The sequence below is a fragment of the Myxocyprinus asiaticus genome, chromosome 22 (genome assembly GCF_019703515.2).
Source record: "Myxocyprinus asiaticus isolate MX2 ecotype Aquarium Trade chromosome 22, UBuf_Myxa_2, whole genome shotgun sequence".
NCBI classification, from domain to species: domain Eukaryota; kingdom Metazoa; phylum Chordata; class Actinopteri; order Cypriniformes; family Catostomidae; genus Myxocyprinus; species Myxocyprinus asiaticus.
In genome coordinates this window covers 35,975,342-36,099,663 of record NC_059365.1, presented here as the reverse complement: position 1 = coordinate 36,099,663, position 124,322 = coordinate 35,975,342, and the positions used below count along the sequence as shown (strand labels likewise).

The 124,322-nt window shown below is 37.6% G+C and overlaps 4 protein-coding genes and 1 pseudogene across 4 annotated transcripts; 4 read left to right on the top strand and 1 right to left on the bottom strand.

Annotated features, from left to right (window-relative positions):
- The first annotated feature begins 14,071 nt into the window (after positions 1–14,071).
- On the top strand, positions 14,072–27,351 carry LOC127413418 (protein ABHD18-like). The gene is made up of 13 exons (XM_051650564.1): positions 14,072–14,209; positions 15,281–15,389; positions 15,545–15,629; positions 15,775–15,875; positions 16,010–16,085; positions 16,164–16,250; positions 16,352–16,377; positions 16,501–16,639; positions 16,770–16,859; positions 22,478–22,579; positions 22,763–23,144; positions 25,525–25,687; positions 26,740–27,351. Exons 2-13 carry the CDS (start codon positions 15,298–15,300, stop codon positions 26,792–26,794), a joined length of 1,398 nt encoding a protein of 465 aa, XP_051506524.1. The 5' UTR covers positions 14,072–14,209; positions 15,281–15,297; the 3' UTR covers positions 26,795–27,351.
- A 2,695-nt stretch (positions 27,352–30,046) lies between these two features.
- LOC127413413 (protein FAM193B-like) lies at positions 30,047–56,368 on the top strand. The gene is made up of 10 exons (XM_051650558.1): positions 30,047–30,450; positions 31,299–31,574; positions 36,154–36,337; positions 41,809–42,024; positions 45,421–45,829; positions 46,053–46,239; positions 47,494–47,727; positions 48,382–49,420; positions 50,641–50,716; positions 54,900–56,368. The coding sequence occupies exons 1-10, from the start codon at positions 30,298–30,300 to the stop codon at positions 54,994–54,996; spliced, it is 2,871 nt and encodes a 956-aa protein (XP_051506518.1). The 5' UTR covers positions 30,047–30,297; the 3' UTR covers positions 54,997–56,368.
- A 1,422-nt stretch (positions 56,369–57,790) lies between these two features.
- On the top strand, positions 57,791–70,105 carry LOC127413417 (probable ATP-dependent RNA helicase DDX41). Its single transcript, XM_051650563.1, has 17 exons — positions 57,791–57,958; positions 58,625–58,714; positions 58,956–59,109; positions 59,605–59,679; positions 59,793–59,853; positions 59,941–60,077; positions 60,165–60,237; positions 66,234–66,387; positions 66,596–66,732; positions 66,883–67,045; positions 67,240–67,371; positions 68,056–68,127; positions 68,461–68,557; positions 68,737–68,886; positions 68,977–69,048; positions 69,245–69,355; positions 69,487–70,105. Exons 1-17 carry the CDS (start codon positions 57,932–57,934, stop codon positions 69,621–69,623), a joined length of 1,842 nt encoding a protein of 613 aa, XP_051506523.1. The 5' UTR covers positions 57,791–57,931; the 3' UTR covers positions 69,624–70,105.
- Positions 70,106–70,247: 142 nt separating this feature from the next.
- LOC127413423 (docking protein 2-like) lies at positions 70,248–79,430 on the top strand (annotated as a pseudogene).
- Positions 79,431–82,077: 2,647 nt separating this feature from the next.
- On the bottom strand, positions 82,078–86,967 carry LOC127413420 (neurogenin-1-like). The gene has a single exon (XM_051650567.1). It carries the CDS (start codon positions 86,633–86,635, stop codon positions 85,949–85,951), a length of 687 nt encoding a protein of 228 aa, XP_051506527.1. The 5' UTR covers positions 86,636–86,967; the 3' UTR covers positions 82,078–85,948.
- Between the last annotated feature and the right edge of the window lie 37,355 nt (positions 86,968–124,322).

Below are 124,322 nucleotides of genomic sequence, written 5' to 3'. Positions count from 1 at the left end.
TCTCAAGTTAGTAAGCAGCAAATGTGAGCCAGACATGCATCACCCTGTGACTGTTTTCTACGAAACATGATTAGTAGGTCAGTACAGTTTATTTACAACAGTACAAAATGAATTATGTATATTCAGAATAATCAACTTTTACAAGTCATCTAATTACTTTACACCTAATGATTTAGTCAGGTTTCTTCTGTACAAATGATAAAAAAAATATGAAGTGTTTTTCTCAAATAAATGGCTTAAATGAGCATATAGTCAGGAATGAAAAGTCCACGGTAAAAGGCTCAGAATGATATATCTTAATGCAGTGGGTCTCAACTGGCAGGTCGCAGGTGCTAGATCTGTTGTGATAGGGTTGCGAATAGCAAAATATATAGGCTTATCAACTAATACTAGAGATGAGAAAACACTTCTTATATCTTTTGTTGTTGATGTCAAAGGCCATGTGTCCAATCAAACTACAGGTATTTTTGCACAAATTAATTTGTCCCATTTTGATACTGTGTTGAGTTGCCACTTGTTGTCCAGGCTCAGCCTAGGTGAATGTCCCCAGCACACATGGTGATTAGCAGAATAATGGCAAATCCTGACAGAAGTCCAACATTCTGGATCACAAAAAAAAAAAATCCTGCCCTCCTACTCCGCACTTGTTCTCTGGCAATCATGTTCATTTCAGGGAGCTAAGGGTGAGAGACAGATAGAAAGGGGAGTCAGTTTGGAGTCATTTAGAGTGAAGCACACCCACTTCTTTCTACATTTTTGTATTTCGTATACACTTGCAAAAGCACTTTGGACATTTAATGGAAGTCTCATAGAGAGTTATCTAATCCAATTTATTATCATTGACTGTGCTCTTTATTAGTGTAAATAAATGAAGCAATAACATGGCTAATGAGGGCCAAAGATCTGCTGGGGTGGCAGGTTTTGAGCCATTACATTAACCAAAACATAGTAAAAAAAGATGATGTTTGACTCCATATCAGTCAAGCAAATGTCGAGGAACATGCCACCAGCAAAGGCAAAGATGACATTGTGGGCAAAAGTGCTGCCCAACAGGATGCCCAAGACCAGACTTACGTAGTAGGGCATTGCAGACAGCAGATTGAAGAAGATGGCCTGTGGAACGCTCAGCCCTGCATTCAGCAGTATGACAAAGTCACCTACAGAGGGAGACACAGCACAGACTGCCTTAAAAGTACCACATGTGGAAACCTTTCCCTTGATCTTGCAGTGCATGAGGCAACAGTCAAAAGGCTGCTGTAATGGGGCGGTGTGACATAATGGTTAAAGATCTGGGTTAGTAACCGAAAGGTTGTATGTTTGAACTCCATAAGGGGTGATCAAGGGGGAATGGGGTATGTGAATTCAAGGATTCAACATTAGTGTATTTGAAATCTTAAGTGACACAACAGTGCCTGACATTGGCAACATAAAGCAGACCTCAATAATAAAGTAACTTAAACAACAACACTGCATTTATCAGCACATTGTTATGAGAAAAATTTGTTTGTCTACATTCAAGTCATTTTTTTCAAAGCAGCCTTGTAGAAAATCATGCCTTAATGTCTTAGTGGAGAAAAAAAAAAAAAACCTTGAGAGGAACCTGACTCCGAACTCTGGCTTTACGTTACATGTACATAATTCAATATTATTTAGCAGTCTGAGCAAAAAATGATCGGCACACATATTTATTTTTATTTTTTTTGCCCTCTTACCCCGGTTTCACTTTGCATGTAAACTTGAGCAGTCTTACCAGCTTATAACAGGTGTGTGCAAATGTTGTGCTCATACCTGTTTATATTTCAATGTCAAAAACAGAGAATAATAAGTCTCATGTAATTGCAGATTTTGTTATGTTGTCATTTTTTTTGAATAAGCTGATTTTTTATAGTTATGATGTCGGCATAAATAAAATGACACGTTTGATGTACTATTACTGTAGCACCGGGACATAACACCATTGTTTGGCAAATACAACAAGCTGTAATGCTACAATCTATTTGCCGTTTGCCATCGGTCTTCGACCTCTCAACTCGCCTATAAAGACTAGTTGCTCTGTTTTCCTGTGAGTGCTCAGTGCCGCCTCTCCAGGGAGGAGACTGTTTCGCAGCTCTCATTGTTGCATTGCTTGGTTTTAATCACACTTATGTATTTATTTATGTATTGTACGATACATATGATATCAAATCGTGAGCATTGTATCATACGATACAATATTTATTATACCCCTAATATATATAGTGGGGCTGTCAATCGATTACTTTTTATCAAATTAATTACATGATGAGCCAATTCATTGAATTAATCGCATGTCTCAATATTTAATGAGAAAGGCCCCAAAATATAGATAATAATGAAAATAATTATAAATCGCTTATATTTATATACACTATATATATATATATATATATATATATACACACATACAAATATTATAATTCAGCTAGTTCAAATACATTACATCATATAACTATATTGTGGCAGCAGCCAAGCATTTAGACAATACAAAATGTGCCTTTAAAAGTCAAAATATTGTTTGTTATTTCCAGTGATATTGGGTGCATTAAACCGGGTACCCCTTAAATCCTTAACAATCCTCAATGTTCTGAAGGTGCAGATTGCTGATGCCCAACCCCCAGGATATAATTAATACATTTGATTGGTCAGACTTTCTGTCACTGTGCTAATATAAATGAATTACAGAACCCTTCTAAATCTCCTGTGAAGGGGGACGCAGCAACGTAGAGCTACATCGCAATAATGAACAGTATTGATTGGCTGCCACGGACCGCTTACACACCGTCAAACAGGAACAATGCGAAGATAATTATGGTCTACATTATATTTAAGTTGTTTTTAAAGTTACATATTTATATATTTTAATGCATTTATTTATTTAATGCACAAACTGTACATTGTTAAATAAACAGGGGAAAGAACGTTTCTATCTCAGTTTATGTTACCCCTTCTCTGAAGGGTTCGAGGGGGCTGACTGCACGCCAAATCATTGAACATAACCCTAATATTTTCCTACGTCAGTTTGCCCTATTTTTTTTTTCACCCCTTTTCTCCCCAATTTGTAATGCCCAATTCCCAATGCATTTTAAGTCCTCATGTTGGTGCAGTGACTCAATCCGGGTAGCAGAGGACAAATCTCAGTTGCCTCTACATCTGAGACTGTCAATCCGCACCTCTTATCACGTTACATGTTGAGCGTGTTACTGTGGAGGCCCACGCTATTCTCCGTGGCATCCACGCACAACTCACCACGCGCCCCACCGAGAGCGAGTACCACATATTATAGTGACCACATGAGGTTACGCCATGTGACTCTACCCTCCCTAGCAACCGGGCCAATTTGGTTGTCAAGGAGACCTGGCTGGAGTCACTCAGCATGCCCTGGATTTGAACTCGCGACTCCAGGGGTGGTAGTCAGCATCTTTACTCGCTGAGCTACCCAGTCCTCAGTCTGCCCTATTTTTAATTGTTGGTACTCATGCGTCAGACAGATACTTTTGGAGCATCTCACTTTAGTTGCGCTGCGTCTCGCTAGTTTTCAGCTTCTCTAGTCATAAGCGCTGTGTTTTTAGGATGCTGTGTCAAGTTAAACATAGTTTGAAACTTTTAAAAAGTTTTGCTTGGTCCAGCTCAACAGCGCAGAGATTCGCAAAATCATCAAGGTGGTACATAGAGCTTGAATTGCTCCGATGGTAGGAACATTTCTTATTGCAAAGAATATATACAGTATTTTTATACTTATAGTGAATGACTTCAAGTCAGTAGTTTTATAGTGTATTGTCATGGCTGATTTTGCTCTATATCACTTGCAATGTTTTTTGAATTCAGGAATTTTCTAAAGGAAATGAGCAATGTTTGAGAAACATTGCACCGATATGACTGCTTTCGTTTATCTCTTAACCAGCTCGTGTGGGAACTCCTCACAGACGATAGCAATAGAGGTGCTAAAGCTGCTGAGAATAGACACAGTGAACGAGGCTCCGATGACCAGTCCGTCGATGAAGTTGTGCAGAGCTTCACTCAGTGAGATCATCCATGCCACCGTCTTCACACCAGACAGCTGTCTGCCTCTGAGCCATCTGCAGGATCGTGATTTAGGTCAAAGGACAGTAGACTGTCTTGTTTCTGCTGGCAGTTGTAACAAATTAAAGTCAACACAGCTGTTTGTGTCCTAAGGCTGGACTGTAAGTTGCACTGACCTGTATACTATATACTTCACTTTGTACTCAAAAGCAGCTCTTCAGCACTCATTAAAATCCCAGCAGGATTGATGGCTTGAGGGGTTTTATCATGTTTGTCTAATGAGAATTAACCAGTTGGCTGACATATTGAAAACATTCGAAGAACTATATTTGCCCAGAGCTTATGATCTCACTGAAGGCCACCTGTTATCACATGACCCTAGATTTTGGTTTAACCATTGACCATATTTAAAATCGAATGTTTTCGTAAGTGACTCTGTATAATGTTGTAGAACTAGATTTTTACATTTTCTTAAGAAAATGTCCTTTTCTCACCACCAGCATGATGCACTTATTCTGGGTGGTTACCATGATGTTACTATACTGTTGTCAAGGGTGTTTCGAGTGATTTTTTAGCACACTGCTATGCGGTTATTAGTGTGTTCTGGGTGGTTGCAAGCTAAAAAGAGCCCACCCTAATACTCTGGTCCCTAGATATGGCCTGGGTCCCTTCTTCAGTGTAAATATGGAAATTTTGTTTTACTCATTTTATTATCCACCAGGTAACAATCGTAATTCCGGGAGATGGCGTTTCTGATGGCGAGTTGTTTAACTAACAATCTCTTAATAAAACGAAATGCTGTTACATACACTTTTGTTGCTATTGCTCGCCATATTCAGAATACTATATGTTACCTAGTGCTTTGCACTACGTTTAGCAGCAAGTGAGGCAGGCCTCAGTTTAAGAGATAGTTGACACAAAAATTTAAATTCTCTCATAATTTATTCACCCATATGCCATCATAGATGTGTGACTTTCTTTCTTCTGCTGAACACAAACAAATATTTGTAGAAGAATATTTCAGCTCTGTAGGTCCATACAATGCAAGTGAATGGTGACCAGAACTTTGAAGCTCCAAAAAGCACACAAAGGCAGCATAAAAGTAATCCATAAGACTCCAATGTTTATCAATATCTTCTGAAGCGATCCAGTCAGTTTTGGGTAAGAACAGGCCAAAATGTACGTAACTCTTTTTTCACTGTACATCTTGACAGCAGTCTCCTTGGCGATCATGATTTCAAGCTCGATTACACTTCCTAGTGCCACTACTAGGAACTGTAACTGAGCTTGAAATCATGATCATGCCTAGAGACTGCAATGGCAAGATGTAAAGTGAAAAAGGAGTTATATTTTGGTATGTTCTCACCCAAAACCGATTGGATCACTTCAGAAGACATTGATTAAACAGCTGGAGTCTTATGGATTACTGCTGCCTTTATCTCCTTTTTGGAGCTTCAAAGGCCTGATTATTATTAAATTGTATGGACCTACAGAGCTGAGAAATTCTTCTAAAAATCTTTGTTTGTGTTCAGCAGAAGAAAGACAGTCATAAACATCTGGGATGGAATGAGGGTGAGTAAATGATGAGAGAATTTTACTTTTTGGGTGAATTATTCCTTTAAGGCTTGTTGCAGTTCCATATTTGACCACAGTTTTCCACTGGAAAAAATTAGGGGCACTGTGGCATTCTGGAGAACAGCAGATTCTCTGCCCCTCATATTAATAGCTACCATAACAGAGGTTTTTCGGCTACATTACAACCAAAAAATAGAAAAAAAAATGTAAAAAAATCTGCTTTCAAATACATAAGTGAGTATTTTAAACACATTTATGGGATAAAAAATGTAATTATTAGCAGTTTACAGTACGGATCTAAGTTTTCAAGTGGATGAATATGGGGCTCTGCCCCACCTGCCCATATAAACGAGCCGTAGCTGTTTAATACTAGAGTTAGGAGTTAATTAAAATTAAGTCTTAGCATGCATCAATAATAATCAGGGTTTGAAATTAACACCCGCCAAATGCGGGTATTTCATGAGCAGTGGCGGGTAATTTTGCTCACCTGCTCGCCACTGTGGCGGACGACATGTAAGATGTCTCAGACTGACTCATGAATGTGACATATGAAAGAAATACCGTTCGACACAAAGACGTGCGTTTGAAGAAACACACTTGATTATATTTTGAAGAACAGATGAAAGAAAAGCTGTTGATGCTCGTGTTTGATTAGCTGTGTGTTCAGAGTTTCAGTTGTGCTCTGCCGTTAATGAGCGCAGCACAAGTTCTTCTCATGGAATATGTGCATGCATAGAGTTCTCACTCTTTGTTCTCTGTTTCAGTCATCTCAAAACAGTTTGCAACAATAGTGTCGTCTATGAGAACGCTGCAAATGATCTCAGACCTTCTCAGGAGGTGCTATGAGTTTAGTACGCTTTATTTCAGTGTACTTGGTTGTTTTGATTATTGGTTGAGGGGGCATATACAGCATATGTATGCTTCAATCATTCTGTTTTGGCTATTTGTAGTTGTGAGATCTGACTAGTTGTATCTGTTCTACTTGGGGGCCAGATGTAATGCTGGCCTTTTCACTGATGGCAAAGTTGAAACCAGGGTCTGCCATAATGGTGACACTATTCTGTTGAACACTCTCTGTGGGGTGGAAGTGACCATGTCCATGTCCATGCTAAAAGTGGTATATAAAAATTGTATATAATGAACATAGATACTAACATTTACCACTATGAACACCAAGCAAATATACCAAACTGCCAAACCCTTACTTATTCATTACAATTTAACTACATTGTTATTATATGTATGTTGAGTGTGTTTATTTTATTACATTGTATTGTTTAGTTTTTAATTAAATCTTAAACAATAACCCAGCTAGCAAAAGTACAGATCTGTGATAACTTGCTTAAAGGCTCTAGAGACCTAAAATCAGCTAAGATACCACACCACCTGAATTAATGTGTAACATTACAATACCAGTTTAACCCTCATAATGCCAAGATGAACCTACCTCATGTTCTGTCTTTAGGATAATCTTCAGGATTTTCTCAGTGAAGTAAAGCACGTAGAATCCACCAAAGATCCCAAAGGCTTTGAGGACGTAACTGTCTTCTTTTGGGTCAAACCCAAGGGCCTATTAATTAACAAGAGGAATTAATTATGTAATCATGTGCCTTTGAACAGGAGATACCCAGGGTTTCAAGGGTACCCTGTGTACACATGCACAATATTAGTTCAAAGATAAAATGCAAACCCAGAATGAATATTAAAATGTGCAATCATGTATTATGCAACAATCACAGCCAAAAGCTTCAAACTTATTGTATTATGACTAAATGTGTAAACAATCTGCATCAGTATTATGGTCCTCATAACACAGAAGTTTAGGATGTAAAATTGTTGTTTTAAAGGTTGCAGGTTTGATCCCAGAACAACTTTGAAGCAAGATTGAGCTATTGAAGGTTACTGAGGTCACAACAACCCTGCTTTTCGACCAATGTGACCTTGGACATTGTGGTCTAGAGAACTGTCCTGATAACCAACCTAAAGTGAACTTCCAATTGACCAATTCAAACTTAGAACAATGTAAATTAAATAAACTAAGATATGAAAAAAAAAAAAACATTCACCTCGGGTATTAGCTGGAGAGCTGCATTGGAGAAGAGCGTGCCAATAGCCAGACCAATGAAGTAGGTTAGCACTTTGGGAAAGTAGGGTTTTTTTTAGTTAAGGGAATAAGAGCCAGGAAGCCATATCCCCATACTGTGTGTAGAAAGAAGAATATCACACAGTTACTGCCACTGGACCATGTTTTAAAACTCATCTTCACTTATAAAACTCACCTAAACATTAATGTTGAGAAATGCCCTTCCAGTGGTTACCATGGAATACATTTTCCATGGTAACCATTGTTTCTGCCAAAATAACAGTTACTCCTGTTTTTGTTGCTACTTTAAAGGAATATTCTGGGTTCAGTACAAATTAAGCTAAATTAACACCATTTGTGGAATAATGTTGATTACTACAATTGAATATTTTATATTAATTAATTAAATATTCCTTTAAAATCATAATAAATTAATATGGAATGTCCTTAAAATATTGTAAAAAGCTTTTAGAATCTTTCTGTCACTGTCCATGTACTTTTTTTCTTTTCTTTTTTTAACAAAAGTGTAACGGATTCACACAATGGGCAAGGATGAGACGGGAACCAGCTGAGCAGTCAACATAAACTTTTAATAAACAAATGGACAAAACACAACATAAAACTGCTTTCCAGCATTACACAAAACAAACACACACAAGACTGGTGCGTGTGTGTCTCTCTCTCTAACTGGTGTCCCCGGCTCCTCTTTATCCCTCTCCTGGCTGATATGGCTGATTCAGCGCCGGGCGTCCATCATTACGGCCCGGCCATGCCCTCCTCCTCATCACATACCCCCAATGCCCGATCCTTACTCTCCCTCCTCCCTTCCTTGAGGGGAAGTGTTGCCCATTTGTTCGTACTTCTGTTGGCCGGTCTTCCCTGCCTCCTGGGAATCTGAGTAGGACGAGGGGAGGGAAAGGGGAGAGGGAAAGAGTGAGTGGGAGAGACAGTGAGAGAGAGAGAGAGAGAGAGAAAGAGAGAAAAAAACTGGCTCGCAAGTCCCCGAACACGCTGTCAAGTGGTCCTCAGCCAGCTGTGCAGCGGTCCTCCGCAACGCTGGGCGATGGCACTGGACCTCGCCTCCTGGCAGACGGCAGCGGGCTCCTCCACCTCCTGGCAGACGTCAACGGCTCCTCTGCCTCCTGGTGGCCAGCAGCAGCTCCTTCGTCTCCTGGCGGACGGCAGCGGGCTCCTCCGCCTTGTGGCGAACCGCTCCATTACCACCAGACCATACCTCCTTGGCGTCGCGACCCTCCATCAGTGGCGAGGGCTCTCTGACAGTGCATCCCTCCTCCTTCCTGGGTTTCAGCACCAATGTAACGGATCTCTGTTCATCTGGGAAAGGAGGAAGCGGGAGCCGAATCCACATTCAACGAACTTTAATTACAACACAACATCAAACTGAATACACAGCAACATAAACACACACAGAGAGAGCAGCCATGTGTGTCTCTTTCTTTCGAACTGACGTCCCCTCTATATCCCTCTTCTGGCTGATTGGGCTGATTCAGTGCCAGGCGTCCATCGTTATGGCCCAGCCATGCCCTCCTTCTCATCACAAAAATTAATCCATACGACTCCAGTGGTTAAATCCATGTCTTCAGAAGTGATATGATAGATGTGGGTGAAAAACAGATAAATATTTAATAAAATCCTTTTATACTATAAATTCTCCTCCCTGCCCAGTAGGTTGCGATATGCACAAAGAATGTGAATCGCCAAAAACAAATGAAGAAGAATGTGGAAATAAGGAAATAATTTATAGTAAAAAAGGACATAAATATTGATCTGTTTCTCACCCACACCTATCATATCACTTCTGAAGGTATGGATTAAACAGCTGGAGTAGTATGGATTACTTTTATGCTGCCTTTATGTGCTTTTTGGAACTTCAAAGTCCTGGCCATCATTCACTTGCATTGAAAGGACCTACAGAGCTGAAATATTCTTCTAAAAATCTTTGTGTGTTCAGCGGAAGAAGGAAAATCAAACAAATCTGGAATGGCATGAGGGTGAGTAAATGATGAGAGAATTTTTCATTTTTGGGTGAACTATTCCTTTAAATTACCACAATTATAGTAACACTAATGATTTGTTGATGTTGATTACACACCTAAAGCATTAATGCTTGTAAATTCATCCTCAACTATGGGATTAAATGATATATTATTTTAATGATGAAACTAATGAACAACTACCTCGCACACCTGAAAAATAATTGATAGGTGCATAGGACACAAGCTGTAGCAAAGTCAGTAAAAAAAAAAAAAAAAAAAAAAATCCCGCACACTATCTTGCTTGCAAAGAGTATAACAAAATGTATTTATGGTAACGTTTCAGTCACTCGACCTTCATCAGGCATTTACAAACACAGAGTGCAATAGCACCAAATTGAAAATATGTCATAACCAATCAGCGCATCTGATGACCGTGACGTAACATATAACCAATAACAATTAATTAAATAGAGGACCTCTAGAAAACACCTATAAATACAGAAAAGAGAAACATTCAGATCACATATATACACATGCACATATACATATAATACATTTAAACTAGAAGATAACCCAAAACATTATATTCAGATCCTTTTCATCATAGAAAAAACTCTTCATACAGTATATCTACAGCATCAACAGCATGATGAAACTAATCAAATGTGGCATTTCCAAGGGTTTATATGTGATGGTCTGTGAGACACAACTCTCTTAATTCACTGCTATTCTTCACATGGAGAAGGTAAGAAGTCTTAAGTATGCTATCTTTAAATCAGGAGAAATGTTCTTGAGAACTGTAGACTTCAAGATAATTCAAGTTAAGATTTGGAGAACCTAAGGAGATGAACACTCACCATGGAGTTCAGTGGAGTTAGTGAGTCCTGCATTTTCTGCTGGACAGGGTGGCAGTACAGCCTGGTTGAGCAGGGCAGGGCAGATAGTGACCAGATGTTCCTCTGTCAGATGAGTGAGGGTTTTGAAGACCACAGTGGTCTTCCCCAGACACACTATCACACACACACAATGAAATGAGTCTGCCTCAAAACACTAGTCCACTTATACAGCATTAGTATCAGTATTTGACTTTGGATCTATGGTCTTGATGAGAGACACAAAGAATTATGTCAAAATATGTAAATGCATTTGTAATAAATGCTTGTTAATGTAATATAAAATGTCAAACATTATTTAGATGTTAGTGAAATAACTTTTGGTAAATAAACATTTGACCTGAGCAGGGATGTTGAAATCCAGGGGCTTTCTTGCACAGTTGTCACCAATAAAGTGGTTGTTTCACTGGGCCTCAAAGGAATTGTTTTCTCCGTAAACCGCTACAATATCCTTCAAGAATACCTTCTGCAACGACTTTGCTTTAAGTCCCGAGCTTACAGTTATTAGTAATCCTATAAACACATGAGTTAGAGGTTTGGGAATGCCTGCCATGCTTAGCCTACAAGATCGCAAAGAACCCGAATGAATCACAAGAAAGTTTGAAATATCCCGTCTGGAGATATATATACACAGGTGCTGGTCATAATTAGAATATCATCAAAAAGTTTATTTATTTCACTAATTCCATTCAAAAAATGAAACTTGTATATTATATTCATTCATTACACACAGACTGATATATTTCAAATGTTTATTTCTTTTAATTTTGATGATTATAACTGACAACTAAGGAAAATCCCAAATTCAGTATCTCAGAAAATTAGAATATTACTTAAGACCAATACAAAGAAAGGATTTTTAGAAATCTTGGCCAACTGAAAAGTATGAACATGAAAAGTATGAGCATGCACAGCACTCAATACTTAGTTGGGGCTCCTTTTGCCTGAATTACTGCAGCAATGCGGCGTGGCATGGAGTCGATCAGTCTGTGGCACTGCTCAGGTGTTATGAGAGCCCAGGTTGCTCTGATAGTGGCCTTCAGCTCTTCTGCATTGTTGGGTCTGGCATGTCGCATCTTCCTCTTCACAATACCCCATAGATTTTCTATGGGGTTAAGGTCAGGCGAGTTTGCTGGCCAATTAAGAACAGGGATACCATGGTCCTTAAACCAGATACTGGTTGCTTTGGCACTGTGTGCAGGTGCCAAGTCCTGTTGGAAAATGAAATCTGCATCTCCATAAAGTTGGTCAGCAGCAGGAAGCATGAAGTGCTCTAAAACTTCCTGGTATACGGCTGCGTTGACCTTGGACCTCAGAAAACACAGTGGACCAACACCAGCAGATGACATGGCACCCCAAACCATCACTGACTGTGGAAACTTTACACTGGACCTCAAGCAACATGGATTGTGTGCCTCTCCTCTCTTCCTCCAGACTCTGGGACCCTGATTTCCAAAGGAAATGCAAAATTTACTTTCATCAGAGAACATAACTTTGGACCACTCAGCAGCAGTCCAGTCCTTTTTGTCTTTAGCCCAGGCGAGACGCTTCAGACGCTGTCTGTTGTTCCCATGTCTTGCATTCGTCTGTGCGTAGTGGTTCTTGAAGCACTGACTCCAGCTGCAGTCCACTCTTTGTGAATCTCCCCCACATTTTTGAATGGGTTTTGTTTCATAATCCTCTCCAGGGTGCGGTTATCCCTATTGCTTGTACACTTTTTTTCTACCACATCTTTTCCTTCCCTTCGCCTCTCTATTAATGTGCTTGGACACAGAGCTCTGTGAACAGCCAGCCTCTTTTGCAATGACCTTTTGTGTCTTGCCCTCCTTGTGCAACGTGTCAATGGTCGTCTTTTGGACAACTGTCAAGTCAGCAGTCTTCCCCATGATTGTGTAGCATACAGAACTAGACTGAGAGACCATTTAAAGGCCTTTGCAGGTGTTTTGAGTTAATTAGCTGATTAGAGTGTGGCAGCAGGTGTCTTCAATATTGAACCTTTTCACAATATTCTAATTTTCTGAGATACTGAATTTGGGATTTTCCTTAGTTGTCAGTTATAATCATCAAAATTAAAAGAAATAAACATTTGAAATATATCAGTCTGTGTGTAATGAATGAATATAATATACAAGTTTCACTTTTTGAATGGAATTAGTGAAATAAATCAACTTTTTGATGATATTCTAATTATATGACCAGCACCTGTATATATATTATTTTTTACAAAATTACTAAACACTGAAGGTTTATGGTGTGAAACCTAAATAATGAACTAAATTAATGATTGCAATGCATATAGTGTGTGGAAGAACAAAAAAGAAGTTCTATGGTATAAATATCATTGATTACAATGCTCACTGCATATCGACAACAAACAGATTGCATAATTTATCATTACTTGTGGGCGGGATGGGGGCGGAGCCTGCATGTAATTACAACGCTTTCCTGTTTGCATTTATTACAGTGCTCATTTTCAGTGATTACATTTTTTTTTAACTATGTATAAATATTATATTTATATAAATTTTAAACATTTATAAAATGTTAAATATCAACTATTAGCAGGTTAAATATCTACATTGATTTTTAAGCAAATACTATTGTTTTTATTTAAATTGTAAATCAAAATCAATATTCATAAAAAATATAAATAACGTAATAAATAAATATGTTTTACATCAAAGACAGAACTGTAAGAGTATAATTGTTTCAAATGTCTGAATGAACTAAATTAGCTTGTCTTATCTTTTCACTGATACTCATCAGATTTTTAACTTTTGCCTTGTATACAATAAACAATAAAACAATAAATGTAACATTTTACATTATTGTTTAAATGTTACAATGTAAACAATAAAGCTATGCACAACGTTTGATATAAAATGGTAAACTAAATGCAATAACACAAAAATAAACATTGTTGGGAAAATTAATTTTTTATGACCCTTTCCTTAATATGCAATCTATTCAATAAATGTAAACTAAGTTCAGTGGTCCAACCATGCAGTAAATGAAATTACTGATACCAATAACTACACACCTGAACGTGTACAGTATTTTAAATCACATAAATCATCGTAATTTAAAAACAGTCCTAAAGGATCTTAATGGAATCCAGAATTAAAGAATTAAATTAGATCCCACTGTTTAAACTGTCTTAATCTTGATTGATTGGGTCATATTAGATTTAATCTCTATATCATCTTTATCAGATCTCTACTGGACAGGACTAGAAAATTGCATGGGGAGCAACAGAAGTTGAAAAATTTCCTTTTGATGACTGGGGCATTTATCCTATTAGGGATCATGATATTGCTATTGGGAACTGTGTGTTCAAAAAGATCTAGTTTTTGTTTTGTGATATGTTGGAATCCCATAAGCAAATTCCCATTAGATCCTTTAGAATTGGTAGATTATAGAATTGTATCTGAGCAATACTGTCATCTGTTGGCGCCGCTGTGCACGACACAAGCGATGATGAGCGTAGAAGAGGAAGAGTTTCACACGGCACTTCCGGCAGAAAACCGCGCTGGACCTGCAGACGGAATTTGTCCTCTGTCATGTGCACTGATTCCATTTCCTGAAAGACACCCAAATCTGCGTATTTTTAGTTTGAGCTACAGGTATACAGCTTTTGCTTTGTGTTCATTCATTGACGCTTTGTTTTCACGTCTTTCATAGGTTTGGAGAGACATGCAGTTTGTGAAACTCCATCGCTGACAGCTGGTCAGATAGATTAAGACTGTCAGTGTGGGATGTTTACATGCCGCTTTATAAAGTTGAAAGCTGTATCATTTGATGGTCAGAATAACAGAAAGACCACATTTCCTTAACCAACTCATTGGAGTAGGCCTATCTTTGAGGGATTTCAGCATTGAGATCTTGAGTTTTTGCTCAAAACTAGCTTAAATGACATGTTATGAAGACGCAAAGACCCAGCTAGGATTTGGAAACTGAAAATTAAATCTTTTTATGAGAGTTAATTGCACCCTCTAAAGTCCACAGATAGATAGACAGATTGCTTTTTGTAGTTTCCCTTAAAGGTGTGTGTGTGTCTGTGTCTGTGTGTGTGTGTGTGTGTGTGTGTGTGTGTGTGTGTGTGTGTGTGTGTGTGTGTGTCTGTCTGTCTGTGTGTTGCCCTCTAGATAGGTAATGTTTTTCAAGATAAACTTGGATGTTGGCTTGACAAAGCCTTGTCTGAAAATGAAACTAGTTTTAAACGTTTGAAGTTTCATTGTTATCCAGACATTACAGCAAGACAAAGTGCATCATCTAGCTACATAGAAAGTCAGATAAACCGTCAAATGGATAGATAGATGGAGAGAGAGAGAGCGTGCAATTTCTAACAGTTCAAAGGTCTGTCGTGGGTTTGTTTACATTGTAATTTTTTGACAGTTGGAGTTTGAATTAATGAGCATGAGTCAATGTAAATCATACAAAAAAAAAAAAAAGATTGTTCACTGTGCTAAAACTGCAAGTACGATCAGCTAGAAAAGACACGGGACACTATTTCAGAACAGTTTGAATGTCTGTGCCAAGTTTTGGGGATGTAGCTCGAAAGCTGTAGGCGGAGTTAGTGTTAGAAATTTTGGCCTCGGTTTATGGATTTTGAAAAGACCCTTAACCAAGATTGCAGAATAACAGTATGTTGGCTTTGTCAAGCCAACGTAATCATGTGTTTCGTTCTCTTGCAGAAGAATGTTTATTTTCAATGGGTGTGAGCCGGCTTGATGTTCTTTATAGAAGGCTTCTTCTCACCAAACTCTTCATCCAAGGATGGGGGAAGCCAGAGGATCTGAAAAGGTACATTGTACCATAGACAAACACTATGATTAAAATGGAAGATCAGACTAGTGGGGTGCAGTTAATACAGCAACTTTTGATAGTTAATGATACAATATGGATGAACAAAATAATGCTAAAATAAACTAAATGTAATTGCTTTATGAATAATACAGAATATTCAAGTTTCGGAAAATCATAGGCAACAGGGAGAGGTGCAAGAATCTGGTACCAGTGGACTATCCGATATTCATTGACAAAGTAAGATTCACTTCTGTAAATTCTCATCATTATCAGTAACTATTGTAATTTTCTCTTAATGAACAGTCTCTCAATAAACAAATTTGAAAGTGTATTTTATAGTTTTCTAAACACGTATTCAGTACAGAATCCACTTTACCCACAGGTAGAGGATCACACAGATTGCAAAATTCACAACGGTCATTTCATATCACCGTTGGAGCACTTTGTACCAGGCATCTTGCCAACAGAGTCCATCAAAGCCCGGTAATCAAAACAAGCACCCGCAAACATCTAATGCAAATGTGAAGGATTAACATGGCCTGTTACTGTATATGACTAAACGGCTTGTATTCAAACTACTTTCAAATGAAGACATATTCTTCCAACCTTCCCTGTAGATTCCAGTTCATTGTACCCAAGAAATGGAAGAGGCACAGACCAGTCTGTATTCATTTGGCTGGAACAGGAGACCACGTGAGTTTGCCAAAACTTGTATTGTCTTGTCTCTATAATGTCATACTCATCAGTTAAATTTTCATGCATATTTTTCAGTTTTTCTGGCGAAGACGAACCCTGATGGCCAGACCAATGGTGAAAGAATCAGGAATGGCATCGCTTCTGTTGGAAAATCCTTATTATATCCTTAGAAACGCTAAACATGCATGTTAGATTGACATGAAGACCTATAGTGTAAACCTCCCAGATCTCATTTGACACTTCCTTGACTTTGAGCCGCACATGGATACAGGAAACCTAAAGACCAACTGTGAGTGTGTATCTAACATTCAGTAGTTAATATCGCTTAAGTGTTAAGTCGAAGCTGTTGTTGTCCATGTCTTTGGTATGAGAAATGCATGATTATACTTTGTATAATGTGTGCTTTATGTAGTCGCTCCAGTCTGAATAATGTATCAGACCTTTTTGTGATGGGTGGAGCCCTCATCCTAGAGTCTGCAGTCCTGCTACACTGGCTGGAGCGAGAGGGATTCTGGCCTCTGGGCATGACTGGCATTTCTATGGGAGGACATGTAGGTTCCATTTGGCTCTGATGTTCATGTTGTTTCCTGTCCATTGTGTTTACAAGAACCTGTTGTATGTGCAAATGTAAAATCTATTAGTGATTTTGTATTTTTTTTTATCTATGTATTTACTTCCTAGATGGCATCATTAGCTGTAACTAACTGGCCCAAACCGATTCCGCTGATACCTTGTTTATCCTGGACTACTGCCTCGAGTGTTTTTACTACAGTAAGATTTCAACATTTTCCTCAACTGTTTTAGCAGCAACACATGAGACATACTGACTAATTCTCATGAAACTAAGCTTGAACCATGGCAATGAGGATTTCTATATAAAATATTGATTATGAAATTCTATTCTAAAACTTGAACACAATAGATATACATGTACTTCATCTTGTGTACAATTATTTATTTATTTGTTTTTTAGATTTAAAAATTTTTTTGGGTTAATTACAGCAATGGGTCCAGATTTCGGTTCATTCTAAGCAGAAAATGTATTTTTTCGTTCTGGCTCCGGCGTTCCAATTGGTAACCGATTAGAACAAAATAAGTTAATAAGGTTCTTTTGACAGTACTCTATGCTAAGTGTGAATGATACATTCAGTGTTGCAGTGTTGCCAGATCTCACAAGAGAAACAAGCGACCAGGCCCCGTATACACAAAGATTTTTATCTTACCACTAGGAGTCCTCCAAAGGGTTCTTAGCTAGGAATTTGTGCTTAAAACCTATTCACAGAACTGCTGAGAGTAAGTTTTAATAAGGAAATCTTAACATAAGACTAAGAAGAAGTCACGTTTTATTAGCACGCTCTTTTAAATCGCCCTCAGTGATTGGTAGACGGGACCGCTATTTGTCTATTTTAGATACAGTTGAGGTCAGAAGTTTACATACACATTAGCCTAATACATTTAAACTCAGTTTTTCACAATTCCTGACATTTAATCATAGAAAACATTCCCTGTCTTAGGTCAGTTAGGATCACTATTTTAAGAATGTGAAATGTCAGAATAATAGTAGAGAGAATTATTTATTTCAGCTTTTATTTCTTTCATCACATTCCCTGTGGGTCAGAAGTTTACATACAATTTGTTAGTATTTGGTAGCATTGCCTTTAAATTGTTTAATTTGGGTCAAATGTTTTGGGTAGCCTTCCACAAGCTTCTCACTATAAGTTGCTGGAATTTTGGCCCATTCCTCCAGACAGAACTGGTGTAACTGAGTCAGGTTTGTAGGCCTCCTTGCTTGCACCTGCTTTTTCAGTTCTGCCCTCAAATTTTTTGTCAGATTGAGGTCAGGGCTTTGTGATGGCCACTCCAATACCTTGACTTTGTTGTTCTTAAGCCATTTTGCCACAACTTTGGAGGTTTGCTTGGGGTCATTGTCCATTTGGAAGATCCATTTTCGACTGAGCTTTAACTTCCTGGCTGATGTCTTTAGATGTTGCTTCAATATATCCACATAATTTTCCTTCCTCATGATGCCATCTTTTTTGTGAAGTGCACCAGTCCCTCCTTCAGCAAAGCACCCAGCAACATAATGCTTCCACCCCCATGCTTCACAGTTGGGATGGTGTTCTTCGGCTTGCAAGCCTCACCCTTTTTCCGCCAAACATAATGATGGTCATTATGGCTAAACAGTTCAATTTTTGTTTCATCAGACTATAGGACATTTCTCCAAAAAGTAAGATCTTTGTCCCCGTGTGCATTTGCAAACTGTAGTCTGGCTTTTTTATGGCAGTTTTAGAGCAGTGGCTTCTTCCTTGCTGAACAGCCTTTCAGGTTATGTCGATATAGGACTTGTTTTACTGTGGATATAGATACTTGTCTACCTGTTTCCTCCAGCATCTTCACAAGGTCCTTTGCTGTTGTTCTGGGATTGATTTGCACTTTTCGCACCAAACTACGCTCATTTCTTATGCTTATCTCCTTCCTGAGCGGTATGATGGCTGCGTGGTCCCATGGTGTTTATACTTGCATACTATTGTTTGTACAGATGAACGTGGTACCTTCAAGCATTTGGAAATTGGTCCCAAGGATGAATCAGACTTGTGGAGGTCCACCATTTTTTTTTTCTGAGGTCTTGGCTGATTTCTTTTGATTTTCCCATGATGTCAAGGAAAGAGGCACTGAGTTTGAAGGTAGGCCTTAAACTACATCCACAGGTACACCTCCAATTCAGTACATCTCCTATCGGAAGCTTATTGGCTAATTGCCTGAAGGCTTGAAATCATTTTCTGGAATTTTCCAAGCTGCTTAAAGGCACAGTTAACTTAGTGTATGTAAACTTCTGACCCACTGGAATTGTGATATAGTCAATTAAAAGTGAAACAATCTGTCTGTAAGCAATTGTTGGAAAAATTACTCGTGTCATGCACAAAGAAGATGTCCTAAACGACTTGCCAAAACTATAGTTTGCTAATATGAAATCTGTGGAGTGGATAAAAAATGATTTTTAATGACTTCAACCTAAGTGTATGTAAAATTCTGACTTCAGCTGTAGATATATAGATACATTGCTGTGGAAAAGTATTTGCCCCTTCCTGATTTCTTCTATATTTGTGTATTTTTATACTAAATGGTTTTAGATCTTCAAACAAGATATAACATTAAACAAAAGCACAAAATACAGTTTTCAAATTTATATATTTTTTTTTACTGAAGCAAAAAAGTTATCCAACACCTATATCACCCATTTGAAAAACTAACTGTCCCCTTAAACTTAATAGCTGGTTGTGCCACCTTGAGCAGCAACAGCTGCAACCAAATGCTTCCGATAACTGGAGATCAATCTTTCACAATGCTGTGGTGGAATTTTGGCCCACTCTTCTTCGTAGAACTGCTTTAGTTCATCCTTATTGTAGGGTTTTCGAGCATGAACTGCCCGTTTAAGGTCCTGTCACAGCATTTCAATCGGGTTCAAGTCAGGACTTTGACTAGCCACTCCAGACCTTTAATTCTGCTTCTTTCGAGCCATTCAGAGGTGGACTTACTCCTATGCTTTGTATCATTGTCTTACTGCATAATCCAGTTGTGCCTGAGCTTCAACTCATGGACTGATGACCGGATGTTCTTCTTTAGGATTTTCTGGTAGAGAGCAGAATTCATGTTTCCCTCAATTATTGCCTGTCGCCCTGGCCCTGAAGCAGCAAAGCATCCCCACATCATCACACTACCACCACCATGCTTGACCGTAGGTATGATGTTCTTTTTGTGGAATTCGGGGTTTGATTTATTCCAGATGTAACGGGACCTCTGTCTTCCAAACAGTTCAACATTTGACTCATCAGTCCACTGAACATTCTCCCAAAAGCTTTGAGGATCATCATGGTGTGTTTTGGCAAAATTCAAATGAGCCTTAATGTTCTTCTAGGTTAGCAGTGGTTTTCGCCTCACCACTTTTCCATGGATAGTATTTTTGACCAGTGTCTTTCTGATAGTGGAGTCATGAACTGTGACCTTTATTGGTGCGAGAGAGGCCTGCGGTTCCTTGGATGTTGTCCTTGGCTTTTTTGTGATTTTCTGGATTAGTCGGTGCTGTGCTCTTGGAGGAATTTTGGAAGGTCAGCCACTTCTGGGAAGGTTCACTACTGTTCAAAGTTTTATCCATTTGGAGATAATGGCTCTCACTGTGGTTCTTTGGAGTCCCAGAACCTTTGAAATAACTTTGTAACCCTTCCCAGACTGATGTATTTCAATCACCTTTTTCCTCATTTCTGGAATTTCTTTCCACCTTGGCATATTGTGCTACTGGGTGAGACGTTTTAGCCTACTTTATGCTGCTTAAAAAGTTATATATAGGTCTATTTGATTGAACAGGGCTGGCAGTAATCAGGACTGGGTGTGTCTGGTCCAGCTGAACCCCATTATGAATGCAGTTTAGTAACTAAGGGGGCAAATAATTTTTCACACAGGCCCAGTTGGTATTGGATAACTTTTTTGCTTTAATAAATAACATGATCAAAAATGTATTTTGTGTTTACTCAGATTGCCTTATGTTAGATTTTGTTTGGATTTTTTTAAACAATTTAGGATGAGATATACACAAAAACAGAAGAAATCAGCAAATACTTTTTCACAGCACTATAGATAGATACATAGATATATAGATAGATAGATAGATATTTTTTTCGGTTCATCCTGTGTTGGTGTAATGAAAGGAGTGTGCATCCCGTCAACAGCATAAACCGGGTAGCCCCACGATTGCCGTGATTCTCTGTGAATGCCCCCTTTTTTCACTGCAGTGAGTGCACATCCATAGGAAAAAATATGCTATGAATTGTCGGATGATGTGCGGTCTGCAGAGGGCATATATAGTTGTATATACAGTTGTGTGTATATATAGTATGTACATACGAATGACAGAAATTCCCAATTCATCTGAACTCTTTGGTTTCATGAAAACAAATGATCAGAACAAAATTAACCATTTATTAAATGGTTACCAGCATTTAAAAATAATTTTTTCACTCCGGAACGATTGAAAGGGACTTTGTTTTCGGTTGTGTTCTGTAAAAAATGTTGTTTGTTTGCAGTTTTCATTCCTTGAACCGTTTTTAGTCCCTGATTTAAATTTTTCTGTTTAGTTATATATATATATATATATATATATATATGTATGTATGTATGTATGTGTATATATATAATGTGTATGTGTATATGTGTGTATATATTTATATGTATTATTAATTATGTATATATTATATTGTTATCCAGGTTGAAAAAGAAATCTCCCTCTGAAGTAATGTATAAGCATAACTTTATGAGGAGGGAAGAAAATAAAACAAGTTAAAGGTTAGCGATTTCAAACATTCTACTTTCAAAAGACAGATGTTGGATTAGCCACGCCCCCTCTTTCCCAAACTCCGATGATACAAAAATTAGTTTTTGAGAGCAGAAACGATTGTTAAAAAATAACAGAAGTAAAATAGCGCCCTCAACTGACAACTGTTATGAACTACATGGCATAAAAATGCATTATGACTCAATAATTAGCTGCAACTACAACACTATGAGAACGCGCAAAATGATTGACAGCCAGAAAGCATCACTGTCTGCGGACCACGGACACATTTTTGTTTGCTGTTTACAGAGTCTAGAGCTGTCACAGAGACCGGTGAGATATCTCATGACACTTATTTCATTAATATCTTTCAGTGAGTAGGAACATTTTTTGCATACCTTTCCATGAAAAAAATCGCTTACAGCACCTTTAAATATTATACTGTTTACAATGATTTGAGTGTGAGCTGAATGAAATCACTTTTGTTTGAATTAGCCTATTACTGTAGCATATTAATGCTGCCTGTAAGACATGTCAGATTGATTATATTTGTCTGGGGGCATGTCAATTCAAGAATCATAGCTTAAACAAATTCATATTGCTTGTAACCTAAGTTTTAAAGTTGAATGTTGGCTTTACATTTTAGTTTGAACACATGTTGTGTACTGTTAATGAATAATAACTATAAATCTTGCCATAAAATACTACTCATTTAGCAGTTTTATGTCAAGTAAGGCAAGTAAATGACATTTTCTCTGTGGCAGCACAAGTCAAGATAAAATGAGCATCAGTCATAATAATAGTTTAACTACTGTACTTGCAAATAGGAACTTCCAAGGAGGACATGAAGGCAGTATTAGTTACACGTACTTATATAACTATGACGTAGCTGTGGATAACTACCCAAAATGTTTTCATTCCTGCCAATGGACTGAGAACCAAGTGTTACTCATACCATGTAAAAAGATTAATAAGTCACAGATTAATTAGTTCAGTGTCTCAACATGATATTTATATCTTCAACTAACTTAGAAATAAAACATTTATATCCTCTTTTCTGCAGGGTGTGTTAAGTAGAGCTGTGAACTGGAGGGAACTTGAAAAACAGTATGCTGCACATACAGTGTATGAGGAGGAAATCATCAATATGCTGGAGTATTGTGGGGTAAATGTGCTACTCTGTCACTAAATTTACGTGGTTTAACGTGAAATAAACCACAAACTAATCAAGATAAAAGTGGCTATAATAAAAAAAAAAAGGCTATAATTAGTGCCATGCACAATATATCACATGACTGATCATAAATGACAAAGGTGCGCAACTCGCTGACACACCCTTGATTTTCAGACAGATTCTTTCAGGATGGGCCAGGAATTTGTGAAAAACGCCCCAGGCAGCTTTGACAGACTCACAGACCTGTATCTCACCCATGACCTCCTTAACCTCCGTTCACCAGAGAGGGAACAGATGGGGCTGCGCTCATCAGCCTCGTGTTCTCAGCTTGGAGGCGGAGGTCACACCTCAGACTCAGCCCTGCTGATGGGGCGGAGAGAGAGAGATGGACTGGATCAGATGTTATCTGCTGTGAGCAGCAGTGGGGCTCATTTGGACATGCTACATGCAAAGAACATCACCTACGGGTCAGGCCAGCAGCAGCCGCTGCAGCGGGAGTCTCTCTGCTTCATGAAGGGAGTTATGGATGAATGCACACACATCGCCAATTTTTCAGGTGTGAATCTGTTTTTGCTTTGCAAGTGATATGGTCAAGTTTTTGAATATTTCCTTTCAACAAAGGAACACAAAAGTAGAAATAAGGGTTGCTATGATTATAAAATTTGGCTGACGATAAATTGTCATAAGTAATTGCGATTATGACGATTAAATGTCGTACAGATTTTCATGCTTTTTTGAAACCTTAAAGGGTTAGTTCACCCAAAAATGAAAATCCTTTCATGATTCATTTACCTTTCAGCATTCCCAGATGTGTATGACTTTCCCTCTTCTGCAGAACCGAAGTGAAGATTTTTATAACACATTTAAGCTCTTTTTAGCCATACAATGCAAGTAAATCAGGATGTCGTCAGGCTGCTGGCTGTTTGACGGTCCAAAAGGTATATTTAGGCAGCATAAAAGTAATCCACACGATCAGTTAATGTCTTCTGAAGCAAATTGATACGTTTTTGTAAAAAATAAATAGATAATTTATTCATATTTAACTTTTGCATGATTTCCTTTAAGGCTTTAAAAACTTATGACATTCAAAATACTGAAAATATCTGTCTCTCTTTTTGGTCAACTTCAGTCTTTGTCATCTTGTTTTTGTTGTTGGAACCCAGCCAGACTGAATAGCTATAATATATTATATTATTATATTATATTAAATTATGCAAAAAAGTTAACTTTTACATGTTACTTTAAGGCTCTCTATTTAAACTCACAAGTGCTTATTTCACATGAAGATCTTTGAGATTCTTTGTTTCTTAATTGCACAATAATCGCAGATATCTAAACTAACTGCAGTTAGATCAAATAACTGCGGTCAAACAATTATTTCATAACCACAACAGACCTAGTAGAATTTTTTTTTTAAGAATCGTTATGCAGCACTTGCCTTGCAATGACGGTTTATGGTGAAGAAAAAAAGCAACATTTAAAGTAGTCTATTTTCAACTGCTGGGTCGTGGGATCTTTTCTGTCATGAGTACAAATTACCATTTAGAAGGATTGAACTATACATTTGCCATGTTTCGGGCAACAGTGACCTATTGTTGAATCATGTTAATATCTCCAGGTTTACGTAAACAACCATAAGTAAGAGGCTACAATTCTCTTACGTTAATTATTAGCTGTCCAATCACAGTAATCCAGTGCTACGAATCGTTCTTTTTGGACAAGGTCTCGTTATGTAGCGTTGCATGTGCTAGTCTCATCATCATTTCAGAGTGGCAGTCTCAAGTGTCCACTACTGTAAGTGTGTTTAATGACTGAAAAAGTTTGTGTATTTATGAAATTACTTGGGCTACATATATTGGGCTATAAATATTAGGCTGCTGTATTATAAGCATATAAATAGTTTAAGTACCTATTAATTTATTCTGCCAACCTCATGGATGACTGGCATTCAAAAAAAGTGGTTTGCAGTGGGCAAAAGGTTGAGAAACCCTGTGTGCACTATAGTCCATGTGTTCTGAAGCCATATAAAGCTTTTTGTGAGGAACTAACTGAAATTGAAATCGTTATTCACTGATAATCTCCAACTTGGCCAAAGTTCGTGTCCCACGTGTCTAGCCCACGTTCACATCCAGATTAAAAAATGCGTTTTAAAAAACGCATAAAGTGTACCACCATTACAACACCATTGGTTCTTCTGTAGGAACCAAATAAGACGCATCTTTTTTAAATTTTGGTTGCAAAACAGGGTTAGACTCAAGCTTCAGGGGAGTGCAAGATTATCAGTGAATAATGGCATACATTTCAGTGTGTTCCTCACACAAACCTTTTAAATGGCTTCAGAAGACTTGGAATAAAAATACAAGTCAAATGCACAAATGTTTGGTCTTTTTTTGGAGCTTGACAGTCCCTGGTCACCAACTAATTGCAATTGATAATGTTATTCTTCAAAAATGTCTGCTTTTGTGTCCCAAAAATAAATGCATGTGGTTTTGGAACAAAAAGAGGCTGAATATATCACAGACTTTTCCTTTTTAAGTGATTTATTCCTTTAACCAGAGAGTGCAATAACAACATATTCTCATTCACAAACATGCTTTGTGTAAATGAGTGTGGGGCAAAGGATGTCTTGTTTCTCAACAGCAGACAACCAAGGAGAAAATTAGTCAATAGTTCTGACACCTCTGAATCCAAATTAGGAACTCTGATTACTGATGTGAAGCACTTCCTCACAGTCACTGCTTTCTGTAGTCATATAAATTGATTCAATTCAGTAGACATTAAGAGACTTGATTGATGAAGATTCAGGAGATTTATAGTAGCCTGTTGTCAGTCACTGTGTTATTTTCTCTAATCAAGAACATGCATCTTTGTGGCAAATCAATGTGAATTCCAGTGGCACTGTATTTGATCATCTCTCTCTTGTTCTCTGTCTTCAGTGCCTGTAGATCCCAGTCTGATCATAATAGTCCAGGCAAAGGAAGATGCATATATTCCCCGCACTGGAGTTCGCAGCTTACAGGAGATCTGGCCTGGCTGTGAGGTTCGCTACCTCAATGGAGGCCACATCAGCGCTTACCTCTTCAAACAAGGACTGTTTCGGTGAGCACTAATTTGCATATTGCAACTTGTAAAAATTATGTGGTTATAAAACCATAATTAAATTGTAACATATTGCTACCTCAAAGAACGGAGCCCCTTAGAGAACAGGAAGGGGATTTTCTGAAATAGTTTAGTTTTTGCATTCCCTCACAAAAAGTTTTGTTCCCTCGCAATTATTTTGGGTTCTCTTGCAATAGCTTTGTCCATCCCTTATGGAAATTATCCATGGCTTGAGTACAGTAACCATAGTTAAACTACGGTATTTGTAGTAAAACCTCAAATACCATAGTAACCTCAGAATTTACCATGGTTTTACTACAGTGTTTCTTGCCACAAAAATAATTACTTCAGAATGAATATGACATTTATTACCATAGTTTTCCCTGTATTATTACTATGGTAATACTAAAAATGTTGTGGTTAAAATAGGGTTTCTGTAGTAAAACCATGGTAAATTGTGTGAGTATGGTTTTACTACAAATTCCATAGCTGAACTATGGTTACTGTAGTAAAACCATGGTTAATTTTCATAAGGGATGGAAACAGCTATTACTGTGCAGTGTAAAATGGTTACATATATGTAAATGTATGTTATATATAAATGTATATTATATAAAGAGATTTCCCCACACAATTCATCATGCAAGTAAACCTAGAATTTAGATAGAACAATTGCAATTCAGTATGCAGATATTGTAATGATGTCATTGCTGTTGGTTACATTTTGAATGCTGAACATTCTATCAATGGATGTCAATGTGATATTTTCAAAATTTCATAAAAAATTTTCATATTTCTTAAGTATAAAGTTTTCATAAATAGCACACCTAAGTCTGATGTTATCGACAAAACAAAGCTTGAATGGAGTCTGTATGTTAAGTGTTTTGAGTTGAATTAATTGCAGAAATGTTAGCACTTTTTGTTTAGGGGTTTAGAACAAACCCCTACCAGAACGTTTGAATAAATATACACAGTGCTGCCTTACAAGCACTGTAATGCAAATTATTTTTAACCATGTATCTATTAACCTTTGCATGGTTTTTGACCTCCAGGCAAGCAATTTATGACGCCTATGACCGGTTTCTTCAGAAGTATTCCAACTTATAGCCATGGATACTTTGGTACTCGGTACAGACAAGAATCGTGGCATTTAGAAAGTATGATGTGGAGATGGAGAACACTGAATGTGATGGCCCTGATGTCACAAAGGACTTTGTAACTGAAACGAACAACCTGGTGCTACCAAAGGGAGGCCGTGTGCGCAACCCATACAAAACCTTGTCTTCCTGACCCTGTTGCCTTTGATCACGTATATCATGACTGAAACACGTATATCATGACTGAAACATACTTAACAAGCAAGGGACAAAGATGTGTCTCCAAACTCATAATTAATTCACTCATCATGGTGTCTTTTAAACTCTTAAAGGAGCAGGAAATATATGTTTTGAATTGTGGGGTAAATGAATGAAGTGTGCTGTCAGTAGCTCTGCTAATCATGCTTTGGATTACTTTAAACTTCAGGTTCAATCCAAAGGACATGAAAATTATTACAAGATAATTGTATTTCCCCAACAGCTCTCAGACAATCACAGTCCATATATATATATATATATATATATACATACATACATACACACCGATCAGCCACAACATTAATACCACCTGCCTAATATTGTGTAGGTCCCCCTCGTGCTGCCAAAACAGCTCCAACCTGATACTATTCTTCTCACCACAATTATACAGAGCGGTTATCTGAGTTACTGTAGACTTTGTCAGTTTGAACCAGTCTGGCCATTCTCTGTTGACCTCTCTCATCAACAAGGTGTTTCCATCCGCAAAACTGCCCCTCACTGGATGTTTTTTGTTTTTGGCACCATTCGGAGTAAATTCTAGAGACTGTTGTGTGTGAAAATCCCAGGAGATCAGCAGTTACAGAATTACTCAAACCAGCCCATCTGGCACTGACATTCATCCACACGATTATCTAATCTGCCAATCATGTGGCAGCAGTGCAGTGCATATAATCATGCAGATACGAGTCAGGAGCTTCAGTTAATGTTCACATCAACCATCAGAATGGGGAAAAAATTTGATCTCAGTGATTTGGACTGTGGCATGATTGTTGGTGCTAGATGGGCTAGTTTGAGTAATTCTGTAACTGCTGATCTCCTGGGATTTTCACACACAACAGTCTCTAGAATTTATTCAGAATGGTGCCAAAAACAAAAAACATCCGGTGAGTGGCAGTTTTGCGAATGGAAATGCCTTGTTGATATTAGAGGTCAACAGAGAATGGCCAGACTGTTTCGAACTGACAAAGTCTACAGTAACTCATATAACCACTCTGTGCAATTGTGGTGAGAAGAATATCATCTCAGAATGCTATTCTGAGATGTGGGTTGGAGCTGTTTTGGCAGCAGGAGGGGGACCTACACAATGTTAGGCAAGCGGTTTTAATGTTGTGGCTGATTGGTGTATATACATCTCTGGAAAAAATAAAGAGACCACTGCAAAATTATCAGTTTCTCTGGATTTACTATTTATAGGTATATGTTTGAGTAAAATTACAATTTCTGTTTTATTCTATAAAGTACTGACAAAATTTCTCCCAAAATTTTGTCATTTAGAGCATTAATTTGCAGAAAATTACAACTGGTCAAAATAACAAAAAAGATGCAGTGTTTTCAGACCTCGAATAATGCAAAGAAAACTAGTTAATTTTCATTTTTAAACAACACAATACTAATGCCAAGACACATGAAAGCTGTGATTGAAAATCAGGGTTATTCCACCAAATATTGATTTCTGAACTCTTCCTAAATTAAAACATTATTGTGTTGTTTAAAAATGAATATGAACTTGTTTTCTTTGCATTATTCGAGGTCTGAAAACACTGCATCTTTTTTGTTATTTGTTGTTTTTGTTAGTTGTTGTCATTTTCTGCAAATAAATGCTCTACATGACAATATTTTTATTTGGAATTTGGGAGAAATGTTGTCAGTACTTTATAGAATAAAACAGAAATGTTCATTTTACTCAAACACACCAATAAATAGTAAATCTAGAGAAACTGATAATTTTGCAGTGGTCTCTTATTTTTTTCTGGAGCTGTGTGTATGTATGTATATATGCATGTGTAGCTATAGATATATATATATTAAAAATTAAGCAAAATATATATATCTTTTTTTCCATTTTATGTTTTCTGAAGGAAATTAAGAAAACAATGGAACTGTTTACCTACTTCGTTGAGTAGTGCACAGGGTTTCGAGATAGTGGTCTTGCCATTGTAGGGCCTTCAACTTCTAAAACGTATTTCAGAAAAAAACTAAAAACTATTGCATGAGCTAATGAATGCAAATGAAAATCTTTCCTTCATTAGCTCTAAACTTTGTGAATATTAGTGAATGTAATATTTACAGTCACACTTCTCTTTGAGACAGAGCTATTATGCGTTAAGTGATTCCACATTCAAAATATAAATTTGAACTTTGAGCTTCATGTATGGTATTTCGCTATTTTAATTAATCACTGCCAAAATTCTACAATAATATACATTATACAATAATTGTGTTTAAGCTTGAAATGTTTTATGTATTATTACCTGTAATGACGCTTTTATCTGATTCATCATTTGTTCACTATTCACTGTGTTCATTAGCATTAATTTCTGTTTCTCCACTATAAAATAAAAAAATTAAAATCCTAAATATTGTTTTCCTTAAAATAATCTTTACATGATTGCAAATGATGACAAGGCAACATCCCACTTTTAGAATTGCAACTCCATCCATCCATCCATCCATCTAAACAAATGAAGCCTACAATTAGGACCATTTCTTTTTTTGCATTGACATTATTTTCATTCATGGGAATTGGGTTCTGCATAACTGTCATGAAAATAATATCACAATGTAGAAAATGCACTAAACATAACTTTCAAAATATAATTTCTTACTGGTTTCTTTTGATTATGGTGCAATATAGGACCAGGGAATTTTCTTGACCGGCTTCATGATTATATGTAAGGGTAATTTTAGTTGTTTTTTTTTTTTGTTTGTTTTGTTTGTCTGTCTGTCGCTCGCTCGCTCTCTCTCTCTCTCTCTCTCTATATATATATATATATATATATATATATATATATATATATATATATATATATATATATATATATATAATACACACACATTTAAAGATTTTATATAAAAATATTCTAGTCCCGTTTAAAACAACATAAGCACATTTCATCCAATCGGTACATATTTGCCTGTATGTTCCACGTGTGTACTGTTGATACTCTACATTCAATCCTGCAGTACAGTAGTTTGACCAACTGTTAATCTGGAAATTTTGCCCTCAGTAAACATGGCGTCCTCTGCCTTTCCTAACCCTGCTGAAGCTGTTTGCCATCAGTACGTGTGACCTCTGAACCTGCGTGCGTGTGTGCGTGCGTCTGTCTGTCTGTGTGTGCGCCAGCCTTCCGCCATATTCACTGTGTTGTCTTGCCTTGTGGAAGAATAGGAGTATTCGCGACTGCCCACAAAAACCGAAACTGTGTTTTTACACAACTTGGAAACCAGCCGACGGGCATAACACGGATTAAAGCGATGGCGAGGAAGAAAAGCAAGCAGCAGGGCGTCGGGGCCAAGGATATAGTGTCGGGACAACAGCAGCAGAGCCTGTCAAAGAAGCACGGCGATGCGGGAGCAGCAGCGGCAGGCGGCGGAGGAGGAGATGCTGGAGCGAGCAGGACCAATCAGGTAGCTAATGCTAACAACACGTCCATCCAACATCACCTATTCGAACCGGTTTGCGCCATTGGCGATTTTACTTTAACGAGTTTGAATGGTCACTTAATCTGGGGGATTATTGCACATGCAGTTATTTGTGTTTTCGCGCATATTTGGCGTTTTGAATCACCTATTCTTGTTTTACACACCAGCGCTGCACGGGCGGAGCAGCAGCAGCTCACTCGGCACCTATGCAGCGATATAAATAAATAAATGTACCGCCCTCATTCTGATGGCCCCGAACAGGTCTGTACATTACATTTAGATGTTTAAAAACGGAATGATTTGGTAGAGCTGCTGAAGGTAAGTCGCTGCACGAGCACAAAGCTAACAGTGTGTTGTGCTGTCGTCTGCTGCTGCTGTGGCTGCTACATTATTCTTGGTTGAGATCAAGCCAAAGCAGTGTCTGAATTAAGCTACTAACCATGCTAACCTACCTAGAAAGTATCTCACAGTGTGCACAGATATGTTGCCATCACTTAAGATGTATCATTGCCATATGCCACAAATTGCATTATTATTGGCATATGTTTCAGATGTGGACTGCCTGTTATAAATGTGTATAATATATATGATAGTAGTAATACGTGTATGACTATAAATGTTACAGTTTCTATGTTTGAGCTGACACTACCAGCCAAAAGTTTGGACACACTTGACTGAATTTTTGTTTCTCATTATCTTAAAAATATACATACATACATATGCGTGTGTGTGTGTGTGTGTGTACACAACAAGCTTTATTGAGTTCTTCCTCTGAGAACCTCATTACAATTCAGTTGTCAGTGTAACACACCTCATTTTCTCCTGTCACTCAGTCCATGCACACCTGCTGCTTGCTCTGCCATCGCGAGTTTAAAGACTGGGGGGCGGGCCAGGTGAACGGGCTCCCCAGTCATGGGTCCAAACTGGCGGAGGCTGTACCCGCTCTGTCCCAGGCTCTGCTGAGAGAGGTTCCGGGCCGTAAACTGGCTGACGCCGTGCCTTCACTCTCCCAGTCACTGTTGGGTGAGGTGCCGCTTTGGATCTGTCAGAGCTGCAGGAAGAGCGTGGAAGAGGAGGAGAGGAGAACGGTTCAGGAGCAAACCACGCAGGTGAGTGGGAAATTGTTACGTATGATGCAGAGCTCTCTGATATTACATTGAAATTCAGTACTCAATGAATATTTGTAGAAAAGCTTGCAATTGTGTTGCTTCTGAGACCAGAACCTGGTCTCCGCACTCTTACCTCAGTCACTAATATGTTTTCATCAGTGGCACGCTTTGTGTTTTAATGTAAATATACGCTATTTCTGTGAAGTGAAAGTAATTGTACTTCTCTATATATGCAGTGCTCCCCAAAACTTAATGGACATGCTTAAAAATGTTTACATTTCTTAGATTAAGTAACAAAATATCAAACTATTTGGCATCTGCAAGCAAATGATGCTAGACATTTATCTTCCATAGCTATTTTGCAATATATTTAACCAACTGGTCTCAAGGTCGTTTTAATGGATGGATAAAGTCAGTTTTCCTCAAATTCACATGGGTGTCCAAACAGCATAACCACAGGTTTAGTTACTAGTTATTAACTACAGTGCTAATTTTTACACCGTTTTTTGTATTAGTCATAGTTTTAAGTTGCGTCCTACTTCTGCACTATATTCTATGCCATTTTGTAGATAAGTAGTGAGTAGTATGTTTACATTAAAAATGCAACCCAGATGATACACTTCTTCAACCGTCAAAATGAAGTGTTGAATGTTGGACACTTCATGCACTCAGCGCTTGCGGCCTGCCGTACGTAGCGGAGGGTTGTCTGTCTGCGTTGCTGGTCTGACAAAACAGTTGTAAACTATGGAGAATGTAGCAACAAGAGAAACTTCATTGAAGACAAATGTGAGTTGAATGTTTTGCCATCACCCACGCTGTGTGATTATTTTAGATGTAAGTGTTAAACTGAGTGGCAACACATCACATGTGTTTGAAACGTCACTTCCATCAGCTGTAAAATGGCGGATGCTTCCGTGAAGTAAAAAAAACCCATTAAGTGTTCCATTTGGGACGATGCTACACTTTAAAAATGTATACACTACATGGGTGAGTGCGTAGTGTATTCTGTAAGTGCATAATGTAAAGTGCATCATTTGGTACACAGCTTTAGTCTTTTGACGAAAATGTCCTATAAAATTAGTCAATATTTTAGTTTTACTCTGACTAAAATGGCATATAATTTTTGTCAACGAAAATAATATATTTTAGTTGACGATAATGTGCAAAATGACAAAAACGAGTGTAAAACTGTAACAGACCAAATTTTTATCAAATATTCAAACATTTATAAAAAAAAATGTATAAACATTTTCTTAATTTAAACATGTTTTAAATATAACATATACAAATTAGGCTACATACAAAATACAGTACAACTGTCCTTGTGAAAACCTGAGCTCCTGAAATAATAGCATTTAATGAATATGCTGAAGTATTAGATACTCTTTAGAAGTTAGCCCACTGTATTCTGAATTATTAATGGTTTAGAAACATATTAATTTTCTGTGTTTAACCAGTTTAGGATATTGCATTGTGTGTAGTGTGTTTTTTACGGAAACAGCGTATTCACAACGCAAGTTACGCAATGCAAGTTGCATATATTTTGACTAGCGTAGCATCATGTAACTTAGTTCAAGTTCACCTGTTCATTAGATTCATTGTCTGTGCATATGTAAGTTGTAATATTACATGTATGTTGTGGATAAAGTGATTAATCTCATGTAAAAAATGGGATGCGTTTGAGTGAGGTAATCAACCCATTTTATAGCAGTTCATATTGGATTAGATGAATCCATATCTAAAACATTCTTCTATAAACAGATATTTTTCTAGATATTTCTTCTATTAATATCTTGTACTGTTTATATCTTGCACTGACACTGGTTTTTTTTTTTTTTTTGATTTTTCCCCTTTTTCTCCCAATTTGGAATGCCCAATTCCCAATGTGCTTTTAAGTCCTCGTGATCGTATTGTTTTTGGCTCATCATATTTTCGTCAACAGGATGCTTTAGCCTAATAAAAACATTTAACTATCGTCATGATGCATCTTTTTTGTCTCGTATTCGTTAGTGATTTCGTTGAATAGATCAACACTGATTTAAGGGTGCTTACACACTAGCACTTTTGATGCGCACCCATGTTCGAATGGTGTCAAAGTTCGGTTCGTTTGTATGATGTGAATGCCGTTTTCCAAATTTGGGTGCGCACCCGCGAACCGCACCAGAGTCTGCTTGAAAAGGTGGTTGGGCTTACTGTTCATGTGAACTCTAGTACAGTTCGCTGACATGAACACAATCATACCAAATCGTGGAAGTGAACTGCTATTGATGACGTATAATTTGCAACTTTGCAGGCTCCCGATCGCAATTATGGTATAATGCATTTCTCATACCTGCTTTTGTCCAAAAATCACCTTAAGAGAGCAGCTCCCATTCTTCACATGTCTTATAATGCATCCGCGGGATCGCGGCAGACAAACGCTGACAACATTCATCACATCACTGCACATTCAATGTATCCTGGGCAGACAAACACAACAAGTGGAACAAGTGTCGTTCCGTGTATGCAAACTTTAATACTTCAATTAACACAGTGAATCTGATGGCTTCTTGAGTTGTTACATAGTTACAGTTGTAAACAGCTGCTGCTTGTACTCACCTTGATGATGCAGTCGGACTGCGGTTCGGACCCATATAATATGATGTGAGCAAAGACCGAAGGGGGAGGAAACAAACTCTGGATCGGTCCAAGCAATCGAACCAAGTGTGAAAGCACCCTAACTATGAACATGTTCCAATAATGTTTGAAAACCAGAAAGTGTCCGACTACTTTTGAACAGTATTGTTATGTCTTTTAAAACCTAACAAACTTCTGTTTTTGAAATGTTTTGCTTTTTCTGAATGAAAAGTGTGCTTGTGCATTCTTTCTTGACTATAAATGCCTCTTGCTTTGATATTTTGTCATCTAATGAAATTACATTCATACATAAAGTGTGACTCAATCTAAGTGTCCAAAGACTGTTAGATGTATTCCACTGTACATGTATACAGGTGGAAGACTGTGGCGTCTTAATTTATCCATTCTCTTGTGGTTATTTTTACTGGAACAGTGTGCTAGCTGATGTGATAGCTACATATATTTATTCATGTTTGTTGATGTTTAGATTGCTTCTGTTCTTTTATTGGATGACGAACACTGTCCCACATTTGTGACTAAAGCTGTCCTCATATTTAGACACAGAGCTCAGTATGTCATTGAGGACAATCCTGTGTACACAACACACAAAACAGTCAAAGTCTGATAATACTGACATGTTCACCCCAACAACTTCATTTAAAGTCAACATTAAGTGGGGCCTGGGTAGCTCAGTGGTAAAAGACGCTGGCTACCACCCCTGGAGTTCGCTAGTTCGAATCCCAGGGTGTGCTGAGTGACTCCAGCCAGGTTTCCTAAGCAACCAGATTGGCCCAGTTGCTAGGAAGGGTAGAGTCACATGGGGTAACCTCCTTGTGGTTGGTTCTCGGTGGGGCGTGTGGTGAGTTGAGCGCAGTTGCCGCGGTGGATGGGGTGAAGCCTCCACACGCGCTACGTCTCCGTGGCAACGCACTCAACAAATCACGTTATAAGCTGCGCGGGTTGACAGTCTCAGACACGGAGGCAACTGAGATTCGTCCTCCACCACCCGGTCCGAGGCGAATCACTACGCAACCACGAGGACTTGGAGCGCATTGGAAATTGGGCATTCCAAATTGGGAGAAAAAGGGGAGAACCCCCCCCCCAAAAAAAAATCAAAATTAAGTGGTATTCTCAACCCATTTTACTTCTGTAGATATATTTCTGAGGGAAAAAAATGTAGGATGAGACTTGATTGGATTATGAGAGGTGGTTGGAGGGGAGGTGTTGAAAAATAAGAGGGCTTGGTGATGTCATCTTAAAAGTAAAGTTGTTTTTAGAGATGGAGTAAGTTATAGAGTGCAGCAGTGTTTAGAGGTAGTATACGGAGAAAAGATAACTAGTGTGTTTGACCTGACAAAGACTCTATTTGGGTTGAAATGTTGTCAATAAACTGGAATGTTTAGCAGCGTGCCAGCGTCTCTACTCATTCTTATAGAGCGCAACAGTGCCCATCCATTTTTTCAGCTGTCCTGGTGCCGGTAGTATTTTTTCCATAGGGATTTCATTATAAAATCCTTCATAAAAGAATTGATTTTTATTTAATTTTTACTTTAAAGCATTAGCTCGAAAGTGCTAAGCTACACAAGAAAGCCTCTCACCCTTTTGCTAAGTTCTTCCTGTTAAGGCCCGGGTATTCTTCATTATTCCGCGTTCCGGATAGGATTGCGCCCAGTCGACCGTGTTGCCTTTCAAAGTATACTATTTTGAACGGCAGCGAATGCGAATGCATTTGACGCATTCACACTAAACTTAAGACAGTCAACGGCAGGCACATGCGCCAACAATGCTCACAGACAAGGTATATCTGCGTGTCAAGAAAATCTGGGCTGAACGCGGACAGTCTGTGCAGACTGCGCTGATGACGAAATTAGCTTCTGTCACTGACAGAAATCCTACATAGGCTTACATTTTGATGTTGTTGCACACTTGTCACTTGTCTAAATGATTGATGTGTTTTATCCAGGTACCGCTGTCCCACTCCTCCTCATGTAAGTCTCAGAGCTGTGGGAATGGTTATCCAGAGCATAGTTCAGTGGATTGGGACCCCAGCTCCTTCCTCTCCGCACGCAAACTCTCTGGTTTGTGGAACTCTGCTCATTCTAATGGAGGATCTCACTGCAACCACAGCACGCCTACACTTTCACAGGGTATGGACCTCTGCTACCCATTTCATTTTTTAAAGGGGACCTATTATGCAAAATTCACTTTTACATGGTGTTTGAACATAAATGTGAGTCGGCAGTGTGTGTACACAGCCACCCTACAATGTTAAAAGTCCACCCACTCCTCTTTCTTATATTTCTATTAATCAAAAACAGTGTCTCAAAGTGATTGGTTTTAGGCCTCGCCCACGACTGGTGACGGACTCCACCCTATTATCATAGATCCTCCCCTGAGTGATCGACACACAGTCTGACGTTTTTTTTCCACGCTGGAGCAGCTACAATGAGAAGAATAATGTCTCAACTTCGTAAGCGTCACAAGTGTTCTGTTGTTGGCAGTAAAAGTGAACATAAGATGTATGTGAAGTGAACATCTTCATGTACTCCCGGCATCAGAGCCACTGAAGACTCAGTGGACAAGTTTTGTTTTTGAAGCAAATGTGCCCCAAAACATACTAAAATTTGTGTATGTTTGTGCAAATCATTTTACACCAGACTGCTTTGTGAATGAGGGTCAATATTAGGGATGTGCGCTACGACTAATTTGACTGTCGTTTAAACGTAAGTTTTGTAACCGACTAGTCTAAAGAGAAACCAACCTTCAAAAAACAGTAAAAAAATAAATAAAAAGTGTTTATGCGATCCATTTAAAATACTTAATCTATTCCAAATCCAATGCTAGATTCCACTGAAAAGGGGCATTTATCTGCGACGTGCTCGCCTTGAATTATGATCATTGTACATTAAATAAAGAACATGACACGCATTCACTGAATCAACGTTAATGAATATTTAACAGATATATTTATTGAAAACAACTGAATGAATAGTGCAGGATCAATGGAACAACCCTAAAAGCCTGTTCTAAATGGAAATCACCAAGTAAAAGTTACTTAACATATAAAAACAGTCAGGAAATTGTTTAAAATAATTAACAGGTAGACTAAGCCAAATCTATGAGAGAAAATAAAATGCGCTGAAAAGTTGCGCTTATTTCAGGACGTGCAGTTGTGCATTAACCATTGATCTAATATGACAGCTGTTCGGTAAAGAACGTTAACCAATAACAGTTACGATGTGTAAAAAAAAAACACGCAAAAAAAAAAAAAAGTAGCTGTAGGATAGAAAAAATAGGCCTCTGATATAGCCTTCAGTAAACCTAATGTACTCTAAACATGATGTGCACACAGAATGAAAGATAGTTTAACATGTTAAGCAGTCGGCACCTCGTTGAAAATAGCCTTCTTAATCAGCAGATTAAAAAAATGGCATACCTAGCCTAAAACAGTTATTTTCTAGTCTACTTACTCAAAAGCATAATTGTTTTGATGAGTAAAATTAACATGTGGTCATGGTCCGGTGAAAGACAGGACTTGACTCACCTGAGGCGTCTATCCTGCACTTGAAAAAGCCCGCTCAGTGGAAAAATAACGTACAAGCACGCACAGACTTAAACAAGACTCAAATGTGAAAACATCTATAGGGACTTTCAAACGTTTGGAAATCCGATTCCCGCACCACCACCGAAGTGATTTCATAACTACTTTGAGTTTGCTTGTCTAGCGAGAGGACATTTTCCTGCGCGTGCCGCGAGTGAGAGAGGGAAGAAGCACACGCAGCCTGAGGTGAAATTAAACTCTGTATCTGCTCCAGAAATCCTCTTTTTAAATAATATTTGTATTATTAATTCTATTTAAAATATGTAACATTAATATGACAGTAATTTAAGTGCAGCCTCTAAATATAAAGCCAAATGTAAATGTGTAAAAATGTTGAACAGTTTAATGGGGGGAAATATTAACCGACTAGTAATTCCAGTGTCGACTAGCAGCATCACAACCGTTTAGTCGACTAGTCTCGCACATCCCTAGTCAATATAAAGCAGGATTTTCAAGCATGGATCAGTACCAACTGTTCGTGTTCCAGCTTTATATCCTGAAGATTTAAGTATCGCACTTTATATTTTGTGAATGTTTGCAAATCGGCTTTCCGAATGTGCTTGTTAGCTGATTCCACAGCTAATGCTGCTAAAGTTATCATTGTCTCTGATTGTATTCACGCAGACCAGAGCTATGTCGTTATTTTTCATTTTTAACCCGAAAACGTTTACTGTCAGTTACCATTGTCTCTGATTGTATTCACAGAGACCAGAGCAATGTCGTTATTTTTCCGGAAAGGGGGCGGGGAGCAGCAGCTCATTTGCATTTAAAGAGAGACACACGAAAACAGCGTGTTTTTGATTCCACCCAAAAAGAGGCATTTACAACATGGTATAATAAATGATCCGTGGGGTATTTTGAGCTGAAACTTCACAGACACATTCTGGGGACACCTGAGACTTATATTACATCTTGTAAAAATGGCAATAGTAGGTCTCCTTTAAATGGCTGTATGGAGTACTTGATTCTGATTGGTTAAATTTCGGCATTCTGGCACCAAATACTTTAATGCCTGTTTAATACTATTTAATCGAGCGTTGTCCAGGCAACTTATGTCCTACATAGCTGTGATAGTTTCATGTCTTTGTCACAGAAAATGACACAAATGCCCCAGATATGTAAAATAGTGAATTCCTGTTTTGTAAATCTAGATTGCATAATATTCTGTCTTAGTTATGATACAGGGGTTAGAAAAGGTGACCTGTAATTGCCAGATATCCATATTTGCTATCTCATGGGTGTGTTGTTGAATTTGAAACTAAAATGAAGTGTTTTTTGATAAAAAAAAATATATTAGAAATATACTTCTAAAGGTAAGAAATGCCCCTGAAAATTAATTCCAGGGGGAAAATTTTCCCCTTAATATACAAGTAAATTTCTGACACTGGTCTTGTATCACCTAATGGGGTTTATTTATGACATGGATATTTCCAATAAACAGGTCATTGACCAATAATGGTTGTCCGAAGTGATACAATAAGAAATATTTTAAAAATGTATTTTAAAACACACTTGTCAAGTCTGTAGAAATCTAATCATTGTGTCCAATTTGGTTTCATAATTTATTTTAAAACATTCAGCCTATAGCAAAAAAAAAAAAAAAACTTTTAAAAATGTCATGTGGTGTAACCTTTATGGCTGAAACGATTAGTCAACGTTATCGACAAAGTCAACAATAAAACATTTAGACAAAAACATTTTGTTGTCGAATAGTCGTTTGATCTCATTTAACATAACATAAGATCAAATTAAACTCTAATGATGATGCGTGAGAGCAGCGCTACAGCTCGCGCCTGACTGAGGAAGAATTACACAGCTCACAGTCCAGATGCACTTTAAACTTTCCAAACAGCTTCAGGTGATGTAGATCACAAAGTATGAGGGAATTATAATGCAAAAATAAGTAAATACAGAAGCACTCTCATTGTGGAATGAGTGGAGCCAGAGCTCTTTAAAGGAAACACCCCAGCATTACATCTTTAATCCAGTTATATTTAATGCGTTATAGCTTTATTAAAGTTCAAATAATACGGAAGCAGATTATGTAAATAACTACAAACTCTGAAACTGGCATTTCTCTGTGCGGTCAACGCCTCTCATATGAGTTGCACGAATGTCCCGATCTAAGGAGGAGAGATTGAAACTGCACCAACTGACGCACACTCTGTCGCTGGGACACTCGTCCCTCGAGCGTGCACGTTTAATGCAGCTAGATTATAACGTGATGGCTCGCGACTTATTGAATCGTAACAATGTGCATTTCTTATCATGAAGAAAATTGGCAATACACAGTTTTATTAATATGAGAGAGGTTTTTTTTTTTTTTTTTTTTGAAGATGGATTGAAGTGAACAAAAAGGTGAGAGAGGTAGTCTTTATACACTGCAACAAAATACATTTTTGATTTGTTTTTGTTTTGGCTAAAACTCCTTCAAAACAACGTACATTTTCTTTAGCATCTATACTGCAGAAGAAATTTTTTTTATCTGAGAATGTTGAATATAATATTAAAAATACAAATATTTTAAAATATCTAAAAATCCTTTAAAAAGATGCATTCACCTGAGAAGCAGCATATAAGATATTTAGACTCGCTTTTAGAGAATAGATCTTGAATATAATATATTTTAGAAGTATAACAAAGTGAAAAAATACATTTATATACAAAATACACTTATATTTAAGAGACATTCTCTTAAAGCAAGTCTCAATATCTTATTTGTTGCTTCTCAAGTAAATGTATCTTGTTTTAAGGATATTTAGACAATTGTAAATGGAAAAAAAGACAAAAACACTTGATAACAGTAGGATTTTTTGCAGTGAATTTATTTACTGAATTAAAGTATTTTTCCCTTTAATTCAGTGAATGTCATTTAGAGGTATTTTTAAAAGATGATTTTATGCTCTTTATTGTTAGTAAGCACGTTTAATACAACATTTTAAGTCGGGGCACAAGCTGAATAATCGGTTAAGAGCTAATGATTAATCATTGCAATAATTGCCGAATAGTCGAAAACGTTCTAATAATCGCTAGATTAATCGATTATTAAAATAATCGTTAGTTGCAGCCCTAATAACCTTCAAATTAAGGATATTAAAATATTTTCCTTCCACCTTAAACATATGACAAGTGTAAACAACTTGATCATTAATTTCAGCACATTTTCAAGGTAAAATATTTTACAAATAACATGAATTTATTTTTTTTTCAAGAATTTCAAGAAGTTTTCTCAGGGTTACACCACATAAAATGACATAAAATGTGCCTTTAAAAGAAAGAGTCAAAATATTGTTGTGTTTTTTTACTTCACGCACATGGGGTCTAAAGGGGTCCTCGCTGTTTTATGGTTTTTGTCAACATTGGTTACACCACCTGACTTTGATTTGGTGGACAAAAGTTTTAAAGGAATATTAAAAACAGATTATTCTGCTCTACTTTCAAGAATTTCAGTTTTAAATGAGACTTACTGTCTCTGGACGGTAACACCACATGACATTTTTTACTTTAACCCCCAGAAAAATATCAAAATGACATTGAAAACCTGCTCATCATAGAAGAGGTGTATTCAAATCATTGTTTTGTGTGAACTGCTTTTTTTATGTATTTTAAATAATTTTCTAGATCTGGACAAAAACAAAACAAAAATGAGCATCATGTCATAGACCCAAATACATAAATGTACATGAAATATTGCTTTGAGTTTAAATTATTTTATTACTGAAGAAAGATTTCATATATTGACACAGGAGACATGGATCTAGCATAACTATATAGTAAATTCATTGCCCTGGACTGTGATTGATTATACAGTTAGCAGTCATTATACAAAAGTTTTTGACTGCAGAATGCCTTGATTGACCAATCAAAATCAATATGTTATCTCTATTCTACTCTGTGTTCCTGTGCTGCGTTTGGGGTTTGCTAAAGCTCTTCTAAAACGCACATAAAAAGTTAATTAAACAGAATTTGGTGGTAAAAATAAATCACAGTGACCATGTTGTTTCTGGTGCTGGTTAGGTGGAACTTTGGGACCAGCTTGCCATGAGAAGAGATCTACTCACGACGCTCCCGGGAAGGCTGCCAAAACATCCGCGATCAAAGTTTGTCCCTACAGTCATCCTGCATCCCAGAATTCCAGTGCAGGATCTAATGGGACACTGTCCACCTCCACTGATCTATGTAAGACCAACCCCAAGCACTTCAAGACAATGTGTCGACGACCAACTCCTCCAGGTGAGAAGACGATTCAGGCTGCAATATGAAATTTACTGCTTTGTCAGTTAAGAGATATGCCTATACAGTCTCGTTTAGGATCGGATGATGCTTTTCATTTAAATGGATGTATTCAAGATGTTTTTGGAAATAGGAGATAATAGATTGCTGGTGAAGAACCACAGCTTTGATGTAGAAAAGATGAAGGGGATGGTATTTTTTTGGAGAATATATCTGTAGCAAGGTTATTTTCGTTAAAAAAAAGGATCAGTGGAAAAAAATAGATTTGCAACTAACATAAAATAAACCTGAAAAAGGTTGTACAGACAGCGACACCTTTTAACTTGCTACTAAGTGCCTCAAGTAAAACTCTTGAATATCTTACAAAGTTTCAGTGCCATTGAAATAGGACTAATAAAGACTTCTGAGGATAAAATATGCATCAGACTTGGATGGATCTAGTCAATGAGTACGTTTACATGCACATTCTTACACCGATTATGCTTAATAAGCTGACAACATGTGTGGTTATACAAATGCCTTAAATGATTTTCCTTTATCGGGGTAAGGTAAACATCATTTAAGTGGGATCACTTACAAACCTTTTGTTATCATGTCCATGTAATGTCAACAAATACTAAAACCCTAAAACAACTGTAAAAATTTAAATGTAAACAACTTTACAGTTCAAATAATACACAAGTTTTAACAGAAGAATTAATGCAAGTGTTTTTATAAAATTATAAGCTTCACATTTCTGTGTTTAAACCCTCCAAAAATTGGCCACGTTAAATTTTATTGTAAGAGCCTCACTGGAACCTCGATTTTTTTTTTTTTTTTTTTTTATTTATTCTTTTTTTTTTTAAGAAATTCATTTTTGTGGTAATAAACATTATACCACAAATGCTGTCAATTTAGCTTAACTTGTACTGAACCTGGAATATTCCTTTAAGTGTGATGTAGATACTGTTTAAAAAAAAAAATGAAAAGTTTGTGGTGTGGTACTACAATGGAAGAAAACTGATATTAACCCTTTAAGCACTGCAGGTGTTTTTAAAGATTTCCTGTTTCAGTGGAATGCCCAAAATTAAAGGCTTATAACCCCCTCAGAAGGAATAGCATCAATTGTTTGGTATCATTTTAAAGAAAACTTTTATATATATATATTTTTTTTTGTGCTATTATGATACATTCTGAGACCCTCAGCCTAACAAACTGGTGAAAAAAAAATATATATATTTTGACATGATTTTACATTATATATCTCTGGGTATAAATAAGGTAGCTCCGAAAAACTGCTTTTGTTTTGTTCAAAATCATGTCAACTGTAACTGAATAAAATGTTGTGTTGATGCAACAAAGCAATCAAAATTTATAGCATTACAAATACAATTTATTTCTCCAAGTTTCCAAAAGCCTCTCAAAACAAATAAAACATAATAGTTGTTTATAAGAACTAATTACACATGCAAGTACAACAATGACTAAAGGTATGCTCTCTCTCCAAAGCATGCAGGCATGAGTAACTAGATCTCATTAATTTCCATTCTGTGCCATTTGAGCCATCATTGAGTCTGTGTCATACTTGGCCCCATCTTCTGGTGGCCATATGTAATTAGTGAGCGATCCTCTCTACCCATATTTGTATGACTTCCACCTCTTCAGCGATCTGAATCCTAATATGATTGATTTTAGCGTTCCATGACACTGGACAACATACTAAATAATTTCTGATGAAGTCATCTGATCCAGGAAAGCTAATGTGTTTTTAGCCAGATAGTGCATTATGTTATGTGTGCACATTGTGCTTTGTGTGGATTATATAATGATCTAAGCATCTGATTTAATGGGAATCCCCCCTTCTAAGTAATGACATGTGATATTTCATGTTCTGTTTATTTATCATGATGTTATAAGTGAAAATGTGGCTTATAAGCAACACCTGATTGCATGCAACATGTATATCAAAGACATGTACTTAGCTATTACTGACTATATTTTTGTCTGTTAGTAAAACACAGGCTGGTTGTATTCTACTCTTTGAGAGCTTTCCAACGACATATCACACATGGCTATTTGATCAGTTTGATGTTTTTACTGATTACAATAATGTGTACAGTGCCAAATTATAAATTATTAAACCGATATGTAAATTATTCTGATATGTCTTGTTCAATTTTGGTCATAATGCCTACATGCATTGTAAAGTAGAGTTTCTAAGCTTTAAAACTATACCTATTTTGTGTTGGTCAAGGCTCTAGTTATACATATTTTGCTAATTATTTTTTTCTCGGTGGACCAGTCCGAGCTTAAAGGGTTCAAACTAAATAAAAAATGAAACTGAAAGTAGTCATATATTTTCTTTCAATGAAAACAAAACTAAAAGGAAATTAAAAGTATTTGTTCATCATTAAAATCAGCTGAAACCAATAGTCCAAAGTTTTTTTACAAAATACAAAAATGAAATAAAAATAATATCTTTACTTAATTTTACAACTATTGTGGTCTGTGGCATTATAATGTTAATGTTAACAAGACCATATACATTATAGCATTGTTCTAATTGTGCTCCTTGAATGAGGTTATGGATTTAATTATGCATAGCTTTTAAACTTATGACTTAAGCCTTAACCGTTGTGCGACCTTGGGGACATTTTTGTCTTTTTCATTTTTGTTTTTCGATCATTTTGGCTGTGTTAATGGCAACGGCATAAATTTTGCCAAAGGTGTGTATTTTTGGGGGAATTTTGATATTTCAACCTCAGTTCCTAAAATACATCTGTAATACACTGTGTACACAAAATATTTTCACTCAGGACCTTCAGGACAAAAATATCCTCATTGAAACTCATTAAAACTGCAATATTTGATCCCAGTCCCATTTAAGCATAAAATCATGAATTCTATGATATTATGCTTTCATTCCGGAGCCCTGGCTTCAAATTTGTAATTTTTTTATATTTTCCACCAGATGGTGGCATTTTTCTCATGTTTAGCCTATGGAGCAAATACATGCTTTTCTCATGTTTTCTGTTTGCTGTATTATAGAGCACTGCAGGACAATTGAATAAATGATGCAGCTAAAATTGTGTGGGTGTGTTGGTATGAATGCCAGAGTGTGTGTGTGTAAAAAAACAACAGTGGCATTATGTAAACAAACTGGCATTTAAAGGGTTAAAATCCTGAAAATGAATGAATATTTGGTAGTTATGACCAGGACTGGTGTTGGTTGAAAAAATTAACTAATTGAATTTGGAAAATAATATTAATATATAATGTTGTTATGGCAGTATTTTGACGTGGATATTTTTGTCCTCGAAGGACCTCTGAGTAACTTTTTTTTAATTGATGTACAAGGCTTAAGCTAAGTGCCTTTAAAACAACCATCATGCAAAAAACTCTAATGTTTCTCTACAGGTGAAGCTTTCCACACAAGCGACCACCACCAAGCTGCAGACTTGTCAGTGCCGCCCAACAGTCCCACGGGTCTTTCCTCCCAGCATTCCTCGCTGCTGCCTCCCAAGCAAAACTCCAATCAGCATGTTCACATCAACTCCGCAAGTTCTGGGCTGGCTTCACACGCTCCTTTCTCCCCGCTGGTACCAAACATTCATGCACCCGCAGCCAAGCACTCGAGTGGGGTGGACAGTCCGGTGGCCCTCCACAAGCCCAGCGCCTGCAAGAACTCCCACATTCCTGCTGTAAACGCACAACACAGTAAACTCGGCAACTCGCTTATAGGCTGCAGTCACCCCTGCAATGGACACAGTAATGGCAGCTCTGTAGCCTCCCCCAATGCTGGACATCTAGCGTCTGGAGCATGCAGGTTAGCATCATTAAAAAAAAAAAAACGTATCAAGGTGCCCTGGTCATTACTTTTGTTTAAAGGTGACTAGTATAATTTCTGCACGACTGTGGTTATCAAATGGAATTGGTTTAATTTATCAGGTTTAATTTAATTGGTGAAGACATTTGACATTGCTGTGGTGGCTTCAAATTCCTTCAACACTGTATGTTTTTAAGTTGTTTGTGTTATTCTGTATGAGCAGGGACCAGACGTGTAAAGGGCACAAGTTGCCCAATGGGTCATTGTGTCACGTCCCACCCTGTGAGCTTGAAGAAGGTGAGGATGAGGACAGCAGCTCAGAGCGTAGTTCCTGTGCATCCTCCTCCAACAATCAAAAGGACGGGAAGTACTGTGACTGTTGCTACTGCGAGTTCTTCGGCCATAACGCTGTACGGTTTTCCAAATGCAAGATGCATAAGTTTGTTCTGCTTTGTATTGTACATTAACATATGTAAAAGTGTATTTGTTTTTAGTAGCAATAGACTGACAGACATCCTCGTCTATATAATAATACACAATATTAAAACAATTTTTTTTAAGTTAGACATTGAAGAAATATTGTTTAATATATATAGGTGTTTCTTCAACTTCAGGCACTTTTAGCCCTGTGAATTTCTAGAAATTAAAATCACATTTAGATGTTTTTAACACTCATAACAGTTTATTGAATTTGTCTATTAACAGTGTCCAACTGTGTATGAACATGCATCACGGGAGATTTATATCTTTTTTTCTGAAAGTCATGGAAATTCCCACCACACTGTCATTTACAGCACATCTCAAATTCTGTATTGTTTTAATAGAAATTATGTGTTAGAAATTATGGTGATGGAAACACTTTTTTTTATTTATTTTTTTTTTAATGTTTTTTAAATATAATGATCAACTCCATTGTCTTGCTAGGGCTAATTTAATAGCTAAGATGTTATGTATCCTAAATACACAGATTTTTAAAAAAAAAATTTTAATCACACTTTTTGCATAATTTGACAAATGTCAGCTTTATTGGAATTGATGCCTAATGCAAATATTAGGCTCACAAGTGATACATGGATTTTTCTTTGTTTTCTTTAAACATAACTTGTCTAATGTTTAATTTAATGTCTTCATTGACACTGAAAAAACTTTGTAGGGGCAAAATTGTTTGGTGTGGTGGAAATGTCGCAACAACTTTTGGACTTTTTTTTTTGTTTTTTTTGTTGTTTTTTTTACTTTTTGAAAGATTTATAGAAATAATTTTAACATGTTAAATATTTTAGATTATCATTTTTTTAAAGATAAAATATTTTTTATTTTTATAATGTATTTTCATACAGTTCAATATTGAAAGTCTGGTTCTGGGGTATAGCCTAAACAAAAAAACAATTGAATGAAGAAGGGCTGGTAAATAGTTTTTAAGTCAGTTTATGTGACCTTCATATAACAGGGAAAAAAAGTTGACGTTGAAGAAGCACCCATATATTTGATATCAGTAATTTTGTGGGTATAAAACAATTAAATGACAGAAAATACTCTGTGTATTCATATATTAGCAATCGTCCACCCTGCTCTCCTCATATGGTTTCGGCTGTTTAACACCCATATTAGTCGACTACTAGTTTTTATCTGCCATAAATTATATTGATTGTCTCCGCCTTTTCCAGCCTCCAGCCGCCCCCACCAGTCGGAACTATGCTGAGATCAGGGAGAAGCTTCGGTCCAGACTGACCCGGCGTAAAGAGGAGCTTCCTCAGAGGCAGGATCTAGACCCAGCAGCACCGAGTACCATAGACCATCGAGATGTGGATGAACTCCTGGACTTCATCAACAGCACAGAGCCCAAGCCCGTCAACAGTGCCAAGGCTGCCAAACGTGCCCGTCACAAACAGAAGAAAAAGGTACTGTCTTTTGCTTTGCTTGATGGTGTTTGTTTCACAAGAATTTTAAATAATGTTAAGGCTACATCTTTAATTGTTTGCAGATTCTGATAATCAAAAGCCCAAAATTGTTTGCTTGAAAGATGAATGAATTACATGAATAAGTGGTGCTTGCAAATGAAAGAAATACTATTGCTATTGCTCATTCTTAGAATTACAGTTATTTCAGTATGTAAATTTTCATATGCTGTTTGTGCTAGAAACATAAATGATACCTCGAATCATTTGGCCTGTTGAGAAGAGGTATGTGATTACTTTTCTTAGTGATAAGTTTTTGGCCTGGTGGATAGACTTGACTTACATTGAAGAAAGGGCCTGAACCACATATCATAAGAGACTTTATTCTGTACTGTGAATAAAGAGTAGAAAAGGACAAAAATAAACAGCTTTAGAAAATGCTGCTGGTTTTGTGTCGTTACATAATTTTCTAACCAGAGCTCTTGTATCTAAATTGTATCTTTGAAGCTCAGGCTTTTTTGGTTTCCAGAAATAAATTCCAGTTTCTTTTGAAGTCAACTTGCCCGTTGCAGTCTGTATCCATCCAATGCAGCATTCTCCCATTCAACTTTCTTTAAAAGACATGATTGTGACTGATTTCTCACCATTTTCCATCAGGAGAAGGAGAGGGCTCTTCAGGGTAGCACTGAGGCCACCTGCAGTGAACCACGCTCTGCATCTCCTCCAGATCCCGTAGATGATTCCATGCCAGACGGGGAAGCAAACAGACTATTGGAGTGGCCTCAGTTGGAGCTGGAGAGAGTCAACAGCTTCCTGACCAGCCGCCTGGAGGAAATCAAAAACACCATCAAAGACTCCATCCGTGCCTCCTTCAGCATGTACGACCTCAACCTGGATGTCAATGACTTCCCAAAGAAGGCTGCCACACTGGAAGCAAGCCACCTGCTATCTCACCTCAACGGATCTTCTGATCTGCAGCAGATAGACTTGGAACTGGCACCACTTTCACTGAAGAACTTTAAAAGAGATCTGGATATAGTCAATGGTTGGGAGGATACAACCACTGCTGCTAAAGACATTCAGAGGCTCCACTCCACACCCAGTTTGTCCAAGCTTATCCGAGTAAGGTCCCCAGAACGATGCCCTGCCACGGGTTCCGAGTCCACCCAGCCTTGCTCTACTAATGCAGCCAAGCCCAAGGAGGAAGCCTCTGAAACCAAGAACTCATCTGGAGCTGGATCAAAGACAAAGAAGAGTAAGAAACAACAGCAGAATCAGCGACAACAAGACCAGTTGACTCAGGAGCACGTGGCCAGTACAAAAACTGCTAAAACAGAGCATAAAGTGCAAGAAACAAGGGCAGCTGATTCTGATAAAAACACCAAAGGTGGATCCAAACAGAACCACCAGATTCAGCAGCAGGCAGACTCACAGAAAACAGGGGGTAAGCGGGCAGAAGAGGGTAAAGCGTGCAAGCAGTCATCCAATGGAGCCTCGAATGGTCACCATAACACAGGGTCCAACTCACAGAGGGGGAAGAACGACCTCTCGGACACACGGGCAAACAGGTCAGAGCATGAGGTAGACAGTAAAACCACCTCCAACAGTCCCAATGCACAGCAGCAAGCACAGCAACCGAAGGGGAAAACTAAAAACAAGAACAAAAACAAGATGGATAAGTCAAATAATGCAATTGGTAAGTGACCTTGGGATGAAAAGCAAGCTGGTCATTGTTTGAATTGTTTTTTTAACCATAAATTAAAGGCAGATGCTATAGTGGCATATAATATTTACACCCCAAATTGAACACTAACAGTATAGGAGCATCACTGCAGCATGTTTATTGTGTTTATTTAGAGTCCCACAGACACCCTACACCAACCCCTATCCCTAAACCTTACCTTCCTTTACAAAAATTAACCATGGTTTTACTACAGTTACCATAGAATCACCATGGTATTACTGTAGTAACACTATGATTAAATGCATCAAAACTATGGTTTCTGCCAAAAAACATGGTTACTACAAATTAATATGGTAAAACTACCTTTATATTCATTTTTATGTATTATTATTATAAGTAGTATTAAAGAAAATATTAAAAGTGGAGAGGGGAAACAGAATGGGAAAAAGAGTGCGACAAACATGAATTAAACCCAAAATTATTAAATGCCAAATCTGATCATTTATCCTTGGATCAACCATTAAACAAATAGTTATTAAAGAACTGTTTGGATTAATCAGAGAAGACTATATATGTATAGTCTTACACTGATCAGCAACAACATTAAAACCACCTGTCTAATATTGTGTAGGTCCCCCTCGTGCTGCCAAAACAGCACCAACCCGCATCTCAGAATAATATTCTGAGATTATATTCTTCTCACCACAATTGTACAGAGTGGTTATCTGAGTTACCGTAGACTTTGTCAGTTCGAACCAGTCTGGCCATTATCTGTTGACCTCTCTCATCAACAAGGCGTTTCTGTCCACAGAACTGCTGCTCACCGGATGTTTTTTGTTTCTGGCACCATTCAGAGTAAATTCTAGAGACTGTTGTGTGTGAAAATCCCAGAAGATCAGCAGTTACAGAAATACTCAAACCAGCCCATCAACATTTCTCTGTAACCTTTAGTCCATGCACATTTCTATAAAGAATATACTTTTTTATTATGCTTCGCTTTAAAATATTTTAAAGAGTCGGTTCTTTTCATTGAATTGGTCGAACTGCTCTGAATGATTCATTAGCAATTGAATTTAAATGATTTAGAAAAATCTGTATACAGTGATCACAAAAGACTGGAAAAGTCATGAAAATGAATTGATCAAAAAGTGTGAGAACCCTTTGTTAGCAGCTAAATCTGTTTCATCATCTTGACACTGTTTTCACTGTTTTTTTTTTTTTTTCTATGATAGATGATGTGTTCCTTCCCAAAGACCTTGACCCAACGGAAATGGATGAGATCGATCGTGAAGTTGAATATTTTAAAAGGTAAAAATTCTCTTTATTGTCTTAGTGGTGCTTGCTAAGGCAGCCATCACTATAATTGTTGCTTATATGTAGGGTTAGGGTTTTGTCCTAAGTATTAAATTTTAACACATAACTTGTCCCAAATGTTTCTGCTACGGACATGAACAATACATCAAAACGCTGCTTGTTAAGAAGAGGTATTCTATTACTTTTCTAAGCAATTAGATTAAAAAATGTCTCCTGGCGAATGATAAAACTTATGAAAAATCCCATAGACTTGCATATCTAGGAACTAGGGGTGGACGATATGACCAAAATCTTATATCACATTATGAGTAATTTTATATCACGATAGCAATATATATCGCGATATAGTAATTTTTTTCTGGAAAACCAATAGAAATTGGTTAACATAATAAATAACCATATAGTAATGCCTATTTTTGGAAAATCTAGTCAGTGAAATAAAAACTACTTCCTCTTATATAATTTTCTCTTAATTTAGAACTTTAAAATAAACACTCAGTTTTAATCAACCTTACCATAATGCTCTTATGTATTAAAATTATGCCACATTTCAGTATATGTTGTTGACCAGTTTTATTATAATCTTTCTGCAATAAACTGAAGATCTTTTCAAAGCAAAGTAACAAAGAAAATATTACATAATATTAGTAGAAAATACACAACGAAAATAATGTCTTACAGAAAATAAACGTAAAATATATTTATAAACAACAACAACAAAAAAGATTAAAAAAGACGGAATTAATGCAGAGCGAATCTTTTGGCTTTCATAATATTCTTTAGCGTGCTTCATTTTAAGGTGTTAAATCAGATTGTTTGTATCACCACAAGTGATTATTGTCGCGCGACAGTTTGCAGATTACATTTTTCTAATGTGTCAGCTTTTGTGAACCAGATGTTGCACCTGTTTAAATAACAAGCTCCCCTTCATTTACTTAACTTTTCTTTTGATCGCATCAGCAAAAACTCATCAAATGATGGAGACGTACAGATGTGCGGTGCAGTCAAAGAGCACTCAGAACCGGCCCGCAAAATCAGAATTGCAAAGTATCAGTCATGAGTTTGTGGACGCGTTTTCGCCGTTGCCTGATCTGCATAATTCCTTAAGTGAAACTGCCGCTAAACCAGCACGGGCAAATAACCGGCGAATTCATTCCCCACTTAAGCCTGGTTTCAGTTTTACGTGAAGCATGTCCACTGATAGATACGGTCATGCTGCGCACATGGATATTTACATATTGCGATATACACGATATAGCAAATCTCTGTAGATTGACACTTTATATCGTCGCCATGATATATATCGACATATCGCCCAGCCCTACTAGGAGCCAGAATATCCTGGAGTCTTGAGGGTAGGCTATCTTGAATTGAGCCAGTAAGCAACCATCATAGCAACTACATAGTACAACCACTCAAAACAGTTTAGCAACTGCTTGGCAAAATCCTGGCAACCACCACCAACTCCCTAACATTGTGGTGGCATGTTTTGCACAGGCAAGCGCCTCTAACATTTTCAGTAAAATAAAAAAATTTGACTGTAGGGCTGGGCAATATATTAAATATAATTGCAATGATTTTGCTGGTGTTAGTAATTTCAGCAGTATCGTGGATGGGTATTGTGAAGATTTTAAATTGCTTTTAAATCTGGCCTCTACATTTCCAAAACGGTGCGTTTTTAGACTAATTTCATGATTCTTCAGGGTTGCAATTAATCAAAAATAACATCAAAATCGCAATATGGTCATAAGTGATTCTTAAAAGGGAATAGACTGTGATTTAATTAAATCAATACATCGTATGTGTGCGCTTTAGAGTAGGGATGGCACCAATCCGATACCTGGACGTTTTTAGACGGATCGGGTATCAGTCCAACGAGCCCGATCCAAATCCGATACTGTATGTTAGTCATGTTCGTTACTGTCAAGCTCCAAAAGTGACATAAAAGAACCATAAAAACACCATTAAAGTTAATATGACTCGTGCATTTTATTCAAAGCCACTTGAAGACGTGCAATAGCTCTGTGAATCACTAAAGGCTGTGTATAATTAGTACATATATAATATGCACTTGCAGCTCCAGCACGTTAGTGAATGGCGCTGCTCTGTTGACACACACACACTCGTGGCTATTTTTAGCCTTCACACAGTGCGCAGTATTTGAGCGCTACTCACGAACGACATCTCAGATGTAGATGCTCAATAGTTCAGTTCACTTATAATATGCATTTAGAATGGCGCCGGAGGTGCATTTTACCAGAATTTGAATAAGAAGCGAATTAAACTACTGTGAACTTGTCTACAAACAAACACATACAGGACTTCCTGGAGAGTTCAGAATATCAAAACAAAAGCCAGAGGGTTTTAAAGTTAAAGGTGCACGATTGAAATATATTACTATTGTATTTAAAATTCTGAAAGTCTATAATAATAGAAATAATAATTGATTATTATTACTATTAGTTGAATGGGTTCCAAAAAATAACTGTGAATGAAAAGTGAACTGATATCTTACAATTGAACAAATTTTTTTTTTTTGAAAAACAAATGTAAAAAAAAAGACAAATTGCCTTTTTTTCTACTGAAAACCTAGACTGGAATTACTTTAATTTTGCTGCTACATTATCCAGTAGACTAGTTAATAATAACGTTTTTCTTAAGCTATACATTTATATTGAAATAATGTGTAGTTAGCTCCACACAATAACTAAACTGATTATGCAAAAAAAACAACACTGGTATCAGATCAGGATCGGTATCGGTCGATACTCAGATTTCAGATATCGCATTCGGATCGGAAGAGAAAGAAGTGGTATCGGTGCATCCCAATGCCAAACATTTTTAACTGTTACAAGTTATTGTGCAATTCTAAAAATTAAGAAAGGGAGAAGAAAGAACAGAAAATGGAGGAAATGAAACAAATCGAATCCCCAAAATAATTAGAATAATTTGGTATTAAAATGAACTCCAACAATATTATAGTGTTGTATTATAATATTCAACTAGGTTCCAAAAAAAAAGCAAAAGTGAAGCTGTAGTGTTTGCACACCATGTTCATTCACACACAAAAGTTTTTGTTAAAATATATGCAGCTATATAATACATATTATTGCAAAGTTTTTTTTATTATTAGTATTATTTGTTCATATGAATGACAATGAAACATTTATATAAGGGCTTACTGTGGAACAAATTATATTAGGGACATGCGTCACGCGTAATGAATAAGTGTGCACTGCTACACAGTCAGTTTCTGTGCTAGGATGTGCAGTCCAGTCGAGTGACATAAGTGAGACATAACTGAAGTTTCAGTAGTAAAAATAAATAGATACAGCATTAATTGAGTAATATTTTATTTAATGCGCTAAACTGTCAACTATTAATAGCAGAAATTAATGCTTTAAATTTCCCAGGTTTACATTATATGCTTGATTATTTTTAACTAGATTGTTACTTCATGTATTAAACATTTTGAATCTATTTTGCTACAGTGGCTGTTTGGTTAAAATGGTAGTTCCTCTGATTTAAAAAAAAAATAAAAATAATATATATATATTATAGAAGATGGCGCCAAGTACATGACACAGACTCAATGATGACTCATGGCACAGAATGAAACTCATTTTGTGAAATCTCATTACCAAAATCATGTCTGCATGCTATGCAAACCTTTAGTCATTGTTGTGTTTGCATGTGTAATTAGTTCTTGGGTACAATGATTGTTTTATTTGTTTTGAGACACTTTTGGACACTAGGATCAATTATTTTTGTAATGCTATAACTTTTGATTGCTTTGTTGTATCAACACAGTTACAGATGACATGATTTGGAACAAAAACAGTTTTTCAGAGCTACTTTATTTACACCCTGAGATAAAAAAATAAGAAAAAAAAGTAAATGTTAGGCTCAAGTTTTTTTATTATTATTATTTTTTTCCCAGCAGTTTCTTAGCACAAGAGTCTCATAATTTATCATAATCTATATCATTAAATTTTTTTAAATGTTTTCTTTAAAATTATACCAAACACTTGACCCTCCTTGTTTTTTGTTTTGTTTTTGTCAATTTATAAGCCTTACATTTTTGGTATGCCATTGAAACAGGAAATCTTTAAAAACACTCTCAGAGCTTAAAGGGTTAATGTGCCTTATCTTTGTCTTAATTTCTCGATTTTCTTAGGTTTTGCCTTGACTCTGCTAAACAGACCCGACAGAAGGTGGCCGTGAACTGGTCCAACTTCAGCCTCAAAAAGATGCCCTCAAATGCAGCTCAGTAACAGATGGGTGATGGTAAACAGACGCCCTGCTCCCAGCAAGACTGTACTATAAACCAGTTTGGCCTTTGGTTACTGTACTTAACACTCAAAGGTTCTTCACTCTCCCAGCCTTTCTGCCTCTAAGCCACGGGACCTTGATTTTGACCACCGATCATCCAACACTTTTTTTATTTTGCCTGTTATTAGTGAGGGATTATCCAGCATCCTGACCTCAGTCCTAAAACCTGCATCTCGTTATTGCATAACTCGCTAAAACACATTTGGGTACTGATCCAATGCATCTATATGCTTTACATGTAGTATGTACACAGTTATTTTACAATAAAACACAACAGTGACGATATTTGACCTATGAACCCTTTTATAAACTGTTCATGTGTTTTAAAAGGTACTTCTCTGGTTTTAAAATTCACCATCATGCATTTTTGTAGACACCACTCACCCTGCGAATATACTGTAGTCTTAGAATAGAAGCGAAATTGTTTTTTTTTTTTTTTTAAACAAATGTATCATGTCTGATTTTCATAATGGAGGTAAAAGTCAGCAAAGGCTTGTGTTCACTAATGTATTTTAGATTGTAGAACTGTGTCAGCTGTCCATGTGAACTACACCGATCTGGATATATTATTATACTACACCCATTACATCTCACAGTCGAAATTGTAAGGCCAAGTGCTGTGCTTTAGTTGCAGCAATGCACAAAAAGTGAACTGTGCATATGGACTGTATTGTCTATTAACATGAACAAGATCAATTGACTTATGCTTACAATGTATGACTTGTGAAAAGAAAATTTTATTACTTTGGACATTTAAAAAAAAAAGAAGAAAAAAAAGAATCAACACTAAATGAACAGTTTTTTTCTAAAGACCTGTTAACATTGACTGTGTCACTTTTTATAAAAGGTGCATATGAGCTGCATTTCCCTTGCATGATGCGTAAAACTGACAAGTATAGGCTACTACAAAACTTTCCCATGCCCCTCTACTCTGTTTGAAATGCTCTTCCAACCTGATTGTTGGCACGATTCCCTGATGGAAATCTTATGTTGGTATTCCTGCTGATCCTCCCAATTGGTGGTTTTGATATAGTTCTGTGCCGTGACTACATCCTTGATGCTGTTGTTGTAAGTTTGGGCAGTAAATCATCGCTCTAGTTTCACTGCATGATGGTATCAGACCCGTTTTTATACTTGCAGCAGTTCTGCTTGTATAGTTTGAGTCCACTGGTGCGTAACAAGTTCAGACCTGTCTTTATTTTTGCCTCTTTTTTTTTTATTTATTTTTTATATGTATGTTACATTGACTAATCAAGGAGATTTTATAATGATTTAAGGGGCTTTAGGATTCTCTTAAATGGTACAGCACTCATATCATCTGTTATTTGCCTAACCATGGCTTTATGTGTCTGCATTTTCTATTACACATGTATCCCTGAAGCTGAGCCCCTTCTGGTAAAGAGTCCAAACTGTCGAAATGTTGGAAAGTAGGGTCTGGGGTTATGCTAAACAACATAACATTTTCCTTTGAAGGACTGAGATGAAAATGATCATTTTTAAATCTGTTTGAGCTTTTGTTTTCATATTTTTCCACCTCTTTGACTTTATCCAGGTTAAACTAGAAACATTATCTTTAAACATTTGGAATGTAGATTTATACTATACCATTAATGGCCAAGTGTATTTTGGCTTTGTTTTATTTTATTTTTTTATTATTATAATTATTATTATTATTCACTTTTGATACTGTGAAAATCTTTCGTGCTGAAAGATTAAAACATGACAGTTTTGAGAAGAAAAAAAAACCTGTGTGGTGTTGGCTTTATAAACTTCTTGCATAAAATACATATTTTACCGAAATGAAAAACATAATAAAGTTCCACGAGCGACTAATACCATTTTAGATAACAAAATTAACCCTTGTGCTTCAGTAAAAAAAAGTTACTCAGAGGACCTTTTAGGACAAAAATGTCCACGTCAAAAAACTGCCATAATAATATTATAGATTCATATTATTTTCCACTTTTTGTTAGTAAATTTCTTTCATCCAACATCAGTCTTGATCATAACTATCAAATATTCATTCATTTTCAGGATTTTAACCCTTTAAATGCCAGTTTGTTTATATAATGCCACTGATGTTTTACACACACACACACACACACACACACACACTTCTCAGTACACACATACAAAACACTCTGACATCCATGCCAACACACCCACACAATTTTAGCTGCATCATTTATTCAATTGACCTGCAGTGCTCTATAATACAGCAAACAGAAAATAGGAAAAAAGCATGTATTTGCTCCATAGGCTAAACATGAGAAAATTGGAGCCATCTGGTGGAAAATATATATATATAAAAAATAAATACATTTGAAGCCAGGGCTCCGGAATGAAAGCAATATATCATAGAATTTATGAGTTTATGCTTTAATGGCACTGGGATCAAATATTGCATTGTTTTAATGGGTTTAAATGTGGACATTTTTGTCCTGAAGGTCCTGAGTGTAACTATTTTGTGTACACAGTGTATAGGATTTGAGGATGAAATATACCCCCCCACCCCCCACCCCCACCAAAATACACACCTTTGACAAAATGTATGCCGTTTGCATTAACATAGCCAAAATGATCGAAAAAGACAAAAATATCCCGAAGGTCGCACAAGGGTTAAAGTTTACTTGCTTTACGTTAAAGACCTTTTTCAAGGTTAAATTCTCACAGAAACGCTTAAGTGTCTGTTAGTCCGTTTTAAGCCACCGTAGTTTACGTAACCTGTACGTCACGTTTCCGCTGAACTGTAGCCATTTGGCACGCTAGCTAGTGAAAACAATGCTGGATGGAGTGTAATGTAACATTCATGCAGCATTTTTGCACTAAATATTATCTCTAAATTATACTCGACTGTATTCAGTTGCTTCGTACATTATGGAGGTAGAAAACAGACCCAAAAAGGTGAGTTATTATCGGCCAAAGACATAAATACAATAGTTGTTGGGACATCCAGTAAATATTCGAACAGCATGTTCATGCCACTTTCACTATATTAAAAGTGTGATTATATAGTTATATCTAGCGTAATGTTTGCTATATTTATGTAACATGGCCTGCCGTATGAGCCGTTTATATAATCAGATAAATGTGTAGAAAGTTAGGGAACATGTTTGCTTGTTTCTTTTTGTTTAAACCATTTTTGAATACATTATTTAATAAATCGATTTTAAAATTGTTATTAATATTACTCTACTATTTCATCCTGTTTTATAGTGTTATAACGTGTAGTAACCACATAAGGAGTGTAATAAGTGTGCGCTGCTGTATGATTTATATGAAATGTATTGTTTATTATTATTTTTTTTATTATTATTATTATTATGCACGCAGTTTTTGCGACTTCATATTAATTGAGAGACTTTATGGAACATTTGTATTTGAATTTTTATTTTTATCACACTGCAGGACCATTTACAATCAACTAGTGAATGTAAAATGTGATTAAAAATGGTGAAAATATTGATAGACCCTTCACAGTTCCTAAGATTCACTCATTAGTACTCATGGTATGTATCACCTTCCCTTGTATGATATTTAATACTTTATGACTTGTATGTAAATTCTCAGAGAAACAGTGAGGAGAGGTCAGCATCAGAAGGTTCAGAGGATGACGACTATGTGCCGTATGTTCCTGTTAAGATCAGAAAACAGCAGATGGTAAGCAACCTCTACTAAGATTTCAGCACAGGCATTTACTGTCAAGGCAATTGTGTTTCTCTGTCCTGTGGGCCTCCACTTTCATTGCCATTGTTACATGTCACACAAAGGTTCTGGAGGAACTGTCTCTTTCCTAGCATATATATTTGATCAGGGGGATGACAATAAAATCAGTTTTCTTTGACATTTAAATATGATGCTCCGACTTATTGTGTATATGTTTCTATGATGTGGTCCACAGCTCCAGAAAGTGAAGCGTTTCCGTGGGAAAGCGCTTACAGAAGAGGAACAGAAAGACAGTGGAGGAGAACAGAAAGATGAAGATGAGGGTCTTGGACCACGATCCAACGTCAGTCTGCTGGACCAGCACCAACACCTCAAGGAGAAAGCTGAAGGTATGTACACTTGCTTTTATATCGTCTATACAATGTTTAACATGACTCCTTTTGTTTGAACCATAAAAGAGAAACAGAGCCATGACGTAGTAGGTAGTGCATGTGCTCCAGATATATTAAGCTCTAGTGCTCCCATATTCATTTCATATTCCCCCTCCTTTCCCTAATAGTTTCTTGTCTCAACTTCACTGGCCCTATCCAATAAAAGTGGGAAAAATTCTTACAACCAACAAACCCACACAAAAAAAAAAAAAAAAAAAAGGTGAATGGGTAAGATTTAGATTTTCTCATCTGTGGTATATCAGCTGGCCATTTGCACAGAAATCTCAGAAATGCTGACAGTTGAAGTTAAATTTTATAATTTTATAATGTTTTATATATATAATATATACACATTAATGCAATATCCAGTATTTATGACCCATGTACTCCCGGGTTGAATTACTTTTAGAATTTGTATTGACTTTTTATATATATTTACATTAACAATTGTAGCACGAAAGGAGTCAGCTAAGGAGAAACAGTTGAAAGAGGAGGAAAAGATTCTGGAGAGCGTGGCTGAAGGCAGAGGTAAGCAACCACAGAATCATTCACCAGTTTTCTATATATATATATATATATATATATATATATATATATATATATATATATAAACCGTATGTTTCTTTCAATGTCTTTATCAGCTTTGATGTCTGTGAAGGAAATGGCCAAAGGTATCACATACGAAGACCCAATTAAAACAAGGTGGGTGTTGCGTTTCCATTTCTGTCAGATTAACAAAACATTGTTTTGTTGTTTTTGCCTCTAAAACAAACGGATCTTTCTTTTCAGTTGGAAAGCACCTCGTTACATTCTCGGCATGCCACCAGCGCGACACGAGCGTGTTCGGAAGAAGTACCATATTCTCGTGGAGGGTGAAGGTATTCCACCTCCAATCAAGAGCTTCAGAGAGATGAAGTTACCTCAGGGTAAGATCCATCTCACCTATTTTACATGTAGCCCTTCACTCAGAGTTTCTTGCTAATGGGCCATTCTCAACTGTTATGGTTTTGCAGCCATTCTGAAAGGACTGAAGAAGAAAGGAATCGTTCACCCGACACCCATTCAGATTCAGGGGATCCCAACCATGTGAGTCGGCATGCAGGGCTAATTTTTTGGGGCAATATTCAGTCAGTAACTACGTTTACATGGACACCAGAAAGCAGGATATTGCGAGAAAGTGGCGTTCTAGTTTACATGCACTGTATAAGCTGATTACTCTACTTCCATATAGTGCATTCAGAAAGTATTTAGACCCCTTCATTTTTTTCACATTTTGTTATGTTCAGCTTTATGCTAAAATGCTTTTATTTACCCCATAATGACAAAGCAAAAAACAGATTTTTGATAACTTTGCAAATTTATTAAAAAGAAAAAAACTGAAATATCACATTGACATAAGTAGAGCCCGACCGATATGGGATTTTTGAGACCGATTTTAGAGAGGGAAAATTCACTGATTACCGATATGGTTACCGATATAGCAAATTTTTGAGCTGGAATGAAAACAGACCTTTTCTATGTGGATTTTGCACCGATATGACTATGCAAAGGTACTCAGAAGGCTGCTTTCTTAAATATTTTTATCAAAGAACAATTGACATTATTATTATTCATTCTCAACCAATTCTAGAAATGAACACTGAGAAAATAAAGAATAAATAAAAATACAATAAATAGCTTAGTAAACATCAGTACTGTTAGTGTAAGTCAGTTGCTGACCATTTAAATAAAGAATAAATAAATAGCTAAATAAACATCAGGGGCCGGTTGCACCAGCTATACGTACGTTACAACTTAGCCTAGTTGTGGCGTAAATGGGCACTAAGTCACAATTTACGCTCTACTAAATATTTGAGCGTTGCACCATTAAATTTATGTAGAACATAAACCTACGTATAAACTAAATATATACGGCAGCCTCCGACCAGGAGTAACTGATGGAATAAAAAAGCAGACTCATTTAATGACATCAATGAGCTCATGTTTTGGTTGATAGGCATCAGTCCTTTCAACATATATGATGGTGTTGGCATTTACACTCATTTACATTTACAAGAGAGAAAAAAAATGTGCTTTTAAGCGGCTCTTCAGCATGAAACCGATTTAACGGTGCCATTTTTAGGGTGCGTTGCCCGGTGTTAAATTTCAACACATTCAAAGTATATATATACACTATATTGCCAAAAGTATTCGCTTATCTGCCTTTAGACACATATGAACTTAAGTGACATCCCATTCTTAATCCATAGGGTTTAATATGACGTCGGCCCACCCTTTGCAGCTATAACAGCTTCAACTCTTCTGGGAAGGCTTTCCACAAGGTTTAGGAGTGTGTTTATGGGAATTTTTGACCATTCTTCCAGAAGCGCATTTGTGAGGTCAGACACTGATGTTGGACGAGAAGGCCTGGCTCGCAGTCATCGCTCTAATTCATCCCAAAGGTGCTCTATCGGGTTGAGGTCAGGACTCTGTGCAGGCCAGTCAAGTTCTTCCACACCAAACTCGCTCATCCATGTCTTTATGGACCTTGCTTTGTGCACTGGTGCGCAGTCATGTTGGAACAGGAAGGGGCCATCCCCAAACTGTTCCCACAAAGTTGGGAGCATGGAATTGTCCAAAATCTCTTGGTATGCTGAAGCATTCAGAGTTCCTTTCACTGGAACTAAGGGGCCAAGCCCAGCTCCTGAAAAACAACCCCACACCATAATCCCCCCTCCACCAAACTTCACAGTTGGCACAATGCAGTCAGACAAGTACTGTTCTCCTGGCAACCGCCAAACCCAGACTCGTCCATCAGATTGCCAGATGGAGAAGCGTGATTCGTCACTCCAGAGAACGCGTCTCCACTGCTCTAGAGTCCAGTGGCGGCGTGCTTTACACCACTGCATCCGACGCTTTGCATTGCACTTGGTGATGTATGGCTTGGATGCAGCTGCTCGGCCATGGAAACCCATTCCATGAAGCTCTCTACGCACTGTTCTTGAGCTAATCTGAAGGCCACATGAACTGGAGGTCTGTAGCGATTGACTCTGCAGAAAGTTGGCGACCTCTGCGCACTATGCGCCTCAGCATCCGCTGACCCCGCTTTGTCATTTTACGTGGCCTACCACTTCGTGGCTGAGTTGCTGTCATTCCCAATCGCTTCCACTTTGTTATAATACCACTGACAGTTGACTGTGGAATATTTAGTAGCGAGGAAATTTCACGACTGGACTTGTTGCACAGGTGGCATCCTATCACAGTACCACGCTGAAATTCACTGAGCTCCTGAGAGCGGCCCATTCTTTCACAAATGTTTGTAGAAGCAGTCTGCATGCCTAGGTGCTTCATTTTATACACCTGTGGCCATGGAAGTGATTGGAACACCTGAATTCAATTATTTGGATGGGTGAGCGAATACTTTTGGCAATATAGTGTGTATATATATATATATATATATATATATATATATATATAGTATATTAAAATTAATAAATGTCTATTTTTCCAGCCTGTTGTATTAGTATGTATCACCCCTCATTTATTTTAGATACAGTTCCTATATATTATTATTTACACAGGTCAAATATACTATTTATTAAATCTACTTTTATTACATATCCTATTTTAATGTCTGGATAACCAGATTTTTAAATATTACATTTTGTAAATGCAATGACTGGAATTGTTCGGTTGAAGGGGGTACCAAACTGTGAATCCTGAACAAAACATTTTGGTGAATACATGTTTACACATTAGCTTCCACTCAGCTGACAAGCAATGAAAGTAGCTACGTGATTAGCTAGTTAGCTATCAGCTCGTTGCCATGGAGAGTAAAATATGGACTTTATTTACTTTCCAGCATTGTGTCTCACCAACTAGGTAATAGCATAGCGTGAAATCAACACTCACCACACACAATCCACCACCGCACCGTTGTCTGCTGAGCTGCAAAAAGATGCTCTGATGTTTAACTTTCAATCTTCTACATTACTTACTGCACTGATAAACTATAACTGGCTAACAGCAAACAGATATGATAAACATGAGTGACATGGTTGTCAGGGACAGGGTTAACATTATATTAGTTATATAAAATGATGGGGTAATTTTTTTATTAACTTTCCAGTATGTATTTCACAAACTAGTTAGCAATTTAATGAGAAGAGATCGCACAAATCCACACGGTTTAACTCCACCCTGTCTGCAGAACCACCGTCAGCTCAGAGTCAGCTCTGTAAACAATGGAGTCAGAGCGCTCTACTGGACAAACTACGCTATGACACCAATTCTAAAGCATTGTTTTCTGCATTATATGTTCTGAAAAAAAGTTTTCATATCGGTGCATATCGGTAAAATATACGCTGATACCGATATATCGGTGAAAGACTAATATCGGCCGATATTATGGAGCACAGTGGTCTCCATAATTCTTAAATGGAAGAAGTTTGGAACAACCAGTACTCTTCCTTGAGCTGGCCACCCAGCCAAACTGAGCAATCGGGGGAGAAGGGACTTGATAAGAGAGGTGACCAAGAACCCGATGGTCACTCTGGTTGAGCTCCAGAGATCATGTGTGGAGATGGGTGAAACTTGCAGAAGGACAACCATCACTGCAACACTCCACCGATCTGGGCTTTATGGCAGTGGCCAGACAAAAGCCTCTCCTCAGTGCAAGACACACAAAAAGCACCTAAAAGACTCTCAGACTGTGAGAAACAAGATTCTCTGGTCTGATGAAATGAAGATTGAACTGTTTGCCCTCAATTCCAAGTGTCATGTCTGGAGGAAACCAGGCCCCGCTCATCACCTGTGCAATACCATCCCAACGGTGAAGCATGGTGGTGGTAGCATCATGCTGTGGGGGTGTTTTTCAGAGGCGGGGACTGGTCAGGGTTAAAGGAAAGCTGAACACAGCAAAATACAGAGATATCCTTAATGAAAACCTGGTCCAGAGTGCTGGTCCAAAGGTCCACCTTCCAAAAGGACAATGAACCTAAGCACAGTCAAGACAACGCAAGAGTGGTTTATGGACAGCTCTGTTTATGTCCTTGAGTGGCCCAGCCAGAGCCCGGACTTGAACCCAATCAAACATCTCTGGAGAGACCTGAAAATCTAACCTGACAGAACTTGAGAGGATCTGCTGAGAAGAATGGCAGAAAATCCCCAAATCCAAGTGTGCAAAACTTGTCGCAACATACCCAAAAAGCCTTGAGGCTGTAATCGCTGCCAAAGGTGCTTCAACTAAGTAATGAGTTAAGGGTCTAAATACTTATGTCAATATGATATTTCAGTTTTTTTCTTTTTAATTTGCAAAGTTGTCAAAAATCTGATTTTTGCTTTATCATTATGGGGTATGGAGTGTAGATTGATTTGAAAAAAAAAATAAATAATTTAAAGCATTTTAGCATAAGGCTTCAACATAACAAAATGTGAAAAAATGAAGGGGTCTGAATACTTTTTGAATCCACTGTACATGCAGTAAGCAGCTTTCTCCATAGTAACTAAACTTCCCCGCGACGCTTGTGTAAATAACAAACATGGTTTCCGAGGAAAACTTTGCTATTTTATTCCCTGTTGCTTCGCTTTATTTCCAGATATTCCAGAGTTGTTCCTGTGTTTGTAACCTTAACTTTCTATCGCGACCAGCAGCGGAATTGCACTGCAATAGTGAAGTTTCGTCTTATGTAAAAATTCTGTGATTCCCCCAATGTATGAGTGCATATACGCAAATGTGAGGGACAGTCGATATTTTACATTGTTGTGTGTAAATGGATATAGTTAATATTGTATGTGCTTTTCCCACTGTACTCCCAGAAATGTTGTATTCTTTCCACTTTGTTGGCTTATTGTTTGGGCTCCATCCTATGACGTTTGTCCTGGAATAAACCTTTTTCTTAAGTGCTTGTAAACGTGGTCATTATCATACAGTAACAGAGGGTTTTTGATGGTTGTAGCTTATTGTTCTTTAAAAACATACATAACTTTTAAAGGTGAAGTGTGCAATTTTTCTGATGTTAAAATACTTTCTCCTATCTCAGTTTAATATGCATACAACAACTGTAAGCTATTTTGAGCCATTCATAGGTTGATTCTGAAGAGTGTACTGTTACTCTGTGACTCAAAACATTGCTCGTTTCTTTGAGCATTCTCACCAGCCTTTACCGATGGCATGAGTTAGGGGCAGGGGTATCTGTTTGTCCAACCAATAGTAGACAGGGAGTGTGTTCAGGAAACCTGTTTGAAAACATTCCTTATTTTTGCAATTTCGTTTTGACACTCGTGGTCATAATGCAAAAAACATGTGCAGAAATGACACACTTCACCTTTAGTTAATGTCTTTTAATGGTGTTTCTTCAACTCTGTGCACTTTCATGTCTTAGGGGTTGTCCCATTATATAAAAAAATAAATAAAAATAATACTGCATGTTTAAAACTATGATTATTAAACAGAGTGAAATAAACATAAACCATTTTAATATGTATTGTGTGAAACAATTTTACCTCAATAACGTTTCATCAAAAGTTAAGTATATATGGGTACTTAGGAAAAGAGCATGCTTAAGATGAAAATTCAAGGAAACATAACTTGTGAGCAGAATATTTTTATTGGACGTCATTTCAAAATTAAACTAATTTTGCCAAATTATGCAAAAAGGGTGAAACTTATTATTTGTGTGTTGAGGATACATCAGATGTTAGCTATGAAATTAGCCTCAGACAGAAAATGAGTCGATTATTTTATTTAAACATTTTTACAAATGTCATTTCCACCACAGAATTCTCTTAAACACAATACAGAATTTGAGATGTGCTGAAAATGACGACGTGGTGGGACTTTTCCTGACTTGCAGGGAAAAAATTTATGCATATACATACACTGTTGGTACATTGTTAGTAGACAAGTTAAATAAACTAGTGAGTGTGTGAAAAGTGTTTTAATGAGTTTTTATGTTCAAGAAGTTTACAGTGCTAAAAGCACCCAAAGTTGACCCTTAAATCATTTAATCTTAATTTGTAATGTTGCTGTTTACCTATGTGTGTGTGTGTGTGTGTGTGTGTATATATATATATATATATATATAATATTTCTGTCTGTTTAGTCTCTCAGGCAGGGACATGATTGGCATTGCCTTCACTGGCTCAGGGAAGACCCTTGTGTTCACATTGCCCATCATCATGTTTTGTCTGGAGCAGGAGAAACGGCTGCCCTTCTGTAAGAGAGAGGGACCCTACGGGCTCATCATCTGCCCTTCTGTAAGCAAATGTTGGATCATATGCCAGAAATAGTAAAATGAGAAATAGGAAAGTTTTAGTTGCAATTTACTTTGATGCATCAAAGATGTTTCACCAGTCATATAAGTCAAGAGGCGGGCAGGATATGTAAAACTTATTGAATCTGTTGTACAATACAGATACACCGGCAATCTGGTAATCTGTGTTGTATGTCTCTCTCTACCTCTAGAGGGAGCTGGCGAGGCAGACCCATAGTGTAATTGAATACTACTGTAAACTGCTGGAGGATGAGGGGGCACCTCAGATGCGCTGTGCTCTATGTATTGGGGGCATGTCTGTTAAAGAACAAATGGAGGTGGTTAAACGGTAAGTCACTTTATGTCCTGTATTTCATGACATTTAAATAGGCATTGTTGCTTAAGGAAACGGGACATTGTATATATGAACAATACTGAAAACAAATAGTCATTTTTGTGGAAGTTGCTTATACATCGGTTTGTGTGACTGTGATTCTAGTGGGGTGCACATGATGGTGGCCACTCCAGGCAGACTGATGGACCTGCTGAACAAGAAGATGGTGAGTCTGGACATCTGCCGTTATCTGGCTCTGGACGAGGCAGACAGGATGATTGATATGGGTTTTGAGGAGGACATCAGGACCATCTTCTCTTATTTTAAGGTTGCTATTTTTATCCATACATCATGTTATAGTGTATCCATGATACAAGCAGAGATTATTAAGTTGAGAAATATAGTGAAATGTTTTTGTTAAATGTTTTCAATATTTTACGTGATTGTAAAACTTTTATACTAGATCACTATGAGTTCAGGCTCTTGAGATTTTCTTTTGCTCAATGTTATCATCTGTTTTAGGGTCAGAGACAAACGCTGCTCTTCAGTGCCACTATGCCCAAGAAGATCCAGAACTTTGCCAAAAGTGCCTTAGTTAAACCCATTACAATTAATGTGGGCAGAGCTGGAGCTGCAAGCTTGGATGTCATCCAGGTAAAAACATTCATGTGAATTTATTTTGTTCACATATTGCAATGGATCCTTTCACTTAATGCTTTATAAGTGTTGAATATTAAAGGGATATTCTGGGTTCAGTGCAGGTTAAGCTCAATCAACAGCATTTGTGGCATAATGTTGTCACAAAAAAGAATTTGGAAAAACGCACTTACAATGAAAGTGAATGGAGGCCAATCCGTAAACTTTTAAATACTCACTGTTTCAAAAGTATAGGCCACAGGACGTAAACAATATCTGTTAAAATTATTTTAGTGTGATAAAACCGCTTACTAACCTTTTCTGTGTAAATTTGTTTCCAATTTTAACTTGGATAACATTTTTAATATTTAATTATTTTTTTAAATATAATTTAAACAATATTTAAACAACTTTATAGCTCAAATAATACACACGTTTTAAAAGAATAATCAATGTTAGTGTTTTTTTTTTTATTATAAGCTTCACATTTCTGCCTTTTTAAACTCTTTAAAAATTGGGCCCCATTCACTTTCATTGTAAGTGCCTCACTGTGACTTTGATTTTTGGAGGGTCTAAATCATTTTTTGTGGTAATCAACAAATGCTATTGATAGAGCGTGGAATATTCCTTTAAATCTGTACATTATAACATGTATATTCTTTTTTTAATTGATTTTTTTTATTTTTATCCATGTACTTTTAGGAAGTGGAGTATGTCAAAGAAGAGGCTAAAATGGTTTATCTCCTGGAGTGTCTCCAGAAGACTCCACCTCCAGTATGTAGCATCTACATTTCTTTAAAGCTATAAAACCCACCCCAAACCCACACTATTGGTTTATTCAGTATTGCTGCTTCGGGTGGTTGGGACACTCAAACAAACTAAAGAGTAAACTTTTGAATGCACCACAGTGTTTCCAGTTTTTGCAGAAATCAGCCTACAAATAGTTGCTTCTGCCTATCAGGCTGGGATTGGAAAAAGTATTTTAAAATCAGAACAATTACAGTTACAGCTTTACATTGTATCTATGATCCAGCTATATCCAAGAAATCCTAAACAATCTTTCCTTCTGGTCATATTTCTCACATTATCCACCATATTGTGTCTCAGGTATTAATATTTGCAGAGAAGAAAGCAGATGTGGATGCCATACATGAGTATCTTCTGCTGAAAGGTGTGGAGGCAGTGGCTATACATGGAGGAAAAGGTACTACACCATCCATCTCAATCTATGTGTAGTGCAAATGTTATCAATCAGCTTTATGCATGCTAAGTCCATGCAGTTACTGGCATTATCATCTGGGTGTCAGTTTCTGCTACTTAGATTGTAGTGTTGCACAACTCTCTGTTGTGTAATGAAGATGCTAAACCTTGTGTACTTTTCAGACCAGGAAGAGAGAACGAAAGCCATTGAGGCATTCAAAGAGGGAAAGAAAGACGTCTTGGTGGCTACAGATGTTGCTTCGAAGGGTCTGGATTTCCCAGCTATCCAGCACGTGGTCAATTATGACATGCCAGAGGAGATTGAGAACTACGGTAGGTGTTCAAATCAGTAGCACATATACATTCATGTTCAAGTTTTTCCATGTGCATTGAGTATCTTTTTATGTTTATGTTGTTCTATAGTCCACAGAATAGGCAGAACAGGTAGATCCGGTAAGACTGGGATAGCCACAACGTTTATCAACAAAGGATGTGGTAAGTATTTGATTGGTTAATTAATTGCTTCTTTTGTTTTCTTGTATCGTTCATATGTTGTCTTCGATCCCTTTTCTTATCTTTTTCTATGTATCTGTCTTTCTAAGATAATGCTACCATGCACAATGAGTAAGCAGTTATATCAGAACATAAATTTGTGTCATTGAGCATGTCTAAATCCCTGGTTTCTCCATAGATGAGTCAGTGCTGATGGATCTGAAAGCTCTGCTCGTTGAAGCCAAACAGAAGGTTCCTCCTGTACTTCAGGTCCTCCAAACGGGAGACGAGACAATGCTGGATATTGGAGGTACAAATGACATCACTATTAATGCAACAAGTATATATATCCAATTTAGCACTTGTGTTAAGGGACTTTTAGTGCTCTTAAGATAAGATAAAACCAATTTTGACATTGTTTTTTTGCTTTCCCCATGCCAGGAGAGAGAGGCTGTACATTTTGTGGTGGTTTGGGCCACAGGATCACAGATTGTCCCAAATTGGAGGCCATGCAGACAAAACAGGTCACCAACATCGGCCGCAAAGACTACTTGGCCAACAGCTCCATGGATTTCTAATACTGTCTGCTTCTTTGCTATCACATATTTCCTCAAGAGAGGCTCGTGTCATGTCTTACATTATATTGTACAGAAATTGATTGTTCTAGGAACTGTGTACATTTGCTTTTCATTGATTTCAGTTAAATTGTCCGCAATGGAAGAAAGGTGCCCTGAGTTGTTCCTTGCAGGTTACTCAGCCTCACAGTCGCTGCTGCCTGCCAGGAAAAATTCCTGGCAGTTTTGTACAATGGGCTATATTGTCATGGGACAGACTAGTATTTTTGTTGTTACAAAGTAGTCAAAAAAATACAGCTTTGTTTAACTAAAGTAAATTTTACATTTTAATTTCCCAAATGGAGTTTTTAGTAGATGGTTTTGCCTCATACTGATGTCCTTTATGTAATAATGTACTGATTCTGTAATGTTACAAAATTTGTATTGCATTTATGCATGTTTTGATTGCTTATTTGCTACACTTTAGCTGTAAATAAATGGTGAACAAACTCATGCACTCCCTTTGTTTTATAATGCAAACTGCAGTAAGTATTCTGGATTCACAGACAGTTCTATCCCTTTTTACATCTTTATGAAACATTCTGTTTGTGACCCAGCTTGGGTTGTTAAGAAGTAAAGCAGTAATGAACAAGTTCTCAGAGGGTGTATTAAACCAGTGGGAACCATTTTAGACACTTGAAGGCGAATGACGTGGCCCCACCTTCACAGAGGCTCTTGCTTAATATAGTGTCTCACTCTCGCTATCTCTCTGTTACTACCTTCTGACAACAGAGGAAGTATAAAAACTGTAACACTTTGAGCCAAACTAGCAAAATGGACGTAGTAACTAAAGAGGGGCCACTTTTTTTGCAAGGGGTCAGATTTGGGAAGGTGAGTTCTTTTTTTAATTTTTTTTTAATGCTTATAATTATACAATTTCCAATTTAAGTTGGGCAATTTTTGTTAATTTAAACAATTATTAGAAATGATGTGCATGTAATGCTTTTATGTTGTTGCTTATATTTTATACTGCTCTTGAAGATCAACTAGCAGAGTATGGTGCTGAATAAAAGTGTCTGCGAAATGCCTAAATGTTATATATATTTATGTGTAATATTGGGAGGATTTTATGTGCTAGTGAGGGAGTACTGTGCTTTTGGTTTGGGAAATTGTCACATGCAGCCATATTGTGTATGTAGACATATCTTTGCTAATCACTCAGTAATAGCAGCATTAGAGCACTGCTAAATAATTTACTTCTAGCCTTGAGAATGATGGTGGGTAGAAACCCTCAGCTGTATATTATTAATATAAGAGGGGAAACGGCAGCTGGTTAACAACCTGAGGTTTTTCTATCTTCATGGTAGCGTTTAACGGCCATTAATCATGCATGCGAGATAAAACGACGGCATGTTTAAGAACTTCTGCCCCCTCTGGCATGTTCTTCCAGATATCTAAGAGTCCCAACGGAGTACAGAACCAGACAGTTTGATTTTAAACCCTTTCCCATTATGCCACAAAATATTTCACTTTCTTTGCTCTGTCATTGCCTCAAATATAACTGACTTCTCCCCTTGTTCCCGTAGAAGATATGGCGGAAAACCTGGCTGATTTTATTTGAGCCCAGCTCTGCCGGGATTGGTCGCATGGAGCTGTTTGATATGCGTGATGGAGGGGGCTTAAAGGGGTTAACCACTGCAAGGCCTAAAGGGCTCCGGAAGACAGACAAACGGGTGATTTACCTGACAGACTGTCTAAGCATCACTCCGGCCCCAGGAGAGAGCTGTCCCAAAGATTGCTCAACCTTCTTTTTAAACACCACCTCTTGCACCTACACCATTGCTGCACCCACACAGGAAGACTGGATATCTGTTCTCTGCCAGCTGGCCTTTCAGGTATGGTAACTGGATAACTGTGTCCAACTGGTAATTTTCCTAAGTAGAGAGTGTTCCTGGATCGACATCTTTTTATTGGTCCTGGAACAACAATCCTCCTATCTTAACCTCAACACCTAACCCTTACCCTTCCCTTACCCTAACACATCCTTATCCCTTCACTGCACCTAAAATCAGAGAGAAATTATTGATTGACAAATTTTGTTCAAGCCCCAATCCTAAACCTAACCCCAAACCGACCCCATATCCCTAAAATATGATTATTTAATAGGACTGTTGTTTCAGGACCAACAAGGATGTTGATCGAGGAACAAGTCCTACTTGGTGAAAGTATGGAATGGGGATTGACAGGTGGAATGGAAAAGAGCACTGGCTACGCAAGTGCTCACAAAATAAACACTGTGCTCTAATCTCTACCCAACAAGATCACTCAGGAAATCAACATGTTGCTACCTAACAGTCCGGTACCCTGAAATCAACCCCATTCTGCCGAATTACTTACAAGCGCCCATCCAACATTTTTGCATCATTTAAAAAAGTAGCACTTTTCCCTCTGGTGTTACTGATTGCACATTGTGCAGGTAACCTTCGAGACACGGGTTCTGGTCCCATGGAAACCAGGAAGTAATCACATTCACATAAACAATGGTGAGCGTGATTCAGAAGTTTCTTTTTCACTGTAAAATAAAATTTTTACTCCACTGACAATTAGGTTTAGGTTTGGGAGTAGGGTTAGTAAAATGTGCTTTCCTCTTGAATGTATTGCATCATTAACAGCAACAAATACAACTTGCTTTTGGCTCCCCTCTATGGACATTTCACCTGGAAACTGAAGCTTGCGTATGCCTATACGTTCAACACTTCCAGCTTTGTCTACTGTGGGCATTGGTTCAGATTTTGGTAAGCACAAACCGATTTCAGTAGCAGAACTTTCAACATACTGTTGCCGAATTCAAATGAACTAGCCCTAAAATAAAAGCAGAATTATTGGTTGATAGAATGTTATTCAAGCCTATAACACCAGCTCAAATCTAACCCTTTCCATATCCCTAAATTCCGACTGGTTGATAGTAATTTTGTACCAGGACCAAGAGGGATGTTGCACCAGAAACTTGTTCTACTTGACGTAATTTACAAACAAAGTAATCATTTGATGGGAACATGTTTTTGAGGTTCAGCATCAGTTTTTCTAACACAAAAGACCAGCCATCTTGACAGAGGAAGTGCAGATATCCACTACTATTTGTGATTGCACAAGAGTGTTCTTGGTCTCTCTTCAAAGAAAACTGATACCATAAAAAGAGGAATTACTCATGTGCATTGTTGTCAACCTCTTTGTTTTTTAGAAGACAAATGGAACTGAAGATGGCAGGAAGGTCCAGAGAGATAAATACATGCAACTGGCTGACAATGAACTGTACTCAACTTGGGGTGCAGGTGAGACCGTTTGAAATACATATCTAAAAATACACAGTCTGATTAAGAACCATGATAAGAATTATCTGCTGCTAAACTAGGTGTTGCTAAATGTTTGTCACAGTTGTGAAAAAGGATGTGTCTAAATGACGTAGTTTTACATGTTCTTCCATTACACAGTGTTTTATTGACATCAGAGATGTTTGTGTTCCTTCACATCTATAAAGATATTAAATAAATAGAACAGATCACAAAAAAGAGTCACTTTCACAGTATTTTAGGCTAAATAGAGACAGGTACATGTGTGTCTATAAAAAATATTCTAGATTAATTCTCTACATTGTCATGCCTAGTTATATCTTGGATATGTCAACAGCACAATATGTTTAAACCTGTTGATCAAGCCTTACAAGGACATATTAAAGATGTTTCCCCTCCGGCTCCATTTTTTTCTCCGTTTAGATAGAGTTGTGCATTTTAGCACATACTTATACATACTCAGTATCCATATTTTTTATTTTCAAACACTTAGAAGTATGTTATGTTATGGATTGTATTTTTTAAAGTTACATGTTTTGCTTAGGGAATTATGAAATGTTAAGTCTGACTCAGAGAAACTGGTAGTCAGTGACAAGCTGATTTGTAACCTTGATAACAAAAATGCTTCATAACAACAAGGCACAAATTAACTTGATAAAAGTCTTTTTTTTTTAAATGTTTTTATTGTCATTGTATGAGAACATGTTATCTGAAATGTATTCTTAAGCCATGCAAATGCACTGCAGAGAGAGTTATAAAGATGTGTGTGACAATGTGCAAGTAGTACATTTCCTGTTAAGGAGTGTTTGATTTAGAAGATAGTAGTTTGTTTTGCAAATACTAAAGAATATGTTTTGACCAATTTAGCTTGTACCAGAATTAACAGCACCTGATTTGAACTCTTTTCTCACTTACGATGTATATTGTGCTTAAAGGGATGAGACTCAATTAATTCTTTTGCATTATCATAGTATTATTTAGGTGGAATTTGAAAAAGGAAATTTGTTCAAATGGAATTATACAGCCTGTTTTGTAGGCACTTATTATTTATATAAATATTATAATAAAATAATAGATAACATTATACAGTATGTAATTTTTTGTAATTAGATTGAAGCAAATATTATTTTATTTTTACTGCTTCTTTATGCTTGGCTACCCATGTAAGATATCTTCTGTTCTGCCTTAGCTTTTAAATTCAAGTGGTCTAACCTCATAGATTGTCAAGAGATTTGATGTTCTTGTGAATTCCACCCCTCAGGCCAGTTCCAGGTGACAGTGCAGAGCACAGATGCGTCTCAGAGGTGCAGGATGTCTGGCCCATACCTGCTGTCTTCTGAAAAAGAGGCTATTTGCCTGCTGGACCTAAAGACAGGACAGGCCATCTTTCAGTGGCCCTATAGGCTTCTCAGAAGATTTGGCCAAGTCAAGGTGCTCCTCTGAAAAATAAATAAAACATATGGATGCCTCCAACCCTCCTTGCAACATTCTGACTTATATAAACATAAGTATATTTGTTCAATGGTTGTAAGGGGCTAATTGGATTAAGGAAATTATTTTGAAGAATTTATAATTGTTAACTACTAATGTGTAGTTCTTTCTATCAGTAGTGAAATTTTCATTCAGTTTAGCCTATTAACCTTTGCTTTTCATTTCATTTCATTTTTTTTTTTTTTTTAATAAACGCTTTTTTAATTGAGATTTATGCTAATTTACATTATTTGCAAATTTAGGGAAATTGCCAAAAATCATTTTTGCTTAAACCGATTATGACCTTAAAAAAAGTTTAAGATGTTTACATGATCTTACACTTTCTCTGCATATTAACCATAATCGGTGTAGGATTGTGCATGCAAATGACCGCACTGAGATTTTTTTGCATTGTGATATTTATTTTCATGACAATTAAGCACATTTTTATTTTCCAATTAAATTATAAATCTACAGTTGAAGTCAGAAGTTTACATACACTTTAACCAAATACATTTAAACTCAGTTTTACACAATTCCTGATATTTAATCATTGAAAACTTTCCCTGTCTTAGGTCAGTTAGGATCACTACTTTATTTCAAGAATGTGAAATGTCAGAATAATAGTAGAGAGAAGGATTTATTTCAGCTTTTATTTCTTTCATCACATTCCCAGTGGGTCAGAAGTTTACATACACTTTGTTAGTATTTGGTAGCATTGCCTTTAAATTGTTTCACTTGGGTCAAATGTTTTGGGTAGCCTTCCACAAGCTTCTCACAATAAGTTGCTGGAATTTTGGTCATTCCTCCAGACAGAACTGGTGTAACTGAGTCAGGTTTGTAGGCCTCCTTGCTTGCACACACTTTTTCAGTTCTGCCCACAAATTTTCCATCGGATTGAGGTCAGGGCTTTGTAATGGCCACTCCAATGCCTTGACTCTGTTGTCCTTAAGCCATTTTGCCACAACTTTGGAGGTATGCTTGGGGTCATTGTCCATTTGGAAGACCCATTTGCGACTGACTTCCTGGCTGATGTCTTGAGATGTTGATTCAATATATCCACATAATTTTCCTTCCTCATGATGCCATCTATTTTGTGAAGTGCACTAGACCCTCCTGCAGCAAAGCACCCCCACAACATAATGCTGCCACCCCCATGCTTAACAGTTGGGATGGTGTTCTTCGGCTTGCAATCCTCACCCTTTTTCCTGCAAACATAATGATGGTCATTATGGCCAAACAGTTCAATTTTTGTTTCATCAGACCAGAGGATATTTCTCCAAAAAGTAAGATCTTTGTCCCCATGTGCACTTGTAAACTGTAGTCTGGATTTTTTATAGCGGTTTTGGAGCAGTGGCTTCTTCCTTGCTGAGCAGCCTTTCAGGCTATGTCAATATAGGACTCGTTTTACTGTGGATATAGATACTTGTCTACCTGTTTCCTCCAGCATCTTCACAAGGTCCTTTGCTGTTGTTCTGGAATTTATTTGCACTTTTTGCACCAAACTACATTCATCTCTAGGAGACAGAATGTGTCTCTGTCTCTAGGAGACAGAGTGGTATGATGGCTACGTGGTCCCATGGTGTTTATACTTGCATACATACTATTGTTTGTACAGATGAACGTGGTACCTTCAGGTGTTTGGAAATTGCTCCCAAGGATGAACCAGACTTGTGGAGGTCCAAAAATGTTTTTTTCTGAGGTCTTGGCTGATTTCTTTTGATTTTCCCATGATGTCAAGCAAAGAGGCACTGAGTTTGAAGGTAGGCCTTAAAATACATCCAAAGGTACACCTCCAGTTCAGTACACCTCCTATCAGAAGCTAATTGGCTAATTGTCTAAAGGCTTGACATCATTTTCTGGAATTTTCCAAGCTGCTTAAAGGCACAGTTAACTTAGTGTATGTAAACTGCTGACCCACTGGAATTATGATATAATCAATTAAATGTGAAACAACTTGTCTGTAAACATTTGTTGGAAAAATTACTTGTATCATGCACAAAGTAGATATCCTAAACGACTTGCCAAAACTATAGTTTGCTAATATTAAATCTGTGGAGTGGTTAAAAAATTAGTTTTAATGACTTCAACCTAAGTGTATGTAAACTTCTGGCTTCAACTGTAATTCTACACTAATGAGAATCAGATATAATTTATTTATTTCATTATGGCAATGAACATTTATTGGGAAAATGTGCTTGTAATAAAAATACTGCAAAGAGCCTTTATTGTCTCAAAATAGGCCTATGCCATAATATGTATAACCAGGACTATAGTAGAATATGAAGAAGTATATCAGATGTTACAAATAAAAAAGAGTGCAATTTTGTCCCGACCCCACCTTAATTTTTTAACATGATTTTGGGGTGAAATACATGAACTGGGCAAGATTTGTGAGGTTCACCCATTTATTCAGTTTATTCATTGTTTATATCTTTTCAGGGAGGAATCATGATTGAGGCTGGTCGTCGGTGTCACACAGGAGAGGGTCAGTTCATTTTCATGTCCAAACAGGGGTCTCAAATACACAGAGCCATTGAAGAAGCAATCATGCACCAGAGTGTCCAAGAACTGCTAGCACAAGCCACTGCTCTTCCAGAGTTTGTATCCAAACCCCCTTCACCTAAAACCAAAACACAGGACAGACCTAATGCTTGCTCTAATCAACATGAGTCAAGAAAGACCCTGCCCAGTGATACAATGCAAACAAGGAAAGCAAATTCACAAAGTCATTGGGGAGGCTCTCATTCATCAGAGTGTCCAAGATCTGCTGGCACCATCCACCCCTCTTCAAAAGGATTCTCTACCCCCACCACCCTCACCTAAACCCAAACCACAGGAGAGATCTAAGGGCAAACTTAAGGTTAATAAGCATCCTCCAGTCAACATGAATCAGGACCGACCTTGCCCACCTGTACCACAAAGACATGTGCAACCAATACACAGGGCCACTGAGGAGGCTTTCATGCACCAGAGTGTCCAAGAGACACCAATTAACCTTCTTCCACAAGCCCCTCCACCCCCACCATCCATGCCTAAAGCCAAACCACAGTACAGGCCCAGTGTTGATAAGCATCCTCCAACCAACATAAATCTGGAAAGACCCCTCCCAGAGGTACCACGCAGAAAATTCTCCTTTCCAGATCCTCCCTCTGTCAAAACCCCTGTGAGAAGCCCAGATGATTCCTTGTATGCCACTATTGCACCACAACCAAAACCTAGAGTAAAAACAAATTTCCCAAAAGTCCCAATGCCTCCTAGTCCACCAGCACACTTTAGAATTCACAATAAACAGGATGCACATGAAATCACGGATAAAGAGGAAGCATGGACATCATCACAAGAGCCTTATGAGAACAAAAAGGAGGACACTCCCTATACTAACTGGACTGCTATGACAAAGGCCGATCAGGACCAACTGAACATCGAGGCACTATACAGCACGGTGAATTTCACTGCAAAACAGAAGAATAGACAGATTGAGGATAATGATGGTCAAGAACAGCCCAACACAGACCAGCAAACTCATGTTACCACTTCCACGGAAGTCCCTGTTGACTTCAAACAGACTCTTTCTAACATCTTGTTTAAAGAGCTGTCCAAGATTCCACCTCCATTCCCTCCCAGGTCACATGGAGGAAGTTTCGATCATCTAGAAAGACTAGAAGAGCAGATGACTGATTAATGTTTCTATGCCAACAGTTAGGGTTAATGTCACTGCTAATTAAAGTTTAAGTCATCCTGAAATAAAAATTTACCCTTTTTGCTTTCTTAATACACATTAATCGAGAAAGATTCATCAGTACCCTGATGAATTTATTCCAAACGATAAAATCAGCTTGATCTCATGAAATTTACATGCAAATTTTTGCAAACCAAAATTACGTACCTCATTACATGTTTGGCTGCAGTTTCCCAGTGAAGTGTCCAGTGGGGGGGTGTCAAAACACCAACAGTGTTCTAAAAGATAAATGAGAGGTGAACAAAACAGACATCCTTACCCTAAACCAACACCTAAACCTAACTGATAGTGTTTTAAAAGCAAATTTGACATGAAAAGCATTTACTGAAGCAGCCGCACAATTTTGTGTCTCTTCTACGGCACTTTTGCTTCAAGCATCCTTGACTGGGCTCGAAGCCCAATCTCTGAGTCCAACACTCTATCAAGTGAGCTAGAATAGAAGCTAATCATATTGGTGTAAATGTAGGTGGGTCTGTAATACAAGCAGTAAAATGTATCGTTTTTCAAATTATGCATTAGAGTAAAAGTGTTTTGATATAATAACATAGCAGGGTAATAGAGCGAAAAAGCCACAGTACCCGTGATTTGTGTGAAAGTGAATAAATGCAAAGTTGTTGTCAAGTCATTTTTATTTGTATAGCGCTTTTCACAACACACATCGTTTCAAAGCAGCATCACAGAAAATAATGCACTAATAGAAAATGAAAATGGTAATATCTATAAAGTCTTAGAGTCATCGTGTAGTTTGATTAAATATGATTGTAAATTGTGTGTAAAAATAAATAAGTAAATAATTAAATCATAATTGTATTTAGAACTCCAGTGAGCAAGCCGAAGGCGACTGTGGCAAGGAACACAAAACTCCATAAGATGTTGATTAATGGAGAAAAATAACCTTGGGAGAAACCAGGCTCACTGTGGGGGCCAGTTCACCTCTGGCTAACCAGCATGAATATAATGCCAATATTAGTTATTTATGTGCAGTGCAGGTCATGGTTTAAAATGAATAAACTAAGTAAGTGTTAAGGGCCAGTGTTTAAACAAAGATTTTGTATGAACTGTAAGATTAATGACTAATGTCTTTGAAGTTCATCCTGGATTAACTGCAGAAGTTCAAATTAATGCATTGTCCTTTGTTAATTGACCGAAGAAGGCTTTTGTTGGCAAATAATTGGAAGTCTATGTATTCTATTTTAAGAGTGTAGTCCATCGTTAGACCAAGGTGATGCAGGAAGAGATCAGTGAGGTGCATCGCAGTTCAACCAGCAGGTAATTTCAGTGAGGTCTATCCTAAGGTTCAGGCAGTGGCTTATGAAGTATCAAATCAAATCAAATCAAATCACTTTATTGTCACACAGCCATATACACAAGTGCAATGGTGTGTGAAATTCTTGGGTGCAGTTCCGATCAACATAGCAGTCGTGACAGTGATGAGACATATACCAATTTAAAATAACATCAAATTAACACAACACAATTTAAACGTCTGATATACACATAATTACACTCAACAATATACAAATAATAACATACACTGTACAGTATACAATACGCACTATATAGATACACATTATTCAATAAAAATAAAAAATTATATATAAAAAAGTATATATATATAGAATGTACAGTATTGTACTGTATTGACATTCAGGCTGTCGGTTGATAGTCAGTTGTTAAGAGAGACATAATATAATAATAATAATAATATAATTTATGACAGTCCGGTGTGAGATATAAGAATAAGGGTAACAAAGTGCAGTGCTGATGTATTTTGATCATGGGAGATCAAGAGTTCAAAAGTCTGATTGCTTGGGGGAAGAAGCTATCATGGAGTCGGCTGGTGCGGGTCCTGATGCTGCGATACCGCCTACCTGATGGTAGCAGTGAGAACAGCCCATGGCTCGGGTGGCTGGAGTCTCTGATGATCCTCCGAGCTTTTTTCACACATCGCCTTGTATATATTTCCTGGAGGGAGGGAAGCTCACCTCCGATGATGTGTCTGGCAGTTCGCACCACCCTTTGCAGTGCTTTGCGGTTGTGGGCGGTGCTATTGCCGTACCAGGCGGAGATGCAGCCAGTATCCCATGTTTTATGGTTGGAGTTGGCATCAGTTCATCTCCTGAAGTCCTCTGTAATAGACTGAAGTGATGTTTGGCTGGCAAAGACTGTGTTTAGTCATCATCACTCAGAGACACATAGCAGTGGAGTCCGACATCAAGCAGGAACGGAGGTGGATCTGGCCGGCTCTGGTAACCTCGGAATATGAATCCCGAGGTTGAGACAGGGAAACAGTTATAGAGCATGATAAATGTTTCTGGTTCCGGCAGACCTAACTAAAGCTAATTGAAAACTAATTGCGAGTTGATGGATACATTAGGTGTATGCCTGGCTAAATAGATGAGTTTTTAATCTAGACTTAAACTGAGTGAGTGTGTCTGTGTCCCGAACAGTATTAGGGAGACTATTCCATAGTTTAGGATACAAATAGGAAAATGATCTACCTACTTTTGTGGATTTTGATATTCTAGGAACTATTAACAGGCCAGAATTTTGCGATCATAATGAACCTGATGGAATATAGTGTGGTAGAAGGTCATTTAAGTACTGCGGAGCTAGACCATTCAGAGCTTTGTACGTAGTTAACAAATGTTTTTAATTAATACGAAATTGAACAGGTAGCCAAAGTAACAATGATAAAATGGGGCTAATATGATCATATTTCTTGGTTCTAGTCAGCACTCTGGCTGCTGCATTTTGAACCAATTGAAGTTTATTTATTGAACTTGCAGGACATCCTCCCAGTAATGCATTACAATAATCTATCTTGAGGTCATGAACGCATGAATTAGTTTTTCGGCATCAGCAATAGAGACCATGTGTCGTAACTTAGCAATATTTCTGAGGTGGAAGAATGCTGTTCTACAAACATTGGAAATTTGATTTTCAAAGGACAGATTGCTATCAAATTTAACACCTAAGTTCTTTGCTGTAGAAGACGATGTAACAGTATATCCATCGAGAGTCAAATTATATTTTAGCTGCTTATTTTTAGAGGTTTTTGGTCCAATAATTAGTACCTCTCTTTTGTCGGAATTTAGTAAAAGGACATTTCTGGCCATCCAATCTTTGATACACTCTACTAATTTGGAGAATTGTGAAATTTCGTCAGGTTTCACAGAAATATAAAGTTGGGTATCATCGGCATAACAGTGGAAACTTATTCCTTGATTCCTGATAATATCTCCCAGGGGAAACATATATAAGGAGAAAAGCAGAGGCCCTAAAACTGATCCCTGTGGCACTCCATACTTAACTTTTTGTTTACACAGACAAAGTGGTAGTGGTCTGCTAAATAGGACCTAAACCATGCAATGGAAGTCCACAAATGCCAACATAATTCTCCTGCCTGTTCAAGAGAATGTCGTGATCTATCGTGTCAAATGCAGCACTAAGATCTAAAAGCACTAGAAGAGAAATGCAGCCGCGATCAGATGATAAGAGCAAGTCATTTGTAACTCTGATAAGTGCAGTCTCTGTACTGTGATGGGGCCTAAATCCTGACTGAAATTGTTCACTGTAGCGCAGAGGAGGGCGGGGCCGCTGCCTGTAGTTCTCTCTCTCTCTCTCGAACTGCCGTCTCTGGTCACCTTTATCCCTCGCTCGCCTCATCAGGCTGACAGGCGTGCATCATTCCGGCCCCGCCCTCCTCCGCACTACATTCATATATACTATTTCTCTGTAGAAATGAACATAGGTGGGAGGACACTACATTTTCTAGTATTTTCAACATAAATGGGAGATTTGAAATCGGTCTATAATTAGTCAGTTCTCCTGGATCAAGCTGTGGCTTCTTAATAAGCGATTTGATAACTGCAATTTTAAAGTTTTTTGGGACATGTTCTAAGGATAGCGAGGAGTTAATAATATTAAGAAGAGGTTCTGAGATTACAGGGAATATCCCTTTTAAGGTCTTAGTTAATTTTGGATCTAACATACATATTGTGGCTTTTGATGTTTTGATAAGTTTTGTAAGCTCTTCATGACCAATGATAGCGAAGGATTGAAGTTGCTTTTGAGGAAAATTATGAGATACTGTTTTCTGTGGTACTGTGACAGACGATTGTATAATTCCAATTTTATTGGACTATTTCAATTTTATCAGTAAAGAAATTCATGAAGTCATTACTATTGTGCTGCGATGAAATATCTGGTTCAGTCGAGGCTTTATTCTTAACCAATTTAGCCACAGTACTGAATTAACACCTACTGTAGGATTGTTGTGATTATTTTTTATGAGTTTGCTAAAATATGCAGACCTGGCAGCTTTTAGTGCCTGTCTGTAGCTACAGAAACTATCCTTCCATGCACCGCAAAATACCTCTAATTTTGTACTCTTCCACTTGTGCTCCATTTTCCGAGCTGCTCTCTTGAGAGCATGAGTGTGATCATTTTATCATGGTGCAGAGACAGTTTTTCACGATCCAATGATACAATCCAATGATTTTCCAATGGATAATATCGTTTAATTTATTTTAAATATGTATAATTTCCATGCTGAATATGCTATTTTACTCAAACATAAGTAACATTACAGAAGTAAAATGTTGAATAACTTTAGGCATATCTGTGACACCCAAGTTTTAAAGGGATAGTTCACCCAAAAGTGAAAATTCTCTCATCATTTACTCACCCTTCTGCCATCCTAAACTCGTCTGACTTTTTTCATCTTCTGTGGAACACTAACAAAGATATTTTGAAGAATGTTTTGCACTTGCAATGTATGTCAATGGGGTCCAAAACCTTCGAGCTCCAAAAAGGACATAAAGGCAGCATAAAAGTAATCCATTTGGCCAAGTGTTTAGTATGTCTTCTGAAGTGATACGATCGCTTTGGATGAGAAACAGATAAAATGTCCTTATTCACTATAAATTTGTCATCCAGCCTGAAACACAGCGCACGGTTGCCAGGTACTCAATATCGGTATCTTTATACATAAAAAAGAAGTTGCATTTTTCATCTTCTAGAGTTTATCAGACCACTATTCACTATAAATTTGTCACCCAGCCTGAAACACAGTGCACGGTTGCCAGGTACTCAATATCAGTATCATTATACATAAATAAGAAGTTGCATTTTCATTTTCTAGTGTTTATCAGACCGCGGTACATTTGAAAAGTATCCCAAAAATAAATAAATAAATAAATACAAAAAACACAAATCCCCCTATCCCAAACTAAAAAAAAAGGAAAAACAATTCTCACCCAAAGATATCATATTGCTTCAGAAGACATACATCAAACCGTTCAAGTCATACGAATAACTTTTATGCTCACTTCATGGTCTTTTTTTAGCTTAAAAGTGTTGGACTTACATTGTACGGACAGAAACACATCATACATTCTTCAGAAAATCTTTGTTTGTATTCCGCAGAAGAAAGAAAGTCAAATGAGTTTGTGATGGCATGAGGGCAAGTAAATGATGAGATCATTTTAATTTTTTTGGTGAACTGCTCCTATAAATGTAATCTTTTAATAATAATTTGCATCTGTACAGAATGTGTTGTGAGATGATGATTATATCCACAGTTTTACTGACCAACCCCTGGGTGGCACCATGATGATTCTGATTGCCTCTGGACTGTTTTCTGGTTCCGGTTTCCATAAGAAGAAATGTAAATCTTCCAAAACAAGCAATCTAGACAATGAACAAAAATTATTTTAAGTGTTAATTAGAGCAAAAGTAATTCAGGCATAATTTGTGCTGTTATTGGCTGTCATAACAACTCAAAGTAATTAACAATATCAATGTAACTAACCTCAGGCCATTGGTCCATGTCAACTATATTTATACCTAAACTCTGACCGGTGAGGCAATGTCAAAAGATGGTCATTGTAACTTTGTAAGTGTTGGAATTATGGAGCCACATGCTTTTTTTTTTTCTTTTTTACAAATTTAAAAGTGCACTCAGTAACTTTTGTCTTTGTGTCATCTTGGACTTACGCCTGTTTTACACCGCATGCCGAAACAGGACAGAAGCAGTGCGTATTTTTTTCGGTGTCCATGTTAACAAATTAGTGTATTTACATTGGAAGCAGCGCATGCGCAGCAGTGCAGTGGAAGTTTCGGCGCAGTCTATTTTTGCTGCGCTGCTCAAGCTGAATTAAAGTGAAAGTGCACTATTGATGGACATCGTGAGTCGACCAAAAAAAAAAAAAAGTAGAAAAATTGTAGTCTAGGGTGTTTTTATTTTAATTACTGCTAGTGTAAAAGCACACACGTTGTTTGCTTCTAAATTGTCGTGACACACTGCTTCAGTTCGGCTCACGCACTGCTTCGGTGTGTGATGTAAAACAGCCGTTATACTGACACCTAGCGGCTTGGATGCAGCATCATTTAAAATAAATAGTTTTCAGTTTCAGATGCCGTTGTAGAAATTTAGCATTCACAGTCAGCCATGATTACTTTAATAAATGAGTGAAAGTGTCAGATAACAGGACAGTTACTGAGATTAAGCGAGTAGTATTCAGCTGGTCATGTGATTCTAACATGGCAGCCCCCATGTACGGACCCTCTCCGTGTAGAATAAAACAGCTTTTATAAGGTTACTGATATGACTGGAGTCTTCATGTCAGTGTGAGTGGTCATGATTTCCTACATATACTGCAAAATTACAATTCAGGTCTTTAGGAGTTAAACTTTTTTAATGAGGAAAAAGTTACTGAGTGCACCTTTAATAAGCTAAACATTATATTATCTGCTAAAAACATACCCCAATGCAAGTGAAAACAATGCAGACCGGAAAACGGAAACAGGCTTCTGTTATAAATCGTAGGACACTTCCACATTCAGGAAAAAGGTGGATAAACAATGTACATGCTATGTTTTATGTAATTATTGTAAGTATTAAGTAATGCATATTGAACTATGTTATGCTGTTAATATGTGTATATTGAAGCAACTGAACTTCAGAGTGAGGGTTATTGTAAATAACATTATGGCTGTGATTTGGTCAGTGGCATGAACCATCAAATAACCATAAATTTGCATTCCAGTTGTTGCAGCTACAATTCTTTATGCCATAAAATTTGTTCTCTTTGCTGTGGTTCAGGTAGTCAGCGGAATGTGTGTTAAAGGAATATTCTGTGTTTAATACAAGTTAAGTTTAATGGACAGCATTTGTGGCAAAATGTTGATTACCACAAAAAATAATATCAGCTTGTCCCTCCTTTTCTTTTTAAAAAAGGAAAACTTTGGGTTACAGGCACTTACTATGGAAGTGAATTGAGCCAATCTTTGGAGGGTTTAAAGGCAGAAATGTGCATGTGATTTATCAGAACGGCCAAACAGACCACCAGATTGTGTGACCTTACTGTTATATATAACCAATGCATAAATAAAAGGATCAAATCAAAATCTATGAAAAGAGAATCTTTATTAAACTTTTGAGGTAATACAAAATCACAAAGATACATAAATAGCATATTTCTCTCATTACTGATGGAGGTTTTGTACATGTAGTATGGAAAATCCAAAATTAGGTAAGGATCTGTCAATAAAGTGCAACTAAAGGGCTTATACAGATTTGTTCTTCATTTTCCCCCTTTTTTGTAAATTTTTGACAGCTTTCATAAATTTTGACAATCAAGCTTTAATGAAGCATTGTCTAGGACTAACCATCATCAGGGTCTGTCTACTGTATTTGGTTCTTTCGGTGTCTACTAAAACACAGACAAATAAATAATTATTAATTATCGACTTAGTGACACAAAATCAGTCCACCAAAGGCATCAGCGTCCTCCAGTCTGTCCTTCTTCAATGTCACTAAAATGCGACGATTCGCCATCGCTGGCGTTGGACGATGTGACGTCGCTTTTCTCCGGAACAAAATTAGAGGAAGGTGCATCCATTGCGTAATTGACGCTGGTCCTCAAAGACTGAGATGGACTCCTTTGACTACATGGTGGGCTGCAACCTTCCCTTACACCTCTGCACTCCGAGTGCACAACACCCTCCAACAAATCGGACAGTTCTGTGATGTATATCTGCGCCATCTGCAGGGTGTCATATTTAGACAGTTTTTTCTCGTTCTCTAAGGAGGGAATAACGCTCCTCAGTTTGTCAAACGCTCGATTCAGTCCGTGCATCCTCCGCCTTTCCCTCGCATTGGCGGCCACACGTCTGTGTCTCTGAGGACCGGGCAGATTTGGCTCGACCCCACCATTTGTTTTAGGTCTTTCCAGGTCGGATTCCGCTGTCAAAGGACTGTTGCTTCCAGATATGTACGTGTCCATGGTGACATCCACCGACGCGTGAGTGTAGTGGTCACCTGTGGATTGGTAAACGGGGGTCGCAGAGGTCATCCAGGCCCGGGGATCACTGCGGGTCAGCCTCGGATGTTCAGAGAGTGTAAAATCCTCCGGTCGTTCCCGAAATTTGATTTCTGGCCATTGCAAAAGCTTGGTTTTTGCTGTCATTGCTGATTTATATATATATATATATATATATAAATATATATATATATAAAAAAGTCCAAAACAAAGTATACTCTTTTATTAATAGGAAAAGAGAAAACTATGCTAGCGTCCTTGATCCAGCTATTTAAGAAGAATTCTGTCTTTACCTTCAGTCAGGATCCTGTTCGGCCTTATAGTGGCATCACCTCTCCTCCCTCCTCCCCTTAATGCTCCCGTTGAGTGCCACAGCCAATAGAAAATGCTCCCCATAGAATAATGAAAGAGTTGTGTGTGTGTGTTATGACTATTGTCCTGGAGTGAAGCTGTTTTCATAATCACAATTATCCATTCTACAACCCATTTTTTTCCCAATTGCAACGCTGATATGTAAGTTTACATTAAAATTATAATTGTCTTACTTATTAAAGGAATATTCCAGGTTCAATACAAGTTAAGCTCAGTCGACAGCATTTGAGGCAAAATGTTGATTATCACAAAAAAAGTAATTTCGACTCGTCCCTCCTTTTCTTTAAAAAAGCAAAAACTGAGGTCACAGTGAGGCACTTACAATGGAAATGAATGGGGCCAAATTTTGGAGAGTTTAAAGGCAGAAATGTGAAGTTTATCATTTTATAAAAACACTTACATTAATTGTTCTGTTAAACTCTTGTACTATTTGAACTGTCAAATTGTTTAAATCGTCATTTTGTGGGATTGCAGGGTTTGGCGTTACATGGCAACAAAGTTTTAAAATTGGATATAACTTTATACAGAAAAGTGATCACACTAAAATATGTTAACATGTATAATGTTTATATCTTGTGGCTATACTTTTGAAACACTGAGTATTTTAACATTTACAGATTGGCCCCCATTCACTTCTATTGTAAATAACTTGCTGGAACCTCGTTTTTTTTTTTTTTTTTTTTTTTTTTTTTAAAGAAAAGGAGGAACAAATCGGAATTATTTTTAGTGGTAATCAACATTATGTCACAAATGCTGTCAAATGAGCTTAACTTGAATTGAACCCGGAATATTCCTTTAACGTTTAACCTCTAACTTTTTAGTAACTGAAATAATTTATTTGTTTTCTTTTTATCTGTTTTTATTTGTCATTTTTACAATCTGTTTATCTATTTTAATTAATCATTTTTTTTACAATGGAGATTTGATCATTTTTGTAAAGTAAAAAGAATAATCTGTCGATGATTCTTGAAAGTTGGAAACAGGGAAAATTCAAATCTCAAACCGCAGGGGGCTTGATCCAACATCCTTATCCACTTTATTCAAGATAAGCAACGGAATTGGCATCCAATAAAAGCTAGCAAGAAACTTGCATTGCAGCGTCATATTTCTTCTCAAATAAACTGTAAAATCTGCAGCAATAAAACGAGCAGGTGCAAAGCACGTCGTGAGTCCCACCTGTCCTTAGACTGGTCCAGGAAAACTGATAAGTGTCTTCAGTCTTGTCATAAATCATTTAGCGATGTAGCAAAACAATATTTGGCCAAATCATAAGCAGAGACACTCATTGAGAAACACCACAAGGAACGACCCTGTTAGCGCTAAAAGAAAATAATTTAATTAAGCTTTTTCCTCATTATTATTATTAGCCTATTATTGCTGTTGCCATTAGGCTTATATTGCTGTTGTTTTAGAATAGTTGAATTAAACGAAGTTAAAGTGTAATTATAGGCCTATTTGTTTCAATATAGGCTACATTAAGTTATCTGTTAAGCATGATATAATGTAGTAGTCGAATGTTTGTTAAATATTTTAAATTGATACATTAATTCAATTATTCAACTACGTGAACGCATTTAGAGTCCACTCTCAAACACTGTATGTCAGTGCTGTTAATAAGATGCATGTTTAAACAGCAGGTCGATAGGCAAATCAGTGATCTATATTTCTCTCATTCATTTAACTTCTTTTGAGTTGCTCCAACAAGAAACATGACGGCAGAGTCAACGTCTTTTGGACACGAGACTGGCTTGCGCAGAGGGGGTGATGGAGAGAGAGATGATGATGATGACAGTGCGGCCCCTCTGAGGCTGCTCTTAATGAATGTTGAATAGAGTAGCAAACTTCAGCCCAGTCAGCTGTTGTCCCCTGGCACCCGTCTCACAGTCAGAGGCCGACACTAACGTCTCCCATATGCTGCGGCGCGTACAGGGATAGTTGAACTTTCACACTTTTTTCCCTTTCAGTCAAGACGGAGTTAATCACTGAGCACTACAACATTATCGCTTCAGTTTACAGGGGCCTGCTCTCCTCTCCGAGCCCGTGCGGGACGCGTCCGAATTATTCGGAGTGAATCACAAACAATAACCAACATTTAGGCTTCTTAATACCTCCCGATTTAGTTCCACTCAAAAGAGCTCCGAACCAAAACATAATTTAGCTCGAGCCCGTATGTTTTGCTCTTGCATGCCCCTGGACTTCAGCTGAGTGTTTTTGGTGTTGCTGCTTCAATTACCACGATTTAACCATAATTTCCGCCAAAATAGCCTAATATTGCCACTAATTTGATGTCAGTGTATTATGGGGTCTCTCTGAAATAATGTTAGCATTTATAAATTTTTTCTATCATTTTTTGTTGTTGTTGTTTATTTTCGAATTATTATTATTATTATTATTATTATTATTATTATTATTATTATTTGTGACAGTGGTGCCAAATAGCCTACCAAGTTAACAGATTTACTTTTTAACAAAGTGTTACACTAACGATGGTATTTTGGCGGAATTATAGCATTGAACATTTTTCTAAGGTAGAAGAAGTATACAAGTTCTAATAAAAAAATTGAGAAAAAATATTTCTGCATTTGCTACATGTAGATCATGACCTTTAAAAGTGAAAGAAAATACATAGCTTTAGCCTATTCGTATTTATATCAATTGTAGACCCTCTACAAATATTGTCAATATTGGAATATTGCTTTTAAATAAAATATATTTTTATAAATATGATAGCCTATAATATTTATTTGTTTATTTAGTTCACCACTATATAAATTATTTTGAGATTTAAAATAGGCTTATTATTTTCTCTCTCTCTCTCTCTCTCTCTCTCTCTCTCTCTCTCTCTCTGTTGGTGTTTGTGTTTGGACAAACTTTGGAGACAGGCGGTAGATGTTAACTGTTGGTAAGGAAAGCAGCGTGACCTGCTATCCAGTCATCGGGTTAATGAGGCTTGCTCAAGTTGAATAAATGGGCACGCTCTCCATCCAGGGGTTCTCCATTCATTTTTTACATGAATATTTAATTCTCGCTACCCTACTGCCAGCGCAACAGCCTGCAGCCCTGAGCAGACAGGGACACAGTCCCCATCTGCTGTAGGCCTTGAGACGGGGGTGGTGGAGGACGACCGCGGAAAGTGTTAGAAGCATATCAAATGTCAATTTATGAGCCCCCATGGCGTCACTGTTATTGATGCCCTATTTAGTCAAGTTTTTGTCAGAAAAAAGTGCCAACCCGAGATGAGGGAGTTGGTAGACCTAAATGAAATTAATTCATTAATTACAATATACAAATACAAATCTGTTATATACAGATAGTGCAAGGGAATGTAATGGCAGAAGAGGTAGGGTATGTTGGATAAATATAAAAAGACTAAACTGTGTATTGCACATAATTATTGCTCAATGGGGCAATTTAACTGTTCATGTGATGGATAGTCTGAGGGAAAATACTGTTCCTGTGCCTGATGGTTCTGGTTCTCAGTACTCTGTAGCACCATCCAGAAGGCAACTTATCAAAAAGGTAGTGGGCAGGGTGAGTGGGGTCCAGAGTGATTTTCCCAGCCCTTTTCCTCATTTTGGAAGTGTACAGTTCTTGAAGGGAGGGCAGGGGGCAACCAATTATCCTCTCAGCAATCTGAACTGGTATGGTAGGCCCTATGCTACACGCAAACGGTGTTTTATTGTCGGAACACAGTGAACAACGTTTATTGACGTCAGGGCCAAAGGACTGACGTGATCCAAGTTAAATGATACACTCTCGCCTATGGTAAAAGTTGGTTTTTCAGTATGTAAAATAATCTCTGGTTTAATGGTACATTTACGTAATTTCAGAATTACCGTAATTAGAGATTCCATCTTGTAAAAAGCATTCGTGTCTTTGAAGAATTTGTAATTACGAGTTATCAACACGGAATTCTAAGAGAACTCCGACTTCACAGTCGTGATGTTATGTAAATATGGCAGCAGGCCTAAATAGATAAAGATAGTGAACACATATTTCTGTTTGATATGCCATTGTTACCTGGATCGTTTTCTTTGCTCTTAAACATTTTGTAACAACATAGAGATGAATTAATTGTTTAATTTATAGATAAATATTTTGCTGTTACAAACAACAAAGCTTTTGGTGTTAGGAGTGTTGTCATTGAAACAAATAAATTCCGAGGTACCTGGACGTGAACAGCTCCGAGTAGATTCTCAGAGTTACCTTCTGGTAATTACAGTAATTCCGACACAGTGTAAACGAGGCATCAGTTCTTTTTAACTTGACAAAGCATCTAAACAAACGTGGCTGCGCGAGATGCTAAAAAACAGCAAGATGCGGGGCAACACTCAAAGACGTCCGTCTGGTAGTGATTCCAACACGCTCTCACAGCGAAATCGTCAGGATTCGTACAACTTTTCTAAATTTGGCTAATTCGTATGATATCATGCGACTGCACTTGTTTGAATTCCTACAACTTTCACTACAGCCAATGACGTCGCTGGACATCCTTTCCATCTAATACGCTACAATTACTTGCTTCTGTCACACACAACAGCTTCCTATCATGTTTACACACCCTACTGATTGGTTAAGTTTAGATAAGGAGTTTGGGTAAGGGCATAATATTATTAAGTATGCCCTTAACACCTCGTGCACGGAACTCGCACTTCCGCATTATACATGTGGAAATTTGCACGTGATAAAATCGTACACGTTTATGTGAACAACACTGTGCGAGACCATACGAAATAGCCAACTCATAAATTGTGTATGACTTTTCATGAGATCAGATTGGTGGTTCTCAACCAGGGGGGCCTGGGCCCACTATGGGGGGCTCTGCAGACTTCCTAGAGGGCCTCAACATGACTTAAATAAGCTAATAAACTTTTATCAGATGTCTTTGAGACGTTTATGATTTAGCGTGTTTGTAAATCTGATCTTTTTTTTTTTAGATGTTTAGCAGATGTTAATTAGATTGTGATGCTTTCCAGAAGAAAAGATCTAAAACAAACATCTCTGATGAATGTGTACTATCTGAGATGTAAACTGACATTATATTTCTTATTTTAATTCAAAAACTCCCTTCAGCAACAGTTTTTTTATTTATTTATTTTTGTATTGATGAACAGTTCTTGAAACTTAAAACAAAATTAATTGTGTTGAATTATTTAATCATTTATTAAAAATGTTTTTGTGTAATATTGACATTACTGGTTTCTGTTAAAAGTTTGAAAACAAGGAACTCTGAGGGGGCCTTGGATTAAAAAAGGCCAGAACCACTGGTTGCATTACCTAGTAAAACATTTAGCGCACACATCGGTAAAACAGCGCGGACTGAAGGCTGATGCAAAAACGCGTTCGGTATGAATGGGACTTAACAGTTGAATTCCAGATGCCTATCAATGCGGCAAGTTGATACGTTGTTCTTAAGGCTAATGAACTATTAAGAACGTGAACAATTGTCTAATTATTATAAATAATAGATTTAACAATTTGTTAGCAATTAGCCGCTCCAGGCCTTGCAGTAGGCAAAGTAATAGTAGGCTACCACGGTTAAAGCGGGTTTTAAATGTTTAAGAGCACTCCAAGATAAAACCACTGCTGCTGGTCTGAAGGGAATAACTGGCCGCTATTGATCTGCATAGACTCTGAGGTAGTCTATAAACTCCAGCCGTGCGGTGCTCTTGTTGTGTTGGGGGAGCCTGAGACGACGGATCATTTCTTCAGAACTCAGTGAAGCGCGGGTGAATGATCCACATCTGACCGGGGGTGCGCGTGCATCGGCTGTGTTTTTGCTCTAGTTAATTAAAGACCACTTTTATCACAATAGACAATATCACAGAGAAACAGTGAAAATCACTCAGCCCATCTCAAAACAGCCCTCGATCTCAGCCCCATGTAATTATTCCAGTTCACCCCGAGGTGCGGACGTGCTTCTTAAGACAGAGAGTTGTCATTAAGAAAATTAGCGGTCTCATTAATTTTGGGAAGGGAAGTAATATTCTATTGAGCCAGCTGATCAGTGATTACAGTTACGATTTGTTCAATTAATCTGCCCCATTGGTGTGATCTTTGGTGTTAAATGTTAAAGAATGTCTTCTGTAGCTACCAAAGGATGATGAAGTCTACTAGTAGGAAGCTTCTGAACTAAATTGGCCTAATCAGTGTGATGAAAACTAAACCACAGTAAAGCCCACACTGAAATGTAGCTATACTGTATAGTCGCACTTCTGGATAATAACACTTCATAATAACTTTAATTAAACCATTTTATAACATTCATGTAGCCTATAGGCCACATGCGAATAGTTAGAGAAGTCATGGAATGTTAATTCTCATGTAGGCTCTGTTTACATTTTCGACATACCTGGTCGGTTTAAAATCCCACATAAAACGCCCTTACTTGGAAGTTTTTTTTAATTGTATTTATTTATAAGTTATTATAAAATCGTATCGTAATCTGAAAGCAGCCATAATTCTGCATGGCCATCAGTAAAACTCTATAGAATGCGTCATGAGGACATATGGAGAATAGGAGGCACGTGGCACACTGATGATCTTGGGCAAACAATACAGCGTTGACACCCATACAATCACTCAATAACTCAAAACATTAAATTAAATACATATATGTGTCAGAGATTATATAACCAGTCCGCATATCTGAGGTTTGGTAGGCTAATCAACCTGTCTATTTTTTAATGTGAAGGTAAAAACAACAGAGGTTGAACTTGTTGTAAGAGCATGAAAAGCATGTCTGATCTGTGAATTTTCTGTTTCTGTTTAGTTTAGTTTGCATAATGAGACAATATATATATATATATATATATATATATATATATATATATATATATATATATATATATATATATTAATTTAATTATGTATTTATTGTCTGTCTAGAAAATGGATAGTATCATAGCAGTTTCTTCACATACCGACAGGTGGTAGTAATATACCGTCTTATGTTTACACAGACGAATAAAGGGAGTGGAACACGCACACACACACACACACACACACACACACACACACACACACACACACACACACACACACACACACACACACACACACACGCGTTTCAGAGACATTTAAAATATTTTATATTTCTACCCAGTTTGGCCCAAGAGAAAAAATATAATATTCAAATTAATATAGGATATCTAACACATAAAAATAATACTAATATAAATATTTACACACACGCAAGCACACACGCGCGCGCACGTTTCAGAGACATTTAAAATATTTTATTTTTCTACCCAGTTGGGCCCATGAGAAAAATATCATATTCAAACTAATGTAGGCTGTCTAACACATAAAAATAATATACTAGATATTCCTGCTGAACCAGCAATCAAGCTAAATTGAATAATAATAATAACAAAAATTATAATTAAAAAATAAAAAATAAAGAAAAATCTGCGTCAAATGTCTGTTTATTTTGTAGCCTAATTGATACCAACAAATAACCCAACATAAAACAAACAGAAGACACTCCAAAAACAGAAGCTGACCCATTTATTCAGAGGATTTTAAATTCTTGCCAAGTCCGGACAGCTGGCGTTTCATTGAACTGTGCCCACTTGTTATTCGCCGAAGAGAAAAATTAACTGGCTTAAGTGGTCCCCGTCCCTTCAATTTTATGTATTTGCCCAACACGCATGCGTAAAACAGCTGATTTAACCTAAATAATGTAGGTATGTGCGCATGCCTGTAGTTTTGTGTAATAGAGCGGGAGATCGTGTAAACACAAAACATCACTGTATTCTCATGTGTGTTCTTTTATTTAATTAACTTCAACAATTAACAATTAAGAATACATTATTTAACTATTTTAACCTCAAATCAAAGTACAATATTCACTTGTCAGTTATTGTTTCAAATCAACAGAGGGCAGTAGTGCTCCACATTTAATTGTTGAACGGCAAGTTTCTCCTTTCTGTCTTTTTTGTCTCTCCCAGGAGAGACAGTCAGGAGGTGCAGTAAAGTGTAGTGCAATATCAAATGAAGCTTGATCCCATTCACTGACAATGATTTACTTAAATCAGAACAAATTTAATTCATGCAACAATAGATTGATTTTTCACAATTGAGATGTTATAAGGTGAGATTTAACAGCCTAATCAGTAACACTATTAGATGAGGGTTTAATTATTCTAGGCATTACTTTAATTGTTTATTAACTGGCAGTTGTAGATTGTATATGAACCAGTGTTATCATGTATTTCCTTTGGGAAATTTCTATAATGAGAATGAAAGTGACAGTTTGCATCTCTCTCTCTCTCTCTCTCTCTCTCTCTCTCTCTCTCTCTCTCTGTATCTATCTTGGAACACTATATTTGATTGAGAAGAGGGCGAGGCAACTGGGAACTGCATGTCTTTCACTGCCATTTGTCTGGCATTTTTGCTTATCGTGGTGACATCACCAATCAATAACTCCTTTCTGAGAAAAAGTCAACAAAAAAGCCATTGATTTTTAATCTGATGGTTGATATCCATGTTTACCATGTAATAGTAACTCCCATTCTACTCTTACTATTTCTGCTGTATTTACATTTGCATTTATTCATATAGCAGACACTTTTATCCAAATTACTTACAATTAGGAATACAATGTAAGCAATTCATCCAAAGGAGGCAATAATATGAGAAGTGCTGCAGTCTCAAAGTTTCAAACTTGCTAAGAGAGTACAGCTACAGAGGTAAGTGACAGTTGTGAATTAATTAATTAATTAATATGCACATTTTCTGGACCAGCCTTAAAAACATTTTTTTTTTTTTTTTTTTTTTTCGTGATCTGAGCTTAAGAAGCCCAATTTATGATACAATCAGGATTTCCCTCCGGATTTTTGAGTAAAATAAGGTCTGTGGTAAACATTACTTGAAGATACTTGAATGTTTTGTTCTAGGACATAAATTACACACAGTCATACCCCAAACATGAAGTTTGAAGCCGCCATATTTAAAAAAAAATGTATGTTGCTAACAAGTTGCTAAATAAGGACTACAACTACCACAAGCATGTGAGTGTACATGCCTGACGAAATGGAAAACCGTCATAGTCCTTGTCCAAAACTGCCATTATAAAAACTCATAGGAAAATCCAGATGAAACCCATTGATCGAAAATGAAAATTCTCTTCCAGGTATTTGAACTTCAACCTACACAGCTCCATATAAATGATCTTGGACTTATACTGGTATCTAGTGTTGTGGATGCAGCATCATGCAGTAAAAAAGGGTTAAGTTACAAATTTGCTATTCACAGTCATCCAAGATTAATTTATCCCACGAGCAAAAGTGTCCCATAACAGGGCAGTTACTTAGATAAAGTGAGTAGTTGGCTTTTTGGATGGACAAATGATCTAAATATGTCAGTCGCCATGAGGCGACCCACTCCATGTAAAAGAAAAGAGCTTTTATAAGCTGACTGACTGGGATCTTCATCTCATGTGAGTGTACATGATTTTTTTGTTAACCTTTTTAATGAGAAAAATTACTGAGTGCTTAAAATAACAGTTCTCTATGTTTAGTAGTTTAGTGCGAGGATGGCACTAGCAATGCCAAGGTCATGAGTTCGATTTCCAGGGAACACATAAAACAGATGAAATGTATACCTCGAATGCATTGTAAGTCACTTTGGATAAAAGAGTCTTGCAAATGCATAAATATAAATGTAAGTGTAAAGATGTTTGTCTGTATTCATATACTGTATTATATATATATATATATATGCCTATAATCTCACACAAAGAAAACATGAATATGACCTTCTCTGGAATTCCAATATCCAAGCTCTTTAACCAAAATACATATATTCACAAATATATCCCTAAACATTAATAACAAAATACACATTCATAAATGTGTAGGTGTTGTGTGTGTATATGCATGTTTGTGTACATATATATGTGTACGGTGGATGGAGTGGAAACCTAGGTGTAATTTCAACAGACAGTGCAATCTTGTTCTGAGCCATCTTAGGTTGCTGCAGGCAGCTGTGGGAAGAGTAAGGCAAGAAGGCCATGATCCCCTTGGGAAAGGTTCTGGTTCACGGGCAATGATTCTATGATAATACTCTGATCAGTGAATTAATGGCAAAGTGGATCTGGGGGATTCATAAAGGCTTTCATGAAACTGACTCAATCTTCCTTTACAGTTTTCTATGTTCTGGTTCCTTCTTTGACTATTCCTTTTGCGTTTGCTTTTTTAAGGCTCTTAAAAGGCTTTTTTTTTTTTTTTTTAACCAGATTCTTTCACTCTCTTTTGCCTTCACGGATTGCCGTCTTTGTCTCTCTGATCTCTGTTTCCATCTCCAGATGCTCTTGGCTGGGTGAGGGCTTCTGAAGGGCAGATGTAAAGCCCAGTGAGCTGCTGTCAGTCTTGCTGCATGGGGAGGTGTTAAAGAACATTACAGCAGTGGTGCCCCACTCTTCAACTCATTGTTACTATCATTTCATTCTGATAATTAATATAAATACAGACACTGTAAATCATAACATAGCTATTATATCAATGGGGAGCCTTCATGCATCAACTGTAGACTTTGACTCATGAGTCTTTTATCAGCTGACCCAGGTTAAGTACATATTTGATGAGTGTAAAAGGGAGGCCACATCCCTAGACTCTCACACACTATCTATCTATCTATCTATCTGTCTGTCTGTCTGTCTGTCTGTCTGTCCGTCCGTCTGTCCGTCCCTCCGTCCATTCATTAATATCTATATCCATCTATCTATCTATCTATCTATCTATCTATCTATCTATCTATCTATCTATACTGTATGTCTGTGAGTGTGTGTAAACATCATGATTTGTTTCTTTTTTGTTGTTTGTCACAATCACTAAATCAGGACAACTGGCTGTTCATTAAATGGCAATAAATTGTAATAAAAGGTAATACAGAACACTTTTAAGAGGACTGACAATGACTGACTGCCTGGTGAATACTCGCCACCATTTGTGTTCATTGAGTGTTTATAAAGTGAACGTGGGCATTACAATGAAGCACTCAGTAATATTTTAAAAACATGAGGAACACCTTTGTTTCATAAATTAGCGAGGGCCCGATTCTTAAGCCCCTCTGATATTACAATTAATAAATTATGAGAAGACTGCGATGTAGTGCACTTCATTTGTCATGATTTCATGATCAGCCTCTCCCAGGACTGAAGAACCAAGAGAAATGCCGAACACATCTTCAAGTGTCTTATTGCTCTTGATAATCTTCTGTGTTGTGTAACGTGCATAACCTTTTGGCAGCCACAGAGAAGTCGATAACAATAAGTGTATAGTTACAGTCCTCTAGTGGTTCAAACCGCTTCCGCCTGAGTCTTAATTACTCATAACACTTCTGTAAGCCCAGACACAGACCAGCACAGCTCGGTGCAGCTGCGGTCTCCAAGCTGTTCCTTCCATATTATTGAACTACAGAAGTTTTCATACTTATGGGCTGCCGAAACAAGCGTGAGTGATTGGAAATTTAATCTTAACTCCATGGTTTGCTTTCCGTTCCCTATAGTAGTCGCATATAGTAGCTCTCAAATCTCATATATTCAAACTGGTGCATTGTTTTGGCTCACAACCAGTGTGAAATTAATTGGCATTTGGTGTCATTCAAGTCAAACATGGCATTATGCACTAATGCACCAATTTGAATGAGATTTCAGAGCTTTGGTGGAGGATTATCAGTGAATGACAATTTAAAGTTGAAGTCACTTCTGTCATTTCATACCCAGTCTGCCATTAATCGTCACTATGAACTGTTTTTGTATGGAAAAGAACTGTGTAAAGATGTTCAAAACCTCTCCCTTTGTGTTCCATGGGAGAAGACAAAAACAACAACATACTGATTTGTAACAACATGAAGGTGAGTAAATAATGACAGAATGGGTGAACTTTTTTTTTTTTTTTTTAGGGTGGAGCTGAGGATGTGTGGCGACATGTTTTCTCTGAAATTCTAAGACATGTGCTGCCATTGCACTAGCTTAAGCAGCGAGGGGATAGCATGCTGGGTCCTGGTGCGGCACTGTGCAGAGCTGTGAGAGGAGGACAGGACAGGACATCAGCCAGGAGACAGAGAGAGGAGACGGAGCTCCACCATCACCTTTAAAATGCATGAGAGCTCCCCCGATGACTGCTGCTCTGTGCCACGCTGCATGACTAATACTGCCTGGAAGTTACTGAGTCTCCTCACCCGCTCTCCAAGTGCTGAATTAATTGGTTGTCTCAAGCATACACACATTCACACACACACTATATACCCCCCAAAACAGGCCTCCTTAAACTTGGAGTCTTTAAATAGAATAATTAAACCAGGGGGAGCATTATTTAACAAGTAGCATTTGAGAGAGTGGCTGTTGTGGAGATTTCGGGTCGACCAGCCTTTCAGTTACGGGTCCTTTATGTAAAACACATTTTTACAGATGAGCAACATTGTATTATGGGACTGAGACATAGCCTCTAGTTTCAGTGGTAATGGAGTTGTAGAATAAAGTCTGTGTGCATGTGTGTGAAAAGAAATGTTAGTGAGACAGTGCAAGCCGTTTTAAAAATTTTTTTTTTTTTATGGTGCCGTTAAATTCTTAGTGAGTAAGTAAGACACACATATTTAAGGCTTTACCAGAGTCAAGAGGTCATCAGTTTGAAATTCTCTCAGATTTCGGCAAGAAAAAAAAAGTAGTTTGTGCATTAACAAATGAGGCAGTTGTGCAAATGAGGAGGCATAGTCCCTTCTCTGTGTGTTTTTTTTTTTATAGTCCAATATATATTCATGTTCTTTTTCCATTTGATATTCAGGCATATGGAACACCATTTACCTCACACTATCAATAAGCAACCAATACTATCTCTGACTGATCTCACTGTTAATTCAGCGAAAGGTCGAAGGTTCGGCTGCTAAAATTGGTCTGTACTTAATGAAATTCAAATCACTGGAAGCTGGAAGTGTTGTTGAACATACTGAGAAAAGTTTATTTTTTATTTTTTGTAAATGATAATACAGTCAACAGGAATGCATATTTTATTAACCATACCCCTAACCCAAACCCCAACCCTAAACCTAATCATCAGTGAAGTAAAATGTAATTTTAGACACAACCCCAAATCGCGCTCACCGTTTTTTATATGAATGCAATTGCTTCCGAACCCATGTCTCGAAAGTTTCTTACGCTTAAAGAAATGAGGTCCAACTTGAATTAATGCAAAAATATCTGATGGGGGATTGTGCTTGCCAGTAATTCGAGTATGAGGTCGAAATCAGGGTAAATGAACTTTCGGAAGCTAGATGTCAATTTCCTGTGTGATCATGTTGAACATTATCTCCATGCTTAAGGACTTCCATGAGGACACCATAAGCTCAAGAGAAGTAATAGAGACTATTTTTCCCTCTGAAAATTTAAAAAAAAATACACCCTGCCTTGTTCCATTCTACAGTATATCTTCTCACTGTATGCCTCATTCTACTTTAAGCATTGCATCAGTGAATGTGTGCATGAATATGTTTCCTGCTGAATGCAGCACTGTTTTCGGACAGAATTTCGTACTACTCAGCGCTGTTGAGTCACTCCCTTTGAAATTGGAATGGTGCTGAAAGCTTTTTGATAAATGGAAAAAGCAGGTAAACAAAGATTGTGCTCTATGGTAAATACAGCGGAACCACTTTAAAGATATTTTGACCGGCCTTTGCATAGGGGCACAATCATCACCACAGGGGGTGAAGCATTCAAATTGTAAACCGCAGCTGCAGGGAGAAAAAAGTCCACCGTGTGCATGTGCTTTGAGACATATGTAAAACATATCCATGCAGTTGTGATTGTGGGATGGAAGAAAAGTTACTTTTAAAATCAGATATCTGTCTCCTGTCTAAATACACAAGACCCCCTGCCATACACCTTCAGCCTCTAGTGTAGTGTAGCTGCAAATCAGGATCACCAGACTGCACTATTAATTTTAATAGTAATTCTTTATATAAAGTATATAAAAGGATTTTTTCATTTTATTGTAATTTTTTTTTAAAGTAAGGACGGACAGGTCTAGTGTGTGCTAACTATTCCTGAACACCAAAGGGGACCCATCTGGACTATTCTGAATTATTTTTGTAAATAAAACATGCACAAGACAGACATCTTCGACCATTGCCATATATCTCGCGCTGCTTTTAAAATATGAAGTGTCAAGTTACATCTCTGAAAAAAGAGCCCCTTTTTCATTCAGCTGCTGCATCTTGTTTTGAGCACAAACTCGTTCTTGCACCCATCTTCGCTATTTTTAATTGTTGGTTTATGTAAACATACACTAGATGGATGTCTTTGACAGTTTTGGTGCTTTTACGGTGATGTGCGCATTTAAAACATTTAAACCATTGACATTCCAACACACAATATTAATAGCCATGAACCAACTGAAAATACTTCAGATAACACATTCATAAGAAGTCTACATAAAGTATTATGAATGGTGTACTCTTGTTCTATATTAAAGGTATAACAAAAAACTTACATGGGCAGTTTGGGGCAACTTGAACAATGAAAGAACAGCAACAAAAATAGAACAAAGAGGCAGTAAGTGGAGAGCTAGAACATGTTCTTCTGCCTGCCAGCAAAGCGAAACAGTTTGGATACGAGGCCATCACAACAGTCAGTAGCCTCGGTCCACAAGCTGACCCGGCATCCTAATTTGTCAATGGAATCCACATCTGACTTTTTTTCTTTCACGGGGGTCTTAGACAGCTCCTGAGCCCTCTAAAGTGCCATCCTCTTTAATTTCCGATGGCATGTCCCCAGATGTAAGCAATGGCAAGATAGGCCTCGCATGCTGGCCGGCGTAAGACTCCACCTCAGCCGGCATCCCGAGAAGAGAGGTAACCCCCGGTGAGTCACTATGATCACAGCAGGGTAGATCATGATTGTATATCTACAATAAATTTTTTTGTGTATTGTATATCATTGTATAAATTTTAACTTTAACGGATTAATTGTTGATGCCGAGTCAGGGAGCTGTAGACCTAAGTGGCCATCTCTGTCGGCAGGTCACGTGATCTTCCGTTTGTGTTGGTTTGTACCATGGAAAGAAACATCATAACGTTTTCCTTTCTTTGTATTTAACAAGATAGCTTTTGGGAGCCATGTGGTCATGCAGGCTACATCCCATGACAATCACTCCATTGTGTGTGCTCGCCTTGTGCTGGTTTATGCTGTGTTTGGTATCGTTAAACATTTATTATTGGCAAAGACTTAATCTTTAACCCCTTCAAACTCCAAATGTAACAACAAAAATTGTCTGTATTTGTACTGCAAATTATGGTTGGGGGCAGTGACCTCTGGGTACTGGACTGGGTGAGTTGCACCCACTAGGGACTGAAAAGACTGAGCGGCCGCAGGGGACGGGACTGGATCTGACAGGGCAGCCGCAGGGGACAAGACTGGATTATCAGGGTAGCCACTGGGGACTGGACAGGTGGAGCAGTGGATGCTGGGGTGTGATTAGGCTGAGTGGCAACTGCTGGGGAGTGATCAGACTGGTTGACGGCCACTAGGGACAGGACAGGGCCAGGCCGAGTGGCCACAGGGGACAGGCCACGGTCCGATGGGGCAGCGACCACTGGGTACTGGACTGGGTGAGCACTGGCAATGGCAGGGGAATGGCCTCTGAGGCCGCGAGTGCTGCAGTGGGCTTGGAAGCAGGGGCCCTTCTTCTCCTCCTCTTCTGGATGGCTGCCACCTCCTGTCAGTTGGCAGCAGGAACAGCCAATGCCTCCTGTTGGTCGGCAGCGGGAACGGCTGCCGCCTCCTGGTGGTCAGTGCGAGGCTCGGGCGCCTTACACGGCTTCCTTCTCCTCCTCATCCGAGTCATGGAGGGCAAGGCCGGGGCGCCCACCTCCGGTGAGAGAGTATCAACATCCTCTGACAGGGGTGAGGAGAGGAAGCTCTCTGAGGCATAGGCTGAGATAAATTCGTCCAGCTCAGTGGCCAGCCTGATGGTCTCAGAAAGACTTCCTTCCACCCCCCGTTCAGGAACACAACATCTAATGGGTTCCGTTAGCCCTGCCCAGAAAATGCTACACAGACAGGACTGATCATAACCCAGGCCCGAGGACAAAATCAAAAATTCTGTTGAATACTCCCTCACTGGCTTGTTCTCCTGATGGAGTCCAAAGAGCTTTCTGGCTTTGGCTGCTCTTTGGCACACTGGAGGATAGAACAAAATAAAAAAACTCATTCCTGCTGTGACCAGATTTGGACAAATCATTCTGTCACGTGTGCTAGCAGGAATGAGGAACCAATCGCAGGAATGAGTGAACACAATAACTTTATTAAACAAAGGAAACAAAGATGAACATAAAGCTCTCACGGGGGAGAGAAAACAGACTAATGTAAACAAGAACAAAGATAACAACGAGGACTGAATGAAAACAGGAATAGGATGTATACAGGAACTGACAGACCAACTGACAGACCAACCGACAGACTTCACTAACCTTACAAACTTTACCAACTTCACAAAATGATTCGACAAACACAAGAGGGAAGAAGGCACAATATATAGAGGGAGACACATGAGGGACAAGGTGCAGACAATCAACATGACAAGGACTAAATGAGGAGGCGTGGCAAGGGGAAACAAGCAGGAAGGGTCTTACAGATAAACACACTGACAGATAACAGGAAGGAGAGGGCTGTCAGACAGATCTCTTTTCCTCGTCAGTACTGTTTATAATGTCAGGGCTATCTAACAGTTTGAAAGGTTTGACTTCCTCCATATAGAGCTTTTCACTAGAAAGTTCTTTGTAGAATTCAAATGGGTCACATAAGTTTTGTGGTCTCCGCTGGCTGCTGCGATATTGAAGCCCGACTGAATCACGCAAGTTTTGCTCTACGCCAGCAGTCATCAATTAGCAGACCGTGGTCCGGGACTGGACCCCGGCATGGTTTCATCCGGACCGCGAGGGATCATGACAATGGTTGCCCCATCTCACCGTTTCTACAGTTTAAGTGAGCAACATGTCAAAACTACGGAGCTGTACACACCACGCTAATTAATACTTTTCTCTACCGCCGAACGTGCTTCATTCCTGCTCTGCGCGCATTGCCTCTCTCTCCCTGCTATAGACATAAGGTGCCGCATAAACCCCGATAAGTCGAATTGCAGGCGCGGTTATTTTAACAACAGTAGCAGAGACACGACGAGCAGCAATATATATGGATACTGGCATCTTTCGCCTAAACACATTGCAGAAAACAAGAAGGAAGCAAAGTGAAACTATCTTCATCTGTCTGATACATGACTCCAATGGTTCAGCTAAGGCAGGTTTGTGACAAGATAAGCAGAGGTGGGTAGTAACGCGCTACATTTACACCATTAAATTTACTTGAGTAACTTTTTGGAAAAAATTTACTTTTATGAGTATGTTTCATGGTGGGTACTTTTCATTCTTACTCAAGTAAATATCGGATTCATTTTTTTAACTTTTACTTCATTACAATGGGTAGCGTTCCTGTCGTTACATTACTGGTTTTAATTTAATAAGTGTTAATAAATGCTTAATTTATTGAGATGTTTGAATGGGACTCTTATGACAGTGGAACTTCACAGCTACACGCTGTCACTCGAGTCACTTTCAACACTACAGCAGCAAGCGTGCAAAACAAACATATCTTCACTCCACACAATGCCTTCATTTTACACCAAAACAAAGATATATTCCAAGATTAAAATTGCAGATCCAACTTAAGAAAACACGGTGAGGTAAGTTTTAAAGATTGTGACAATGTGGGCTTGTCATGATGAATCTGTGGGCTCTTATGACCTCAGTTTCTAAGTTTGCATTTTTATATCGGTGCTGCAACATATCAGTGCCTACTCTACAAAACCTTGTAAACATCCACGTTAAGTGCAAATATTTTGCCCTGACTATCGCGATTTTGAGCATTTCTACATGTGCACAGCGTTTGACAGATGCGGGCGGTTTTGTCTTATGGACAACAAGCTTCCAAACACAGAGATAAAGTGCAATTTACCCTTAATGTACAGAACTTATTATCTAAATTTTTCGACACTGACACTGCTGGACCGTCACTAATATAAATTCATGCAGGATGTAAAAAGCTGTGAAATAATGACAGAAGGCATGAATAAAGCATCTTGCTTCAGTGTATAATTAAACAGTATATATAACAAGGGACTGTGTGACATCGTTCATGTTTTTCGCCATAATAATTACTAGAAAACAGTTTCCAAACTTCTCTTCTAATTGACAGATTTGTCCAAATCTGAGAAGTTCAGCCTTAAATTAATATTATATTATCTAACATTTTTTTCCAACCCCATGAAACTTTCTGTATTCTGTGGAACCCAAAAGATGTTAGACAGAATGTTAGAGACTGACAGTCAGTCACCATTCCCTTTCAAAATATGGAAGGGGAAAAAATACACCCTTGCCACCAGGTGCACATTGCCACCTACTGAGCAGGGAGGAGAATTAATAGTAAAAAAAGGACTTTATATATTATAAAGTTATAGATATTTATCTGTTTCTCACCCACATGTTTCATATTGCTTCTGAAAATCAAAGTCGTATGAATTACTTTCATGCTGCCTCTATGTGCTTTTTGGAGCATCAAAGTTCTGGTCACCATTCACTTGCATTTTATGGACCAACAGAGCTGAGATATTCTTCTAAAAATCTTAATTTGTGTTCTGCAGAAGAAAGAAAGTCATTCACATCTGGGATGACATGAGGGTTCAGATAATGAGAGCATTTTAATTTTTTGGTGAACTATCCCTTTAATTTGATGCATGGAAGAAAGAAGTCATTCGGGGTTGGAATAACATGGTGTTGAATGATGACAATTTCTATTATTAACAATAATATTAATAGTATTATTATTATTATTTTTCTCCTCAATTTGGAATGCCCAGTTCCCAAAGCGCTCTAAGTCCTTGTGGTGGCGTTGTGACACGCCTCAATCTGGGTGGCAGAGGATGAATCTCAGTTGCCTCTGCATCTGAGACAGTCAATCCAACATCTTATCACATGGCTTGTTGAGCGTGTTACCGTGGAGACCTAGTGTGTGTGGAGGCTCACGCTATTCTCTGCGGCATCCATGCACAACTCGCCATGCGCCCCACTGAGAGCGAGAACCACATAATAGCGACCACGAGGAGGTTAACCCAATATGACTCTACCCACCCTAGCAACCGGGCCAATTGGTTGCTCAGGAAGCCTGACTGGAGTCACTCAGCATGCCCTGGATTTGAACTTGGGACACCAGGTGTGGTAGTCAGCATCTTTACTTGCTGAGATACCCAGGCCTCCTATTATAATTATTATTAATCATTCTGTAATGCATGTTAAATATGTATGATGTACAGGAATATAGGAGAGTAAACGTCCATTACCTTATATGTGAAAGTAACTAGTTACTCACTTCTTGAGTATTCTTTTTATTGAATACTTTCTTACTTGAGTAATTTATAACATTGTTACTTTTACTTCTACTTGAGTAATTTTGTTTTGTTTTTTTGAGTATTTGTACTTTTACTTGAGTAAAGGTTTTGGCTACTCTACCCACCTCTGAGGATAAGTTAACATGGCGCCTGTAACGTTTTCCCACCCCTCTAAATTTAGCTTAATTAATCAGCATGTTATGAGCCTTTCATAATAAACAACCTGATTTTTGTTCTAATTTTGTGAAAATGTATCAAAGATGTCATCATTTCTGGCATGGGTGGCAAATAAAGACAACCAAAACTTTTTATCCTACTTTTATCCTTTTATTAACTAGTTATCCTAGTAGAGTTCTCTGCTGTTGAGAATGTTTCCATTAATTCATTGTCAGCCTACTTATACCTTCAGCCTATATATCTATATATAGCAAACAGTATATATATGCTGCACTGTTATGTAAAATGTTTAAGCAGATTGCCACTTTAAGGAATATATAAAAATGGTCCATTCAGACTTAAATTTTATACATTTTATTTCGGGGGATACCCCTGAACCCCCATACAGTATTTTTTGATCTTTCGAAAGGCCTCCTAAGTCCCATACATAGGTATATATTCTAAATGTAAAACATATATTCAAACACAAAAACTGGACTGCTGTCATTCAGCTTAAAAATGAACTGTTGATCTTATCTTTTAATATTCATATCCAATTGCCCTTGACTGATGAACTCTATGAAATATTTTAATATTTTTGTAGAAAAGATCCCTCAAGATCCCTTTGTGTGAAACCACACCTCATTCTGCCCCCTGAGATGTGCATGTCAGATATGAGAAACATATGTACAGCTTATAAAACGCTGGACATGCGATGAATACAATTAACTTTGTTTCGGCTGCTGCCACCCGCCAAAGTGGCTAGTAATAGTGAAGGAGTTATTGGGCGGGTGTTAATGTCAAGTCCAATACATCCTTTTTGATTGTTATTAAAATATTTGTTGACTATGTTTCTGGTCAGACAGAACTTTTTCAAAGGTGAAACAAATTCATTAAACTATGCTCATTTCTTTTTATCTCTCCATTTGTTTCCAGTTGCTCTTTCCCTGCATCTGTCAGAGTTGGTAGGAGTTAATTGAAGTTTAAATATCAGACCAAATCTGATATTTCTTGACACAGAGAGAATAATAAAATATGGAGGATCAAACACAGATGAAGAATGAATAGCAATAAATGTATCTATGTCAAAGAAAAATACCAACATTAAAGGCCCACTGTTCAAACAACAAATCCAAATGGAATTAATATTTTCAGCAGTTCATACTGATAAGTTGGGTTGTCTGTGGAAATTACTCAATTATATGAACTTCACATTTTGGTGGGTTTGTCTTTCCTAATGGGTGCTATGAGTTAATATACAAATGCAGGATTGAAATAACGTAAGTTAATTACACATATATGTTTTTGTTTTTTTTACAGTTAAGTAATGCCAAATACTAATAAAAATGTTAATGTCTATGCTAACCATTTCTTTAATATTTAAATTAAATATTCTATAGTTTTTTAACCCCTAACTCCACATTTTTATGTACCTTTTCTGTAAACTCAAGCACAGTTTAACACTCCTTTTAACACAGACAGTTTGTCCTGTTTCCCATAACACACTGCTCAAGTAAACACTGTAGATTAATACTGTAGTACTTTTAATGGGGTCACAATGATAAAAACACACATTAACAGTTTGAAATAGACAACACAACATGAGATTGTTTACATTATTGTATTCATTCATGCAGGGGCGGACTGGACTAAAAAGTGGCCCTGGACTTTCTGGCCCAGAGCGGCCCACCAAACCCGGCCCGCAACACACCACACCAAAACACACCAGATCATTGATTTCATTTTCCGGCTCAATTTCAAATTTTTGTTTAAAAAAAAAAAAAAAAAAACATTTCTATTGACTGCTAATCATGACATCGGGCCCCACTGGTGCAAAACTGGATTTTTTAGAGAAAGCACTTTATAGTTCAGACAAATAACATGTCTGAAAACTTTTTTCCCAACATACAGATGTTAGGTTAAAATGTACATGAAAGTTCAAGGGAAAATGTGTATTTTATGTGCTGTGACAAGTCAGCATTTGTTCAAAGTTTTTAAAGATCTTAATCACCTTTCAACTTTTTTCTAGAAGTGCAAATAAACTATTGTCTTAGTTAATATGAGGTTGTGGAAACAACGAGTGTAAAAATAATATATTATGTATGTATAGTTATAAAAGATCATAAAATGATGTGTCACACAGCAGGACACATTTTCACATTTAAAATTTCATGTCAGTTACCCAATTAACTGTGTGTAAAGGTTTATTTAAAAAAAAGCAATGAAAACAAAGTTATCCAGAATATGTACATTTATAAATATAAACAAATATAAATATATGCCAAAAAAAAAAAAAAAAAAACATCATAAAGTGTAGATCTTTGCAGATATTTTGCAGATTAATTACTCATGTTTTCACTCTATGTGAGTTTTTTTTGCATCTTTATATCTGCAGTGTTTTAATTCCTTCCTCAGATTATTCTTGAGAAAAAGTGAAAAGCCCAATGCTTTGACAAGCGCTGTTTCTGCTTTCCTTTAAACAAAGTAAGCCTCAAAGACTCAAATTGCCACAAAGTAATCTTATTTTCTGCATTTTTATCAGGCGTGAGCAATATACAGCAAGCCGCACTTCAGCTCCCTGCATTATGAATAAATTATGCAAATGACTATGTACTACTCACAGCTTTACTGTTTGCAGATTTTATATAGCTGCTGTTATTGTATTTATTTTAACTTGCAGTTATTTATCATTTTGTGATTATTCAGAGCTCATCTTATACTTAATATATTGTCTTTGGTTGTCACCATTATTGTGATTTGTATGTCAAAAAATGAGGTCCAAATAAGGTACATAATTAATATGTTCAAATAGAAATCTGTTACAATGTGTTAGTAATTTCAAAATAAATGTAATTTAATTTTTTTCAAAATAAAGACCAGTGTATTGGCTTTACCTTACGGAGTTCATTGAATATTTGCTCTAAAATGGGGTTCGCACGGGCATGTTGGAGACCAGGGCAGCGAGCCGGCCCAAATTACCCAGTCGGCCCACAGGGAAAACTCCTGGTGCTTCCAATAGCCAGTCCGTCCCTGCATTCATGCAATGTATTACTTTTTTATTGGGAAAATGAAGTTTCAGACTCAGATGCCCACATGGCATATGGGCATATTCTGCACTTTTATACTAGCCAGTTACATAATACAGAACCAAGAGCAGTTACAGTGCTATATTGTCAAGTCAAATAGAGGAAATCTCAGTTCATATTGTCTGTTATTTGAACCCATGCAGTACAAACACAGACCATTTTTGTTGTTGCATTTGGAGTTTGATGTGGTGAAACATTAAGTCTTTGCCAATAATAAATAAGGTAGGCTTACTTGATTCAGCGATGTACAATAACACAACAAACAGCGGCAGGTTCACGCACTGCTCTGGTCTTACACTGAGGGGCCGTTCTTATTGAACCCATTTTTGTGTCCATCTGCGCTGTTTTATAATTGTTTTTCAATGTATATGTGCGCTAGACGGATGTCTTTAACGGCTTGTTTGTGTTTTTATACACCATATCAAGTTAAAAAGAACCTAAACAGTTTAAAGTTTTGCTCTTTTCAAAACAATGCATTCCTGCTTGTGAACGACCCCTAACATGTTTTCAAACATTGTGCTGAAATTTCAAAACAATATTTTAAACATTAGCTGCCATAGAGGCCTATAAAATTACACAAACACGTCAACACAAGTTACGCAAGGTTCTAGCAAAACTAAAATGAATAAAAGCTAATTTAAAGCTAAATACTGTGGCTGTTTACTTGCGAAAAAACTTCTGAATAATTAGTCTATACGTATAAACATGATGTGCATTGTTCAGCAATGTCACATATACCCAGGGTTGGGGAATAACAGAATACATGTAACAGGATTACGCATTTAAAATACAAAATATAAGTAACTGTATTCCACTACAGTTACAATTTAAATCATTGGTAATTAGAATACAGTTACATTCAAAAAGTATTTTGATTACTGAAGAGATTACTTTGCATTTTATTGTCATTTGTTTCATTTAATATTTAGTCCTTTCAGATGGAAAACATTTATCCATATAAATGATGCGATCCAAAGTGCATTTGAACAGCGGTGAAACACTTTCTTTTGATGTGTTACATTCAAACGAGCAGACAGAGAAGTAAGTTTCAAGTAAGTCTCGAGCAGAAGAAATAGAAATAAACCTTGTATAAATTGTCAGCTTTACGCTAAGCTAAAATGCTATTTCTAGCCATTTTACATGCACATGTTACCAGGCACGATCATATTTTTTATCAAGAAAATTCATGTTGGATCATAATTTCTTTTTTTCTAGTAAGACCTTTGATATTAGGGCAAAAATCATATTCTTGATAATATTTTTTTTATTGTTTTCCTGTTAAAATATCTAAAAATCTTTAAAACAAGATCAGTTTTATTTATCTTGTTTTAGAAGTAACACTGCACAAGATATTTAGGTTTTTCAGAGAATGTATTTTTAACGTGTATTTTGTCTTACTGTACTGGCAGAGTTTTTATAGTCAAAACAAGTGAAAAAATCTACCAGTGCTGAAGAAGTAATCCAAAGTATTTAGAATATGTTACTGACCTTGGGTAATCTCATGGAATACATTACAAATTACATTTTACAGCATGTATTCTGTAATCTGTAGTGGAATACATTTCAAAAGTAACCCTCCCAAACCCTGCATATAGCATATAAACAAACCATAATTTGCAGTACAAACACAGACTATTTTCGTTGTTAGATTAACCCTGCATCCGAATATCCATACTTCCCTACTATATAGTATGCCAAAAACAGTATACCAGTGGAGTAGTATGTCCGAATCCATAGCATTCATAAGATAGTAAGCTAGAAATTCCCGAATGTCCTATTACTTCCGGCAGGAATCTGAAGTGTGGATCGGTTGAACACTTTCCTATCCCACAGTGCATCAGGAGCTGAGGAGATGTCACGTTCAAATGCTGGATTTAAAACAAATGGCGGAAAACCGCTGTTTTCAACAGTAAGTGCTGCATACACAAAGAACGTTGGTCATTGTGCTTAAATGGCACTTGTTTAACCGAACTTGAGTGGATTTTTTCACGGTTGTTGTTGTCACATCTTATATTCTGGTCACAGACCGATGCGTACGTTCCTGGATGACAGTATGTCCAAATTCTAGTCATACTACCTCTCGCATACCTAAAGAGCATACTGTTTTACTGGCTGAGAAGTGCATTTCTCATCAAATACAATACATACTGTGACAGTACGTGGTTTTGGACGAAGTGTATATCTTTGCCAATAATAAATAAAATTCAAAACACAATATCTGATTTTTTAAAATACAAATCTATAAAATACGCTACAAAACAATTGAATTTGTTAAATGACACATGCCTAGAATTCAAATTTACGAAATTCAAATTCGAAAATATAAAATATGCCATGGAAAATTCAATTTTGTTAAATGCCACATGCCTACAATTCAAATTTACAAAATTAAATTTCAAATCTTTTTGTTATTTATCTGGCTCCATAGTTTGATATTTAATGGCACTGCTGTGCTTACAGTAAGTGGACAGTTTAATATATTCTAATGCAATGTGTTGAATGTGTGCTATGTGTAAACCCTGAAATGTAGTTTTATAATGTTGTGGAGCCTTCCGATTAAGTTTCAAATATTGCTTTATTTGAGGGGATGCACAATGTTAGCCGATCATAACAGTGGACGATTACGTTGAAATTTTAAGGAGGCGCTGAGGCCAAAACTGAGCGTTTCAGACAGAGGGCCAAAGACAAGGTGGAAAATGATCATATATTACTAAATATTTACTGTTTTGGTGCAGAAAGCCTATAAAAACATTATCAGTGCACCTCAGGGAAGATAATACAATTTAAAAAAAAAGAGTATGTCATGACCCTTTTAAGTGAAGGTAAGAATAAGATATATAGACAGACAGAGAAAGAGAAGGAGAGAGAGAGAGAAATACAGTGCCACATCTCTAAGGAATAGGACACCACAATACTAGTCCAAACATAATTCTCTCCCTTCCCTTACGACTTTCATCTGTCCAGTTAGTCGACTGGCTAGCAGTGCTCCAAAAACATGACAGAGAATAGCTGAGGGGAATGTGGTCTTTGGCAAATGCTGAGAGCTAAGCAGTAGTGTAGACTAGGGCATATGCAGGCACATGTTTCTTATGATTTTGCGTATGCCCACCTGAAATAAGTGATGGTACATATGACCGCCAGAACAATGAGTAGTCTTTTGACCTGGAAATTTTTCAATCTACTAACGAGATACCACAGCACCGTTGAGTGAATTGTGCATGTGTGTGTGTGTGTGTGTGTGTATGTATGTATGTATATATATATATACAGTTGTGCTTAAAAGTTTGCATACCCTGGCAGAAATTGTGAAATTTTGGCATTGATTTTGAAAATATGACTGATCATGCAAAAAAACTGTCTTTTATTTAAGGATAGTTATCATATGAAGCCATTTATTATCACATAGTTATTTGGCTCCTTTTTAAATCATAATGATAACAGAAATCACCCAAATCAAAAGTTTACATACCCTTGAATGTTTAGCCTTGTTACAGACACACAAGGTGACACACACAGGTTTAAATGGCAATTAAAGGTTAATTTCCCACACCTGTGGCTTTTTAAATTGCAATTAGTGTCTGTGCATAAATAGTCAATGAGTTTGTTAGCTCTCACGTGGATGCACTGAGTAGGCTAGATACTGAGCCATGGGGAGCAGAAAAGAACTGTCAAAAGACCTGCGTAACAAGGTAATGGAACTTTATAAAGATGAAAAAGGATATAAAAAGATATCCAAAGCCTTGAAATTGCCAGTCAGTACTGTTCAATCACTTATAAAGATTTCAGCTACAACTGCCAGAAGAATTGTTCGGGATACAAGGAAAAACCCACAGGTAACCTCAGGAGAAATACAGACTGCTCTGGAAAAAGATGGTGTGGTTGTTTCAAGGAGCACAATACTTGTTGACCCCTCTCCAAACATAGCACTTATGGTTGTGACCATAAAGCTCTATTTTGGTCTCGTCACTCCAAATTACATTGTGCCAGAAGCTGTGAGGCGTGTCAAGGTGTTGTCGGGCATTGTGTAACCGGGCTTTTTTGTGGCATTGGCTTCTTTCTGGCAACTCGACCATGCAGCTCATTTTTGTTCAAGTATCGTCGTATTGTGCTCCTTGAAACAACCACACCGTCTTTTTCCAGGCAGCCTGTATTACTCCTGAGGTTACCTGTGGGTTTTTCTTTGTATTCCGAACAATTCTTCTGGCAGTTGTGGCTGAAATTGTTTTTGGTCTACCTGACCTTGGCTTGGTATCAAGAGACCCCCGAATTTTCCACTTCTTAATAAGTGATTGAACAGTACTGACTGGCATTTTCAAGGCTTTGGATTTGGATATATTTTTTATATCCTTTTCCATCTTTATAAAGTTCCATTACCTTGTTACACATGTCTTTTGACAGTTCATTTCTGCTCCCCATGGCTCAGTAACCAGCCTGCTCAATGCATCCACGTGGGAGCAAACAAACTCATTGACTATTTATGCACAGACACTAATTGCAATTTAAAAAGCCACAGGTGTGGGAAATTAACCTTTAATTGCCATTTAAACCTGTGTGTGTCACCTTGTGTGTCTGTAACAAGGCCAAACATTCAAGGGTATGTAAACTTTTGATCAGGGCCATTTGGGTGATTTCTGTTATCATTATGATTTAAAAAGGAGCCAAACAACTATGTGATAATAAATGGCTTCATATGATCACTATCCTTAAATAAAAGACAGTTTTTTTTGCATGATCAGTCCTATTTTCAAAATCAATGCCAAAATTTCAAAATATCTGCCAGGGTATGCAAACTTTTGAGCACAACTGTATTTATATTTTTTTAAGTGTACAGAGATTCTCTCTAAACGTGAATGGAGCTGCGGGAGCGCAACTGATGACAGGGGCATGACAGACAATCTGACAAAGCTGATTCACCAATCAGAACGTTCATTTCAGATGTGATTGGAAATTTGCTAACCAACAATATTTTCCGTTTCAGTAAGGGCCGGGATATTTCCAGTGTCTGATGCATAAGCATCCCTGGAGTAACCATAATTTGCATTGTAAATTTAGTTCCCTGCTAAACGTAAATATATATATATATATATATATATATATATATATATATATATATATATATATATATATATATATAAATTTTAATTTAACTTATGCAATTAAACTTTGTGAATTAAATTCACAGTATGTCCACCTCTTCAGACACTACTACACCACTGGAGTTAAGGCTAATGCAGGGCCCATTATACAGCCCGGCCTGGCATTGTCCACATCTACAGTCCCCAGCCTGACTGGCTGTCTGCACCACGCTTGCAACATCAACACACACAGGGCTTGGGCGGTTGAGCCGCAATCACTGTGGCACTTGAAGAAATGGAGGCCGAGCAGCAGCAGCAGCCGAATGCAGTTGCCATAGCTGCACCATTACTTATTAGGATTGGCACTTTGTTTTCCACACGGGAGGTAAGTGCACTGCTGCTCTATATGGCTCTGTTGATTACTGCTGCCACCCCACAGGGACAGAATGGGAAACATGGAATACAATGAAATGATTCATGAGGAAGTCGCTTACAGATTAAAGGTGCTTATAAATCATGTATCTTTTCTTTTATGCCTTTTTTGTCTACAGATCTGTTTTTAGAGAGTATCTATGGTGGCAGGCTTTGTTTGATACAGACAGCTGTGCCATTTTAAGGCCCTGGTGACAAGATTTTTGAAAGGTAGCTGCACATCTATAGCACACTCATTACAATTTATTTTTGATTTTAAAAACAAGACTTCGACTTACATGGCGCTGTGATGGTTTTAGAGATCCAGGAATGTTATGTGTCGCAAATGCATACTTAATGCTTTCAGTCCCGTACTTTTAGTGCCCTTAGACACTGGAGTTTATGCTACATCAAAGAACGATGCAAACTGATTGATTTCAAAAGTAATATTGAGTCACAAGGATGTAGATGAAAACACAAGGGTTTGTAAGAATAACTCTCTGTCATGTGATGGGAAGTTGCGCAAATTTTCAATTAATGTTAATGTTCAACTAATGTTAACGTGTAAAACGTACAATTTTATTTATTCACAGAGAGTGTAATTGTAATGTTTAATGTGTGTGTTCATGTATTTCATGTCTTTTATTTTAAAAAGTTTAGTTCCTGTTCCCTAGTCTTGTGATGTCCTGTTTTCCCTCCATGTTCATGTGTCTTGTTTTCATTGTTTAATTATCTTGTTTAGAGTTCTGTTTGTTCATTGGTTTATGTTCTCCCATGTCCATGTATTTAAACCCTCATGTTTTCCATTGTCGGTTGTCAAGTACTGAATGTGATTGTAGATGTTTATGTCAAGCCACGTTTATGTCAAGCCACGTTTATTTCAAGCAACGTTTATTTCAAGCCACGTTTATGTCAAGCCAAGTCAAGTCAAGTCCACGTTCAGTTTAGTTTACGTGTAGTTAGGGTTTTGGATTTCACATTTATTTAATAAATCGCACTTGGGTTCTCACTTCATCGTCATCGTCATTGCCTATGCCAGCTACAACGTTACAGAATACTTGACCGAATAATGAACCCAGCAGTTCGGCTTCTGCGCCTACGTCAGGGGAATCGTCCCCTGGAGGACTATGTGGAGGACTTTTGCGATCTGGCCAGCCAGGTGGACTTTAATGAGGTGGCCCACAAAGACTGTTTCTGTTTTGGACTTAATGAGCCAATCTCCACTTTGATGCCTGGCGGTCGCAGTTCCCTCAGCCTGGTTCAATATATCGACCTCGCCCTGCAGATCATTGGTTCCACGTTCACTGTGGGGGAGGCGGATGCCGAGCCAGTGTTCCACGACATGGCCGCTGCCGAGCCAGAGTTCCACATCATGGCCGCCAAGCCAGAGTTCCTCATCATGGTCGCTGAGCTAGCGCCATCTTTTGCTCCATGCCACGTCACAGCAACGCCTCAGCCTGCACCATGCCACATCACAGCAATGCCTCAGCCTGCTCCATGCCACATCACAGCAACGCCTCAGCCTACATCACAGCAACGCCTCAGCCTGCTCCATGCCACGTCACAGCAATGCCTCAGCCTGCTCCATGCCACGTCACAGCAACGCCTCAGCCTGCTGCATGCCACAGCAAAGCAATGCCTCAGCCTGTTCCATGCCACGTCACAGCAACGCCTTGCCTGCTCCATGCCACGTCACAGCAATGCCTCAGCCTTCTCCATGCCATGTCACAGCCACACCTGAGCAGTTCGACCTGGAGATGGTTCCCACCTTTATACCCACCCTTAGTTCTCCTGAGCAGGCAAGGGGAACTTTCAGCCCTCTGACCCCGCCTGGACCCTTCGAGCCCTGGACTTCGCCTTGGCCTGTTGGTCCCTTGACATTGCCTCAGCTCTGCGTTCCCTCGGCTCCACTGCGGTCCTTCAGCCTGTCGGCTTTGCCGGGGTCCCTCGTCCCTCTGGCTCCTCAGCCTGCTGCATGCCACAGCAAAGCAATGCCTCAGCCTGTTCCATGCCACGTCACAGCAACGCCTGTCGGTCACCTGGCTCCACTTTGGCTCTCCGATCCTCTGGCTGCACCTCATCCCTCCGATCTGTCAGCTCCACTGGGGACCTCCTTCCCTATGGCTCCATCTTGGTCCTCAGTCCCACCGGCTCCGCCTCAGTCTTCCGATCCCCCAGTTCCGCCTTGCTCCTCCGAGCCTCCAATGCCGCCTTGGTCCTCCCTGCCTCCGGCTCCACCCTGGCCCTTTGAGTCTTCGGATACTTCGGATAGGTATCAAGTTCCATGGTGTTGCCCTTAGAGTCTCTCACGGCTCAGCTTTCCATGGCTCCGCCCCTCAAGTCTCTCACAACCCCACCTTCCACAGCTCCACCCCACGAGCCTCTCAGGGCCCCACCTTCCATTGACTCTGCCCTGGTCCCATGCCCCACACCACGCCCCACACCTCAAGACACCCCCCCACCCCAGCTCCCTACAGAACTTTCAAACTATATCATGTTTATTGTGTGTGTTCATGTTTTGGGGCATCGGGAGCTGCCCCTAGTGGGGGGGATATGTAATGTTTAATGTGTGTGTTCATTTATTTCATGTCTTTTATTTTAAAAAGTTTAGTTCCTGTTCTCTAGTCATGTGATGTCCTGTTTCCCCGCCATGTTCATGTGTCTTGTTTTCATTGTTTAATTATCTTGTTTAGAGTTCTGTTTGTTCATTGGCTTATGTTCTCCCATGTCCATGTATTTAAACTCTCATGTTTTCCATTGTCAGTTTTCAAGTATTGAATGTGATTGTAGACGTTTATGTCAAGCCACATTTATGTCAAGCCAAGTCAAGTCAAGTCCATGTTCAGTTTAGTTTACGTGTAGTTAGGGTTTTGGATTTCTCGTTTATTTAATAAATTGCACTTGGGTTCTCACTTCATCGTCATCGTCATTGCCTATGCCAGCTACAACGTTACAGTAATGCCAGGCCTGTGAAATTGAAAGGCCAATAACACACCTACCAGACTGTTATGAAGTCATATTGAAGGAATATTCTGGGTTCAATAAAAGTTAGGCTCATTTGACAGCATTTGCAACATAAAATTGATTAATGCATAAATAAAGTTTGACTCGTCCCTCATTTAAAAAAAAAAAAAAAAAGCAAAAATCTGGTTTACAGTGAGGCACTTACAATGGAAGTGAATGGGGCCAATCCGTAAACGTAAAAAAAAAAAAATATATATATAGCCAAAAGACATAAACAATATGTGTGTTAACATGATTTTAGTGTAATAAAATCACTTACCTAACCTTTTCTGTATAAAGTTAAAATACATTTTACAACTTCAATGACATGACAGTGTTATGTCAAGAAACCCTAAAACACTAAAATGACTGTAAAAATGAGTATTTAAACAAATTTACGCCTCAAATAATATACAAGTTTTAACAGAAGAATTAATGTACACTGGCGGCCAAAAGTTTGGAATAATGTACAGAATTTGCTGTTTCGGAAGGTAATTGGTACTTTAATTCACCAAAGTGGCATTCAGTGATCATAAAGTATAGTCAGGACATTACTGATGTAAAAAACAGCACCATCACTATTTGAAAAAAGTAATTTTTGATCAAATCTAGACAGGCCCCATTTCCAGCAGCCATCACTCCAACACCTTATCCTTGAGTAATCATGCTAAATTGCTAATTTGGAACTAGAAAATCACTTGCCATTATATCAAACACAGTTGAAAGCTATTTGGTTCATTAAATGAAGCTTAAAATTGTGTTTGTTTTTGAGTTGCCACAGTATGCAATAGACTGGCATGTCTTAAGGTCAATATTAAGTCAAAAATGGCTAAAAAAACCCCAGCTTTCTCTAGAAACTTGTCAGTCAATCATTGTTTTGAGGAATGAAGGCTATTCAATGCTTGAAATTGCCAAAACAAAACTGAAGATTTCATACAAATGTGTACACTACAGTCTTCAAAGACAAAGGACAACTGGCTCTAACAAGAACAGAAAGAGATGTGGAAGGCCAGATGTACAACTAAACAAGAGGATAAGTACATCAGAGTCTCTAGTTTGAGAAATAGACGCCTCACATGTCCTCAGCTGACAGCTTCATTGAATTCTACCTGCTCAACAGCAGTTTCTTGTACAACAGTAAAGAGAAGACTCAGGGGTGCAGCCCTTATGGGAAGAATTGCAAAGAAGAAGCCACTTTTGAAACAGAAAAACAAAAAGGTTAGAGTGGGCAAAGAAACACAGACATTGGACAACAGAACACTGGAAAAGAGTGTTATGGATCTTAACCCCATTGAGCTTTTGTGGGATCAGCTAGACTGTAAGGTGCATGAGAAGTGCCCGACAAGACAGCCACATCTATGGCAAGTGCTACAGGAAGCGTGGGGTGAAATGTCACCTGAGTATCTGGACAAACTGACAGCTAGAATGCCAAGGATCAGCAAAGCTGTCATTGCTGCACAAGGAGGATTTTTTGATGAGAACTCTTTGAAGTAATTTAAGAAGTCCTGAAATTTGTTTTCAAATTGTAATAGTAATCTTTCACGTTATTAATGTCCTGACTATAAATTGTGATCAGTTGAATGCCAATTTGGTGAATAAAAGTACCAATTTCTTTCCATAAGAGCAAAAATCTGTACATTATTCCAAACTTTTGGCCGCCAGTGTAAGTGCTTTTATAAAATGATAAGCTTCAAATTTCTGCCTTTAAACCCTCCAAAAATTGGCCCCGTTCACTTCCATTGTAAGTGCCTCACTGTAACCTAAATTTTTGCTTTTTTTAAAGAAAAAGGAAAGATGAGTCTGTCGATTGAGCTTAACTTGTATTGAACCTGGAATATTCCTTTAAGTCAACAATGTTTAGATTCAGTTTTATCAAGAGCAAAATTTAAAGGACGATTGTTTTAGCTTTTCAAAGAGAGCTAAGGGACATTAGTTGTGCTGTCACTTAATGTATACTTTATTCCATTATCCATTATAATGTCTATGCAGTTTTTCTACAAAGCATACTCTTTTTTTTAAGAATTACTAAGGAAATATGAATAAATGAATGCAGCCCACAGAATTGCCTATTATTATTTTACCCCATATGTACATACCAGGTGTAAGTATCACCCGCTGTCTTTATTGTACAGATTTGACATCTTCATATTCTAAATAAATATTATTGCCATGCACATAATGACCACTGTGCACACTTTACCTGATTGGATGTTTGTTTTGTGTTGAATGCCATTTAATTGACAGAACTGTCTTCAGAACTAATGTCGCCGTGGCAATGTGAAGGTGATTAACGGTACGTGGACAGAGATTGTTTGTAAGGGGTTGCTGGAATGAGTCTAGTTTGTTATAGCAGGATTCTATCGACTGTGTTTCGACTGTGTCCCAACCTAATGGGCTTTATAATTAACAGCAGCAATTTTTCGGCGAATGGAGGCCCCTCTGTTTAGAGTACAGTGGGCGGCAGGGTGACGAGGAGTTGACATTTCTCAAAATGCATTTGATTGATCTTTACCTCCCCACTGTGTGCTGTAGATAAAAAGGGCTAAATAGTTTTTTTTTTTTTATTTTTAAAGAGACCCTGTCCTTGTGCTTTGCAATCTGTTCCATTCAGAGAGGGCTTTAGCACAGTGAATATCTCATACTTGGCACTTGTTTTCATGCAATGCCATCTTCCTTGATCTCAGCCTTGTTGGGTACTATGAATTTGTCAGTTTCCTTTTTTGCAATTCACAGTACCAGGTATACACAACATTGAAAAAAGGACTTCAAAGAGGAGAAGAAAGATGAAAATGGAAAGAGATCAAGAAAGTATTTAAAGAAAACGCCTTCAAACACCAGTGATTATGCGATTTACACCTTTACTAAGTGCTGTATAGATTATGGTATGAATAAGAATAATCAACCAAAAAACTTGTTTTTTTTTAACAGAAAAACAAATTTGCCAACAATAACATGTTTCCTTAGCTGCTACCCATTTTATTTGTCAAAGTAAGAACGAGACTGTTTTGTCACCTACCCTGCTGCAATGAAGATAAGTGAGACAGGCTCATTTATGGTGATGTTTGAGGTGGCAAGATGAGCTTTATGAAATTTGATCTAACAACGCCTTCTAATAATTAAGAGCTCCTTCCACAATCCACTGTTACATTAGTGACAGAAGCAAGTGTAAATTCACATTAATTAGTAGTGCTTGCTAAAACAAGCATCACCATTTCTCATATTCATAGTGTTACTGTTGCTTAAAGGAATATTCCAGGTTCAATACAAGTTAAGCTCAATCGACAGCATTTGTGGCATAATGTTGATTACCACAAAAAATTAACAGTTACAGTGAGGCAGTTACAATTGAAGTGAATAAGACCAATTTTTAAAAGCAGAAATGTGAAGCTTATAATTTTATAAAAGCACTTACATTAATTCTTCTGTTAAAACTAGCTTATTATTTGAGCTATAAAGTTGTTCAAAACAAGATTTTACGTCCGTTTTAGGGTTTTAGTGTTTACTGCATTATCGTCATGGCAACAAAATCGTAAAATTGGATATAACTTTACACTGAAAAGGTTAGTAAGTTATTTTTATCACACTAGAATCATGTAAACACACATATTGTTTACGTCTTGCGACTATACTTTTGAAAAAGTGAGTATTTTAAAGTTCATGGATTGGCCCCCATTCACTTCCATTGTAAGTGCCTCACTGTAACCCAGATTTAGCTTTTTTCAAAGAAAATGAGGGTTGAGTCGAAATGTATTTGTGTACTAACCAACATTATGCTACAAATACTGCCCATTGAGCTTAATTTTAATTGAACTCGGAATATTCCTTTAACTGGTAGAGTGCGACAGCAACGGCAAGGTCACACATTCCATTTCAAGGGAATGCATGTGGGTTGACTTGACACATAATGTGCCAATTGTTTTTTAAATCAACATCAAGATTTTGGTTAATATTTATATGATTGTGAAAATATTATTTAACAGTGTGTACAGTATTTATGATACATACAGTATAATGTTAGCTATGAAATTAGCCTTAGCAGGACAAAGGACTCGTACACTTTTTTCAAAAACTTTAAAACATTTGGGTAACACTTTCTATGAAGCGCATTTTTATAATGCATTGTAAAAGCATTATTATGCATTAGTAATGTCTCATAATACACCTTATAAAATGTTATAACTTCTCATAAATAATTGTATCCACAATTATAATACATTATAATACTTACCTATTCATATATATACCTTAGAGTATAATGTATTATAACACAAGCAATATTTAATTTAATCTGCAGAAGAATGTATTATATATAATTGTAATATGTATAATACAGTGCATCCGGAAAGTATTCACAGCGCTTCACTTTTTCCACATTTTGTTGTGTTACAGCCTTATTCCAAAATGGATTAAATTCATTATTTTCCTCAAAATTCTACAAACAATACCCCATAATGACAATGTGAAAGAAGTTTGTTTGAAATCTTTGCAAATTTATTAAAAGCAAAAAACGAAAAAAAAAAAAAAAAAAAAGTATTCACAGCCTTTGCTCAATACTTTGTTGAAGCACCTTTGGTACCAATTACAGCCTCAAGTCTTTTGAGTATGATGCTACAAGCTTGGCACACCTATTTTTGGGCAGTTTCTCCCATTCTTCTTTGCAGGACCTCTCAAGCTCCATCAGGTTGGATGGGGAGCGACGGTGCACAGCCATTTTCAGATCTCTCCAGAGATGTTCAATCGGGTTCAAGTCTGGGCTCTGGCTGGGCCATTCAAGGACATTCACAGAGTTGTCCCGGAGCCATTCCTTTTATATCTTGGCTGTGTACTTATGGTTGTTGTCCTGTTGGAAGATGAACCTTCGCCCCAGTCTGAGGTCCAGAGCACTCTGGAGCAGGTTTTCATCAAGGATGTCTCTGTACATTGCTGCATTCATCTTTCCCTCGATCCTGACTAGTCTCCCAGTACCTGCCGCTGAAAAACATCCCCACAGCACGATGCTGCCACCACCATGCTTCACTGTAGGGATGGTATTGGCCAGGTGATGAGCGGTGCCTGGTTTCCTCCAGACATGACGCTTGCCATTCAGGCCAAAGAGTTCAATCTTTGTTTCTCATGGTCTGAGAGTCCTTCAGGTGCCTTTTGGCAAACTCCAGGCTGGCTGTCATGTGCCTTTTACTGAGGAGTGGCTTCCGTCTGGCCACTCTACCATACAGGCCTGATTGGTGGAGTGCTGCAGAGATGGTTGTTCTTCTGGAAGGTTCTCCTCTCTCCACAGAGAAACGCTGGAGCTCTGTCAGAGTGACCATCAGGTTCTTGGTCACCTCCCTGACTAAGGCCCTTCTCCCCCGATCGCTCAGTTTGGCCAGGCGGCCAGCTCTAGGAAGAGTCCTGGTGGTTCCAAACTTCTTCCATTTACGGATGATGGAGGCCACTGTGCTCATTGGGACCTTCAATGCTGCAGAAAGTTTTCTGTACCCTTCCCCAGATCTGTGCCTCGATACAATCCTGTCTCTGAGGTCTACAGACAATTCCTTGGACTTCATGGCTTGGTTTGTGCTCTGACATGCACTGTTAACTGTGGGACCTTATATAGACAGGTGTGTGCTTTTCCAAATCATGTCCAATCAACTGAATTTACCACAGGTGGACTCCAATCAAGTTGTAGAAACATCTCAAGTGGAAACAGGATGCACCTGAGCTCAATTTTGAGTGTCATGGCAAAGGCTGTGAATACTTATGTACATGTGATTTTTTTCGTTTTTTATTTTTAATAAATTTGCAAAGATTTCAAACAAACTTTTACATAACAAAATGTGGAAAAAGTGAAGCGCTGTGAATACTTTCCGGATGCACTGTAGGTATGCTTTAAGTAAAACAATAAAAGCAATGTCTTCTATAAACATCCATAAGATATTTTTAAGTGGTTAGAAATTACAAGTCATGCTGAAAGTTATATACATTAGGGTTAGAAAAAATGTGTAATGTTGATCACACATGTGGCCAATCTGCCAATCAATGTTTGTGCATCTTATTTGAAGACTTATTTTATAAATAACTTCCGTTATAAGTTTGACTTGTTATGTATTGTATGTTACAAGTTTATGTTATGGCTGTTTATAAGAAGATATTGCTTTTGTAACTTTATTTAAAGCAGGCAAAGACCACTTATTATATGATCACTTCATAAAGCCTTTTGACTTTTTACACTATACGGCACTTATACGATTAACTTTGTTAAAACTGGATGTTGCTTGTGTTATAATGCATTATACTCTAAAGTATAACTATGAATAGG

What these genes read in the sequence shown, in the direction of transcription:
- LOC127413418 (XM_051650564.1), top strand. Translation starts at nt 15,298, where the DNA reads ATGGGTGTGAGCCGGCTTGATGTTCTTTATAGAAGGCTTCTTCTCACC. An exon ending in AAGCCAGAGGATCTGAAAAG is followed by an intron (nt 15,390 to 15,544) that starts GTACATTGTACC and finishes TGAATAATACAG; the next exon opens with AATATTCAAGTTTCGGAAAA. An exon ending in ACAGAGTCCATCAAAGCCCG is followed by an intron (nt 15,876 to 16,009) that starts GTAATCAAAACA and finishes CCTTCCCTGTAG; the next exon opens with ATTCCAGTTCATTGTACCCA.
- LOC127413413 (XM_051650558.1), top strand. Translation starts at nt 30,298, where the DNA reads ATGGCGAGGAAGAAAAGCAAGCAGCAGGGCGTCGGGGCCAAGGATATA. An exon ending in CTAGCGTCTGGAGCATGCAG is followed by an intron (nt 45,830 to 46,052) that starts GTTAGCATCATT and finishes CTGTATGAGCAG; the next exon opens with GGACCAGACGTGTAAAGGGC. An exon ending in GTCACAAACAGAAGAAAAAG is followed by an intron (nt 47,728 to 48,381) that starts GTACTGTCTTTT and finishes ATTTTCCATCAG; the next exon opens with GAGAAGGAGAGGGCTCTTCA.
- LOC127413417 (XM_051650563.1), top strand. Translation starts at nt 57,932, where the DNA reads ATGGAGGTAGAAAACAGACCCAAAAAG. An exon ending in CCTCAAGGAGAAAGCTGAAG is followed by an intron (nt 59,110 to 59,604) that starts GTATGTACACTT and finishes TAACAATTGTAG; the next exon opens with CACGAAAGGAGTCAGCTAAG. An exon ending in AGAGGAGATTGAGAACTACG is followed by an intron (nt 68,887 to 68,976) that starts GTAGGTGTTCAA and finishes GTTGTTCTATAG; the next exon opens with TCCACAGAATAGGCAGAACA.
- LOC127413420 (XM_051650567.1), bottom strand. Translation starts at nt 86,635, where the DNA reads ATGACAGCAAAAACCAAGCTTTTGCAATGGCCAGAAATCAAATTTCGG.